The 143,866-nt window shown below is 47.8% G+C and overlaps 3 protein-coding genes, 1 non-coding gene and 1 pseudogene across 9 annotated transcripts in view; 1 reads left to right on the forward strand and 4 right to left on the reverse strand.

The window, feature by feature from the left end:
- Window positions 1-555: 555 nt before the first annotated feature.
- LOC144160172 (U4 spliceosomal RNA) lies at window positions 556-696 on the reverse strand. Its single transcript, XR_013320360.1, has one exon. It is a non-coding gene; the product is annotated as a U4 spliceosomal RNA (small nuclear RNA).
- Window positions 697-3,424: 2,728 nt separating this feature from the next.
- LOC144159568 (ATPase family AAA domain-containing protein 2-like) lies at window positions 3,425-51,404 on the reverse strand. 6 transcript variants are annotated; one of them, XM_077691139.1, is made up of 25 exons: window positions 50,990-51,404; window positions 47,547-47,646; window positions 42,211-42,464; window positions 39,634-39,744; window positions 37,526-37,636; window positions 34,688-34,991; window positions 32,984-33,086; window positions 30,554-30,770; window positions 29,783-29,924; window positions 29,235-29,383; window positions 28,252-28,500; window positions 26,573-26,785; window positions 25,914-26,115; window positions 24,416-24,530; window positions 22,731-22,929; window positions 21,028-21,213; window positions 17,423-17,646; window positions 16,751-17,007; window positions 16,100-16,222; window positions 14,768-15,112; window positions 11,795-11,932; window positions 9,318-9,505; window positions 8,711-8,771; window positions 7,419-7,591; window positions 3,425-5,989 (listed from the first exon to the last, which is right to left on the reverse strand). In XM_077691139.1, exons 1-25 carry the CDS (start codon window positions 51,089-51,091, stop codon window positions 5,930-5,932), a joined length of 4,326 nt encoding a protein of 1,441 aa, XP_077547265.1. In that variant the 5' UTR covers window positions 51,092-51,404; the 3' UTR covers window positions 3,425-5,929. The 6 variants fall into 6 exon arrangements, with proteins under 6 accessions (XP_077547265.1, XP_077547264.1, XP_077547269.1 ...); XM_077691138.1 differs by having other exon boundaries at window positions 34,688-35,003; XM_077691143.1 differs by lacking the exon at window positions 50,990-51,404 and adding an exon at window positions 50,841-50,861 and having other exon boundaries at window positions 34,688-35,003.
- LOC144159570 (mitochondrial enolase superfamily member 1-like) lies at window positions 48,755-89,083 on the forward strand. The gene is made up of 16 exons (XM_077691144.1): window positions 48,755-48,895; window positions 51,997-52,117; window positions 52,625-52,727; window positions 64,338-64,453; window positions 66,374-66,487; window positions 67,348-67,388; window positions 67,491-67,522; window positions 67,614-67,652; window positions 70,393-70,475; window positions 73,089-73,123; window positions 73,920-74,007; window positions 84,530-84,664; window positions 85,330-85,501; window positions 87,267-87,366; window positions 87,852-87,933; window positions 88,817-89,083. The coding sequence occupies exons 2-16, from the start codon at window positions 52,034-52,036 to the stop codon at window positions 88,910-88,912; spliced, it is 1,320 nt and encodes a 439-aa protein (XP_077547270.1). The 5' UTR covers window positions 48,755-48,895; window positions 51,997-52,033; the 3' UTR covers window positions 88,913-89,083.
- A 44,569-nt stretch (window positions 89,084-133,652) lies between these two features.
- LOC144160140 (transmembrane protein 208 pseudogene) lies at window positions 133,653-134,201 on the reverse strand (annotated as a pseudogene).
- A 3,474-nt stretch (window positions 134,202-137,675) lies between these two features.
- The window catches only part of LOC144159571 (salivary peroxidase/catechol oxidase-like), a 39,444-nt gene continuing 33,253 nt past the window's right edge, over window positions 137,676-143,866 (reverse strand). Inside the window, exons 14-15 of the mRNA XM_077691145.1 lie at window positions 143,856-143,866; window positions 137,676-139,799 (exon numbers count right to left, since the gene is read on the reverse strand). The exon at window positions 143,856-143,866 is cut by the window's right edge and continues 98 nt beyond it. Coding sequence (XP_077547271.1) covers window positions 139,733-139,799; window positions 143,856-143,866 — 78 coding nt within the window. The 3' untranslated portion in view covers window positions 137,676-139,732. The remainder of the gene's footprint in view (window positions 139,800-143,855) is intronic.

The raw sequence follows: 143,866 nt of genomic DNA on the forward strand, positions 1-143,866 counted from the left end.
GTCTTGTTCTTCGACAATGTTGACAAGTATGAGCATTACACCGGACCTAGACGGGTAGATTTAGCTGTGACTATATAAGACTATTGCGCAGGCATTGTTTTACTTTGGCGAATTTTTTTCTGCAGTTGGCGAAGTATTTAATCTCGCAAAAATTAAGCATGTATGTTTTTTTTATAAAAGAACACTGCAAATGTCATTTCTGTATTTATTTGTTGTCTTATATTTGCGTAATGTCTTGTTCTTCAACAATGTTGACAAGTATGAACATTACACCAGACGGGTAGATTTAGCTGTGACTATATAAGACTATTGCGCAGGCATTGTTTTACTTTGGCCGGGTGGCTGAATCGAGTCACAGACAGACAGACAGACCAAACTTTCTGGGTTAAAGTAGCCCAGAAAGACTATAGTCTTTAATAATCGGAGCAGACAACCGGCCGCGACTGCACGCACGGGAACATGTAACGGCGGCGAGGAGGTGCGCGGAAGTGTAACACGACACACTACTCACATATTTGGGGTATTCTGTGATCTCATTTTGGTATTCATTATGAAGCCCCGTAGGGCCTGCCAAAAATTGCCACGGCCGACGGTATTTCACGTCGTCCAGGCGGGGTATTGGGAAAAGTTTTCAACTAGCAATAGTCGCTCCTCGGATAAACCTCATTGGATGCGACACTGCCTCTGCGCAAAGCTGACGAATAATGGTTTTATTTTTACCCCCTTCAACTTGGAGTGAATCATAGTCACAGTTGGACGCCTAATGCAAATTCAACGTTGTATATAAAAACGCAAGTTAACTTATTTTTGTGCCTACGAGGGCATGTGCACACCTCTACTGCTAATAACTTTTAGTCTAAATAAGCCTGAAGTTGTTTAACTTAAAAGAAATAATAATGATAAACAGACGTGTGGACAAAATGGGTTCAGGGTAAAAAAACGTAGGTGGCGTCCTCTGCGAGATTCCCCCGCGCGCGCGCGCGAGACGCGCGGGCAGCGCGGGCGGGGTGATCGCGGAGGCCATGGACACGATGCAGCTGCGTTTCGAAAGTGGGGGTGAGCTTTTTCTGAGACAGATATTCGTTTTACATTGCTCGTTCCGTCGCCTTTTTGCGCAGACAAGTAACAGATAGCAAGTTCGCTTCTACGTGGGAGACTTTCAGCAGGCAAGGCAAGAGAGGCTGCGTGGCCTGTACACGAAGCGCGCTCGCTTGCACAAGGAGCTTTGCTAGTATGTTGGCGTGACTACGTTAGCACCTGAGCAAAGGTCCGAAGCGGCAACAGAGTGTTTTAGAGCGAAGCTGCGTGTGATTCTTAACCCGGTATTTCTTCGCGTCTGCCCGTTTACAAAACAGCCGTCGACAGAATGCGCTTTGCGGCAAAGCCAACTTCCTTGCGGATTGTCTGTAGCTCGGCCGCCGAGACGGCTCTATTATTACTCCGAGTTTCATTTAATTGTCATTATGTGTTCACCCTGGAACTGTAAACGTTTCAGGATTTCGTCTGGCTAGCTGTAACTCGTGTTTTATCGGAACTGTACCTAAACAAATAGTAACGTTGGATTGCTCAAATGACTACATGCCTTGGGAAGTTTCATCTCTGTAGGTATCACGGATAACTGTGAGTCGCAATTTTATTACAAGTAACGTGAAGCCGCAAATGGACAGCCCCGTGTCTGCTAGGAACTCTTGACCTTCCAAGTCTCAGTGAGCGAATTAACTGATGCTAGAAATGCTAAATCGTAAATTAGAAGCAATTGTATTTTTTTTTACTTGTTGGAACGGCACCCCGATCAATCGTGTTTTGTGTCGTTTGGTTTCACTGTCCAACCCCGTTCACAGCGCGGACTGGGGACAACTTTTTGTCATTTCTGCATGCTAGGTTGCATGCCATGCAATTGCCGTTGCCAAATGACGACGCGATATATGCGAGTGAGAAATAAACTGAGTTCATTAGTCTGCACTGCGTGGTGTGGCTTTCTTTGTGTTCATCTCTGTCCACGTCCCCGTTTTCCCCCAATTTCCCCTGACGCCAAGCGCACAGCACAGTCCCTGACCCCGCAAGAGATGAATTTCACATCACCACCACAGTGTTTCAATTTCTTTCTTTTACTTTTTTTTTTGCATTCGATACCTGTCATCACATGTGGAATGGGGTTCTTGAAATCACCCTTGCCTCCTTTGCAGGAAGCCTGAGTCAATATAGGGTTTCTGAGGACGTGTGAACGATCGAACTTGTTTCTACAGGGAATTTCCATCGGTGAATTCAATGCACTGTTGAGACAGTATAGCCAAGAAATTCGCTTACCAGTCATATGTCTGTTGACCTAACCAAGGCTCTTGATGGTAGTTACTACAATGCATGTTTGCTGCATAACATTCTTGGTGCCACTCTTGATTTTATTGCAACATTTCCGTGACGGTGTCTTTCTTTAAACGTGTGGTGCAGTTTGGCATGGTAGCTACATGGCATCGCAGCTGTTTTTTGAAAACACGTTCCTAACATACATTTAAGTTATATAGACAGAGTGCATTTTCCTTAGCTTCCAAGGAAAGTAAATATCTGTATACTAGTGAGATTGATATAAATCGTGCTAAACCGAATTCGCCCCCCAAAATTTAGAAAAATTATTTGCAACATAGAATCATCACAGCTTAAATGCAATTTTATAACTAAAAGGTTTGTGCTCCATCAAGTTCGAGTGGTACAAACATTCTGACAAAAAATGTTGCTGCAGAACAACATTACAACGATCAAAATGTTCCTTTTATTTCACTGACAAATTACGTAAGCCTCGCTACAAAGTGTTTTAAGCTTGAGTAGGCATAAAAACAATGTATCATCTGACTAGACTTAATACAATGTTGCAGGGTGTGTCAAAAACGTTTTCAATTCCCGTCTGATAACTTGAGTGTACATGTTTCTGTGCACAATTTGCGGTGTTCAACTACTTGAAACAGCATTGTAATACCATATAGGAAAAAAAAAAAAAAAACCCTGTGCATGTTTGCTCCAGCTCGATTACACCCTTAACATTTAATTGAAATAATGAAAAAAGGAAAAAGGTTGTAGTGCTGTTGCATCACTGAACAGCATAAAAACAGGACAGTAAGTAATGTTGCATTAGCCGTACAAAATGCCACTGACTGTTGCATAGCCTCAATACTATTGTGCATCAATAATGAACTTCTTGCTACTATTCTACCTTTCGGCAACAGCAAAACTACATTTACTTGCCAACCCACCTGAACAAACAAATGTTTCTGCCAGGCCATTTGTATTTAATGTTTTCGCAATTTTTACATGCATACTTACATGCATGCATGCAATACTTACCTACGTCACATATTGCTGAAAAATCAATAAAACCCAATTCCAAAGGGCAGCTCTACAAGCGCTAGATGAAAGAAGAAAGTCTGCGATGTACAAGACTCAAGTATTTTTTTTATTCCTTCATTCGCACCATGAGGTAATCGCTAGGCAGTGGTCCTGTCGTTTGAGCACTGCACCCCACAGAGTTCGTCAAACCTATCACGTGGTTGGTTCATTAAGTTCGCGGCAGTGTTACATGCTGGGCGCCCACAAACCCAATGGCAGATATGAATGTCGCACTCAAACCAGCTATTCTCGGGACCATCAGTTCAGTGCAATGAGACCGCACTCAACCCAAAGGGCGCGAAACAAACCCAACTAAACACCGCGTGATGCAAATAACTTAAGTGCACAACGTCACTGCAGATTTTAATACCTATTGAGAGGAAGGTGGACAGATGTTCGCATTGAACTCGCACAACTGCGCATTGAACTCGCACAACTGCTATTAGGCGCGCTCGTTAAGCACTTCTAGGTTAACTTTGTAGCTTCCGAACAAATAAACAGACATCACTTGTTATTTAGGAGTGGTGGTGATGGCAATACCACTGCTCTCCCTTTAGGCAGTGTGGCCAGTGTTAAAGGCACCTCCAAGTGTTTAGCTCACTCCGAATAGCAAAATTTGGCGTTGGTTGCTGCCTGCTTGGTACACACGACGCCGGCCTGAAGTGTGGTTCATCCAGTGATTTCGGCTTAGCGTCACGGGTTTCGCTTCTTTGGTGTTGACAATGAAATGCCTAGCCCAAATCATTCTCGAAAAATACTATTCGGCACAAGTGCGAGGAAAAAAAGAGCGGACAATTTTTCATGCTCGAGAAACATCAAAACGCGGAAGACAACGCACAGTAGAGTACCAAATAATACTAACACATCGCGTGAACTAAGAAGAAAGGTTGATGGTAAGAGCAAAGATACTGCAGCTTTTACATCAAAATAACGAGGAAAAAAAAAATAACCGAAGACACTCCACAAAAACTGTGATAGACAAGAGCACCCACTCGGTCGACACATGAAAAGGAATGCATTTAACTCTCCCTAAACACATTTATTAAAAAGAAAAAGAAAGAGCAGCTTCTGAAACGCCAAAAAGAAGTTGCCAGTATGTCAATATGAGAACTTGGTGCAAGTAGCACAGAAAATTTAGTGCACTGTGAAGCACTAAACGACCACACTAAATTGCTACCACAGACAGACATTGCACTCCTGAGCTGTCGTTCACACACATCTCATCGTCCACAAATGTAGGAGAGAGAGAGGAAAAAAAAAAATAACTTGGACATGCAATGGCAAATTGGTTCATCCTCGACAGATTTCACTTCCCCCTCACCTGAAGTTACCGTCCTTAAACATTATGGCAAACACTTCAAAGGGAAGGCTTCAGCTTTTAGTGAAAGCAAGAAAACTTCGCACAGTGCACTGCTACAGCAGCTTAAGATATAAAGAGGGAGAGAGGAAGAGTTGGGCGGGTGGGAAGGGAGCACACACATTTGCAGGCACCACATTTCATTTCAACAGAGTACGGTCAACTTAAAATTAAGTTCTACACAAAGACAAAGGTCCTGCAACACAGAACCTTCACAACTGGCACTCTCGGGAGGAAAAAAAGATGGAAAGAACGGACACGCTTTACCACTGTCATTACACAATTTAAGCAAGGCCGTACATTGTTGGGCACATTGGTAAAATATGCTGGGATTTCTACCGTGTGCGGCAGTTCCAGCGGCAAACTTTACTGAACTAGATGGCTGTGGCTAGCAAAAAAAAAGGCCCTTTACACGCACGCACCTCACAAAAAGGCATCTAGTATACAAACTGTTGAGCAAACGATGTGTTATTTCCGTGCTGGCTAGTGGAGATGGGGAATACAATGAAATGAGGTAACACAACCGTGGTCCAATTTACTTTACTAATGGCAAGAATACCTAGGTGAACTGACTTGTTACAAGCGATGACATAAGCGTTGTTTGTTGTTCCATTTATGTTATTAATGCATTTTTCCAATTTCTTTGCATAGCATGCCGCAATTTTGCACAAAAAACTAAAAGGAGAGAGAGAGAGAGAGATGGAACAAAATAAGGAAAAGCAAAAGTGGCTCAAAATCAGTCGACACTGAGCCAAGACCCGCCGATCCAAGAACCGCTGAATAGTACATACGAAAGCTATTCAAAGAATGCCTTTTCATAAAAAAACCAAGGCATAAAGAGACGCACGGTGCATAGGCGAACAAAACTAAGCATCAGGACATCACACACTGCATCAGAAAAACAACACAACAGCAGTGGGGGCCGACTGTCTAATTGGCGGCTCGGTGAAAGAGAACGTTCTCCACACTAGTGGCAGTGAACTGAGAGGCACGGCCAGTGTTCAGGGGCTGCACAACCGGTGAGCTTCAGCGCCGACGTCTCCGGGACGACGATCGAAGCGACTGGACCCGTTCATTTGGCAGTGGTGGTACGGTTGCTGTCTTTGAAGACTGCGCTCTCGGGAGTCTCTTGCGTGCCCCAGTGGGTGGCGGCCTTAAGCATGGCATCACGACAGTGCGTTTGTTGAGCCGGCGCTATGTGGCCGCCTGGTTTCTTAGAAGGACCTTGAAGGAGTCCAGCTGCTGAGACATCTCCTGCAAGTGAGTACGGACCACGAGTAAACCAACTGACTGCGTTTGTTCCTCAGCTGGTATGCAAGTGGGAACTATTAAAACATGAACGTTAAAATCACTGTCCCGATTTGGGAGGAGGCAAACTGAAAGTACTTTGCAGCCAAGTTGACATCACGATCAACTTGAGCCATGCTCAATGTTTTGCTGAACCACCACTGCGTCCATTGTCGCACCCAATTTTAGTTCGAGGTTGCTACTTAAAGCTTTAAGAAATGGTCATTTGGCTTTTAAGTTTACAGTTCTGCAGAAACTGCACTTTATAACTGAGGCAAAGAAAAAGGAGGCGTAATCTCTGTTACAATCTGATGATTCTCAGAAATTCGTCAACACACTTTCGGCACAAGGGAAATCGTATACACTCAAACCTTGTTAAAACGTCAGAGGATATAACGAAATATTGGATATAATGAAGTAAATGAAATTCCCCTCAAAATCTCCACAGAGAACCATGCATTTGAAGCCTCGTTGTAACAAAGTAAAATAGAAGTAAAATAGACCTGTCAATGGATATAACGAACAATATTAATCTCCCCTCCCAACAAAAACCCTACTGCGGTGCGTGAAGTGCTCCACGGAATTCAACACTCGTTTGGACACACACGGCCAAGCCAGCCATCATGCTCGCTTTGTCAGACGGGCAGAGCAAGGAGCATGGCTCTCTCAACATCGATGTCGACGTGCTATTGTCGCAGATGTCACCGAACAAACTGACACAAGCGACGACAAAGACGCCGTGGTCCCCACGTGTTCGACGTGCTATTGTCGCAGATGTCACCGAACAAACTGACAAGCAACGACAAAGACGCCGTGGTCTACCATGCCCACGTGTTCGACGTGCCAGTGTCGTGGCACGCAGTTGATGCGGTTGACCTTCGTTGCTGTTTCTTCAGTGCCCATGGCAACGGAGAAAACGGCATCAACCGTTGATGCCATTTTTGTCGTCACCATGGGCACCGAAGAAACTTCATTTTCAGCGGTGGCTACCGCTGAAAATGAAGTCTTTCACTTGCGGTGTCCGAAACAAATGAGCATCACGGACTTTTTTACAACTGGTGACAATAGTGGACAATAAACTAGGCAGTGTGCGCATTGAGCAAGCAAAATATTTGTCTCCTATTCAATTTCCTTCGCATACGCGGTCGCGTAGCAGTACAGTGGGCCGCGTTGTGATTTCCTTCTTTGCATGCTTATAGGCGTGCATCCAACTGAGCCATAAACTGTTATAATTGATATAACGAATTAATTGTGGCTCCCCTTCAACTTTGTTATGATGAGGTTCGGTTCTTCTTCCCCGCTAGTGTTCTTTTGTAGACATGACTGTGGCAACTTCCCGACCTCTCGGCAGCCAACCACAAGAAGTTCGCCCCATCCCGAGCTGAGCACCGCGCACCTGCAGCATGACGTTGCGGTCCCAGGACCGGCGGTGCCTGCGGACCACGTTGAGCAGGGCACAGTGCAGCCGCTCCAGCTGCTCCACGGTCGCCCCCTCGGTCTGGGCCACGGTCCGCTCCTCCAGCTCCTCCAGCCAGCCACGGTTCAGCTGAAGCTCCCTCGGCACGGCCTCTGCGAAAGGGAAGAGCACGTCCACCGACCGTCACCACAACGGCTCTCCCAGCAATTGCAGCACACAGACCTCTCTCAACTGGTCTTTTGCACCTCTGTGGACTGGGAAGCAACTGCAAACACACGACACGCTCATAAAGCAACACACATTTCAACAGCGAAGCTGTTTAGCAAATTGTTATTTTTCATGTCCGCAGTTAAAAATACCAAGAAATTGCTGAGCGCGCGTACATGAGCACAGGCCTCGCAGCGAACGCCTGGCAGTTAACAAAATCAAGAAAATGCCTACAGCTCGTGTGTGCGTGCCTCACGATGACCACCCAGCGTCCTCTGTGCATGTTTGTCAAGCCAAGCATACCCACTTAAAGAAATTGGCAAGAGAGAGAGAGAGAGAGAGAGAGAGAGAGAGAGAGAGAGAGAGAGAAGCGTGCAAACATTTGCTCAGAACGATAGACTTTTGTGTTCGCCATAATTGCAGCAACACTTGCGCGGAACGAGAAAGACATGTCATAGGGTGATGTCCCTCGAAGTTGCCGTCCAATGATAATCACTTCCAAAAAAATGAAAAGCTCACACATGGTGGAGTATAGAGGTCGTTGCAGCAGCGAAGAGTCAGGAAATCGGCTGCAATCGTGTACTTACACCTCCGTGATGGTCGTGAAGGTTGCGTACAGCTTTGCTACCTTCAAGTCTTGCGCATTAGTGTGAGCTTCCCCCATTTTTTTCCTCCTCAAACAAGCAGCCGAAAGAAAGAAGTGCGGGTCACCAGTTACCAGTTCCAAAATGGGCAGCAGCCATTTCCGAATCCACAAAACCCTCGTTCCTTGGTCTGACCCTTTAGAGGAACCATCAGCACCCAGCAAGGGCAGAAACTTCGCTGCGTATTTTTTTTAGCTTGCAGGCATCTCTGGTTATTACGCCATCTTTGGAAAAGCATGTTACCGCAAAGCAGGGTAACTGCATTTGGGTGTGCTGGGAATTGGAGGAAATTATTTCGATCCCTCTGGGCTTTGGGACGCACACCCAAAGGGCCTCTGCGATCCCCTCTTCTTCAATGAGACAGGACAAGCCAAACAAGTCACCTCATTCCAAAAGCAAAAGGAGCAGCACAGCACATACCTTCCGTGACTGGGCCGTTACAGGACGCCTCCGATGCCCGACCCTTGTGCGCCGGCGCCACCTGGGAGGAAAACCACACATGCACAACGTGTCAATTAGCATGACACCAATCGAACACCGACACCGACCACGAGTGTTTATAAAAACGAAAAAAGATGTTAATTGGTGTCATGAGTTTCCCCGACCGGACAAGCTTCTGTCCAACTCTCGTCAAGTAGCAGTAAATACGGTCACGGCCAGCGCAGAAGAGCAACAAGAGGCGCAACACCCACGTAAATAAAGAGACAGAAAATGGGCGTTTAACGCGCTGAAGCTACCTGCCGTAGTGGAAGGCTACGGATTAATTCTGACCACCTGGAGATCCTCAACGTGCAGCAAAATATTGGCACATGGGCGGTTTTTGCTTCTCACTTATGTCTGAAAAGCGGCTACCGCGGCCGGGCGGGCTTAGGACACCTTAGCCACTGAGCCACCGCGGCAGGTATTCAAGCAAAGTCACCTCACCCGAACTTTTCGGCAAAAAGAATCCCCCACAGTTAAGATTTCAATTCGGGCAAGCCATCTTCATTGATTACGGCCCAGCTAATGCTCTAACAGTCTCCCTTACGTGCTTCTGCTGCGACTCGCTCGAGTCTTCGGTGTGGTCGGGGCTAGACGACCGGGTCAGCCTCTTGTTGACTGCGAGCGGCTTTTCCTTGGCTGCCACCTGGGGCCGTGACGAATCCGAGTTCTTGCTGCCGCCGTCCGAAGAGGAACGTCGCCGCTTCGTGGCAGCTCTCGTCGCGGTCGCCTTGTCTGCAACCGAAAACGTGCAAAAGCCACCACACTATTTTCGGCCAGAAGACTACACCTCCCGCGAATTGCCCATGAAAGTAAGGCTGCAACTTGGTGGATAGTAAATGCTATAAGTTGAGCCGATTTTAGCGAGAGGTCACCACAGCCAATGGGTGTGTAAGTATTCGCGATTTCCTAACTGTAGCCAGAGCAAGACTATTGGCTAACACAGTCCGATGCAATCGGTTCACAATTCCTCATTGCCTGTGGAAACCCCTGATATGATCGGAAGACATTAAAGCAACCGTAAAAGACCCAACTCAGTGATTCTTAAAGGAGCACTGACACCAATTTTCGGCGTTAATATTATTGCACAGTTCGCTTACTAGCTGGCTGAAATATGAGCGGACTGCGACGCGAAGAACATAGTTCAATTGGATCTCATTTATTGCGCCGATGGAGCAGCGCGCGGAGCAGCGCTTAGCAAATGGACATCAGCGTGACATCACTCCAGGAGAGGAAAAAGAAGTGACGCGACAGCGCTGGTCAAAAACTCGTGACGTCACTTCACGCGCGCGGCCCCACGAGCGGCGAGCGGGCGCAACACCCTCTCAAGCAGGCGCCGTTCGGGATGAAAGCGCGGGAATTTGAAACAAACGATTTTCAGGCCGTTCAATGTATTTGAAGTCCTGTTTCAGGTTCGCCAGACCATTAAGCACTGATAAAAGCAATAAAAGTGTAACGTGAAATTTTCGTGTCAGTGCTCCTTTAACGGATTTGCGGGAGAGACAAAAATTGAGCTTGAAGGTGCAGCAGTAAGAACATTGCCATCTTTTTAAGGTCCACTTTGACCTTGTTTTCTGACAAAATATGCAAAATTCAACAACTCAAGACTACCTTGTCACTTACGCTATTTGATAAACAGTAATTCTTCTAAAATCAAGGAGATGTATTTCCACTGATGCATTTAATAAGGAGTTGAAGATTTGCCATGTTTCCGAAAAGCTTAATTAGAAACATAATTCACGGGGCAAAAAATGTTTTGGTCACTTGTCCTGACGAGTTTTACCTCTCTGAAGGGCAGCATTGAAATTAAACTTGCACTTACCACAAGAGAATTAGGAATTAGGACCATTGGCATACCTGCCAACTTGGATATGCCCAAAATCGGAAGATTTTATTTTTGCAAGCAAGGAGAAGGCAGGATGGGGTGCGAAAAACCAAAACACCAAATGTCCACACACTTAACATTTCTTGCATTTGATATTGCCCTTATGCTCTGAAACACGTCACAATGTGCGCAAATAAACTTCACGAGTGTCGGACCTCGGAAATACTTGCCTAAGCCTGCACCCCTACAACAAAGCCTACACTGCACAGCCAGACAGCCACAGAGCAAGCGTAGTAGTAACTCTGACTTCGTTTCACTTCGCTAGTAGCTAGCCAGCAGTGACGACTGCGGTTTGGCTGTGTGGCACACAGAGAGTTTATTTTCCAGCACGAGGACTTCCGGGATGAGGTTTGGCCATTTTTCAGGAGATTCTAGGCCATACCCATTGAATAAAGAGGTACGGTCAGAATCCAGGAGTCTCTGGGACAATTCGGGAGGGTTGGCAGGTATGCATTAGTCAAGACACGGCAGGGATCGTCTGGCCATCAACACTAAAAGGGCATCTTCACGCAATCTCGCTGGGGCAGTTACCTGGTTCTACATCTACCTTAAAGTTCCGAAAGAACGGCCACTGAAAGTACAGAGATATGAAGTGAAAAATGCGGGATGGGCGATCTTTCGGGTCGATACGAAAAACTAGAAAAGGTGCTTGCACCGCCCACCAAAACTGTAGAGATTTGAAAAAAAAAAAAAAAAAAAAAAAAAAAAAAAAAAAAAAAAAAAAAAACATACGAGATAGGCGAACTTTTGGCTCAAGTGCGGAAAGGACAAATAAGTGGCCGCATCAACACACGAAGAAATGATTCGCATTTATTTTGTTCACTCATTGGTGCTAAAGCCATCGATTTTAGGGGGTGGGTGATATTTGGGGTCCTTTAGTAAACTGAATATTTCACCCCTAAAGGGGGGTGGGTGGGCGATGTTTTGGGGGGAGGGCGTTCTCTCGGAACTTTACGGTACTCTGAAAGTCCACTTAGAGTCTCCCTTCCCGGCGCCACACGAGGCGCTCTCCATTTTTTGCCCAATGTAAGGTGCGGCTAGGGGAAAGCACGCGGCAGCAACTAAGCGGCATCAGCAGTGGGGAGAGAGGACAAGGGTTCGGTGGTCGGGTTGGGTGGGTGGTGCTTCGGGGACCGTACCGGTCACAGCGGCAGCCTTCTGGCCGGTGGGGCAGGCAGCGGGGTGGCGCGTCACGTGGCGCCGGTAGCAGCCAAACCAGAGCGACTTTCGCCGGCGCACCACTGGGTACGCCCGTCGGCCACCGGACGGAGCGTCTCCTGGGCGCGGCCGCACCAGACGTCAAAAATACTCGCAGAACACAGGACAGCATGCATGCGCCGAAAGCGTCCGCAAAAGGTGCTCCCACCACCACGACGCTCTATAGCTGCTGCGCGTGAAATCAACTGGACTAGCTATGTTTCAAACAATGTGCAGGGTCTTCTCGCACACAACGCACGAGTGAAGTGTTCCACCGAGCTTCAGAGGCCACTGCCATTGCTTGCTGGTAGCGTTGAATCTGGCATGTCAGCTGGCAGCCTTTCAACGTGACGCACACAAGAAGCTAACCGAAGAGATTCCAAGTATGAGAAATTACGTTAGAGGATTGTCGCTGGGGAGTTTCGCTTGCTCTGCATGTCGATATCTCAATCTTTTTCCCGGCGAATTTCTTTTCTGTGCCACCTCCAGTGCTTATCACCCTTTTTGACCTCTGACCCAAGTCCTTGCTCACAGAACTCTCCCCAGCTCTACCACTGACAATTCTAAGAAACTGCTGATAACAGCAGGTGGCCAAAGTCATTTGCCAGTGCAACAAAATGCAAGCTAACCAGCCCTGTGCTTTCAGATACAACGGAGCCCCAGTTACAGCGCTGCAAGCTTGAATGCAGTGGGCCGTTAAAGGGACACTAAAGGCTGAACGAAATTTTGTTTTGAGTGAAAGAACATGTGCTTCGTAACTCTCTCGGCTTTTGTTCGACGAGAAGCAATGCGTTATTTGCCGAGAAACGAGTACATAAAAAGTGGCATTTCTCTCTCCAGTTTCCCTTTAATTTTTTCGTGACGTAGCCATTACGTCACAAAATGGAAGCGAGGCATCGGTACGCTTTTCTGGCTGAGGAGGCCGGCTTGGACTTTTATGATTTGCCCCCGACGGAATGAGAAATGATTTGTGATTGATGCCCATGGCAGCAACACAGCATCAACCGCTGCCCAAGGCCACACACCTGGGAGGCGATATGTGAAATGGGTATGCCGTGTGAGCTTTCTTCGACGGCGCTCTAGTGAGCTCCCGCTGGTGCCAGTGTGGTAAACAGTGAGTCAGTGAAAGGCGACCAGTTGCGATTGCGCTCTCCGCTTTGAACAGTCGAACTCGATAAGCTCCTTGATTGCACATTCCTTGCATAAATCGCCTGCGAACATTACAACTCTCCCGTGCCCAAACATAAAAACAAGGGCAGAGCTATGTGATGCTTACAAATCGTTTATCAACAGTGGCTTGTGGCAAATGGAACAGCCCAAGGTAATTACACTTTACCTTTCACGGGCAATAAGGTATGAACCGCGCGCGCGCATGCTTTACCGATAGCAGCATCTGCGCGCGGAGATTGGAAGGTTAGAAGCCCAGGTGGGCCACTTAAACATCTTGTTCATTTTGTCGCTTCCTGCCTGGGTTATTGCTTGCAGAAGCTTGGGCATTCGCCGTCATAAGTTACTGACTTCACTAATTGTGCACCTAAGTAAAGCATGTCTTTTCCAAATCGAAACCAAAAACATTGATGGCTGACTGAAGTGTGAGGGAAGCAGCCTGTCTCGCAATGCACAAGAGCTGTAGTCTGTGTTTTTTTAAATTAGATCAGCTCATGGAAAGCTTTGATTTACATTTATTTCATGTGCTCAACCACCTTTTTAGGTGGTTGAGCACGTGAAATAAATGTAAATCAGTGTAAATCCGTGTTTAGCCATTTAAATCAATGTAAACATGAATCCCTGTTTATGCCAGGGAAACGTTTATAAATGCTTCTTCAATGAGCTCTCACCGTTCACAACTTGTGACATCACAAACCGCAGTACCCAAAAGCGTACGGGGCGTCGACACCTGCTTTCACATTTCTGGCATTTTCTCCCTTTTGGTGTATTTGATTCTTGGCACCGTAATCTATCGGTACAGGCTAACTTGTATTCACCCTTTAGTGTCCCTTTAAAAGCATCGCTCAAATTCACAACTAACCACCGCTCATCAAACGTAAACTAAAGGGTCCTGAAACACACTCTGCAGTCGCTATAGTCCACAATGGGTACAGGTATGATCTGTGAAGCAGATCACAAGCATGACATTATGCTTATGTGGGTGCAAAACACAGCCTTTCAAGTAGAACTAAGCCAACACCGTGCTAATTCGCTACCACAGGGGGTATATCACGAACTTGGGATCTCAGATTTTTGTGACATTTGTTTTTCACGTATTTTTTACTACAGCCAGGCATCCATCACACTCTATAAAGGAGAAAAGGTGGAGCACGTCAACTGGTGCTCACACTATACTTGGGAACAATTTAAGAACGGCAACGGAAGTTGCCGCTGTGCCTCATCACTGCAGCCGGATGTTACTCCGCGTGGCGCAAGTAGCGTTACTGGAATTATTTTGAATATGGCACGAGCCATTTTCGTGATTTTTTGGACTTAATATTCTTATAAACCCCTGCAGCGACGACAAACTACGCGAGAAAAGGCTGACGATATCACGTATTTATAGCAATCTCCTTTCAAAAAGAGCGCGCCCGTTGACATCCGGGTCCGTCGCTTAGGAAAAGTGACACCGTACACGAGCTATTGCCGTTCTTAACTTGTTCCCAACTATAGCCACCTATGCAGCATCACAAAAGCAGCAGCTCCACACTACTAACAGTACAGGCCTACTTTACACCTGTTTCTGCACTCACAGAGTGCAACAGGGCAACACTGGTTCAGCTCGAGCACAGAAAACAGTGCACGTTCACCTTGAACAGAGACAGGCGGGGCAGCGTAAAACTCAACACGTTAACTATCCCTAACTACCACCTCCGACACTTATGCACCGACCCGCACGTGCAACTGCAACTTTAAAGACCACTCACCGCGACCGGCTTCAGCAGGCTTCGTCGACTGGTTCGGTGCGCCGGCGACTTCCACCGGTGCGTCGGCGACTTCAGTCGCTGGTTGCTGCGAGGCCGAGGTCTGCGTTGAGCCCCCATCAGCATCATCCGCCTCCTGAGTGGCGTCCGTGGTGTTTCCAGCCGTATCTTCTTCGTTCTCGGACGGAATCACCTCCATTCCCCGAAGTCTTCGGCTGAACCGCTTGCGACCATCTTCCCCCGCGGCGTCGACTTGTGCCGGATCGTCGGCCGGCCCGTTGGTGGCCGGCTGGGTGGTCCGCGGGACTACGTAGTAGTTCTTGGGAACGTAAGGCACGGGCTCCTCACCTGCGAGAGAGAGCACCCGATGCCCTTTCCTTCCGTGTTTCCACTGAAAACGTTCATGAAGCTAAACCATGACACGTAACAATCACAGCTCAGCTTTTGTAAGCCTTCCAAAACACATCAAAGGAAGTAAGAGCGTGTACTTCAACAACCCCTGGTAGTGTTCAGCAAGCTTTAAAGAATTACAGCAAGCTTTAAAGCAGGGGTTCTCAAGCATGTTGGTCCCAGGGAACCCTGCTAAGTTCCGTTAAGTGCCAAGGAACCCCCCCCCCCCAACTCCCGCCAGTTTTCATTCCATTCATGCTACATTAACGTGCAATAAATTCAAAAGCAAGTAAGGGTATCGTCTTTCTTCCCGTCGACTTTACGCGAATGCGTACTAGCGACACCTATCTCCAAACAGGAGAAATGCGCATGGGGATAATATAAGGCCGAGATTCAAGTGAAATAGTTTAACCACGTGGCCCGTTTTTGGAGTTTGGCTGGCTACAAGCTGCTGGCGAGATTTATTGCGCAGCTCGCGCGTTTCTGTTATGCGCCGAGATGTGCTTACTGACACTCGGGCGTGAGTAATGGAGGTTCCTTAGATCGATCGCACCTCAAGTTTACCATATAAGACTTTGCGACTGCGGAACCAGGGAAGATTTATCAGTGGCTCGCGGAACCCCGAGGAGGGGCCTGCGGAACCCCTAGGTTCCGCGGAACCCACTTTGAGAAACCATGCTTTAAAGAATTGAAAACAATAGTAATCCAGGTATACTGAAACAAATAACGCAGCTTTGCCTTCAATATGACGCAGAAGAAACGACAAAAACTGAGGTCCCTTCATCCCGAAAAGAGATCGTAATGGTGGTAATCAGAGATCGTTGTTGGAAACAACGTCACTGCATTTTCGTCCCATGACAACCCACACAAAAAAAGACCACCCAGTGTTGTTCAGACCCCAATGGCGCAGTTTGTACCCTCCAATGCAGGCCCCCCTAGCCTCACCTCTCTCCTTGCGTGCCTGGAGAATGTCCTGGCAGATCTTCTCGAAGCCCCAGTCGAGCTCAGTGTCCACCAGGGCGTGGGCAGCGTCCTGCAGGGCACACGCACGGTGACGGATGTTCTTGTCTGCAAAGGTGGGAAAGGAGCAGAAGACACGGTCAAGAGGCCACAAAGAACCCTTCCGCACAAGCACTTTAGGGCAAGATGACCTCCCACAGCCAGTTTCCGAAAAAACGTCCCAACAGCCCGTAACCTGCCAAAAAGACACCGTTACCCGGTGAAGCGCTCGAACCACAAAGTATGTGCATATCGTAGCAAAACTGAGTTGTTTAAGTTATCTTTCTTTCACAAGACCATCCGGGAATATAACACCCTACCTACTGCTACAGTCAGCGTTGTTGATAATGAAGCGTTTGAGAAGGCTTTTTGTGAAACTGTGTGTGTGTGCATGCATTAGTGTAAATTGCACGTTGTTACTCTGCTTGTATTTTGCTCGCATAGCAATTTTCATGTATGCACCCCTCCACTGTAACGCCAGTAATGGCGATGAGGATAAACAAATAAACAATAAACCCCCATTTCCATCAGTTTCCCAACAGCCTGCAGTAGTTGAACAGGCTGCTTTCGATCTAAGCGCCTGTACGCGCAACCCACCCATGGGGTCCCGGTCGGGGTTGTACTCGAGGGCGTTGGAGCAGATGAGCTCGATGTCCTGCAGGAAGTGGGCGACCGTCTGGTACTGGTGCCGGTCGATCTTGCCCATCATGGTCTCCAGGTCCATGGGCTCCCGGATCACCTCCAGGTAGTCGGGCACCTCGGACGCGTCCACGGGCTTGGCAAACATGCTGTAGCGCCGGTCGCGCATCAGCTTCGTCAGGATGTCCCGCAGGAACAGCCGCAGCTCCCGCAGCCTTCGTTGGTGGACAAGAGGACAGGAGGGAGAAGAACGCCCGTCAGACGGCCGTTTGGGGCTCTTGAAAAAGCTTTACTCGTTAAGCCAGCATCAGTGAAAATTCAGAAGCAACCAGCCTCATCTGACTTGAAGGCGAGCAAAAGACTAAGCATGCGGGACTGGTGATTCTTGCCTTCAAAGGAAATGAGATGCATGGTCTCTTTTAACAGCAAAGCGGTTTAGCAAATTGTTTGGTGTCCGCAGTTAAAAATACCAAGGAAATGCCAGGCACTTGTGTGTGTGTGCCTCGCGGCAACCGCCCAGGGTCCCTGGTGCACATTCGCCGTAATCGTGGCACTAATTGCTTGCAACGGGAAAGACACGTCATAGCGTATGCCCCTCCGAGAGAGAGAGAAAGAGAGAGTTCTCCTCACGTGGCCTCTTCCTGCTGCCGCAGGCGTTCCAGCTCGGTGGGCGTGAGCTTGCGTGGCTCGGGGGGTGGGGCGGCCGGCAGGCTGGGCATCTGCTCGGGGGTGGGCCGCTTGGGCCGCGGTGCGGCCGCTGCCCTGGCAAACACCGGGGCAAAGAAGCGCCGACGCTCAGACTCCGTCGGAGCCCGCAGCTCCAGCACTTCCGAGGGACCAAACAGCTGCTGCACCTGCAACCACACACCAGCAGGGGGTGAGGGATGTCAATTAGATTGTCATGTTTGCACTCTCAGTCACTCGCACACTCAGCCAACCCACACAGATTCCACCGACCGACTCCTTCATTCCGCCCGCCGCATACAGTTTCATACAAATACAGTGTAGACCGCTTATAACGTATGCCGCGGGAGCCGCAAAAATCCGCACTATAAGCGGTACCGCACTATAACCAAAACGTGCGCGAATTCAACCAAATCGGCACCTACCTCTCAAGTCATCCTAAATTTTTTATCACCCAAACACACAGCGCCTAAAAACGAAGGCACGGTCTTTATTTCGTATTATTTTTAACATCAGCCGCTGCTGCCGGGTCTCACACATTGCAAAAGCGCGGTCTTACAAACGGCGAGTGCGGCTTTAACTTCCATTGTGTTTGTGTTTTGAAAGACCATGTCTGCGTTTTTTGCATCTATGAAGATGCCGCAGGACATGATAAGAAAGGCCAGTAGGATTTTTTTTTTTTTTACCGCACCTTGCGTTCACAGTGCCTAAGGCGGCTGCTTATCAGCGCAACGTACTGGTGGTGGAAATCTTCGCGCGGCTCGCTTGTTCGGGAAGAGCGGTGGCTTATCTGCACAACGTTCTAAAGCGTGAACCGCATGGAGCGATTTCTCGCGAAAACGTGCAGCGCAGGCCACAGGCGCGGCGACGCCAACGCGGATGCAACTGACGTAATGTGTGCGGCACGGTAAGAGGCGGCAACATGGCGTCGGCACTGGCCGTGAAGTGGTGCAGGCAGCTCCAGCGACCACTTCTAACCGCTTGCTGAAATGCCGCACGAGGCGCAAGCAAAGATGCTCATGTAAGAAAAGAGCTGATAATGTGACCGCAAAGTGGAATATGAACTGCCATCCACGCTGCTTGTGAAAGCGCCCATCAAAAAATACCGCGGTGCTAAGCCTTCATCTGATCGAGGGACTTAGGCCTAAACACCTCTGGCACGGCTAGCCGGCTCGGAGCGCTTCGAATCTCCCGCCATTATGTGCGCGTCTTTCCATTGGTGCAAGTCGTCAGGTTCTTCCCACTGCCACGCGAAGAAGCCACCGCCAGCGTGGAATCGTAGACACGAGCATGAAAAAAAACGCACGCGCAATGCCGCTGTGCACAATTCGTGTGCGAAAACGGGCCATGCGGTTCACGATTAATAGAAACAACTTGCCACGCGTGGACGGGGAGCCGGTCGCTATCTTCCGAGGTGCATCAAGCAGGGTCAGTTGTGGTTATCACGTACGCGCGAACTAAAGGGTGCCTATTTTTTGCTTCTGTGTCAAAGTTAGAGGAGAGCAACGGGTGCGCGCTGCGTCAGATGGCCGATTTCATCATTTCTTTTTTTCTTTTGCCACCCTAAAACGATGCCCCAGCTGCGCCGGTCTATGAGCAGACCCGCCGAAAAACCGCACTATAAACGGTATTGTGCTTCGGCCAACCGCATCTTCAGCGGTATGCTTTTGCATTGAGTTCTATGGGAGGCAAACCGGTGGTCACAAAAACCCGCGTTATATCCGGTCCCGCACTATAAGCGGTTACGTTATAAATGGTCTACACTGTATATACTAGAGGGAAATCTCACTGCAGTCGCGGGCCGTCGTGGCCGGCAGCGCCATTGCCGCTAGCGACGTTCCTCGCCTACTTGGCTTGGCTGGCCATATGAATTCTTGTTTGTCTCAAAGCCAAAATCAACAAAAAAGGGTAACAATTTTTCTTGTTCATCGTGCATGAAGCTTCTACATAATCACTGACAAATTAATCTTTCTGGAGGGTCAAATTTATAATAAAGCAATTTTGATGAACCTTCTACACTGATGTTTCTTGCAGCCAGAGCCACCTTTTCAGCATGTTCATGAGCCATGCCAAGGACAAAGGAACGTGCCTGCCCGGTACATGACGGAACGCTCGCTGAAGCGTGGCTCCCATAGACAGTGGCACCAGATTTCCCTCTAGTGTATATTAGTATAAAAGTCTATGGCCCGCCGCTCCCGGGCTCTCCCCACACTCCACTCTTCTTTTCCCTCAGTTCAGATGATGATGATGATGGCGCAGTCACGTAATGCCCTCTCTCGGTGTCCACTGGCACCACCCTCACAAGATGCGGCACCACAACAGGCCCCCCACACTAAATGCAGTCTTCTGCAATTCATGCACTCCTTGAAGCTCTACTTTGATCAAACGGCACTCTCCACTACAAACGTGGAACAGCCTGCTTGATCCACCTAAATGTGAATGAAACTGTGATACCCACAGCATGTAGCCAAGCATAAAGCCTGCATGAATTAGGATCGAGTTCAAAAATCAAGGCCCCTTTCTCAAGAAACATGGTTAAAATTCAGTTTTTTTCCATGTAAAGTGAGTGAAGTCCAAATCCACAATCTGCCCGCGTAAAGTCCAAAGTCTAAACTGCCAAAGTCCAAAGCCTAATTCCACTTCAATTCAGCCAAAGTCCAAAGACAATGCCTGTGCAACGAACACAAAGAAATTGCTGAGCGACCCGAATGCGATGATGGCGCAATCGGATAGACGTCAGCTTCATAATGCAAGGGACCCAGGTTCCATTCCGACCACAGGAAGCGTTCTTTCCTTGTTTCATCATCATCATAATCATCACTGTGTGAACTTGGCTTTCCTGCAGTGCATTTCGGTTATGACACTGCCACCAGCGAGACCAAGAAAGCTTCGCTTAAAAAAAAAGAGGCCAATTTACACCAATGCCAGAGTTTTGCATACAAAGGCTGCACTTTGGCTTAGAGGTGCGCTGTATAGTGGACAGCTAGAATAATTTAAAACACCAGTGGATCTCATTGTGTGTTAAAGTGTTACACACACATTCTGTCTTTTGCCTCCAGTGTGCAAAATTAGAAAAAAAGAAAAGTGAGTTCACGAGGATTACCAACCGCTTCATTCTTCACCTTTTCTATCACCACATCTCTTTCCTTGAAACTTTAAATTAGCAACGTTACCAATTGTTCTCCCCACTTACAGCGAAACCTCGTTACAAGGGACGCTGTAACAAGAGACAGTTGGTCATAGGAGACATTTAGACAAAAACAGTTTGGTTGGTTTCCCCATGTTCGCCACATCACATACAAGCGACCTTCGTTATTAGAGACAGAGTGAGATAGGCAAGCGAGCCAAGCCTGCACGACACTTCCTAGGTCCCTTGATTGTCTCTTGTGACAAGGTTTTGCTGCATTTGAAGATTATCTTCAACGACACATTCACGGCTCTAGCCGAGTGTCCACCAGCTTTGCGAGCCGCCCAATCAGAACCAGGTCAAGAGACGCAGGGTCGCGACAGGCAACCCTGCGAAGGGCAACGGCAGGGGAACCACCGCTAACCTGCACGGGGAGCTGGTCGAAGGGCACGTCGGCGGTGGCCAGCCAGAACACGGGGGTCAGGGGCTCCAGGTCGCTCAGCAGGGTCAAGAAGGTGGCCCGCACGGCGTCGCCCACGGTCTCCCACCACTGACACACGTGCGGCAGGTACAGCACGCCGGGCAGCACCCGCTGCGCCTCTTGGAGGACCTGGGTGGGGGCAGAGGGCACAGCAACAGGGTCAACCACCCAGACCCCCCAAATGGCCCCCCCCACAACTCCCAGCCTTCATCAACCCATCTACGTCTGCTGCAGGTACAAAAGGGCAAAGGCTTCTCCCATATTGATTGTAGAGCTTAACGCGCGACGCACCGCAGGCAATTAGGTGTGCCATAGTGGAGGGCTACAGATTTATTTTGACCACCCGGGGATCTTTAGCATGCGCCGAAATCTCGTACACACGGGCGTTTTTTGCTTTTCCCCTCCATCAGAAAAGCGGCCGCCGTGGCTGGGAATCGAACCCACAACCTTGTGCTCAGCAGCACAACGCCTCAGCCGCTGAGCCACCGCGGCAGGTAAAGGCCTCTCCCACAGACCTCCTCTATACCTCGCTCCTTCGCCCAGTTATCTTATTTCCCCTCTAGTCCAGTCTCCTGGTAGCCACTTTGAGACAGATTCAAAGAGGCACATTTCCCCACCCCGTCCATATGCACTTACTCTTTCTTCCCCACACAATTCTGGGCTAAATGCAGATTCTGCCAGAAACCTGGAACTCTGACACACGTAATGTTTGACTGCACAAAAAACTCAAACCTTCCACCCCTGAACCCGCCCCCTTCCCCTGAGCAGTGGGAGATACCGCTGTCCAGCTGTTGAACCGAGGACAAGATCCTGCTTGTGACCAGGACTACGGCAGCCTGGACAGCCCACGGGCTCCTGGACTTTATTACAGTGTAATAAAGTTCTCTCTCTCTCCACCGGCTGTCACTTCGTCTCCGCATTCCATGCTCTGTGCAATTGCACTTCTCTCTGTTGATCTCAGCTAGGATGTCTTCAGAGTTTGCTAAGTGCCACCACTTTGACCATCCTTCTTTGCATGGCCCACTGGGCTAACCCAAGTTTTCTTTCGAGGCATTTAGCAAGCCCCCACAAAAGTTGTCCCCTGGAGTAAGCACCTTGTGTACTTTGTAAACTTGTGTTTCTAGTGACAGAGGTAGCCCTGATTGGTAATTGAAAAGGTTGGGCTGCTCCTGACCACAGGGGCACCCACAAGTGCAGCGACACCGAAAACTACAGTTTTTGTTACATGAGCAGAGTCCGCTTCAGATTCCATTCTAATGTTACACCTTCCCAGATTATACCGGCTTTCTCTGGTTCGCTGAACTGCATTCATTTCAACAAAGCAGCTCCCAACCCCTGCAATCTGTCAGCACCATCATTTGCACACGCTGGCTGCACCAGCTTCACCCTTTTTCTTTCACTAATTTGAAGGTGCTGTGCCCCGTGCCAAAGCACGTGACAAAAGGTCTCCCTTATTTGCCTTTCTAGACAGCTCATAACTGCTCCAGAATGGCTCCGTACTTTTCTTGCCTACAGAACTCTTATTGATAGAGCAGCTGCAACTCTGCTGGACCAGCAAATAAGAGAGAGCAAAACTGGCAGGCCAACACCATGGCTTTTGTGAAAATGGTCCCAAAAGGAGCGATCCTGCGAGCCGGCGGACTGACCTGTGCGCAGGCCTCCTCGGGCGCCCGGGCGGTGACCGAGTGCAGGGCGGGCAGGTCGAGCCGGTGCAGGGGCAGGTGCTCCAGCAGGTGCAGCACGGCCGGGGCCACGTGCGTCGTCTGGCCCAGGCCCGGCCGGCCGCACACCAGCAGCCGCGGACGGTGGCTCCCGCTGCCACTGGCCAGCGCCCCAAACCGGGAACTGCACACCCGACGACACCAGTCAGTTGCACCAGAGTTTCACACCAATAAAAAAATTACACCGTCCCATTAAAAGTGAAAGTTGCCGGAAGTGCAGCGCGCAGTGATTCGCCCTAATGGGCTGTAGTTATCCACTCACTGCTACTGCTACCACCCAATGCAATTCAAATTTCCCGCCTTCGCAGTGCTCGTGCGCCTCCTGCCTGAAACTGCGTCAGCGGGAGTTTTCTTTTTGTGCTTGCTTTTCCTCCCGCTTACTACCGTGAAAACCAACCCAACGAGCGTTCCTAACTAAATTAATGCGGGCGCTGCCGGTTAACTACGTCAGTTTTGCCTCAACGTACAGTTTCCTTTGCGTTAAACAACGGGGAGCTGTATGACAAGTGCCAGCGGTTCACGAGTTTCGAACGCTTATAACTATATAAACCGCTTGGTTTTCGAAACCACTGGGTTACACCTCGACGACGGAACGCTGTGTGGCTCTACGTGGGTTCAGCGAGTGAGCTACAAGGTGAACCCCTACAGTGTTCTGCACTTAATATACCATATTTATTTGATTATAAGGCAGTCACGATTACAAGGCAAGGGTACACTTTGGAGTGTAAAAAAAAATCGCTATATATGTGTACCGACCTTCGAATATAAGGTGGGGTATGACTTTGAGACTACGGATTGTGGGAAAAAACCTCGCCTTATATTCGAATAAATACGGCACTAGACGGAAATCTGGCGCTGCGATTGCACATTGTCATGGGCACCACCACGGCAGCCAGTGACGTTTTCCACCCCGGAAGCCAGAATCAACAAAAAATGGCCACATCCTTTTTTCTCGTTCGTCTTGCATGATGCTCTTTCAGGAGCTCCATGTTTGTAATAATTACAGGAATTTAAATAATCTCTTACAATATTATTGCTGCCATTTTGCAGCCACAGGCAACATTTGAGCCTGTTCACGAGCCGTGCCAAGGACAAGTGGGACATTCTTACCCCGTACACAACGGCGCACTGAAGCGTGGCTTGGCTAGACACCGGTGCGAGATTTTCCTCTGATGTGTATTAATATGAAACTCTATGGGTTGCGCACCCCTGGCCTCATCACACCAAGCGAGTAGAGTTTCACAGAGAAACAAGCCCTCACCAAGGTCGAGGGAACAACTTGTCATCCTGTTCAAGCATTGTGGAGAAGGGGGGAAAAAAAGGGGGGGGAGGCTCTCCACATATCCTGTCACAAAGAACATTGTGTAAGCCACCTGCTGTTAGCACTGTCAGATAAGCAGAACGTCTTTACTATCCACATTTATATGAATTCCCAAGAGTGAACACAGGTCGTGTGCGCCAGCGATGGTTCCTTGCATTGTTGTGTGCAGAGCTGCAAGGTACAAAAGTCTCTTTCCTTTTCTGATTAAGTAATCACTTGTTGGAAGCACCTGATCACCTTTTCCTTTCTCATCCCTGCTTGTGTGCGCTAAGCATTGAAGGCGACTCACCGGATGCTGGGAATGAGGCTCTGCCTGTCTGAAGCCTCCGCGGCGAGGTCGACTGCCGGGGTGGTGTCCATGGCTTCGTCGTCGGAGAACACGCTGCTGTCATCGGTCTGGTTGCCTGCAGCAACGAAGATGCGTTCAGGGAAGTGGATCTCACCCACCCACCACAACTGCACCACGAATAAGGCAGAGGGGACCCAGGGACCGTGACAATCAAGTGAAGGACAGTGGCAGGACGCCCGACTACGTCGTAAAACATATCTACACCAGATTAATTTTTAGCTCATGTTACTATAAGGTACCACAGCACAGTCGAACCCCACAATAACGAAACTGCCGGAAAACAACTGTCCTTTTGTGTTTTCGAAGAAGCAAAGCACGACCTGCAAAATGTTTTGTTGATTTGCGATGCAAACATGAGTATGTGCCGAGTCATAGTACTACCAGGGAGAGGAAAGAGGCAAACGGAAGAAGAAAATGATGACAAGAGGACACGTTCCGCAATGAGACACTCATGCTTTTGCAATCCCTAAGTTGCAAGGGTGCTTACGTGTCATAATTTTAATTTCCATACCTGCCAACCCGATGACCTGGAAATTCGTAAAACCGGCAGACCCAACGGGGGGTGGGGGGGTTTAAAAGGGTTCACGTTCTGGGATGAGCTTCCTCATGTTTTCACAACCATAACGGAAAACCATCAGTCTTGAACAATAATAAGCCACTACTCCACTGGGCACGAGGAGCAAATTCTGACGTGTAGGATTTGAAAAACACACGGTAGTACTGTCGTGGCTTTGAGCCCGCCAATCCACTGCGAAGCAACTATCACTGTCGTACCACAGGTTGTACTGCATCGTACGCGGCTGTCATACAAGAGTGGTGCGAACATGCAAGTCCTAACCGGCTCACGGACAACCTGCTATAAACTTGCTACAGGCTTGCCGAGATGGCAGCGAGTACTTGATACTGAGGCGTGGCCCATCCAAAAGAGACAGCAGATGATGATGATGATAACAAGAGAACGTATTTCGCTCTCGAGCACGTGGCGCAAGGTACCACAGTGTCGTTTTAATAGATGTTCCCACTTTTGTTTTTTAAGAAAATCAGTAAGATTTCGGGCAAGATTCGTAAAATTGTTAAGATTTGTCCAAATTTGTACGCTTCACGTAAAATTCAGAAGTGTTGGCAGGTATGCATTTCTCTTGTCTTCCCCACCAGCACTACTTCTACCCCCGCTTTTCTTTTACTACAGTTAAACCTCGCTACAAGAGACACTCAAGGGACTCATGTATCTTGAAACCAAGGTCTCTTGTATGCAATGTTGCTAACATAGCAAAATCAACCAAACCGTCTTCATTCAAGTGTCTCTTATAACCAAGTCTCTTGTAACAGTGTCTCTTGTAACGAGCTTTTACTGTAAGAAGTTGACCCCCACGTCAGCTTGACCAGAATTACAGTCCACTACACGTCACGGCAAGCTCAGCCAGGCAGCAGCACCCACCATCCTGATTGAGGCGCTGCGCAATGGAGGACTTGTGGAGGCCGGTCGCAAACGCCCGCTGCAGGTACACCAGCGCCCTCTCCACCGCATGGCAGAGCAGGGGCCGCACGGTCACGCTCAGCGGTCGTGCCGGTGACGCCCCGCATCGCTGGGATGCCGGCACGATCTTGCGCATGGCTCGGTCGTAGTCCTCCGGCAGAATCTGGGCAAGAAGTGACAACCATGTTCTCTAGGGATGAAGCGCCCAGACGGAGACCCACTCCCTGCTTTGCAAGGCATGACTGCAGCCGCCAGCCCGCTACGGCAATGATTCCCAAATGGGGGTCCACAAAGCCCCGTTCGAAACTTCTCCCCCTCCCCCAATTTTTTTTCTCCTTTTTGCCAAGTCTTCCTTGCTGGCAATGCAAAACAGTGGCTTTGCTGCAACAGATTTTCTCCTGTTAAATGTTTTGGCATAGCGCAGGGGTTCGCAACCCGCTTATATCGGTTTCCCTTGACACTTGGATATTGCTTTAAGTGGACTCGACTGTAATTGCAGCATGTACAGTGAACCGCTCCCTCCAAAGATAAGACGGCAGAGTGCAGTGCGGCGTGGCTCACTGCAGTACTGGGTCCAAGCAAGCAGAGCCCGTCGCGAAGCGTCCCCCAAATAGTGGTACCTGGACGGCGTCGATGTTGAGCTGCAGCTTCTCCTTGGAGGCGTAGATCTGGGGGAAGCTCCTGCGCAGGGCCACCAGGGCCGCCTCCGAGCACAGGGCCTTGATGTCCGCCCCGCAGTAGCCCGTGCAGCGGGCTGCCAGCTCCGAGAGCAGCGCGGGGCTCGGGGCGGGCCGCCACTCGCGCGTGTGGATCTCCAGGATGCTCAGGCGCGCCTGCCAACCGGGGAAAGGAGGGGCCGCGGCGTCTCTCTCTTTGAGCTCAACTTGCCAAGGAACAGGCGATGGACACATTCACGCACGCGTGGAAACACACTCTCTCATAACGTGGGAGAGCAGAAGGCTCCCTCTAGCGATATTCCATGCCGAGACAGGCACAAGCCCAGCACTTCTGGTGCAATGAAGAACATACATGCTGATATGCCGCATCCAATTTGTGAACTCACCTAAAAGATACCAGACCACTTTCACTTACAAAAGAAGTGCACAGAATTGAGCTGAGAGAGAACATTTTTGCAGTAAAAGAAATCCCAAGTCTTGGAAAAAAGAATATTGACACTGCTAGGGCTCGAACCCACGATTCTACCACGTTTCATAACCCACGATTCTACCCTTAGGCTACCGAAGCCTAACAAAGGAGCTCTTCTGGCAGTTGCGTAGAAGAATAGATGGAGTGATGCAAGCAAAGCAGTAAATGGCACTGGGTGCCCACAGGAAATGCCAGGCCTGTACCCACAAGGGAACGGAACTTCACCTCCCTCATTCTGATCGATGGCACATCCCTGGCAAGCTCTCGGCAGGCACAAAATACAGACTTCACAACACACAAATGTTTTTTTTTTGTTCTTGTTTTCCAGAGGCACTGCCTCTGCAGCTTCATATTGGTCTGTGTGCACTAACTGCAACGAAGCTGCAACTAAGTTGCACCTACTGCGCCCAAAATGAGTGCATGCAATAATCGCAGCAATGCCAATTCATGTTTGAAGCCCAGAAAGACCCAAACTAGCTCAACTTTCCGTTCTACAGCAATGCCAAATCGATTGTGCTGACCGCACATACACTGCTTCCACAGCTCCCTACTACACTGTGTGCATACACTAGCTGTAACTAAGCTGAAACTGCTGCAACACGACGACGAGGCCAGTGCGCCCATACTTTCGTACATACGAGTTGTTTTTAAAGTGTTCACTTTACATGTGTCGGTAGTTGCCTTTGTATTTCTCTGGCTCTCGCATTTCCCTCGTTCATTCACATTTTCTGTGTCGAGGCCAATCAGAGTAGTTTCGCCCCATACGTGATTTTACTGTTTTTTTTTCTTCGTTACTTAAATCCATTGTTACACCTGCCGTATTTTCTTCTTCCTCAGTGAATACTTTGCCATTTACATGCCCAATTGTATCGTTGAGAACGCGTTGTGCAAATATGAAGGAATTCACTAATACTTGTTTTTTTTTTTGTTTTAGCCTAGATAGCTCGAAAAATCTGTATACTTCTGTTATGTGCTAGTTTATACTTGTTCCTCCTATGTGCTTGCAGTTTGCAATATGCCTTGTTGTTTCACTACGTTCTGCCTTGACAGCCAAAAGGAGGCTGGCAGTATCGGACATATAAATAAAATAGTAAATGCACACGGCAACTTCAGCAAGGCCGACTCGACCGTGCCGACTAGCACACCAACCAACCTTGTGGCAGGGCAGGGCAAAGTGGAACTCCCGGTCGAAGCGTCCGGGCCTCCGCAAGGCAGGGTCGATGGCGTCGATGCGGTTGGTGGCACCGATGATGACCACCTCGCCCCGCGAGTCAAGCCCGTCCATCAGGGCCAGCAGGGTGGACACGATCGAGCTGTGGATCTGGTCCTGGCGCGTCGACCGCACGGGCGCCAGGCCGTCGATCTCGTCGAAGAAGATGATCGACGGACGCATCGAGTACGCCTGTAAAAATTATTGAGGTCAGGTGGAAAGCAGGGTTCTTTGATTCACCCCACCCTGTATCAATCCCCAAACTGTCCCGCATGTGGCTTGAAGGACTCGCTCATTCCTACCATGTGGGCGTGCAACAAACATCCATTTCCATCAATTCGTACGACCGTGCAGAGGGAGGCGGCGCTGGGCAGCTCAGACCTGAAGGTACAGAAAAGTGCAGCAGAATGGGCTGTTTTGTTTGCCGCCAAGCTGCAACTACCGCTCAACGCCCCTTCCTAACCACGACTTGCAATTAAGTGTTCTTTCTCTTTTTAGTATACACGAGTTGTGAAACTCCATTTCAGAAACCTGGGCAGTGCAAGCACCCCTGCTTCGCTAAGATCAAGGGCAAGCATGCAGGTACGGCACCTGGGGGACAAAAACTGAATTACGCTATACACTAAACGTTCATTCTTAACAACAAAACCTAATAAAACAGTTCGCTTCTCCAATTAGGTAACAGTGACTTCTGTTTCCACATTTTTTTTCTTTCACGACCTACGGCAGCATCAGCCACATGCGCTTGAGTACTTCAACTTTGTGTCGACAGGTGGTGTGCTAGTCAACTTGCCCAATGCAAGTTGACTAGCAACCGTGGACCGGGTTAGGTACCTGGGGCCTATGGGGAGTGTATGTTGGGTAACTCTGGTGAAAACTTCGCTTTCACTTGGCATCCATCACAAGAGGCTGTCCCATACGCTCACCTGGTCGAAGAGCAGGCGCAGCTGCCTCTCAGACTCGCCCACCCATTTGCTGAGGCAGTCGGCCCCCTTGCGCATGAAGAAGGCCACTCGCGAGTCGCCGTGGCTGCACTCGTTGGCCAGGGCGCGGGCAACCAGCGTCTTGCCCGTGCCTGCACGAGAAACCACGGGGTCCCTCGCGTCAATGGCAAAGACTGCAGAAACATTGCACTACCACCCCATTTTATTCACACGGAGTAATTGATGTGGGATGAGTCCGTAAACTGCAGTACTGCCCCCAACTTCTTCGGTTCAAAATTGGGAGTACATCCATTCGTTAGAACAAGAATACACGGGAAGTGTTGCACGATTGAACTTGACAACAGGTGTACTTATTGACACCAAGAAAATATTACAAGAACTAAATGTGTCACACAGTTTACGATATGAATGCAAGACAGCGGTGCATTGTAATTGGCAGTATAACCCTTCTTGGATGGCAATGCCGGCATTACTAACGCAGTCAACAGAAATGCCACCCCCCTTTCTTGGCAACACAAAGACTCGCTCACCCGGTGGCCCGTAGAAGAGAACACCCCGCGGTGGGCTGATCTTGAAGCGCTCGAACACCTCCGGGTAGATGAGCGGAAAGAGGATCATCTCCTTCAGCTGCTGGATGTGGCTGTCCAATCCCCCGACGTGGTCAAACTTCACCTGCAGCACACATCCATAGAGATGAATCGCAAACAGGACAGTGGGTGGAGCACTGCATACACAAAACGCAAGTTCTGGCTGTTTCAGTCGTGTCAACGACTCCAATTCATGACATCAGTGTTGTGGAAAACTTGCTCACTTCTGAAGCAAATATATGCCCAGAGTAGATTGCTGACAGCAACACACCATACTAGTGGCAACATAGAAAATGAACAAGCAGTTGGGGTAAAGATCAGCCCTGTAGCCTAGAATGACCACAACATTCAATGAGCTTCACAGGATGCCTAGGTGAACTCTGCTTTCCTCGCATTGCCATACGTTGTGCCTGCTCAGCGCTTGTACAGTTTGTAGAGCCAACCCCTAGAACCATCCCACCAAACATTTAATGTTCAATGTACAGCAATGACATCAATGCCATTCAGGGAGGGGGGAGGAGAGAGAGAGAGAGAGAATGAAAAAGGTGAGGCAACAGCAGCGTGGGCTGATCAATTGACTGTGTGTCCAAAGAGAGACTGAAGCGAGCATGGAATGCTCATAGAATGCAGATGCTCGAAAAGAAGGGGCGGCGACTGGACGTAAGAGACACGTGACAGCAGTTTCTCGCCACCCACGGGTGCAGCGGCACTCACGTCCTGGTCCACCTGCATGGGGTCCACGTCGGCCAGGCTGGTGCCGATCTTGGCCCGGTCGCGGCGCACACCCTCGAAAAGGTCCTTCTCCTGGAAGTTGAGCGGCAGGCAGCGGTTGCGCGCACGCACCATACTGCGCGCCTTGCGCCGCTCAAAGCGGCACTCGTCGTCGCTCGAGCTGCTCGTCGACGAGCTGTTGTGCGCCGCGTGCCGCTTCCTGCAAACAGAGGTACACCTTATGAATACCAATGCTAACTGGACAGCGGGATTGAGCAACAACTAGAAAAATGAGCTACCAGCTGCTAGCAAGGATTGTCGGCATCTAAGTCCACTGCCGCCTCATCACTCCTCAGTCGGAAGCAAAAATCTCGTGCAAATGTGCCCCAGAGAAGCCCCAACACAACCATGTCTGTAGCGTCACTAATTTCTCCACCTCTACATCATCGTGCTAACACCTAGAATGCCGGATGACCTGTGCTCGCTGGATATTGCTCACTTGTGCACCATGACGACGCTGCTCTTAAAGGGGACCCTGAAATCAAAATGCAAGTTGCTCTATATCAATAGATAAGCCCACCGAGAACACAAATATACTGTAATAAGGTAGCAAATTGGGCGAGTTGGATAGCATTCATGGTGGTCAGCGCAAACAGAAACAACACACGAAGAAGAGAATAGACAACACAGGAATTGGCAAACCTGTTCTCTGCAGCGTATTCGATCCTCTCCATATTATACTTCCGTATGTCAGCTGTCTTACGCTGAATGATTAACTTCGAAAGCTCCCCTAGTTCTATTCTGTCAGCTGGGGTGGAGATTGTCATGGTTTGCCGTTTCCTAATTAGATCTTTCGTCTCCTGGGAAAGTTTACCAGTATCCTGTCTAGCCATCGTGCCCCCGACCTCTACTGCACACTCCGTGATAATGCGCGTAAGGTTGTCGCTGGCTTCCTGTGTCGTAACTCGGCTTCCTCGGTAAGAGCTGAATATCGGTTCTGCAGCGCGATCCTGAATTCTTCTACTCCACGCCTTACTGTTAGGTCATTAATCGGCTTCTTTCGTACTATCTTGTTACGGTCGCTCCTCAAATCTAGCTTAATTCGAGATCTTACCATACGATGGTCACTACACCTTACCCTTCCGAGCACTTCCACATCCTTCACGACGCCAGGGTTACCGCATAATATGAAGTCTGTTTCCTTTTTATGGTCCCCATTCGGGCTCCTCCACGTCCACTTCCGACTCTCCCGTTTACAGAAGAAGGTATTACTTATGCGTAGGTTATTCCGTTCTGCAAACTCAACCAGTAGGTTCCCCCTGCTATTTCTACACCCCAGACCATAGTTCCCCACTGCCTTGTCTCCAGCCTGATGCTTGCCTACTTTAGCATTGAAATCTTCCATAACTACGGTATACTGTGTTTTTACTTTAGCCATTGCCGATTCCACATCTTCATAGAAGCGTTCCACTACCTGGTCGTCGTGGCTGGATGTGGGCGGGTAGCCCTGTACCACCTTGAGTTTGTACCTCTTATTGAGCCTAATTACAAGACCTGCTGCCCTTTCGTTAATGCTGTAGTATTCTATGTTGTCAGCTATGCTTTTATTGACTAGAAATCCCACTCCCAGTTCTCTTCTGTCCACTAGACCACGGTAACATAGGACGTGTCCATTTTTCAGCACCGTAAGGGCCTCACCTGTCCTCCTGACGACAGTGCCTGTGTCGTCTATTCTCTTCTTAGTGTGTTCTTTCCGTTCGTGCTGAGCACCATAAATGGACAAACATACCACTCTTGCACATAGCTTTTTTAAAATACGGTGGAAAACAGTGAAAATGTGAAGACAGGTGCCAACGCCACGGGCTACACCGTGCAACTTGCATTGGAAGTGCTCAATTCATCTGGTGTGCGCAACGTCTTTCCTGGCTGCCGTTGGATAGCGCTATTCGTCCATACTAGGGGCAGTGGTACCGCTTTTCAGGGAAGCGTGCGAGCTACACACGAGCAGTCTGTTTAACACCACCATTCATAAAGCTTCGAAAGGACAACACGTTTTTCTTCAACAAGGCGTCGGTACTGACCACAGGCCCCATGAAGGAACATTTTGCTTAGTGGTGCGGAGCAGCAAAGGACGTGGGAGCTTGGGAAAGCACGACCGACTTGACCGAAACTGACCAAACCGCTCGGTACGTGGTAGCATTGTTATTCGGTTGCATTGCATCTATATTGCTATACATCACCACTGCCTCACTTGCTTCCTGTTCATTGTGATGCAAACAAACAGTGACTGCAATCAATGCTAAAATGACTGTGAGAAGCTCAGAATTCCAATTGAAACCAACGTGATGGTTGCCTTCAGTGTCCTGTTAGGTAGCCCTCACGACCAAACCTCTGCAATTTAGAGCTGTGCGCTCATCTCCAGCCTGTGCTCACCTGCGGTACATGGGGCTCCGGTGTGCTGGTGACCGGAAGTTGTTCCGGTCGTGCTTGGGCGTGTGGAAGATGCTGGTGATGCGCTTGGACCGCTTGTTCTCCGCTGCAAGAGATGAGCACGCATGCAGTCGGGCACCAAACAATGACGGCAGTACCCACGAATGCACCCAAAGAAACAACCCCGTACCCCATTCTGAGCGAATGCAAAAGATATCGAGGCAGCAACGTGAGATCAGTGAAGAGGAACCTGAGAAGATGTGTGAGAAAGTGCTGAAGACAAAGTCGATTTGATCTAGCTTTGCAGATTAGCTAACCGCGTCATTGAAACAGCACACAGGAAGGGCAATGCTTTGTTTTATTTGTGATTCTTCATGAATTTATCCTGAATGTGTGTTACAAGGGCCACGGATGATTGATGATTGATTGTAGGGTTTAACGTGCCGACGCAACGCAGGCGATGAGGCGTGCCGTAGTGGAGGGCTCCGGATTAATTTTGACCACCTGGGGATCTTTAACGTGCGCTGAAATCTCGTACACACGGGCGTTTTTGCTTTTTGCCTCCATCAGAAAAGCGGCCGCCGCGGCCAAGAATCGAACGCGCGTCCTCGTGCTACGGGAGGGTCTGTCTTTTTTCTGAAACTCAGTAGCCAGTTGCTTCCAGAGTACCTTTACCGAGCATATCATGCTCACGGAGACTCAAAGAAAGGTCGCAAGACCATCTTATGAAAACCAATGCGAACTGGACACCAGGATAGAGCAACTAGAAAAATGAGCTACCAGCTACCAGCACAACTAAATATTGTCGGCCCCTTATGTAAGGCCCGTTTAACCGTGCATCCTTGCCCAAGAGCTGTTTCTTCAACTACGAAAATTTACTTCGGTAACAGCTACTGTCTGTGGGAGTTTGGTCTCCAGTCTTTTGCTTGACATTTTGTGCGCATGTTTAACTACGTATGTATAGACACAGGCACGTTTCCTTTATCAACATCATTTCAGGAGGCCACGTGGAAACGCAGTTCCTCATTTGTTGGTTAAAGTCAACAAATTCAAATCCAAATTTTTACAAATTCCCTTTACAAATTACAAATTCACAGGCAGTTATGCCTATTGCAAGTGCCCACATTTAGCTGTGGAATCGCTTGCAATTGGATGAGCTGGTTCATAACGACTGCAATTTCAGCTTGAACGAAAAGAAAAAATAAGGACGGTAGAAAGAAGACATGGCCAAAATGCTTTCGTGTTGCCTTTCTACCGTCCTTGCGTTTTTTTTCTCGTTCAAGCTGAAATTGCAGTCCACCACATTTAGCGTTTTAGGCACTCTTTTAGGCCAATTTCTGCTTCACTGCCAGGGGTTGGGTCAATGACGAACAAATTACAACAGCTACCTCAACAGGAAGCCTGAAGCCACAAAGATGTGACTGTGGTGGCATCGATACAATTCCCGTCAGAGTGGCGGCCGCAGAGGTGTGGGTATTCCAGTGATAACATCAATAGCAACCATTTTCAAAATAACAGCGGAAGGCAAATGCCTACTTCCACCCAGTTGTCTACAAATGTGACATGTCTGCAAGAGCTTCACCTAAAATTGACGAGCCAACACAACACGGTGCGCCCTCACCGAGTTCACGACAAGCTGACGGAGTGGCGAACTAACGCTTGCACAGCAACGCGACGAACTTGAGTGAGGTTTCTCGCCGGACTCACAGCGTCTCTGGGGCTCCCCGACGGGAACCTGGAAGCGCTCCGTGACGGGCTTCTTGGGTCGGAGGTGGTAGCCGTTCATGGTGGGCAGCGGGCAGCCCTCCCTCTCCTCCCCCTCCTCATCGTCGTCGTCGTCACTGTCGCCGGACTCCCCCCCGCCGGACTCCGAGTCCTCGCGGCGTCGCTCGCGGCGCTCCTCCGCCGCCGCCCGCCGAGAACTCCGTGTGCGGAAGAAGGGCGGCTCCTCCGTCGCCGACGTGGACACCTGGTGCTGCTGCCGTGTCCGCTTCACCCGTGAGTACATGTCCTCCGAAAAAGACTGCACGTTAGAAAGGTGACGGCTCTAGAATAGCCGCACTCGGAGGCATCCCCCAAAATGAAGCAAGTTACACACTCAGGCTCTTCAATTTAGTCTCGGACTCACTGCAAAGGCAGTCCGGAGGTAGTTTGAGGATTCTCCACACCATAAAAATATGCAAAAAAAGAGGGCCCGATTGCTATTTGAGGAGTTCACAGTGGGCCCGAGATTGATATTCGGAAAGCTTCCCAAACTCACATTACACACACACACCGCAGAGTTTCGTACTAATATATACTGGAGGGGAAATCTGTAGCTGCAATTACGTGCCATTGTGGGCAGCTAGAAGCGTCCCTCTCCTACTTGGCTTGGCTTGCTATGTGGCTTCTTTTGGCACCTGAAGCAAAGATTAACAAAAATGGGCAAGTATTTTTCCTGTTCATCTTGCGTGACATTTCTGAAAAATTCCTGATAAATCTTTCGGAGCTCCACTTTTCTATTGATAAAACTACTTTATTATTTTACAATAATATGTTTTTTTTATTTTTTGCAGCCGCAGGTAACTTCTCAGCCTGTCCATGTGCCATGATGGCATGCTTGCCGAAGTGTGGTTCACCTCGACACTAGCGCCACATTTCCCCCTAGTATAGATTAGTATGAATCTCTGTGACACACACGAACCAAACTAGAAAAGGAGTTTGTGCCACCACAGCTAACGATTTGAGACACACATTCACCTATCAGTGGGCGGGGTTTCAGGCTACGTACACAGAGGCAGCCTTTGACACTAATGCATACCTGCCAGGTTCGCCGAGATGGCATTAGGGAGAGTCCCGGGGGGGGGGGGGGGGGGGGGGGGAGTAGGAGGGATACAAAAATTAGTAGCAACAGAATGGAATGGTTTACATTTACATGTACTTCTAATTTAGTTACAACACAACAGAGTAGGAGCTGAACTGTTTCGTCCAAACTACTAACGAGCTACACGACTGGTCAGCTGCTAAATCTTTGATGCGGCTAACGCCGCCTTTTTTAAGAACCCCTGGGAGTACTGCCGAGCATAACAATGTTCGTTCCTGCTACACTTCGCCAAAAGAACGCGACTGACCTCGGATTGTGCGAGAACTTGATGATCGGAACTGGGCGCAAATTTTATTTACCATGCTGAAATGCCTCTCGCATTCAACGTTTCTATGGTACTGACCAGTTCAACTTGCGTGCATTGCCAACTATGCTTTACAAGTTAATACGATGTCCAGTGGTGTAGGATGCGATTGGGTTGTCAGGTAGCTCCTGCACAATGTGGCTAGACTGGGAGAAAGGTTTAGCCAAACACGGGTGTGTATTCGGGAGATTTTCGTTTCGACCATACAATCGTACAAAACCATCAAAATCCGGGAGTCTCCCGGATAATTCGGGAAACCTGGCAGGTATGCTAATGCTACCGTACTTAAAAACACTGTGCTGACGCTATGCAGCCCAAAGCATCGCTAAGCAACTAGCACGAGCTCTTAACAGAAGTCAACGTTTTAAGGGAAAGCACTCTCCATCCTCTTTGACGTGTTTCGCTACATACGAAGCACGAGTCCATGATGAAACATGGTAAAAAATGGCCACGTATCTGCTCCTTTCGTTGCAAATGTCGACGAAAGACGATAGTCGACTGGCGCCCCTGGCGAGTAAATGCCTCCCTTCTCTTTCCCGCTCACCTCTCATGCTGTTCTTCTCCCAACTCGTTCCTCCCAAGATAACATGCTAGAAGCTTGCTCAAGTCAATTCAAATTTACAGCGTTCCACTGCTATAAGTCGGGTGCCTCGATACCAGCGCTGCCGTACGGTGGAGACGCGCGTGAAACGAGGCGCCCTATTCGAACGTTTATAGAACCACGTTGCCTTGCTCCACGAGCGTTTCAAGCGGAACATGGATCCCATCTAGCGGAACCTTTCGTTGCTGTTGCCGTTTGATTTTTTAAATGCCGCCAGGTAGCGCAGGCAACAGTCTTCTGCAGTTGATGCTGTATTACATTTGATGTCGCAAAAACCAAGCATATGTGAATTTTTTAATAAAGGAACACTGCAAATATCCCACATGTATTGATTTTCTGCCTTATATTTGCGCAATGTCTTGTTCTTGTTCAACAGTGTTGACAAGCATGAACTTAGCCACTGGACTTAGACGTTTAGATTTGGCTGTGGCTGTGCTCAACTTGTTTCACTTTGGCCGGGTGGCTGAGTAAGACAGACAGACCAAAATTTCTGCGTTTAAGTAGCCCAAGAAAGACTATCGTCTTTAAGACAGCACAAGACCTGTGTCTTCCTTTGCATCCTGTCTCTAGCTGCGCTGTTTTTACTGTTTCATTGCTCTAACCAACTAGCCCACGTTCAAGCACTCATCAGTCCACAATTCCCATCCCCCTCAAGTTACATTCTCGCTAAGACAACTAGTAAGCTAAGAACTGCGACCGCTTGCAGGTTTGCCTGCAATCCCACCCTTGGTCATGAAAGTGCAGGCCAAGAGCCGAGCCTAGCCAAGCCAAGCTCACCTGCATCTCAGAGAGGCCGAGACGACGCAGCTCGTTGTTCACGTTTGCCTTGTCGTTGCTGCGCTTGGACTCCAGGCTGTCCTCATTGTCGCCGTCCAGGGTCTCCGAGTCCTGTGGGGACACCCAAAGCCCGCAACGTCACACACCCATGTGGGCCAGTACAGCCCCGCACATTTAGGCGGCCACGTATCCTCAAAACGCGCGTTTGTTCCCTGACCCACTCCACTCTCTCCTTGTCCGCTAATGTTACACCTATCATCTTCCATTCCACTGCGCGCTGAGTCGTCCTCAATTTTAATTGAACCCTCTTAGTGAGCCACCAAGTTTCCGCCCTGTAGGTGAGTACCGGTATAATGCAGCTGTCATAACTTCCTTCTTCACGGACAATGGCAGGCTGCCATTCATTATCTGAGAACGCCTGCCAAATGCACTCCACCATGTTTTTAGCCTCGTAAATACCTCTGCCTCATGGTTGGGGTCTGTGGTAACAACTTGGCCTAAGTAGTGTTAAACACTAAGTTAACTAAGTAGGACAAACGCGTGTTAAGGACATATTAGTAGAAATTAAGAAGAAGAAACGGACGTGGGCAGGGCATGTAATGTGAAGGCAAGATAACCGTTGGTCATTAAGGCTAACAGAGTGGATCCCTAGAGAAGGCAAGCGTGGTAGGGGGCGGCAGAAAGTTAGGTGGGCAGGTGAGATCAGGAAGTTTGCGGGGATAAATTGGACACAGCACAGGACCGGGATAAATGGAGATCCATGCGACAGGCATTTGCCCTGCAATGGGTGTAGATAGGTTGATGATGATATCCTTAAGGGGGGACACTGGTCTTAAAACAATTTCTTTTAATTTTCAAGCAACCTTTGTGAAACTTGTCAGTCTTGCTGCTTTTCTCCCACTGATTTCAGATATGCCATTATTTTCTCAGTAGGTCAATTAGTTCCCAAGATAATTAGCACTAATTAGCCATTTTTAGTCAAGCAATAGACAAAACAGTGTTGGTCATAAAACTGTAATCTTTATATTTTCCAATACTATGAACCCTGGTGAGTGCAATAATCAAAGCAGTTTTTTGATGCATCGCTTGGAAGTAATTTTACAGCTCGTTAAACTTTGGTGTTTGAAATGGGCACTCAAAATGGCTCCTTGCCACTGGTGCTACCAAAGTTTAATGAGCTGTAAAATTAGTTCCAAGCGATGCATCAAAAAACTGCTTCGATTATTGCACTCACCAGGGTTCATAGTATTGGAAAATATTAAGATTACAGTTTTATGACCAACACTGTTTTGTCTATTGCTTGACTAAAAATGGCTAATTAGTGCTAATTATCTTGGGAACTAATTGACCTACTGAGAAAATAATGGCATATCTGAAATCAGTGGGAGAAAAGCAGCAAGACTGACAAGTTTTACAAAGTTCACTAGAAAATTAAAAGAGGCTGTTTTAAGACCAGTGTCCCCCCTTAAAAACTGTAAGCAAGAATGAAAACTGTACTCTGAACCACCAAAACCAAACAATGATCATTCCTACGCACGTTTAGGATGCAAAAAAGAAAACTCCAATTAGACGACTCAGCACCACTAAAAGCCAAGGTGCAGTCCTAGCAGCTATGGAAATTCGTCCTGGAAAACATTCGGTGCCATACAAACTTTGCCAAAAATTATTTAACATTTCCCATGTACTTATTCAAAGAGTTTCAACATGTCAAAGAGTTATCATTACCCCTGATCCCTTGCAATGTGGTCATTACATTTCTGGGCTTGCAGAATTTGGCTTTTTTCCTCGGTTTAATCCAAACCCAGCGAAAATCATCATTTGAGTCAGGTGAGTGGTTATATGCAGTTTGTTTAATCACCGAGCACAAAAAACACGCTCGGCAAAGAAAGAAAGAAAGAAAGAAAGAGGAAGAAGAAGAAGAAGAAGAAGAGGAGGAGGAGGAGGAGGAGGAGGAGGAGGAGGAGGAGGAGGAGGAGGAGGAGTCCTATTTAAAAACCTGCACTACATTGCTGCCATTTCTGCATAATGAGACCTCAGAACGTCGACGACGCTGGGGTGTTCGGGCGTCCACCCAGTCAAGGGAATCAGGACAACGCAGGCGCACTCACGTTTCCCCCCGGAGGCATGCTCTCGTGTCGGTGGTTGGCGGAGCTGCGGAGGTCGTGGTGGAAGGCGGAGGGGTCCTTCTTGGACCGCTTGGACGGCTGCTCTGAAGACACCTGGCGGGAAGACACACACACACACACACGCAAGTGGCTAGAGCTCACCACACAAGCACCACGGTCGAAGAGAGACCCACAACCGCCAAAACAAGCTAAAGAGAGAGACACCAACTTACCCACCAGCGCTGTCAAAAATCGAAAATACAGGCGAGAGGGAAACATGAGCAGAGCTCCTGTTGCGCTACAAGCGCTACCGGTGCCACATTTAGCTGCAAGTTGGGAGACGCACTGCCGTAAAGGAACATGCCGGCCAAGCAGCCGCTCCACCCGAAAGTCACGCACGCTACCTTTCTCACTTGAACTTTCTTCTTTAGAGTTTGGGTTTGGGCTAGTTGGTAGCGGTAATCCATGACTTCGTGTAGCTCTTGTGCCCGTCGCCTCCCTCTGTCTTCTGTCGTTTCTTTTTTTAACCCACAGCATTCTCAAAAGTCATCGCTTTAGTGGTAACGCATCAGAAGCATATGCAGGCAAGCACGTTCCCCAACTGCTGGCACCTATGGCACGGTTCATGTGTGTCAACATTATTTAGCGCAAAGGAAACTTTGAAAACATTTGAAGGCAAAAATGAGGTGGGCAACCGATGCTAGCGCCATAGACATTGAATCGTTTATTAGGAAAACAAATTAAGATCACTGTACCTAAGTTAAAAAGTTGCACAAAAGAAGGAAAAGTGATGCTGCTCACATGGCTCCCATAACTACGTTGCTCTGAAAATCAAGAATTTACATCGCAGAGTTACGAAGACTTTCAACAACATGCTGTTGGAAGTAGCACTTGTGGCGTGCTGTTCTTCCTTCGTCTTTCATGCGTCTGCGCTGTAAATTCTTGGCATAAAACAACAAGCCCAGCAGGTTCTTAATAAGATGTTCTGGGGGGACACTTAAACTGCTTGCCTGTAAGAATGAGAAAGGTAAACCCGTTAATTTTAATGCAAGGCATTCTTTGGTCACTAATCGCAATTTCAAAGGCCCCCTCATCAATGCTCCTATCACAAGTGCACTTGAACATGCTACGACAGCTGTCAAGTGCAACACACACACACACACACACACATCCTAAATCTCCCAAACCAAAGACTGTTTTGCATTTAAAATCAATCATTGGAGATGAATTTTCCCCCTCTTCCCCTTTCCTGTACAAATACATCACTGTTCTTGATTACCCAAAGCCATAAGATTATTCTGCATGAAAAGCCGGATTCCTAGCACAACGAAACTTAAGTTTCTGCCCTGTACGACAGAACAGATTAATCTATTGATTGGTTGATTGTTGTAGGGTTTTTTGCGCCAACGCAATGCAGGCGATGAGGCGCGCCGTAGTGGAGGGCTCCGGATTAATCTTTAACGTGCGCTGAAATCTCATACACACGGGCGTTTTTGCTTTCCGCCTCCATCAGAAAAGCGGCCGCGGCAGCTGGGAATCGAACCCACGACCTCGTGCTCAGCAGCACAATGCCTTAGCCACCGAGCCACCGCCGCAGGTGGCGATTTTTCTGACGTCACAAAATCTTGTTCGTGCAAATGGCGGTTGCGAGTCACCGCCAAGAAACACAACTGTGTGAATCTAGCGGGGGCCTCCAGTTCCATTGGATCACACCAGTTTAATGCTACCGTGCAGCTAACATGCAGCTCCGTGCAGCTCTTTCCACCATTGCAGACATAATAAAGTGCAGAATTTGAACCCTTTTCAATATTTCTCGTGTTTCCTCCGCTAAAGAGACTTCTTTCGAAATGAACAGGGTTGCATTGTGTCCTCACGACCCCTTTAAGGGGGCACATGGGTCTTTGATCAAGAACTTTAATTTTACAGTTATGATGATAAAAATTCGTTGATGCATTTTTTCATTGAGTGTAGACATAAAATTTCTGTCTAAAATGAATACATTCAAGTTTATTTGGATTTTTATATTTGATTTTTTTTGACAGCCTTTGTAAAAACACCGCTGGAGGGATGCAGCTGAACAAGGCACCAGTGAACTGTGCACAAAGCAAGGAGTGCAATAAGACTAAAATTATTATTCCATCTGGTCCGTAGGAGCCGTTTGAAGTTTGGGCCTACACGGCAACACCGGTTTCTCTGGTCCCCACCGTCTAAGCCCAAACTTCAAATGGTTGTGGCTTCTACGACAGACCTTCCAAGCCAAATAATAATGATAATAATAATGTTAGTCTCATTGCACTCCTTCATTTGTGCACAGTTCACTGATACCTTGTTCAGCTGCACCCCTCCAGCAGTGTTTTTACAAAGGCTGTCAAAAAAATCAAATATAAAAATCCGAATAAATTTGAATGTATTCATTACACAGAAACAAATTTTATATCTACACTCAGAAGAAAAAAACTAGACGCCTCCCCCAATTTTCATCATCATAACTGTAACAGTAAAATTTTTTGGTTTTTAAGACCAGTGTGCCCCCTGACACCAACACAGTGACGAGCCTTCCGCGTGAAGGAGAAGGCTGACCTTGACAAAGTCGGGCAGATTGGAGGTCAGGATCCAGGCCTGGTTGAGGTTGCCGTAGATGCACTTGCGGTGGCGCGTGCTCCGACGGACCGCGCTGTCGTCGTCCTCGTTCATGTCGTCATCTGTCGAGAGGCCCGCCCCCGCGTTGTGGGCCGGGCGCTGGTGCAGCCGGCGCGACGGCTGGTGCCGGCCATTGGGCAGCGAGTGCACCGGGGGCTGGGACTGGGGCCGGGACCCGGGTCGCTTCATGGGCACTGCGGAATCGCCAGCAAGAGGGTGAACAGGCGGGCGGGAATTTTCACAACAAATGGAACTGCACTAGTTACAAATTGTGCATTACTGACGTTGGTTGGATTGCGCTGGTTAAAACACAAGACGAACAAAAAAGGACGCATACACTTGACGTATAGACTGCACACTGACAACTGTTTATTAAAATTGAATTGACAATACTTATATACAAGAAAAGCAAACAAAATATTCGTGGCGTCTCACACCGGTTAAAAAGAGGCGGGGGGAAACATGACATCCCTGTAGTGTTTAGGGCACCATTGGGATGTGCCGGGCTGTCGAGGCAAAAACAGAAAGCGGTGCGTCCAAGACTAAATGGAAGGTCAGACATGCGCTAATTAGTCAGTTGTGTCCAAGGTGTCGTTTATAAGATCCCACTGGATTGCTATTATTAAATCGGTCGTTATTAAGTCGGCCAAACCGGTCGATGTACCAATGAAAGGCCAAGAGAGCACAGATATGCGTGCCAGCAGGGATCTGCCGCAGGGAACTTGGCCGCACTCTGTGCGAGGTGCAAATGCTAAGCCCAGTTCGATAAAACAACCAGTTCTTTAAGATCAAAAGATGCACTCAGACGGGAGATCTTTGAGGCATTTGCAATGTTGTCTGGGCGTGAAGGAGAATGTGTCAGCTGCCCTTCTATCACACTCACCAAGCGTGAAATGCAATTTTTGGAGCAAACATTGTGAACCCGTAAACGCACCGCAAAATGTTATTTAGACCTACTAATCGTCGCTTTCCCTACCTTCTTTGACATCCTGTGTTTTTTTCCCCATTACATTTTGTTTGCTTTTCTTGTATATAAGCGTTGCCATTTCAAATTTAATAAACAGTTGTCCGTGCACAGTCTATACGCCAGGTTTACGCGTCCTTTTCAGTCCGTCTTGTGTTTTAACCAGCGCAATGCAACCAACGATGTATAACCAACTAGCCTGCCACCAGGCGTTACTCAAACATTACAGACCCCTGATAAGAACTAAAGCTTTTTTTTTATTCTTTGTCTCTGGACAGAAAGAAGCCACATTCCTGTGCATTCCACGTTACACAACGTTTTCAAGCACTTCAGCGAGACAAACCAACAATTAAAAAGCACCGTGCTTTGTGTTTCAAATAATTTTGAGGTTTTTACACACCAAAGCCACACGTGGACTATTAATATTAGGTACGCCGCAGTAGAGGGCTCCAGATTAATTTCGTCCACCTGTTGATTGTTAACATGTGCCAACACCTCGACAAACAGGCATTTTTGCTTATTGCCTCCATCTAAAAAGCGGCCACCAATGCTGGGAATTAAACCCACGTCCTTGGGCACAGCAGGCTTTGTCTTTCTGACCAGTACTGTCCTCATTTTAAGTTACAATGCGTATTGCAGAGCGACTTTGTTAAACCCAACCCAAATAGATAATGGGATCTGTTTTGTGTATCAGGAACGCTGATAAAGCGAGAACACTTTCCACTCAGAAAGACCTCTTTTTTTGCACGTATAACTCGCACCAAAAATGCAAAAATTTCGGTAGGGGTGGCAAAGTAGCGAAGTAGGGGTAGATACAGTCAAACCTGGCTATAACGAACCCGGATAGAGCGAATTATGCTATATATCGAACAAAAATAATTCAGTTACGGAAATACATGGGAAACATATTCCTTATAACGAAGTTCACATCCGATATATCGAACTCTGCGCACCTAGAATTGCTGCCGAAATGCATGGTCTCGAAGCGGCGATTGAGATGGGGATTGACCGCGACCACGGAGCAAGAGTTGTGACTTAGACATTGCGCCTCGCACCGAGCGACATGACGCCCGACACTTTCCGTAACTTTTTCCGACGCGCGGGACTCACGACGGAACCCGCACAGTCAGCGAGTCCGGACCAAGACAGCAGCATCGGTGAACTGTGGGAAGAGCTCCCTCACATTCCCGATGATGTCACGTGTGAAAGCCGTCTGACGCTTATAATGAAGCGCTTTCAGCAGTCAATGTGCTCCGCCAATGCTTCTTAGATTTTGGAGGACGCGGACTCGAACTGGTGCAAATAATGTTTCGTGTAGAGAATGCTATGCTAGTTGAAGCCACCAAAACGAAAGTGAAAACAAAAATCACTGCTTTTTTCTTTGCAAAGTAGGCAGTTCAAGTGGAAAGTAGCTTTAATACTTGCAATAAATGAATTATTTTGGGTATGGTAACGGCTACTTTACTGTGTTCGTTTTTGCATGCGGGGATGGTGGAGTTGAGGAGGGGGAGGGGGGCTCCCGCGGATTGCGAACTTGTAACGATAAGTTCGTTATAGGCGGGTTCGGCTATATCGAACTATCGAATATATCGAACAATCGCGGTGCATATTGCAATTCGCTATAAACGGGTTTGACGTTAACCCCCGGGTTTTTCCTTTAGTGCAGCTTCACAGCAATGCACTTGTGCCGTGACACTCCTACACAATAACACCGATTAGGCCTTCTATGCAGTGATTGCACGAAACGTACAAGGACAAGGAAAAAAAAAAAAAAAAAAAAGACAAGCCCACCCTAACTGAATCTTATTAGTGAATTGTGACTTTCGCCTCGTAGTCAGTGTACTCTACTTGCAAAATATACGCTTTTTCTGTCTACATAGAACGTGATGTGTTGCTTGAGCAGTAGCTTTGGTGCAGCCTTTCCTGTATCAAATGTGTGCAGGCAATACGCAAAGATTTTTTTTTCTTTTCCGGCGGGCTGAAAGTGGGGGTGCGGATCTTATGCAGGGGCGGACTACACGCGCGAAAATACAGTGTGTAGTTTTCCGTAAAGTTGGACACTTGCCTTTTCTTTGTCTGTCCCGAAATGGTTCCCCTTGAAAAAGAGCACGATTGTGATTTAATAGAAGTGCAGTACTTTACATGACGTGAGCTAAAACTTACTACTGCGCGCCAGAAACAATGAAAGCATAACTGTTGCATCGCAGCTAATAACCGAACCCGCAGTCCAAGAACGTCCCTCGTTTTGACCTAATGATACATTTAACAGTCGTACAAAGTTTCCAACAGCCTTCTTACTAGAGTCGATCACTTTCTTAAATGACATTAGGTGCTTAGTGCTTTAAGCCATTAATTTAATGCCATTAATGCCATTTAATGACATTAATGCGCTGATACACGCAAAAAAATCTAATGCCACTCGTTGTAATGTCATTTCTGGTTTAAGGAGTTCCGTAGTGGAGGGCTCCGGATTAATTTTGACCACCTGGGAATCTTTCACGTGCGCCGAAATCTCGCACACACGGGCGTTTTTGCTTTTCGCCTCCATCAGAAAAGTGGCCGCCGCGGCCGGGAATCAACCCCGCCTAACACATTTAACGCCTTTGCGTGCAGCATGGCACGCCCAAATAATGTCATTCGGTATCTTGAGGCACACGTGCACATGACACAGTGGTTAGTGGCAGAAGTCTGTTTTTCCTCCCTGTGGGCCAACACACCAGAAACGCTCGCTGGCGACTGCGTCGACCGCCACAGCGGACGGCACTAGAGCAAAGCACGCGACTGGCGAAAATTCCAGCCGCTGAATGCTGCCTACATTCGCTTTTTAATGTTTAAATATTTAGGGTAATCCTGAAGAAACATTTTCTCTGGTGCCTTTTACCCCGTTAGGGCAACACGGGAGCTACAAGGAAGGGAATAAACGTTTTTCTGGCAAACAATAACTTTTGCTATGCACTTTCGTTGTCTCGTCTGACACCCCATGCATTCTATGAAATCGGCAAAGGGTGCTTCAAGACCACGTGGAGGAAAAATAAAAGCATTCAATGAAGAATTTAACTTCCACGCCAGCTGAGGGTGCACCCTCAGCTGGCGTGGAAGTTAAATTCTTAAATTAGCAACACGAAACAAAAGGCAACTTGTTGTTATTAGCGTCCACTAAACTAACTTTAGGGTCTTAAAACAGCTTTCTTTAATTGTTAAGTAAACTCTGTGAAACTTGTCAGTCTCGCTGCTTTTTGTCCACTGATTTCAAATATGTCATTATTCTTTGAGCAAGTCAATCAGTTACCAAGACAGTTAGAGGTAATTAGCCATTTTTGGAAGAACAATAGACAAAACAGTGTTATTCATAAAACTTATCTTCATATTTTGTAACACTATGAGCCCTGGTGAGTGCAGCAAGAAAAGCGATTTCTTGATGCACTGCTTGGAACTAATTTTACAGCTCACTAAACGCTGGTGGAACCATTTTGAATGCCAACAGCAAAGTTTAATGAGCTGTAAAATTAGTTCCAAGAGGTGCATCATAATACCGATTGTCTTACTGCACTCACCAGGGTTCATAGTATTGGAATATATAAAGATCATAGTTTTATGAACAACACTGTTAAAATCGCTAATGATTTTTAATAATCTTGGGACTTACTCAAAAAATAATGACAGATTTGAAATTAGTGGAAAAAACACAGCAAGACTGGCAAGTCTCACAGAGTTTACATAATAATTAAAGGAAGCTGTTTCAAGCGCAGTGTCTCCCCTTAAAGGAGCCATGAAGAGAAAATACAACTTCGTTTAATTTGAAAGAACTAGGATTCAGTATCTCACTCAGCTCCATTACAGCCACAAAAGATGTTTTTTTAACGAAAAAAAAGCAAGAAGTATTTAAAAACTCAAAATTTGCGCCACAGTGACGTGTTATGAGTAAGAATGACGTCACACGGGCCAACAATAAAACATAATTTTCAGTGCGTTAACTGCACGTTTGCATTCAAGTGATGCGGTCAAATGGAACTAGAGGCCCCATTACAGACGTCCAGTCATGTCTCGTCGCGACAGGTCAGTTAGGCGGCCGCCAATCGCACAAACAAGGTTCCGTGACGTCATAGAAAAGTTGCGGGAAATTGGCTAGGGGGTCGCGACTGCTTCACACTTTTTCTTTAATATATCCGTTATTTGTTCGAAGATTGCGATGATATTGGTATCATTGTTATCGGGACTAAGCAGTCTTTCTAATAAACCCAACTTGTATTTTGTCTTCATGGCTCCTTTAATTACGCGCGAACAGCTTGTGAGAAGACGGGAGAATGCGTACGAGCATTCGAAGGCTTCACTGAAGATGACCCACTGGCCGACTCGTCCTCCGAGAACTTTAACCGCCGCGTTGACCGACGCCTGTCTTCCTCGTCAGACTCCTGGAACGAAATTGGAACCCGTTAGCGTCACTAATCAATGCTGTTTCCCCAAAAAGGTGTTGATAGGTGTCATGTCAGAGAGGCCCAGCATATTATCTCAGGGCTGCCCTGTACAAAGATATTGAAACACAAACGGATACTTTTCCAATCTGGGATTCAAAAACAGTTTTCTGTTCCATAAATCTCAACAGCAATAAATGCCGCGAATGAAAGAAATGTCTCATTAAATCCGCCACGTGCACGCTTAGAGGAGAAAGCTAGGGCTTAGATTAATACAGTCACAACTGAAAACCTTCCCCCATTTCAGAGCTACCTAATCTTTTTTTCACGTAAACAGCTTAGTGCTAGTTACGGCTATCAAACATTTACGAAAAATAACCCTTTCCCAATCACCAAACTGTGCACGTATAAACTGAGTAGTGCACATTTCGCGATGAAGCTTTGCAAACGGAAAGGAAAAAGGCGGAGAATGGTACGCATGTGCGTGGGTCAACTTTGACCAGAAATCCTCCCGGAGTGGTGTTGAAAATGTCCACACACCTCTTTTTTTTTAGTGCACAATAAACTCACTCGCTGCAATTCAGACACACAACCAGATAGTGCTGACCGCTTTAATCCACACGCACGGCTGCAAGGCTTCGTGGACTAGCTCAGCGTGCAGCAAGTGTCCCGAATAAGAAAGTTTTTGCTTCCCATGGGAAATGTGGCCAGCATAACACACCAGCCCCCACAAATCGAAACAAGCTTTTCAGTCATCCAGAGAGAGAGAGCAGGGTCGAATCGAACGTAGCAGAACACGCATACTAGGCTGCAGTGCTGTGCACAGCTGTTGGGACGTGCCCTCATTATCCCAGAATGGTCTGGAAATGTCCTCGGACATCACAAACCAGCAACAAGCTGTACAGGCACAGCCCGTCATTCGTGGTAGACTTTGATGGGACCAGACAACCCTGACTCCACCTGCTGTCTCCTTTAAACAGCTGTTGTATGTAGCGCGCTGTACTGGAAGCTTCTGCCGCATTTTTGAACCGAAATCCAGTCTTTTTTTGTGCGTGTGCACACTGACGTTCCTGGGCTTTCTTTTTCCATTTTGCGCTCAACGGATAATTGTTTCATCCTTTCTGTCTTAGTGGTTTCCGCAAAACCCGCGCCATACCACCGGCCACCTGTTCCCGCCTCGCAAACGGCAAACACGTATTTGACGGCGAGTCAGCGGTCTTACCCGCTCACGAGGCGTGCGGCAAAGCATGTAAGTTGTTATTTCGTTTCGTCGCGCAACTAGCAACAAAGGCCGAGAAATAACGCGATTCATCTCAATTTAAACACGACGAAAGTTGAAGTTTAGAAAAGCAGTTCCTTCTCGCAGCCCAAGAGTGCAGGTGCCCCATTTTGTAAAATCACGGCAGTTGGCGTGAAGAGCCTGTAGCCTCCGTTGGAGAAGGCCACAGACCAAGAGAATGACTAGCGAGCAAGAAAAGGGATTTCTGTGTCCGTAAAATGTATCGCATAGTTTCGTTACAGTGTATGAGCCAAATACTTGAGCCAATACCGACGTAAGTGCCGTACTCATCTCGTTAAAACAATGCAAATGGAATGAAGCCAAATGTGCATCCATTGACTCTCTGCTGTGGCAAATAAACTAAAAAAACAACAAAGCAAGGAGGAGGAGGAAAGGGGCATAAGCTGGTGCATCTTGTTGCAAGCCGCACAAAATAGAGAATGGGTCAGGCAGCATGCGCAAAACTCGGACTACGTGTAGTTACAGAATGGCCATGCAGTCATTACAGAAAAAAAAAAAACTGTTGGTGGAAACAAACCTATTAGGTAACAGCTCAGTATTGCCGTACACCCATCACAGACACTACGTGTGTATAATCAGCACTACTTTGTCGCAAGTTTTGCCCATTTTGCCTAGATGAAGAAAGAAGCATGGCGCTCAAAAAGAAAGAAGGAATGCACCGTGTTAATAGCAATTAAACCCGCAGCTGCATGTTAAAAGTGTGGAAGCAAAACGCCCTAATAAGCACATCCATATTAACCAGTGCTGAGCTGTAATCAATCAACACAGTGAGCTGCAATAGCAAGAAGAATTGGTATTGGAACTCACTGGCACAACAGTCACCTTTCAGAAACACACCACTTAAATAAATGCGTGCGATTAAGTAGTAACGCAGCTTTGACCCAGAAAAAAAAACAAAAAAAGAATATTTGGCAAAGAACTCGAACTCCATAAACACTTGCAACTAGCCATTCCAGTAAAACTAAATGGAACTTTTTGCATAATACCGGTTAAAATCAGAAAAGGAATAGACGCAGCGCGCGAGGGTACGCATTCCCCGCCCCAAATTAATCATCACTCTCATCCGACGTGGACAAAACGAATGATGCGGCGTTGCGCCTCCCGACCTCCGGTGACCCGAACCGCCCACTGCGCCTGACATCCCCAGCCCACGACTATGACCACGTGACAAGAAAACACCGCGAGCATCTCTAGCCATGTGACTGGCCCGAAAAACGTAAACATCACGGCACACCGCAGACAGCACTACGCACGATCGGCACAAAGTCATTCCATTTCCATCATTTATATCCACCAGAAACACGTCCCACTTAACGTTTCCGCACTCTTCACAGGCAACGATTTATCGATGTTTTCGGCAGTACGGCAGTAAACCGCTCGGGGATACCCCAGCCGTCTACCCAGACGTGACTCGACCGCCTGGCACAGCGCAAGCGGAGATGTCGGTCACAGCCGATAATTTTGAGTCAGCGCTCCTAATTCGACGTGCCGTGAGCAAAATGAACACAACTCCGAGACCAACACACCCAGATTGCTTAGCCTAGCACACATTTCTCAACAGCTGTTACAATAAAGGCAAAAATATCAGCAAAACTCGGCAGCAGCGGCGGCCGGCATTGTTTGTAAACCGGTCAGCTGTAACTGCGGTTAATGCCAACACAACCACAGTAAGCGTGATTCATCAGGACCACGTTGATACATATTTCTGACAAAGTAAACAAGAACGGAAATTTCGTGAAGAAGTATACACCAGCGGAGGCCGTTTTTTCAACGCCGACGAGCGTTCTCTGCCATTGGCCGCCACCACATACCACCAACGCTGTGTTTGCGGGCAAAGAAAAGCTCGAACAACAACAAGCCCGTGCAAAAACGTCACACGAACTTTCAAACTCACATCCGGCAACCAATATAATCCCTCCAAAACAACTTAACGGCTCGAAAAAGCTTCCTATCCGCTGCAGAAGTTAGGGCTAGCGCTGTCTTTCTTGGCCGCCCGCTGCTACACAACCATTGTTCCCCGCAGCCTCTACCGATTACACTCACCTCTGAATTGTGCGAGTCTGCGGCTTCGGCCCTAGCAGACCTTCGCGTTGAAACTCTGGTCGGCCGTTCCGCCGCGATTGACCTATTCCTCGTTTTCACCATCTTCGCTGGATTTCAGCTCGACGAGCGGAACATACCAGAGCGCGGCAACAACTAGGCCTAACAAGTTACCGCGAACTCGGCGGCCTGAAACACCACGATAGTTTCCAGCCGCTTCAGCGCTGACCGCGCTCGCTTCTTTACCGGTCCCTGGAAGAAACTTTCTTACGACACCACACAGAGACGTTTTCCTTCCGCAACCGCAATAAACCACACTGATTGCGTTCCTCGCAACAGCCGTCCGAACTAAACTGGCCGACCTCCGACGAGCGCGCCTGCCACCATCGGCCGAAACCGAAGCGCGGGTGGTGTTGAAAATTGGCGCGTTTTCGGTACAATCAGCTGATCCTGGTAAAATTGGCTTCTCTCGGAAATAACGATTTTTTTTTCGTGCCGTTTTCCAACTTGCAATTTAGGTGTAGAACAGCGATTAATTTCTGTTGCCCTTTGAAGATATTAGCGCGCGGAATGAGTCACGCGCGGACGATTAAAATCTTGACGGGAGAAAACAGTTTTTGTTCGGGCGCGCCGCGATGGCGCGTGGATATGGCGGTGTCTGCTTTCGCGTAACGCGAGTTTTGTCTCACAGCGCTCGCTTAGTGGCTTGGGAAACGAATATATTTTCTCTGCACGAGAAAACTTTAAAACTAAGCGAGAGTTCCGAGTGGCCCTAGGTCTACAGTAGAAGTACGGGAGCGCCAGTACGGAGTTATCAGGCGCGCAACGAGCGAGGAGCTAGCAGACGACGCTGCTGCCGCGTGAGGTCGTCTGCTCCCCGTATTTTTCTGCCTGCGCGGTTGGCTGTCCTTTCGAAGCGGTCGAGTGACAACTCCGCGGTGTCGTATCTAATCGCGGCCAAGGGTCATCCGTCCGCGGAGGTAGAATATCAGCAGGCCTGTCTTTCTCAGTAGATGCAGTGCCTCCCCGGCGAAGCCCAGAGAAAAAATGGTTGCTGGTCGTGTCACCAAGGTGGACGTTCGCGACGTTCGCTTTCCGACGTCGCTGGGCTACCACGGCTCTGATGCTATGGTAAGCATGTTTATCGTTATCGTTACTAAATTAGGCGTCTAGGACTCATTTATCAACCGAGAGGGAGTTTCAAATAAATTTTGTTGTGTGCCGCGCGGTTAGTTTCATTGCTCAGACGACGAAATAGTTTCCGTTAATCATGTTTTCCACAAAGGCGCAAATGTTGCTTGCATGTGTGGGTACTTGTTCATGAGAGCTTGTTGCATGAACGGCCGTTTATTATTGCTTGAGTGTACATCAGGGGTTTATGCAGAATTTCGATTTTGGGGGGGGGGGGGGGGTGTCGGTGGGATGTTTGGGGGGGGGGGGGGGTTGTATAAATCCCTAGGCAGGGTGCTTGTGGTTGCGGAATCTTTTTGGGGGGGTGTCGAAGTTCTTTTGGGGGGGGGGGGGGTATTAGGGTGGGGTGTATAAATCCCTGCGCGCGCTGCATGTATTTGTTATGCTTGTTTGTAGAAAAGACGCGAAACTTATTTCTCATACTACGTTTTTTTTTCTTCAATAAAGCATACAGATCCTGACTACTCTTGTGCCTACGTCATAATTAGCACTGACACGGACTTCCAAGGCCATGGCTTAACCTTTACCATTGGACGAGGTACAGAAATAGGTAAGTCAAAAATACAAGCCAACGCCAAATAGCGTATGTTTTCATGGTAGCGCTGTACAGGAATGGGGGGGGGGGATGTTAATAGGGATTAAGGAGTAAAACAGACGAAAACGATTAACTTGAGTGAAAACAATGCGATAAGAAAAACCCTTAAAGATATGCCATGAGGCGATGAGCGATATCAGGAAAGAAAACATACGATAAAACCAAGGGCAGCGCACTTCTGTTCGTTTGAGAACAATCAGACCCTGAAGAAAGTATATGATACGACCCCGTATACACTGAGGAAACAGAAACAAGTGTTTAAAATACTACGTCTGGGCTAGGAGGCGCGCACTGAGGCGGCAGTGGCACGGATTACATCGCGTCGTAACCTCGTAGTTACGGACGTTTTTTGTGTATTTCATATCATCCGCCAGAAATGTTGACTCCCCATATAAAAATCGCAGGGTGTCGAACCGAAAAAAATACCGGTTCGCTTACGGTTCGGGTTCGGGTGAAATAATTTCGTTCCGGTTCAGTTCCGGTTCGACAAAATCACGTGCCGAACCGGTTCGCGAACCGGTTCGGGAGCTTGAACCGGTTCGTGAACCGGTTCGATGAGTTGAATTGTCACTGAAATTAGAAAAAAAAACATTTAGTAGTTTAAAGCGACAGTAAAATCAAAACACAAACAAAAATTCAAAATGCTGCTGTTCCCCAAGGGCAGTGGCGCAATTGCAAAGCAAACTTTAAATAATCACGAGATATTAGAAAAACAGATGAAGTGGTGACGATTTACCACCTACTTTCTCGTCCAGACTTTATGTTGTCCTAGCGACTATTCATAAAGCCATTTCCAAGAGATATGACGGTGGGATATATTTTCTGCCCTTTCATTTTTTGTTGAAATCGCAATCGTCGCTATGGAATCACCCATCATGCTAACCTTGAAGCCTTGAATTTAGGTCTGCGTACTGGCGTGTTCAAATATCAGCGCTTAATACCAATGGCGCACATTTTTTTTTATATTTGTAACAAAACAGAAAAATCCTACTACAGGCACATAAATACTACCAATGAATTGGATCATTTGGTCACCCTGAATAATTTGTTAGCTGTCACCCTATCGAATGTGTTAGCCACACTTTTGTTAAAAGTAAGCTTTAGTTAACGCTCAGTCACTGCATTATTGCTCTGACCACTGCAATTCCTTTTGCGAAAGCTATACTGGATGTGTGCATAAGAATCAGTATGTCATCGTACCGCCTGATCCCCCGGCCATCGTTCCGTGTGCTACATTGCGTAACCTTATAACAGATTATGCTGTTACAAAATGAAAGGGAAATTTGACGCGTGGAGCATGAGAAGAACTTTTTTGGGTAGACGCTCTTTAATTCGTCCACAGCAGTACTCCCCTCTGACCCGCCGCGGTGGCTCAGTGGCTAAGGCGCTGCTGAGCGCGAGGTCGCGGGTTCGATTCCCGGCCGAGGCGGCCGCTTTTCTGATGGAGGCGAAAAGCAAAAACGCCCGTGTGTACGAAATTTCGGCGCACGTTAAAGATCCCCTGGTGGTCAAAATTAATCAGAAGCCCTCCACTACGGCGCGCCTCATCGCCTGTGCTGGGTTCGCGTTAAATCCAACAATCAAATCAAATCAGTACTCCCCTCCGGAACGAGTAGCAATAGAAGTAATGTAGCGAGTTGGGCAGTCAGTACAAGTGCACCTTCAAAAAAAAAAAAAAAGCAGATCTGAAAGAGACAAAACTGCAGAACAAGCAGAAAAGATGATCGCTCGGCGAATGGGACAGTGTGAGGTACCGGCCTTCCTTTCTGCACGTGTCATCTGCTTTATTACTGTTTCTGCTTCCAAGACAAGGTCGAGGACTGCAGTTTCTTGCCAAGAGATTAAGTGCGCACCTTAACAGTTTTCCCTGACATATCTGTTGTTATTTGTACTTGTAAAAAACGGAGCTTTTCCACTGTACTGTCCTCAAAAACGATCGTGGGTAAGGGACATCGAAGCCACTTGTGGTCAGCAGCAAGTGGTTTAGCCACTGAGCAGCTCCTGCGGTCCCACTTGTCAAATATTACAATTTGCAGGTGTCGGACCTTTTAAACAAATTATGAAATGGAAAAAGTTTGCACACATCGGGCTTTCGCTGCTGCGCACTGGAGCACTCCTGCAGCCTGATTGCTCCACTAAAGTTGCAGCTAGGGAAGGGCAAAGTCGTTTTATATATCCTGCAAGCTGCGGAGAATGACATTTCGTTTGGTCAGCTTCCACTACGCTCGCGCTTCCAGCAGCAACAGACCATTGCTACATTGGTGCTCATTCATTTCCCTTGTTGTTACATAGAGCGTGATAGTGTTCAATTGTCTGGAGGGGAAAGTGCGCGAGCAGGTACGAAGTTGATGGTACGTGAAAGAAAAAAAGGCCCGAATTGCATTGACTGTGCGATGTCAACAACAGAGGGTCGAACCGTTTCGGCATGAACCGGTAACCGTTATTTCTTTTTCGGTTCAGTTCCGGTTCGGGTTCAGCGTGCTCAAAAAATAACGGTTCGGGTTCGGGTTCAGTTCCAGCAAAAATACCGGTTCAGTTCCGGTTTTCGGTTCGGTTCGGTTCCGGTTCGACACCCTGAAAAATCGAACCTTTGACCATTACCGTACATGCACAACGTCTTAGCCGGTGAGCCAAAATCGCGGTTAATGAACTGCGGATGCATGCACTGCAGTCCGCGCTCCACGGTATGTAACTTTCTCGGAGGGTTTTCAAGAGGTGGACCGGTGACTTAAGAAAATTCATGAGCCCGCGATGGTCTCAGGCAATGCAGGATAAGGGCAGTTGCAAGTCTATGGGGAAAGACCTTCGCTCTGCATACAGTGATGATGATGATGATACAGCCATATTCAGCCGAATCGCCTGCTGTATCCACTCATACAAATGATTCGGCTGAATCTGGCTGTATCATCATCATAATCATCATAATCATCATCATCATCATTGCAGAGCGAAGGCTTTCCCATAGACTTTCAACTGCCCTTATCCTGCATTGCCTGAGGTCATCCCGGGCTCATGAATTTTCTTAAGTCACCAGTCCACCTCTTGAAAACCCTCCGCGCTTCATCACCGGCCCAACTCCTCTTCCTTTTTAAAGCGAAGCTTTCTATATATGCCTCATTCTTGGCGATGTTGCCTCAAAACGCGCGGCAGAAAAGCCAACTTTCTCTGACGATGATGGTCATATAGTCGTGGGTGAAGCGAAAGACGGTTGAAACGCGAAGCTTTCTCGTGTCGAAAGCAAATGTCTTCGAGTCAAAATCAGAAATTCAAATCGTTACGCCCAGAACACCGCAGGAAAGCCGACTTACACAGAGGACCTCCACAAAGGAATGTCAAGTGCCCCAAGAAAAAAAAAAAAAAAAAAAAAACCACTTGCTTCCCGTGGTAATCGAGCCTGGGTCCTCCGCACTGTGAAGCTTTTTTAAGGTACATAGCACTTTAGGTGTTCGCCTTGTCGTCGTAGCTTGCTCGTTGGACCCAAATAAGCCACACGGCGTTCCGTCGTATTGGCTGTCGTCGCGGCGTAACCCCACAGAACAGGGAGGATTTTAGAGAAGCAAAGGTCTAGCTTTGCCTGTAGTGCCAGAAAAAGCGTAGTGGCGGCGTCGTGAACTACCCAGTACGCCCGCTTGATGGCGCTGTAAACACGGCTTTGTAAACATGGCGGATGCTTTTTGAACAGGCCGCTTGAGCTCCTTAATAACATGGCTGCCCTCGCACGGCGGCCGCCGGTTCGTTGCTCCACGGCCGGACTCGACTCTCCTCCTCCCGCGCGCGAAAGGGGCGTCGAGTCCGGCCGTGGCTGCTCCTGCTGGCTCCTGGCTGGCACGCTGGTCGCGTGTTTACTTGCGCCGCGCTAGTGAAGTGATGTTACGCCAGGTGACCAGATGGCCTCGACTGGCACAGACCACAGTGAGCAGCAAGTGAGAACAAATCGTTTATTGACATCCGCAAGTTTACAGAGGCCAGGACATCATTTCATTTCGATCGCTGCAATTGTACGTCGCTTTCGTGACAACATTTTTTTTTGCCATAACAACTCGTTCACTTGCGCTAAGATTTCGAACGAAGGGCACAAATGAAGTATTGACGGCGACAACGGTTTCCTTTGCACCGTCTTTCTAGCGGAGTGCATAACACTCACCTTCTGTTTGAAGAATCGAATATTCTGGCCTCGACAGCTGCCTTCCGATGCGGAATTTCCCACATTTGTCATTCCACAAGCACTCAATTCTCGTGTTTTGCCAGTCCTCTCAACAACTGATGGACGCAAAAGCACATAACAGCAATAACAGTCACGAAACCGGTGCTCCGCGCACATTGAAACGGTCGGCCGTTGCAGCGGTTTCAATTTGAATTGGCGGCTTTGTGGTTGCGAATTCAGAAACAAGGTGGTGCACCAGTCGGCTGTTCGTAAAAAGTTGCGTACATTTTTGCTCAACAGATGTTTGATGCGGAACTTGTTAATAGTATTTTTAAATAACACATTGTAAGCGAACTGTGTGGGCTTTTTGAGTCACGGAATGAATGTTTTGTATTCTATACCAAAAGTAACATTTTGCCTGCGCCGTCTGGTGGGCTTGATGGTCGAAAACAGCGCTTTAGGTTGGTCAAGGTTGGTCACGTGGGGCGTCGATTTTTACGCCGCCTATAGGGAAGACAGGGAACGTCCAAGCTTGCGAGCCCTGGTAACCCTGAGGCTCCGAAATCCAAACGGTTTAAATAGTCACAAGCGTTCGAAACTCGTGAACCGCTGGCGCTTGTCATACATCTCCCCGTTGTTTAGCGCAAAGAAAACTGTAGGCACATTTGAGGCGAAATATGCGTAATTAACCGGGAGCGCCCGCGATCATTTAGTGAGGAATGCCCGTTGGGTTCGTTTTTACGACAGTAAGCGAAAAAAAAAAGTGGCAGTGCAACGCCGGCACGCGCGGGAGCAAAAGCAAGCACAAAAAGAACAGAACTCCCGCTGGCGCAGTTTCAGGCAGGGGGTGCGCGAGCGCTGCAAAGGCGGGAAATTTGAATTGCATTGGCTGGCAGCAGTGGGCGGATAACGGCGCTGCAGCCCATTATGGCGAATCACTGCTCTGCACTTCCGACAGCTTTCACGTTAAGTGGAACGGCTTTAAATTTGTTGTTGTTGTTGTTGTTTATTGCGATTGCCATTCCGACACGGCCGCAGCTTGTAATTCAGACTTTCACTCAAGATGCAGTCCGTAATCGCGCATCAAAACCCATGGGAGGGAAACGCCCTCTTTCTTGTACACTCATGATCCCAAGTAAGCGGGCAATAAACTGCAGGAACACGTGAAAGCGACTAAAAGGGTGATAAATATACGGCGGCGACAAGAAGAGAAGCATAGAGAATGACAAGAAATTTCCAGAAGCTGGCTGGTAATTAACGCACTAAAATTGTCATTCGAAGCCTTGAATATAATTGTTTCAGGTGGGTTGGCGAGGTAGCGCTTACTCTCACGCCACGTTAAAAGAGGAAGGTGTAAATCGTTCCTCTAAAACAAAGGTTCAAATGACTGCGCAAAACACTGCACAATAGCGCGGCAAATATGAATTACTCGAGCATTGGAAGCTGGGTGGTATGTTGTTACATGGTATTTGGACTGCTGAGTTATCATGGAATGAGAATGCTGATTTAATTTCAAGGTGGAAGCTGTGGGCGCATTCTCCTACAGATCTAGATGTTTCGTACTTATGCCGCAGCAACACTTAGCGAACGATTTTCACTTTTTGCATTTTGTATTTTACGAACATACGTTCTCCGCTGAGTAATTTATCAAGAGGACAAGGATCGACAACAGAAAAAAAATGTGCACCGATCCACCCTGTGAAGGTGGTTGGAAAGCGAAGATGTAAACGACACCCACAACGATTACCCAGCGACATCACTTGAATTCACACACGTGGCTTTACAAAGAATGAAACCAGAGACAAGTGAAATGCACTTAACCACACCTCTTATTACTTCAAAGAGACATTCTTTGATAAGGTTATATCAATGCATGACCCATGAATGGTGGTTGGTTGAGTTGTACTGGTGAAGCACATGAGTGGAAACTCTTTCTTTTCTTCATAAAATTAAAGGAAGCTCAAACCCGATTTTCCACTATCTATCTCACTTCTCCTCCGCCTCTGCCGCAGCCGACGGAGGCGATGAGATCGGCGGCAGAGACGGAGGAGATGTAAGACGCCATGCGTTGGTGTGAGCTCCCTTTAATTTTTACTAACTCCTAGCGCATGCGCAAGGCATTTTTTATTGTAAAATTCTCTCCTAGCTCAGTTCTGGCATTTTTTTTTTCGTAGATAAAATTGGTTTGGTACTGTTTGGTTCTTTGGAGGTGGGGCGCGGCTATTCAGCAAGTTTAATTAACGCTTTTCATCGCACCGGAAGTGCGGGGCTTGCGTCTATCTAGAAACGAAATATTGCCTCCGTACTTCCTAAATTGCCCGGGAAGAAATGTCTTCCCAGCAATTCATTTATGTTTAGTATTGAAGCCGGCTTTAGAAGAGCTTAGTGTGAAGTGTTTTATAGGGATACACAGGGGCCTTACGGCGGTATTTATAAAGGCCCTTGTGCCGACATACTTTGATATCAGACTTGTTATTTTTGATTGATTGATTGATTGATTGATTGATTGATTGCTATTGGTTTCCCCTTTGTAGCGGGCTGATGACATGTCATCTTACCAAAAAGGGCTAATATACCTATGTTTTATACTTTTGGTTTAATACTAGCGGTGTTTAGGGCAGGCACAAAAAGCTTATTAGGCACAAAATACTTTTTTTTTCTGTTACAGGCGGTAGCTGTCCTAGGCAATATTCCCCTCTCTGCTTTTCGTCCACCAGAATTCTAATCTTCTTTTCGTTCCCTCGACAGCCTTCAATTAAATTTTGTTCAATATGACAGCCTTCAATTTTATTGACGATGATGATGATGATGATTGCTATTGGTTTCCCCTTTGAAGCGGGGTGATGACATGTCATCTTACCAAAAAGGACTAATACAACCATGTTTTACACTCTTGGTTTAATACTAGCGCTGCTTAGGGCAGGCACTAAAGCTTATTAGGCCCGAAATACTTTTTTTTTTCCTGTTACAGGTGGTAACTGTCCTAGGCAATATTCCCCTCTCTGCCTCTCGTCCACCAGCATTCTAATCTTCTTTTCGTCCCCTCGACAGCTTTGAGGTTAACTTCCTCTCTGATACCCTTCAATCCTAGGGCTTCTGGAAGCCCAATATTCCCTTCATGTAGATTTGGATGGATGCCCTTACAATTGCTGAGAGGTATCTTTCTTGCAAAGCATCTGCGTTTAGCGTTGAAGCCGACTTTAACGGGTTTAACGGGATATGGGCTGGGCGTCCTTTGGAGTTCGAGAAGCACAGAGTAAAATATGTTTTGAGATGAGGTTGAGAGCAATGGATCAACGAAGGTGGGCAGCTAAGGTTTTTAGGTACCTATACTTGAAAAGCGTGGACACGCAGTGGTTAAGAAAGACTAGAAGGCTAACGATGAAATACGGAAAGAACAGGGGATAATCCAAAACAGCCAAAGTAACCCAAAAAGAGGCAAGGCAGATTGAAACGAATAAATGGAGAGAAAAAATGGAAGCTAAAACGTCGTTAGAGGTGTACAGGGCTGAGAAATTGGACATCAGAAAGGAAAATTTCTACGATAATTCCCAGGGCAGTGCTTTGCTTTTTGAGGCTAGAGCAGGTTGCTTGCGAACTAAGAGCTTTGTGGGGAAGTATTCACAAAATGATAGGGTATGCGTGGCCTGCGGAAAAGAAACAGAAACTATGCGGCACATAGTGTTGCAATGTGAGGATATCCATCCAAATCTACACGAGGGAAATATTCGGCTTCCAGAAGCCCTAGGATTTAAGGGTAACACAGAGGAAGTTGACTTCAAGGCTGTCGAGGGGACGAAAAGAAGATTAGAATGCTGGTGGACGAAAAGCAGAGAGGGGAATATTGCCTAGGACAGTTACCACCTGTAACAGGGAAAAGAAAGTAAAAGAAAGAAAAAGAAAAGTATTTTGTGCCTAATAATCTTTTTGTGCCTGCCCTAGGCAGCGCTAGTATTAAACCAGGAGTATAAAACATAGGTATATTAGTCCGCTTTGGTAAGGTGACATGTCATCACCCCGCTACAAAGGGGAAACCAATAGGAATCATCATTACCATCATCATCAGTGCCTGCCCTCAGAGCAGAGCTAGTATTAAACGAAAGGTATAGAACATAGATATATTAGTTTTTTCTTGGTACCATGAAACGTCACCACCCCGTTTCAAGGGGTACAACTATCAATCAATCAATCAATCAATCAATCAATCAATCAATCAATCAATCAATCAATCAATCAATCAATCAATCAATCAATCAATCAATCAATCAATCAATCAATCAATCAATCAATCAATCAATCAATCAATCAATCAATCAATCAATCAATCAATCAATCAATCAATTATAATTAATTAATTATTCGGCTAATTTTTATTGATCAATCAATTGCTTAATCGATTAATTAACCAATCAATCAAGTGTAAAGCGCTCCATAGGGATACACACGGTCTTATGGAGGTATTTTAAGGCCTTCGTACTGTGGTATCGGACTGATTATATGGCGCTTGGAAAATCATCTCCCCCGCAACGCGTGTTTGTGTAGCTGTGAAGCCGATGATAAAGGGGACACGTGTATGGCAGAACTGCTTAAGCATTCATTCGACAATTTCTGCGTAAAAGCCTCTGCATTTTTTTTTCGTGCGGTTGCGGTAACACCCTAGCGTCGCGCGTGCATCGTCTCCTCTCTGTTGCTCGCTGACACTTTTCGCTAATTAGTGTTTGCCTGCACTACGATCACGCGCCACCGTGTTCGCCCATGTTTATCTTCTTTTTTTTTACGTCTTGTCTCAAGACATGCCCACCCCTCGTGGAAAAGAACTGTGTAGGCTTATGAGATCAGCAGTTCGTTTGCGAAGGGCAGCAGGGCGCAGCAAAAGATTCCAGCTTTCGGATTCCACAGCCTTTGGATCTCAGCTAGCTGAAATCCGAAGTTTGCGAGTTCGGATCCCACTCGGCGCGCACGTTTTCTCCAATTTCTCTCTCATCTAACTGTTCGAAATTCCCATCTTCATTCGAAAACGATAGTTTATTTGCTTCTCTCACGTCATCATCGGCGTTCTACAGACTGGTATGTAACAAAATGAGCCTGCCTTATTAACAGCTGCAAATTGCCAGCTTCTCTTATCGCAGCTGCAGGATGTGGTGAGGAGCTGATCAGAAATAAAGGCGCGAGAACGAACGGAGGCAAAAGTAACCACAGGTGAACCTTAGCTAGGCGACGTGAAGGAGGGTTTCCATGAAGAAAGGTATATATTCCCGTAGACGAACGCGAGCAGCGAGACTATGGGCGGATGTACTTGGGCAAATTTTACTTGTGGCTCAAAAACTTCAATAATGCGAGCGGGGCTGCACGGGAGACACACAGAGGGGAGGGAGGAGGAGGAGGAGGAGGAGGAGGAGGAGGAGGAGGAGGAGGAGGAGGAGGAGGGTCACCTTGGTGAGGATTAGAGCGAAGGGGAAAAAATTAGGAGTGGCTTAGCTCGGCTATGCCAGGATATACGTAGCGTGAGCTAAGGTTCAGCTGGTTATTCTTAGCTTCCCTGGTTGTCTAGGATTAGGTGAATATCATGCTTACTGCTGCTAAAACGATTTCCAATCCAATCCTATCCAATCCAGTCGCGGTGGCGGCGGCTCAGGCGTGCCAGCTGTGCGCCGTGAGACGTCACTGCTCCTTGCGCATGCGCAGCACGGCTCTCCAGGAGCCACGCGAAACTGCTCAACCTCGGCCAGTGCAGTTCACGCTACAATAACTTCAGAGCGGAGGAAAACTGATGGCGCATTAGTTGGGGATAAGGGGGAGGACTTATGCACCGTGGGATCAGAAACAGCGAGTCGCGAGGAGGAGGTAGATGAAGCTTGGTGTACATAAAGACGGCGGGGAGAAATGTTGGCTGCAGGGACACGACGAAATTCTGCGGGGAATATTTTAGGTGCAGATTCAGGACACGCCAATCGTGCGTGTTTTCAGGCGTTTCGCGTCCCCTTATGCCATGGTTTTCGGTAGCCCTGAAAAACGGAAACGAAGGGTGATGGAGACGACATCTGTGGAGGCGAGGAGCGGAAAAAGGTTGTTGTTGTAGCAGCACCTTTATTAAAAAGGGAAGGCCAGATGCTTAGGTACTGTTATACTGATCGGTCTTGATAGGAAGTGTGGGGTCATTGTCGATTTCGATAACCTCCCGCTAGTTAGTGGGAGGCCACTGTTGATAGAATGGGCTCCTATGGAATGTAAGAGGCCCTTGTCTAATGAAGCATAATTAGCTCTGAGTAAGTCCGGTTGTTGCGGGTTACCTATAAGGCGGCGGATCGGTGATGGGTGAAACTTGAGCAGTTTAAAACGAGTTGGGGGGGGGGGGGGGGTTCAAAGGAAAGGAAGATCAAAAGTTATGGCCACCGCTGCGGCTTAGTGAGCGTCCCGATGGATTCCCGACCACGGCGGGTTTTTGCTTGTTTTCTTCTAATTTTTTTCTTTCACGGAAGCCAAAAACCGAAATTCCCGCGTGCTCGAGATTCCCGCGCACGTTAAAGATGCCCGGATGGCCGACAACTTTTAGAACTGAAACCCCAACTTGAACTTGTCTGCTTTGCTCTGGCACGTCTCGTCTATACTTCCATGCTCTGTTGTTAATCTCTGTTCATATTTTTTAAGTTTCAAAACACCTCCTCAGTGACAGCTGTGATCATTGGGAGACGCCCGCCTGCAGAAGAACACTGCTGCTTCGATTCTTAGGAAGCGTGCCTAAGACAGGGGCGGTACGTGTTTCTTACATTCAGCGTCCTTCCATACCATAGAAATTACAGTGCCTCCAGGGCGTGAAAAGTTCATATCGGGCTACCTGGGACCTTCGACCTGTCGTGTAGCTGCAGAAGAACACTGCTGCTTCGATTCTTAGGCAGCGTGTCTAAGACGGGGGCAGTGTTTCTTACATTCAGCGCCCTTCCATACCATAGAAATTACGGTGCCTCCAGGGCATGGAAAGTTCATATCGGGCTACCTGGGGCCTTCGACCTGTCGTGTAGCTGCAGAAGAACACTGCTGCTTCGATTCGTAGGCAGCGTGCCTAAGACGGGGGCAGTGTTTCTTACATTCAGCGCCCTTCCATACCATAGAAATTACGGTGCCTCCAGGGCGTGAAAAGTTCATATCGGGCTACCTGGGACCTTCGACCTGTCGTGTAGTTGCAGAAGAACACTGCTGCTTCGATTCTTAGGCAGCGTGCCTAAGACGGGGGCAGTGTTTCTTACATTCAGCGCCCTTCCATACCATAGAAATTACAGTGCCTCCAGGGCATGGAAAGTTCATATCGGGCTACCTGGGGCCTTCGACCTGTCGTGTAGCTACATGGGCGGTATGTTCACGCGTGCATACTCTCTCCCCTTCTTCCACTTGGTCACTACCCCGTGGTCAACCCACGTCTACAGTGGTGGCGGCGGTTCGGGCGCTGGCTCCCTTGGTGGAGGACGTGTCGCTGGAGTCCATCTACACCAACTTCGGCCTCTTCTGGCGCAAGCTCACCAGTGACAGCCAGCTCAGATGGGTGAGTGCGCTACGCGTATGAACGCCCCTGTTTTACGCGGCCCTATTCGATCGCCAAGCGCAGTCCCGCAGGCGGCTAATATAGCGACTGCCCGGTCGATACAGATGGATTTCTGATAATCGTCTTTGCTGACGCAAACAACGAACTATAGGGAGAGACATTGATCTTCTAGGGGCGATGCACCTTAAGGCCGAGGGTTGTCCGTCCGGCGTCCCTGCTCACGGCACAGCAGTGTGTAAATCGAAACATCTGTGAACACAAAAGGTTAACAAGAACAAAATAAAAGGTTCACAAAAGGTTAGAGAGAGAGAGAGAGAGAGAGAGAGAGAGAGAGAGAGAGAGAGAGAGAGAGAGAGAGAGAGAGAGAGAGAGAGAGAGAGAGAGAGAGAGAGAGAGAGAGAGAGAGAGAGAGAGAGAGAGAGAGAGAGAGAGCTCCTGGAAAGCCGTGCTGCGCATGCGCGAGGAGCATTGGATTGAATTGTATTTGGATTGTATTGGATGGGATTGAAATGGATTGGATTGGATTGGAAATCGTTTTAGCAGCAGTAAGCACTCTCACGGGTGATTTACGGTGATCCCCAGTGCTTCACCCCCTCGTCATGATTTACTTCGTGGAGGTGCGTGAATATTTTTTTCTTCAACGCTCAGCTTCTGAGTGCGACTATACAACTGGCTAAAATAGTGGCGGTTGCAAAAGCGCCGACAACGGCGGCTGCCAAACTGTAGAGATACTTTTCAGTGGCGAATGTCCACAACTAGCCCACAAATTGTGTGCAAGCATGGACTAGGTATATAATGGTTCGTATAATTGTTCGTAAATTCCCAGTCAGAAATGACGACAAGAAAAAGTTCTGTAGTTTTGTCGTATTTTCGCGTGTCGTACTGTGGTCGTGTCGTGACTCTTATGTTCTTTCGTGTGTCGCATTCCGGTCCTGATTTTGATGTTCCGTCGCGCCGAATTCCTGTCTCGTCGTGATCCTGATGTGCCATCAGTAGTTGCACATGGTTTGAATGTTATTGCCCATTGCGAAGAGTGGCGTAAATGGCACTTCTGTTGTGACTACAGCAATGTTTGTCGTTGAGAAAATTGACTTTGTCGTTTCGACAGATGGCCTTGTCGTAACAACAAGACTTCTCTTGTCTCTACGAAGTTTTTTTGTCGTAGGACAGGAACTACTGTTAGGTTTTTGCGGTATTCCTGTTGTGATGTTAGACTGGGTTCGTATAATGGACCAGGTCTTTCGGCTGATACGTCGAGTCCACTTATAACGATACCGTTTATAACAATATATCGGATATAACGATGAACAGCTATGGAACTGTCAACTTTTGTATTCTGTCTATGGTAAAATAAACCGCTTATTACAATGCTCCAGTGCAACGATATCGGATATAACGATTGAATCCGGTGATATTGTGCACCAAAAGTGCAACAGTGACGACTCTAATGACGTGGTTGCGCAGCCTACTCAGGTAGTGTCGTCGTACGAGGCCCAATGCATGACACAGTCATTCGGGGACTTAGTTTCCGCCAAGGACATTTGCCTCAGCTAGGTGAAGCACCTATAGATGCTCTTGGAAAAGATTTGCGCTAGCTTCACACGCGGCAAACAAATGTGACCGACTGTGGCTTCGTTTCCGCAAAATTAGTAGTAGGACGACCTTGCTGGCATGCGAATAAAATATTTGAGCTCTGTTCCGTCTTTTTATTTCGCAACCCGCTTATAACAATTATCGGTTATAACGATGGGATTTCCTTGGCACTTAGATATTGTTATAAGTGGACTAGACTGTAATACGAGCCCTGCCCCAAACACCGGATCAGTGACATAAGCACGATCACTCCGTTATAGCCAGACTACAGCTTCAGCAGTGTTCAGCTTTAAACTGCCACGTTCAAGAGTGTTTTCCCTCCTACAGGTGGGACCGGAGAAAGGCGTGATCCACCTCGCCACGGCAGGCGTCGTCAACGCCCTTTGGGACTTGTGGGGCAAGATGGAGGGAAAACCGGTGTGGAAGCTGCTCGCTGACATGGTACGCAACCATTCTTCCGAACGCATTGCTTTGTCTCGAACGCGTGCAGCTGAAGCCTAATGCCAGCTCGTGTCTGCACGATCATTCACGTGGTCATTCAGACAATTTGCACGCATATATGTCGTCGCTGTATACGGAAGCCTGCGATAAAAGCGTTGCGGCGTCTCATACATCGCAGCCGGCGCGAACAAATGTTGCTTTTAGTGCGTTGTAACCGATGCTAAAGGGCGCAAGAATTATTCATTATGTGGCCGGTGCCATGGCGTCGGGATAAATGCGTTTCCCTAATATAATGCGATTTATATGCTTCCCTCATGCGACTTGGTTTGCCCTAATTAGTTATAGTGAAGATTCGGAGCAAAACAGCCCCAGTCATTTCCCTGTTAATACAAGCGCAATGGCATGCTGCAGTTCGCAAAACTGTTTAACGAAAACGGTAAACTCTGTGCAATTTGGGTCGGGAGTTTTTAAGAATAGAGCTTGAACACTACGCTATCAAAAGCGACGCGCCTGAATCCTCATGGGGATGAGAAGATTAAAAAACAGTGCGTTTTTATCTAATTGAAGACCATTTTGGTAGCTAACTGCACGTTAGTTTGCGGGCGAAGGCGTTAAATGCGTAGAAACTTTTGCATGCGGCATATGTTTTCCTTCGTTTTTTCCCCCGATCAATCCGAACGTGGATTGTGAAGCCTTCGCCTACCGCATTTATATTCGCATTGCAGTCTATCGTAAAACTTACCGCCATCCTTATATAGACGACAACAACAACAAAAACGAAAATAGATGGCGACATTTGTAATTCTTGGTATCTATACTTCAACCCTGAATGTGTGCAATTGTCTCTGCCTGTCTTTTAGAGCCCGCAGGAAATAGCATCGCTAATTGACTTCCGTTACATGTGAGTAACGTATACGTGCAATGATTCTGTCCGAGAATTCCTGACTAATAACGTGCTTTAACGGGTGAATCACAATCTGACTTGATTTCTTTCATCCCGCAGCTCTGACCTGCTGACCAAAGAGGAGGCCGTCGGTAATTATTCACCCACTTTTTAAAAACATCACTTTTGCAGTGTTTTGTTAGTCGCTGTTTTACGCGGTGACTTGCCGTTTCGCAATTGCAGGCCTCCTTGAGGAAAAGCTACCGGGAAAGGCAGAGCGAGGTAAATAAACTTATCGCTAGCATTTTTTGCGCAAACTTTTTTTCTTAAAAATGTACTTCGGTGATTACACGCTCCGAACTCCTCACCAATTTCATATACGTCTTCAACGGAATTTGTTGGCGTTCACTGACCCTATATGAAGTGTTCTTAACGGGACCATGCAGGCAAAACACAAGTTTGGTTCATTCGAAAGATTGCCTCGTTAGAATTTGACACCACTTTAACATAGACTTCGCTCAAATAAGCTATATAATTAGGAAAAAAGGGGAATGGCCATGCAACCCACTAGCTCATTTCCCGTAACAGAACCTACGATGTCATATGCCCAGCTCTGCGATTGGCTGAGGCCGGCAAAAGCAAACGCAAATTAGGCACGGCTTATAAGCTTGCCGAACGAGCTATTTGCGCTTAAATTTAGGGCACATTCTTTTTACAACAGTGAGTAAATGAGGCAAAGCTGCCTCGACCGGTACCACACGAAGTACAACCGGTTACAACAGTAAGAATTGTGGGGTAAATAGTGGAAGTTACGAAAGTACACGTAAACATAGAAGTACCGATGCGTACTGCTGTTGGTACACCGCGCACTATGCTTCGTTTAGATGCACAGCACTGCGGGGCTGTGGGGTTGTCTCAGACGACACTGACCGATTGGCGTAAGCGACGGTGTCTTACGTGACCATACTTGCCAAGCGAGCACCATGTTTCACGAAAATATTATTTTCTACCTTAACAACAACAACAACAACAAAGAAAAGGCAGAAAACGGCGCTTCGCGGTATGGTTGCGCCATCTAGGTTGACTAACGGTTAACAAGGCTCCGCGGTAGCTTGAAGACCTGTTCTTGCGATGTCTTTGCAGACATGAAAACCCACGATTTGGTGGGAGAATCAAAATTTCAACTTGAACATTAATTTCACAGTGAATCAAGTATCACTTTCGGTCGGACAAGCGCTGGGGGCGCTATAAAACACTAAATCTTTCGAATAAACAAACTTGCATTTTGTCTGCATGACCCCTTTAAAGAAACGGAACAGAAATCCTCGCAATTGCCTACCACTGCGCAAGCATTATTTCCTGCCTTTCTGCTACACACCGGCCACCTTTAAAGACGTCTACTCTGCAGTGCGAATATACATTTCTGGGAAGATATTTTACGGTGGCAGTGTAAGCCCACACGCCTATATCAAAGTATAAAGGTCCCCATATGCGTCTACAAAACGTTATGTACACTCTTTGGCAAAAGTTTGTGGGCCAATCTTAAGCCTTCTCGACTACAAAGAATTCCAAGAATTGGCTTTACCTTTAAATGTGACGAAAATATTTTAAGGCAGTAAGAAAGAAAGGTGTTTTCTCTAGCTTTCCTGCTTAAAAAAAGTGTCAGCCTCGCCCGGGACGTAAGCTTGTACATTGAATTTTTTGCGGCCTGCACGTTTCCGGCTTGGCCCACAAAAAGTTTGTCAGACTGTACATATTACACTTAAAGTCGGCTTCACCATTACACACATGTGCATTGCTAGCGCAGTTTTACGCGCTCATTTTTGTTTTCTTAATTTTCCGATTCTTCCGTATAGATTCTGAAGGAACCAATCATCTAAGATTTCGCTATTATGGAGCTTCTTGTGATAATTAACTTGACAAATTAGGCATTTATTTTGCAGATATACGGCGCCAAGTTAAAACAGTATGCTTTTTCGTTAGAATACTTTCCAAGGAATGCTCAGGCAATAAAAAAGACGAAAGAAAAAAAAAGAGACGAAGTAAGAATTTCCTTATCATCGCTGGCAGATCTTACTGTCTCGACTTGTTTTCAGTGAATAACTTCCTCAACCATACGGTGTGAATGTTATTAAAGTCGGCTACTCCAGCATACTTCAGAAAAACAGCTGCTAAGTAATCGCTGCTGAACGCACGCACCACAGACGACCACGCCTCGAAATGAATTCTTTGCGACACATGTATCTGCTTTAAGGGCTAAATGCTTTTATAGTCCTTTGTCTTTGCTTACCTTCAACTCTGGGTCAATCCCCCGGAGAGTTCGGGCTCTCGAAGTGTTCTATTTGCGAGCAGGAGTGCCATGGAGGTTTTAGTTTTTTTGAATTTGTGTTGCTTGCTTGTTTTGAGACTCTTCGTCTACTTTATTTCGGCTTTCGCCGCGCGATGGAGAGGCGCTGAGGACGGAAAAGGAAAAGAGCATAGCTCGGCGGAGTATAGGGATGAGGAGGATGCAGTTGGGTCCCTAGGGATGGGAGGAGAAGGAAAGTACGCAAGGTATCTCTAGCCTCAAGCCCAGTGTATCCAGTGGTGCCAACCCATTTAAGGTATTGCTGAAGCCTGAGTGGTCCCACGGGGATTTTAGAAGTCACCCGTAAAGAGCTCGCTAAAGGGGGGCACGTCCGAACGATCGAGTTTAGCTGACCTCGCACATTCCAATCAGTTGCCTCGATGGAGATCGCTGGTTAGTATCTTCTACTACATAAAAAAGCACAGAATCTGAGTCTCTACTACGCCCAGCTGGGATTCGGCACATTTTCGTTCTCGAACGAATTTCTGCAACGTTCATTTACAGTGTTAAAAGCCTATCTTTGGCCATGCTATAGGCTTATTTAGGCCACCTTTAAGCCACCTTTTTGTTTAAGATTCAATAAAAATTTGTTTCTGCCCCTGGAAATCAATGCTGTGTTAACAGCAGTAGCTGAACTGATTGTAAAATGAACTTTATGTTCCCGCACATCGACAGAGAAGGAAGTCGTGGCCAATGGATATCCGGCCTACACGACGGCTTGCGGCTGGCTCGGATACACGGACGACAAGATTAAAATGGTAAGTTTAAAACACATGTGGTTGGCGAAGTGGTAATAAACGCGACGGCGTACGTGGAAAGCGTTTGCCTGAAACTTGGTGCCCTACGTTGGGCGCCAAATGTGGCGTCGCGGGCAGCACCGAATACGCTGGCCAGATAAAACTTTCGGTTAAGTCAAGCTGCGTTAGGTCATAGATACTTTAATCCAGCTTGCAAGGCTGGCTTTGACTCTGATCGAGCTGAGTTGGACTGATCTCTGCTATTTAATAAAGGAAGCGGATATTTTGCCGGCAGGCGGCATTTTGTTCCCCCGGTAATTGTGCCGGCACAACGGTGGCACTTCCGTCACTTAACTGGCAGAGTGCCGGAAAAATTACTAGAGGAGAAAATGCCGGCAGATGGCATTTTGTGACTGTTGTGAGTTATGCTGGAAACCGGCATTTTCTGGTCCAGTTAATTATGCCGGCAGCTGGAATTTTTTACGGAAAACAAGTGCACTGCCCTACGTGGATACATGGCCGGCAGCAGGGGTCTGTTGAATTGATTGCCGGCTACATGTATCCCCACGGACTAAAGCACCGGCTGCACAATATTTGATTAATTATGCCGGCAGTTTATGCACCTGTTAATTATGCCGACCACTGATCACGCCGACACAGCCAACACAACGGTGGTCCACCGTCGCAAAGGGAGCTGGCATTACAATTCAGGAGATGCTGGGCATTTTGCTACATTATGCGTCCATCAGATAGTAGTGATTGCACGAACGCGTGCTAGTACGGGATCTTAACAAGAATCGGGCATGCGCGCGGACGTCGGGTCCCGGGATTTATGCATGTTCTTCAGCATGAGCTTGTGCTACAAGCTGGCTGCCCTACTGTGTCCCTCTGATAACTCCTAATTTAGTAGCACCCGTTGTGCAAAATAGTTCTGACTTTCAAATTACGAATCGACGTTTTAATGTCTTTATTTTTTTTCAAATGATTGATTGTGGGGTTTAACGCGCCGACGCAACGAAGGCGATGAGGCACGCCGTAGTGGAGGGCTCCGGATTAATTTTGACCACCTAGGGATCTTTAACGTGCGCCGAAATCTCGTACACACGGGCGTTTTTGCTTTTTCGCCTCCATCAGAAAAGCGGCCGCCGCGGCCGGGAATCGAACCCGCGACCTCGTGCTCAGCAGCGCAACGCCTTAGCCACTGAGCCACCGCGGCGGGTATTTGTTTTTTTTTTTTCAAATAATTTCCGAAATATTGGGGACGAGATCAAGAACGATTTAGTGCTGCTAATTTCCCGTCACAGGAACTTACGTCAGGTCTGCCATACCGGCCGTAAAATGTCTCCATGCCCTTCTCTAGTCCACGTAGGCTCCCTACTTCGGTGAGGCCTCGACAAACACGTCGGCCGACGACGCCCTTTCCGTGCGCAATCAAGTGCCGTGGTATCAAGTGGAGTGGTAGTCCTAGGTCACGCAAATAGGACATTCAGAGCGCACGCCGGTCGTGGTCAAACCGGTAGCACAAACAGGGCCGGTAGTGCCGGAAAGGAGAGTCGGCAACAAACAAACAAACCAAAAAAAGAAACTGGGGTTGATTCCTGTCATAGGAATCGGTAAAACGCGAAAGTGAAATGTGCAGTGATATGTGCAGCTGAGCTTGATTTGCGGGTCGGCGGCTGTCTTGTGGGTGTGCTTGGCGAGCGAAGTTTTGCTGGTGGGTCGCTTCGGCAAATGTGTACTGGCTTCCGTGACGGAAATGACGTCAGTGAAATCTTAGCGGATACCGGTATAAAACACTTTCGTGTTAAAATATAAAACCCAAAAACGAACAACCCGAGTATAACCTACTCTTTAGTATGAAAGGTTGCTTACCCGCAAGAAGACCCTGTATGCAGGGGTGCACCCTTTACAGGCCGCTTGCTTCGTTGTACTGGCGTCACTTTCGTGACGGATATGACGCAAGTGAAATCTTCGTGAATCCCGCAATAAAGCACTTTTGTGTAAAAAAACAAAAAGAAAACTGAACCGGAGATTTGTAGTCATAGAAACAGCCAGCCAATCGGACGACATTGCCGGCATAAAAACAGGCGCTGAAAAACGCCGGGTGGCGGCAAAGTCAGCTAGTATCGTCTGAGGCAACCCCAAAGCGCCGCAGTGGTGTGGAGCTAAAACAAGCACAGTGCGCACAGTACCAACGGCAGTACGCATCGGTACTCCTATGTATACGTGTACTTTCGTGACTTCCACTGTTTATCCCCCAATTCTTACTGCTATAAAAAAGAATGTGCCTTAAATGTAAGCGCAAATAGCTCGTTCGGCAAGCTTGTAAGCCCTGCCTAATTTGAGTTTTCTTTTGCCGGCGTCAGCCAATCGCAGAGCTGCCACATATGACATCATAGGTGCTGTTGCGGGAAATGAGGTAGTGGGTCGCATCCTTTTTTTCCCTAATTATGTAGCTTATTTTAGCGGAGTGTGCATTAAAATTGGTGTCAGTATGATTCTAACGAAGCACTCTTTCGAATAAACCAAACTTGTGTTTTGTCTGCATGATCCCTTTAAAACAGGCCGATATTCCGACAGTGCTTTATCTGTAGTATGTCATCCCCGTGTTAAAACACTTCTTTTCGCTTCCAGCTCTGCCAAGATGCTCTTAAGGAAGGATTCACCAGGTAAGGCGTTCGCTCTCAATACTAATCGTCACGGAAATCCCAGCAAAACCAGTGCCCGTGGGATGCCCGCTTTTATTTCGCAAAGCTGCGCTTGTCAGTTGGAAAATGACGTCTGCACTGTCTCCCGCCGGGCGCTACTCGGATTAGTGTCATACGATGACAGCTGGATGTAACACCTGCTAAATTAGATTTTTAATTGTTTGTAGCTGATATATCTAAGTTAACAACGTAGAGAAAGAGTTCAATATAAAGCATATGTCATTTCAGACGTCATTCGATGGTAAGACGTGTTGTGGGGCGAGTTGGTTCATATTACAGAAATAAGATTTAGCGCAGCGAAAGACACAGACGGTGAAAAGGACGGGATGGGCGCCCGTCCTGTCCTTTTCACCGTCCGTGTCTTTCGCTGCGCTAAATCGTATTTCTGTAATTCGATGGAACTAGCGTGGGGTAGGCATAAAAGGCATAACATCGCATTTTGCTTAACTCATTTAGATAAGGCCGGTTCTGTGCCCTTCATTCCCTTCTCGATTTCCCCCCGTTTTGCCCAATTTCCGAGTGCCCATATCGGGCGAATTTTGTGCCGCCTTTTAGCTTTTACTGCATCTTTTCGGCGCCCACCCGTGTAATATGTTTCGTACCGACGAAAGAGAAAAAAAAATTGCGAAAAAAAAAACAGCGTGGATGTGCCCATAAGTACATCAGAAAGAGGGTGACCTAACTAAACTGTTTAATGTATAGTTTACATACTGGAAACGAATATGAACGATGTTTTTTTCTTTTTTTCTGGCATTAGCTTCAAGGTAAAAGTTGGCCGGAACCTTGTCGACGACAAACGCCGCCTGAAGGTCGTTCGCTCCGCAGTGGGCGACAAGTGTAAACTGGTGAGACCTTTTACAAAAAAAAGGGGGGGTTCTGTAAATAGTTGCATGTGTGTGTGTGCGTGTGTGTGTGTGTGCGTGCGTGCGTGTGTGTGTGTGAAGGGCGGAGATAATGGATTAATTGATTAATTGATCGATCGATTGATTGATTGATTGATTGATTGATTGATTGATTGATTGATTGATTGATTGATTGACTGACTTACTGATTGATTGGTTGATTGATTGATTGATTGAATCTGGAGGGCGTGTGCCGCACTGTGGGGAGAGCGATGGAAGGATGGGGCATGCTAGTCAGGGGCCGTACTCATAATAGAGGAGATTCTTGCTATGGGGGCCTGAAAGTCTTTACCGGCGCCGGCCCCAGTCAGACCACTCTTAAATGCAAAAGCGGCAATTGTTCGCAACAAAGATCCGTCTAATCTAGGATGTGCTTCATGTTGTAGGGCGTTGGGACTAATGTTTGTTAGGCTCTCTGGGCGATGTTTGGAAAAAGTGTGGGCGCGTCCACACTAGGCAATGTAGATCTGATTTGGCGTCAGTGGTGCAGTAGGGGCATCGTGGGTGTGTGTTGGGGCACGTTGTCTATTTCTGGGTAATGTTGCAGGCGGCATCTGCACGTAGCTTGTTGATAAAGGCTTCCTCGGATCTGCTGCAGGAGACAATGTTGTCAAGATACCCAGGGGGTGTAACCTGTTGGTAACGTTGTCTTTGACTTCTCTTTAGTCGGAGAAGTAAGAGGGCTGGAGGAGTGGGTGAGCAGGCGTAAAGTTCAGACACTCCAGTGTCGCCTCGTGGGCGGGCTGGTTCCCTGGGCCGGTCTCCTCGTGGCCTGGAATCCAGTCAATTATGATGTGCACGCTGTGGCTTTTGACGAGTTCCTTGTGCAAGAGTACAGATTTACCAAGCGGGTTCAGGGAGAGTGGCTTGCGAAGTTCTTGAATGGCTTCGAACGAGTCCGTTAGAACCCGTATTTTGGCTGGCGGTCGGGTATTGGGCTCGTAGAAAATATTATTAAGGGCACCATTGGTGGCATGACGTTCGCCTTCCAGCGCAGTTGCACCGTCGTGTCTGAGGGAGAGTGGACCGCCAAGGGAGAGGTTTTCAGGGCAGGTCCGCGCTACGCCAATATGCACGCTGACGTCGGTATAGATGTCGATCTCATTGGGATGTTTGGACTTCTCCAAGTGATGGATACGTTTCGATCTTGTTGCAGTTCTAGAGCGGGGGATATGTTTGGTGAGATCGCTGTTGATGTTTTCCGAGATTGTCCAGGGTGCTAAAGGGATGGGAAGGTCGATGACCGGGATAGGCTTCTCCTCGTCCCATGCTGGGAGAAAGAATCCTTGTCGGGTGAGCCCGCGTTTGGTGTCTGCCTGTTCGCGAGTTTCTTTCATGATTATGTCTATAGGAGGGAACGCAACTGCTCGCTCAAGATCTTTAATTTTTGTATGTTTTGGGAGGCCTGTGATGGTGCGCAATGTGGCTTTATGGAGCATCCGAAGGTGTTTGGTGTTAGTTTTGTTGAGGTTGTATACTGGAGCTCCATATGCCAGAGTGCCGATTGCAACGGTCAGGGCCATGGAGAGGCATGCCTGTTGACTTGCGCCCCCATATTTGTTAGACAGTCTCGTGATTAATTTGAGCGTGGGTTTCAATTTCTGTCGTAGTTTTAGGACTAACCATATTTTAGGACTATTATTACTGCCAAGTGGGAGGCCGAGGAGGCGTACGTGACCACGGGTCGCTTGGATAGTTGTGTCTCCAATGTACAGCAGCGCAGAGTCCACGGGGTGCGTTTTGGTGTCATTTGATACCATTACAAGTGCCGTCTTTGCTGGGGCGAGTTCTAAACCAAGTTTCGGTATGCATGCTTCGAGGCTGTTTAGCGCCGCATGCAGCTCAACCAGCATGTCGGATGTTGACAAGCAGTCTCCACCTTCTTTCCATATCGTAATAAAGTCAGCATAGATGGCGAAACGGGCTGACGTTTCTTGTTCTAGAGTTTAGGCTAACTTTGCCATGACGATGTTGAAAAGTACTGGTTCGAGTATAGATCCCTGTGGAAGACCTTTGTCGTTGTAGTAAGTATTGGGTGTCCGTTCAGGGAGCGTGCTGCTGAGTTGAACGGGGCGGTTGTGGAGAAAGTTACGAACCCAAACTTGGGCCAGTTCAGTCAAAATCATCGTTTGATCTTCTCTGTCGAATGTTTTCCGGAGTTCTACAGTAAGAACGTATAGTCAGGGATTCCGCGGTCGTATGGGGATCTGTTGATTACCCGTCGTAAGAGTCAGAGGCAATCGTGTGTTCCTAAGTACGGGCGAAAGCCAGTTTGGGCCGGGTGAAATCATGGATTCACGTATTCCAAGTGGTATTATCGCCGGTTGTTAATCAGTCAGTTTACATAACATGGGTGCCAGAGATATAGGTCTAAGGTTGGAGATGACAGAAGGGCCTTTTCCAGGCTTTGGCATGAGGTTAACCAGGGAAAGTTTCAGGGTGTCAGGAATTTCACCTGTGTTCCAGAAATGATTTATAAGGCCAAGAAGTTGTTATAGCTGAGGCTCATCGAGGTTACGGATGTGTTGCCACGTGACTTCATCATGTCCTGGGGACGACTTCACCTTGCTTTGTCGGATGGCCGTGCGGAGTTCTGCCATCGTAACAGGGGTGTCTAAAGCTGAGTCGTCCGAGTCTAGTTCGATGGTAGGTATGGTAGGAGCATGGTAGGAGCATAACTCTTGCCTGTGTTCATTATTCAATTGTTTTTGATATTCTTGAATCAGTTTGTATTGATGCCTTAGTTTCACTAGCTCGACGTGGCCTTTCCCCAGTCGACTGTATTTACGAGTTAGGTGTCTAGCTCGGTTCCACAGGTTTGCCAGGTGGCCGTCCATGGCAGGTGTATCCTTGAAGCATGTGATGAACTCTTTCGAGGTTTGGGCAGCATTCCGAATACGCGTTATGAAAGTAGGAAAGTCTGTTGCTGGGTCTGAAGATTCGTTTAGGATTTCACGAATGGAGGTCCAGTTCGTCAATTCCAAAGTTTTTGCCGTCCGGATTCGCTTACTACGAAGGGAAATTGATATTGGAAATTGATCACTGCCCCAAATTGTGTCAAATGTTTTCCACGTTATTACTAAGCCCCGGAGACGCAAAGTTGAGGTCTGGAGAGGTGTCTTTCTGGGAAGCGTGCAAGCCTATTCTCGTTGCTTCAATAAGGTCATTTACCAGCACCAGATTGTTCTTCGCCATCGTTTCTTTTAATAGTTTTCCTCGAGTATCGGTAGCTGCGTAGCCCCACGTGTTTTTGGCGTCGAAATCTCCACCAATTATGGCCTGCGGGGCAGAATATTGGTTCATGAGCTCGGCGATCCATTGAAGAGAGGTGTGTCGAGCAGATCCAGGGATCGGCTTGTAGTAAGGCGAGGGAACAAGAACTGTTTTGCCATTTGGAAGTCTGCCACTGAATACTACTGTTTCGTGCTGTTGCGATGTAAATCCAGGGAGTTTGATCTGATGACATCCCATTTCTTTTCGAGCCAGTATCAGGGTAGTACTCTGGTGCTTGAGGCGCAGAGTTGCGGGCGCGTGTTGGCTGCATGTTATTACAGGGTCCGAGTACGTAACATATCCATTGACTTTAGGAATGCTTCGGGGTTCTTGGAGGAGTATAAACTGCGGTTTAAGTTGTTGAATCTTCTGCAGTAATATTGGTGAATTTTGCAAAAACCTTCAACAGTTTCATTGTAATACAATGGGTGCAGCCACTACTGACCTTGGGCTATTGTACGGGGTGAGGTGGTTCCTCTTAGGGTTCTTGTTGCAGTAGCTGACTTGTAATGGCCTGTATCATTGGCGTTGTTTTTGTTACATGAAATTCTAGAAGGATATGAATTTCGCCAATGTATTCTTGTCTAGCTGCCCGTTATTTCTGGACGTCCGATCGGATAATGTTGAGCAATTCCTTGAGTTCAGGGTCAATTCTGGACTGGGGCGGGGGCGTGCGTTTAAAGGTGGGGCTCCGGCTACGTCTTGAAGAAATTTTGGGAGGTGTAGACTGTGGTTGGGCTGGAGGTGCCAGTTTTGTCTTTTCGGCAGGGGCCTTTTTGAGTTCTCGATTCTCTTTCCTAAGCTGTTGGGGCTCATTGCGTAAAGAGGCAAGTTTAGCAACGATTTCTGCGCTGGCTGAGGAATGATGGTCTTGCTTCGAGGCTCCAGGGAGCTCTCTGTGAGAGGCCGTAGTGCTGCTGGACTGTGCCACTCTGTTAGCCCATGAAATCCCACGGGCTGCGTCGTTACCTGGTGTGTTCGAAGGGGGTGGGATACAGCTTGGGGATTTCGGGCTGACTGCTATGTGACCGACGTCTTTTCATGCAGCGCAGTAAACGGTGGGGGCACATTCCTGGGCGCCATCGTGATCCCTGCCACATGTGCGGCAGACGCTTGGGTGGGGGCAGTGTTCCGCCATGTGCCCTATCTGGTGGCCATTGTAACATACCATACGCTTCGGGGTGTAGGCTGCTACCTTGACAATGGCCATATAGTAGTTCCGAACTTTATGGAGGATTGGAGAGTCAAAAGTGACGACTGCTCTGTTTGTCTTGCCAATTCTTTGTGCGCTAAGAACCTTGGCCTGCTCACGTCGAAGCCACCCCAGGATGTCTTCATTAGACTTATTCGGTTCGACTTCGATGACTCCGCGTGTCGTATTAGGGCAGTGATACGATTCCTTGACCTCGACGGGGACTGTGATGATTTTGCCATTGTGACGGCTATGTATACTTGTGGTGTGAGCGATACGCTGAGCGTGTTCCTTATCGTACACTGCAGTGCGCATGCAATTGCCGGCGACATCGTATTTGTGAGATGCGATTTCAGAGAGGTAGGTTTGAGGGGCTGTAATAAGGATTAGGTGTGCAAAGGAGCCTTTAGGGATGTCTCTGATACTAACTTTGTTCAGGGGTCTAAGCGGGCGCAGTAAACGGGGCCGACTTTCCCGATCTCTCTTGGTTATCGTTGCGTGGCGCTCTCCTGGCCGTGTTGCCGGAAAGGTCAGGGATCACTGTTCCCGCTGTCTTCAGCGCGCTGATCATGGTCCACCAGGGTGGCTTGGTTGGGAGGGACTGGGGTCGTGCTGGCAACCAGTTCGCGCATCTGCGATGCGCTGCTCAGCCGCAAGTTTCTTCTTCTGACGCGACGTCGTGGCAGGGGATCCTTTTTGAGATCACTGATGCCAGCCCAGCATCGCAGGCAGCATCAGCGGCGGCGGCAGCGATGACGTGTCGCTGGGGAAGCTTAGCTTCACCAACGAATCTTCGTGACTCACAGAAGGTTCTCAGGTTGGCTGTCCGAGGTACGACTTCCACCGTGGTGTAGCGCAACGCTTTAGAAGCACACTGGTGTTACTCGTATGTCACTGGGGATGGTCGAACCGCACTTACTTCGGCAAAAGCACAGAGCCAACGTGAGCGACATCAATAGTCGCGGGAAGAAAAAAAATACTGGCCCTAGGGCTCAATTAGGCGTTACACCATAGAAAACTAACAAGAAGGGAAGTCGTCTTTGAAAGTTTTCTTGCCTAATTTCCTACCAGGGAAAACAAATCTCTTCAAACGGAAACGTATACATTTTGCTGCGATTTTTTTCGGGAGGAAAAACGAAACATTTAGGTACTGGGGACGCAAGCTCCGAGCTCGTGAATTAAAAGGCATTTTTTTTTGTGATGAACAAACTTAAACTTGCTACTGTTCCTTAAACACGCGAAATCGACTTCATCATGCAGCTACGCAGTTCCACTGAAAAAAAAAGAAAAAAAAAAACGCGAGAAACGGCAAAATTGATGAATGTTTAGCGCTTCCCAAGACGAAAAAGGAACGTGATATACCGATTCTTTTGCCGCTTATAATATGCGAGAGCAATATGATCCTATGCGCAGAATTTAAACGTTGAGTGAACATAGAATTAAACATTTCGCTCCATGTTCTTCCCGCAAAACGAACGGTTGAGCGCTTTGTCAAATATCAAAAGGATAATATCAAAAGGATACTATCAAACAAATACCTGCACTGATATTTAGTCTGGCTTGTTGTTAGTTCACTACAAAACACGTTAAAAAGCCAGCCACGTTCTTCCAAAAACGTAGCTGCCAAATTCTGTGAGTGTTAAAAAAAGGTAAAAGTATTGAAAGACAACGAAAGCGACTCACATGGGAGAGGATAATTCCTCGTCGGAAATTCAGATTCAATCGGGGGAACATTGCAGGTCTTTTCACCAAAAAAAAAAAGAAAACAATCGTTCTTTCGAAAGAGGTTTAGTGAGCACAAATGCAATGGGCAGCGCGTCTTGTGTTGCAAACTGGAGTTGAAAACGAACGAACATTGATCGCGGTGTAGTTGAATTGCTGAAGGATAAATGTGGAGTTTTATGGTTGCGGGCAGACTGGAAAGGAAATACTCTGTGCTCCACAAATTGGTTTGGCACCCGTGGGGCGAACTGAAAAAAAAAAGTTTATTAGTTTTAATACTAGCTGTTTTAATGTCTCTGCGGACATTAGGCGGGTTACGTACGTGATATCCGAGGCCTGCATACAATAGTTTCGTCGAATATGAGAAACGAGAAGTACAAGCAGCCAAGTGCATTTATTAGAGAAATTCTCATTTGTTTATAATGTATGCCCGCCAACACAACCATCTTTTGTAAATCTTCGTAATTGTTCTCTTGCGGTATAAATTACTGTTGAATACAAGCTGTGAATAAAAGCTCTGCTGGGAGCAAATTTTCAAATATTAGCTATTTTCGGATGAGGTTCGTCTCGCCTTGAGAGAAATGTTAGTTCTCGTTACCACATTCGCACTCAGCTGTGAACTAAATCGCCTACTAATACACGAGCAATTGGCCATAATATTATCAGGAATTACTGGAGAAATCGCGACGCCACAGCGGGTATGGAAATGCCCAGAGTAGAATAAAAACGAGATAACGTGGGCATTTTTTTTTCTGGGAAATCGGAATGAAAATGTTAGGGAAAATTGACTTAGTAAAACTGGCGGGCTAACTTGAGCGAAATACCGTGTATACTCTGATATAAGCATCGTTTCCGTTACTCGTTACCGCGTTGTGGTTCCGGCAGTATCGGGGCAGCGCTCGTTTTTGTTGTTCCGGAATTCGGCGCATTCCTTAAAGGGACACTGAAGTGAATTTGTCAAGCTCCCGTTTTTGCTTGCACTGCGTAGACTGGCTCAAATTAGCACACTTTTCATCGTTTATCCGGTTGACAAATCGGTAATTATTTTACAAAGCGCGAAAGAAGAAAAACTACCATGCGCGGTTTGCGGCGGCCGCACCAACTAAGGCTGTGACGTTGAGAGGAGGGGCGCCGTGATTGGACGATGCCCAAGGTTAGCAATCACACAAGTTTCGGTTTCGGTTTCCGTTCTGTAAAACATAACCAATGGCTTTGTTGGATGGGCATTCTCAATATCTCAGTAATCATCGTACCGCGCTTCTGCCATGTTGTCGGCTGTAAAATGCACAAGATAAGCCTCCCAGGACGGCTTGTAGTCGTAGCATTCACTAGCCGAGACCTACGCAGTGCATGAACGCCCTCCGCGTACCCGCAGACGCCCAAATGTCATGCGCTTTTCCCCCATATTTGCAGCTTGCCTCCCTCATGCCTGTATCGTAAAAAGCGTGCTCGCACCAGGCCAAGGGTCTGTTCATTCTGGCCTGTGCCCACTGCCTGCAAGCAGTCGGTGCTTATGGCAACAGCACGCCAACGAGAACTCGCTAGCGCGCCAGTGCCAGCCTGCGCGCGTTTTGTGAACTAGTTCGTGTAGCCATGAACGTTGCGGCCCCAAAAAAGGTGAACTCAATATAGAAAACATCGGCGGAAAACTAAAAAGTTAACTTACAAAAAAAAAGCACGTACCCGCGGGGATTCGAACTCGTGACTCGCAAAACATTTACGGTGAAGTCGTAGCGCCCCAGACTGCTAGGCTACGGAGCGGGACGCGAAAATCTTGCTAATATAGGGTATATATTGTACAACCGGTTTACACTTTTATTTAGTTTTGGCATTTCAAGCCGCTTAGGTGACTATTTGTTGTACTGCGATCGTGCAGTAAGCGTCGCCCGAGTTTCCACAGTAGCTCACGTCTAGCAATTGCATTTCGTAGACGGAAAAGCGTTCGCAGATGCGTAGTCGTGCTGCTGACCGCTGTGCTTGTTCGCCCAGCGCAAAAAAGTGCTTCCCGCGCCCTAGTTTTACGCTGTACGGTAAAAATATCAGTTGATTTTATTTGCTTAGTACCTATATTGACTTTGCTGACTCTTCTCCCGCCTTCAAGAGGCCTTATATTTTCCTACTGGCGTACCAGTCAGCGAAGCGTCGCATGTGCAGCGCTTGTGTGAAGCGACCTTGACTTGGAGCTAGATACAGTGTACAAACAAACCAAGTAAAGAAAGGCACATTCTTCCATTCACAAACGTGTCCTGGCTTCGTTTCAACTAAGCGAACGAATTGCGACCAAGCAATTTTTTTTTAACCTCCTTGATTGCGACGACCCGCCGGCGGCCGGCGGACGAAACGCTGGGCCGACTGACTCTGTCGGCCGGGGAGCCGTGCAGTAGCGCAGCCGTGGCGCAGCCAATTGCCAGCTCATCCCCTCCTGACGTCACACGAAAACGCCACAGAAAATGGGCGAGCGTAAAGAGAGGAGGACAGCGTTTTCGAATTAGTTTTTCTACTAAATAAAATCGCGTAAACGCGCCTAGAGTGGTCGAAACATGGCCTGGGGACTCCGGACTACAATTTGCGCTAGTAATCCCGCAATGTTTACATATCACTTCAGTGTCCCTTTAATCGGGGCCATGCAGAGAAGTAGTAGTAATAACTTTATTTGAGCTGGAGGCGTTTTCAGACGCCAGATGGAGCGGTTCCCAGGTCGGGGGAACCGTATTGGGCCAGCAGCTCCTGGCCGTCAGCGCGAGCTGGGTCGGTAGGGCGGGGCTGGACCGCAAGGTCTCCCATCGCTCGTGGAGTGGGGTATACGGGGGGTGGAGGGAGGGTGGGGGGGTATAGGGGCCTTGAGTTCAGTGCACTCCGCCAGTATGTGTGCGAGCGTGCCGCTGTTTGTTTTACAGAATGGGCAGCGGTCCCCCTCGTGTTCAGGGTAAAAGGTATGCAACAGGACGGGGTGGGCTAGTGACCCCGCCTGGATGCGCCTGAGTATTGTTTGTTGCTCCCTGGTCAGGGTGCGGTGTTTAGTTCATTCGAAAGATTGCCTCGTGAGATCAACGCTGACACCCTTCTTAACTTAAACCTCACCCAGATAAGCTACATAATTAGAAAAAAAAAAAATGGAGTCGCCATGCGACCCACTAGCTTATTTCCCGCACTAGAACCTAAGCAAGAACCTATGCAAGACAAAATGCAGGTTTGGGTCATTCGAAAGATTGCTTCGTGAGATCAACACTGACACCATTCTTAACGTAAACATCACTCAGATAAGCTACATAATTAGGAAGAAAATGGAGTGGTCATGCGAGCCACTAGGTCATTTCCCGCACTAGAACCTATGACGTATTATAGGCAGCTGCGCTATTGGCGGCGGCTGGCAAAATCCAACGCAAACTAAACAGGGGTTTTAAGCTTGCAGAACGAGCTATTTGCGCTTAAAATTAATGCATATTCTTTTTATAGCTGTAAGAGTGGTGGGTTAAACAAAAGAAGTTACGAACGCGCTCGTAAACATAGAAGCGCCAGTGCGTACTGTGCGCACTATGCAGGTTATAGCTGCATAGCCGTCCGGCGCATTGAGCTTGCACTAGTCAACTGGCATAAGCGACATTGTATTCTGTGAATGTTTGTCGAGCATACCCAATGTTTCATGAAACGGGCGCTTTAAACCGTAACAAACATTATCCAGGTACAAATTCCGTCAAAAATAAAGCGAGGGTAGACAGCGGTCCCGAGCGGTATAGTGACGCCATCTAGGAGTACTGACAGCACACAAAGCGTTCCGCCGTTCGCAGAAGCCCTAGTCCGCATACTTATCGCTTCCCTACTTGTTCTGGGCACGTCATCGCAGACGTCAAAAAACACATGATTCAGCCGGAGAATCAATTATGGCTTAAATTGTTTAATTTCTCAGTGAGTGAAGGATCGTTTGGGGCCGAACAAGCGCACCAGATCTTTCGAATAAAACAAATTTGTATTTTGTCTGCATGGCCCCTTTAAAAGACGCTAAAATTCGCTGTCCTAACAAAATTTTTGTAGGCAAGAATAATCTTGACTTTATTTCAAATGATAAATCAATCTTAACCTAATGAACGGCTGGCAACAGCATAAAAATTGCACCTTCACAAAATGGGATGAATTTATTGCGCCATAATCGATTTTTGTCCCAGCCCACCGGTTAAAGTCCTCATGCGCTTGTTGAGCGCTCAAGTTGTGTCTTTATAGCCAAACAAAAGCGTTCCAATGCCACACTTCCTCGCCGACATGATATATATGTCCGCACAGATGGTGGATGCTAACCAGTCCTGGGACGTCAAGGAGTCCATATACTGGATGAAGGAACTGTCTGGCTTCGGGATCCACTGGATAGAAGAGCCCACGTCTCCAGACGACATCCTCGGCCACGCCACGATCTCAAAGGTGCGCAACAGAATCCTCGCAAGGGCCGCATCTTTGCGGGGTCATTCCGTTCGATTGGTAAATATATATGTTGCCGTCAATGATATACATGACATGTTCCGTTTAAAAGAGTAAATGTTTTGTACAAAACAGGGCAGCGTACTGAAGTTACTGCGCTAGAAGCTTCGGGAGCAGCCTAACACATGCGCGTTGTGGTACAGTCGTCCACTGTCTTAGCTGGAGCAACGCCTCACCCACTCATCGTCTCTTCATGCCTTGGTGTAAGGTCACAATTTTTGCATCTCTCTTAAGTTTAAGGTGGAACTTATGTACCCCACATTCGTTTCAGCAGTGTTCCTTCACAAACTTTGGAATATTACACGCTAAAGTCGAATCTGATGTTCCAGCTGGGGGTGTGGACGACCGTACATCACACATTGCGGTATTGGCGATAACGATCTTGCAGAACTATTGAGTCGCATTGATGGAAAATGTAATAAGTGGCGTGGGGTGAGAAAGACCGAGAAGGAAGATTGTTATCACCAACTTATCAGCGGTAAAGACGCAGAGGCTAGGCGGAAACCAGCCAGTGTTACCATTTACGCTATGCCGTCTTTTCTGTACCTCCTAATGGCGAGCCTCTGGACTGCCACGTGTCCTCTTGGGATCTGCCCTTATGCATACAGGCCCTGTCTCCGTTGGGCATCGGAGTGGCCACGGGTGAACAGTGCCAGAACCGGGTGATGTTCAAGCAGTTCTTGCAGTCCGGGGCTATGCAGTTCTGCCAGATCGACAGCTGCCGCCTGGGAGGCGTCAACGAAATCCTTGCGGTCATCCTCATGGCGGCCAAGTGCAAGGGTAAGGGGAAGGCTTGCCTGATCGGCGCAGCAGTACGAGTGAGCAGATGCCACGAATGTTTCACTCACTCACTCACTCACTCACTCACTCACTCACTCACTCACTCACTCACTCACTCACTCACTCACTCACTCACTCACTCACTCACTCACTCACCAAATCAATCAATCAATCAATCAATCAATCAATCAATCAATCAATCAATCAATCAATCAATCAATCAATCAATCAATCAATCAATCAATCAATCAAAAGGGGTCCATGGGCTAAAAGCGGACTTAACAGCTTGACTGGGCCCATTAACCCTTACATGGCATTGGCAGTATGACGCAGGGATATTTTACACAAGCTGTAACAGTTCAAAACTGTGTCCGAGTTTGTTCAAGAGTTCGCCAGCCATCGTTGCAAAGTATGTTGCTCACTGTGGGTTCGCCTTCATCAATGGATAGTTGGTCCAGCGATGCGCCACTATCTAGTGTGTCTCGGCGCCTGTAGATGGTGGTTATATATCTGAGCATACGGAACGTTCTTGTGCGCGTTTTCGTATTATATAGGCTTGAGGTTGACGAAAAGGGGTGGTAACTATGCACTGTCTATAATAAAACAAGTTAAAGCAACGCTTAAAGGAAGGTTTGTGCTCGGTCACGGAGGATGTGTTACGGGGTCGTCTTGCAATAGAGTATAAACTGCGCACCGGACAGTTCTTTATGATACGGATATGGTACCCCGACGCAGTACTGGATGCTACGCGTTTTCATGTAACCCTCAAGGAAATTGGGTAACGCCACGGGATAAAATACTCAAATAAGAGCATGGGCTATTTACCTGAGCGCCACGACTTTAGTTGTGATCAGCTATTTACGTACAGCACGGGCCTTCTGTCAAATGGTGTCTATAATACGATGCCCTAGGAATCTTCCGCGATGGCTGTAGGTCGCGCCAACGTGTCTGTGCGCTCAGCAAACGTCCCCAAACAGTTGAATATTTCCAAACTCGGACGCGGACAACGACCGGTGAAATGACCCCGTACTCAGCTTGGGTATACGCGTACTTCCACCCTGTGTCATCATAGTTCTCGATAACGTTCGCAAAAAAAAAACGCTGATTGTTAAGGCTGACTTGTGCTGAATCCTAAAATTGCAATAAAACAAAAAAAAAAGCAGAAAATGGCTCTATGGGCCTCCTCGATTATCAGTCCTGGAGCGTCCGCTGTCTGCACGGGACTCGAACCGGCGCTCGATTTTCACACGTATTCGTTATAGGATCTACGGCCTGAAGGCAGTCCTCGGACCGCCCGCGGGCTGTCCAGGACTGGTAAATAGAGTACGCCGCCCGTTTCAAAAATGACCACGTGATGACGTCCAAATTCCCGCTGGCTTCTGGGAAGTGAGCTTCTGGGCCTAAACCTGTTCCATGGAGCAACAGCGGGCGCTACGTGACTTTGTAGTCGATAAAAGCACGTCTAGTTACCGGCGTGTTTGTTCCAAACAAGGCAGTGCAGTGAGACTCGATTCTCCGAGAAAATAAAGTTACAGTTAACCAACTGTCGTTGGTTGGAAGAGGAATCGTGACTGCTCTTTATGCCTCTCTTCACTTTGCTAAGGGGAGCGGGAATGGAAGACAACGGTTCCACCTACCAATTAATAGACGTATTTACTTCCCATATTTAAATCCAGTGCAATATATGTCTTATGTTATCCATATTATTTTATTATTGGTAATATTTAATTATTATTTTTGCGCTACATTTCCTCGTGTCATGCAGTGCCGGTCTGCCCGCACGCTGGCGGAGTAGGCCTTTGTGAACTGGTCCAACATCTTTCATTCTGGGACTACATTGCCGTTTCGGGTACCATGGACAACCGGTAAGACCACACCTTGGTTTGGGAGGTTTGCAGGGTGCTTACTTAGTACAGTTTATTTGAGGGATATTTGAATGACTGGCAACGCTTCCAGACATGTTCTTAAAATGAGGAAAGGGGGAGCTTTGGCGACTGGGAGCCCAGAGCTATTAAGTAATTTCACTTGCGATTAGCAGTTGTTTTTATATTGAATTGAATGTCAACCATCGACGATGGTTTAGTTTTTTAGTTTGTTTCGGAGTTTTAGTTTGTTTCGGACGACGTTTTTTAGTTTGTTTCGGAGCACAAATTTACGCCAATAAACTGCGCATAGTTCCAACGCGTTCAGTCGCCTTTGTCATTTTGATGCAAGTGTAACCCTAATACACGTATTTTATGTTGCTGTTGTTGCTAGACCTTTATTGGGGCGGAATATGTTGCGCATGGCCTTGGTATAGGCCACCTACTCGATTACCCATTCCTGACAATTAACTTATTTCTGTTTCCAGCGAAATCGAGTACGTCAGTCACTTACACGAGCACTTCAAGAACCCTGTTTTGATCCGGAACGGTCGCTACGTGCCGCCACAGGTAGGAGTTTTATCGCCGTAATTTCAGCTTGCACTACCAACATAACACGCACTTTTTAAAGGCCACATGATGCCGTGATGAATGCTCAGGAGGCAGGTAACGCTGAATCAGCGTGCAGTTTTTGGAAGACATCAGTTTCCAAAACTGCCAAATCTTGTCAGCTGCAGGATTGATTAAATTATTTTATTTGGTGGTCATAGGCCATTCTCTGGCTCTCTTGCATAAGTCCTCGAGGGGAAGAAGCTAAGGGTCGGAAATGAGGCGACAGGTCTGCAGCTGACGATATAACGCCCAACAGTTCTTAGAGCAGCCGTTGCACGTATAGCTATTGTCTTATACCCGCCGCGGTGGCTCAATGGCTAAGGCGTTGCGCTGCTGGGCACGAGGTCGCGGGTTCGATTCCCGGCCGCGGCGGCCGCTTTTCTGATGGAGGAGAAAAGCAAAAACGCCCGTGTGTACGAGATTTCGGCGCACGTTAAAGATCCCCAGGTGGTCGAAATTAATCCGGAGCCCTCCACTACGGCGCGCCTCATCGCCTGCGTTGCGTCGGCGCGTAAACCCTACAATCAATCAAATCAATCAATCAATTATTTTCTTATACTCTCCATGCAAAGTTTGCAGCTGTCACCTGATAAGTAGTCGAATGTACGCCTAGAAACTTGACTGAAGCTATCCGCGCTTGGTGTGTACAAGCATTGCAAGGTTTTTGAGTCGTGCAAATCACCCTTCCGCTTTTCTAGTAAACGCTTTCTGCTGGACCATCTACCAATATTTTCCACCAAAGCTAAAAAAAGCGGAACAAGACATTTATTTCTTTTTTTTTATGTTGCCTCGAATGCTCTTCTCACGAAGGCGATTACCCCTTCTTTGTGTCCCTTTCCAGGCTGCAGGGTATGGGTGCGAGATGTGGGAGTCATCGATCGAACAGTACAGCTATCCCGACGGAACGTACTGGAGGAACTTCCCCAGGGCCCGTTGAACGCGTGGGGAAAGGCGGCGCTAGGCACGAACTTCGTTCCGACGGAAGAAGGAGGGGCATTATGTGGACTTTGGAAAAAAAAAAAATTCACTTTCTAAGTTTACTGACGTGTATATGCATTTTCAGTGCACAGTACATGATTAAATAAAGTCTCTATTTTTACAGCACTGATACTGACAGCACCTGTGATATCGTCAATCTTCATGTCCCAGGGCCATCCGTTCGACATCAAAAACTATTTGTACATGCCTGTAATTCAGGTTTCTCTGTAAGCATGGCACGCATGACTGAGGAGCTTACCGAAAAGGTTACGGGTGCGGGGAAAGTTGGGTAATTGGTATAACTCCTGCCGTTAGGCCCACATGCGCAGAAATTCCAACAGCATGCATAAAAAAAACCTCCGACTAACGTGGCTGAGCTGGTATATTAGCTGCGTCATGGGAAAGCCACGTGTCTCAAGCATGTTAACACCAGGCCTGTTGCGAAGAATCATTTCGTTGCACCATAGCAGACAACACTGAAGTTCTCACCACATTCAGTTATCGGCTGAGGGTTCAGTGAGTGTCATTAGGCCCGTTTGTACTTAACAAATTATAATTTAGGTGGTTAACAATTCGGAAGATCGCACACTGTGTAATAAACTTGGGCCACCCCAGAAACACTTTTTAGGAGCTCTTAAGTGATATCTTAAGTTGGAAAGCAAACGTACTATGCGTCTTAGGTAAGGAACACACACACAAAAAACCCGAGTCTATCATTGCGGCTGCCCGCGCACACAAAAAAAGCTTTACAGAAAATTCTCGCCTTTTCTCCACGTTCTGCAAATTCTAGGTACCCTTCGATTCCGTCTAATTTTACTTGCCTACGTCGTACCAGCCACACAGAAAGGTCAACGCCATGCGGAACGTTGACCTTTCTGTTGAATTTCCCGAACTACATGAACGTTGAATTTCCCGAACTACATGATAATAGCTACAATTTAAACCTGGACACAAATTTTTTTTTTGTCAGTAAAAACAAATCTTATCAATACCTGCGACGCCGTGGATCGCACTCTATCCATTGAGCTGGAGTCTGCGCAAGAACCAGAAATAATCTTCATGAATAGACGAATCCTTTCTTTTCCGGTCAAATAGATAATTTAGCCAAGCACGAACACGTAGACGACATAGGATCAAACGTGGCGGGCGCATTCGGAAGAATCGTTGACGTCGCACGCCGACGTCACAGCACGGAGGGCACGCGCTGCGGACGATGACTTGCTCCACGAAGTCCTTGACCCCAGCGCAGCGCGGCATCAGGTCTAGCCAGAAGCAGACGTCGCGCCAGGTCTGGCTCTCGGCCTCCACGACGGCGCCGCCGAAGTGGCCCTCGTATGTCTAGGGCGGCGGTCAGCTCTTCCACGAACACGAGATTCGTCCAGGGGAAGAACCGAGACTAGTCTTCGCTGCACGGAATCCTTTCTAAGAAATCCCAAGAAGTATATTGCCGTGAGTCCGCACCATTCACCCCACACGGCCTATTCCGCCTTCCTGGAGGCCCGCCAGTCTCACTTCTAGAGAATCAATGGGCCTTTAAGATGTCCCAGGGCGCAAAAACCTCTACTGCCCTTGCTTCCTCCGCTGCCCAAATAAGAGCTCTCTCTCTCTCTCTTTCTCTCTCTCTCTCTCTCTCTCTCTCTCTGTCTCTCTCTCTGTCTCGCGTATAGAGGTTCTTACGGCCATGCATGATGCAGCGATGTCATGGCCTTATTACTTTGGATCACGGCCGTGGCTCCGTGTCGACGGTCAAGTGAAACAGAATGCGTGGGGTGAGTAGGTGCATGCTGGGAAAGGTACCTTGCGGGAAGCCGGAGCAGTCGTCGGCATACCTTATACAGAACAGCCATTCTTTGTTCTCTTTAGGGTTGTTGCCCGTGATCCAGAAAATATGCTTAAGCATCAGCTTAGGAACCAGTTGTGGTGTAGCAACCCAACGACATTGAAGACGTTGTCAAAAATCTGGCCCAGAGCTTCTCGCTTCTTCGCCGGCATCCTAGAGATGTCACCAAAGATGGGCTGGGACTCCGGGCAAACAGACGACGGCAGAGCACATTTATCAGCAGCAAGTAGAGCGTCGACTTTGCTGAAATGACTATATGTATACCGCCAGACATGCGAGCTCATAACCTTGCATTCGAGCCAGTGTACTGCAGAGGGAACGCCAGATGGGACTCAAGTGGACGCACGGATCCAATTCCAGTTATTGAGAGAATATTAACTATCTTTAATATGTTGCTTTCTCCGAAGCACTGACGACCGATGACCTAAAACAGTCTCGATGGCTTAAAAGTTTCCTTAAACAAAATGTTCTTGGTTTTCGGACTGATTTGATGCTAGTCCGCCCGTCTTTCTTGGGGGTTTTCCTGCAATCCAGTTTTTGTGGGCCAGCGCCAATAAGTTAAAGCCTGTGCAAGAACACTCGCCCCATTTACGTACAGTCTTTACTTGTCCTTCGTGCAAAAGAGTTGTCCCTAACGTAACCACCGATTTTCTTTATCAACGTAGGACAGGTATACAATCGGTTCTCATATGCAAACTACTCCAGCGACAGCTCAAGTTCACAACGTGCGTTCAGCCGGGGTGCCTTAGTACTTCCCCGCTGTCTCTTCCGTCAACTCCTTGCCGGGATTGCCGAGGGGCTTCCGAAAGCCAGACTCTACAATCAATGGACGTCTGTGAGAAACGGAGGGAAGTATGGGACTACGGTGGCGCCACATATTCACCTGGCGACAGTAGGCGATCCACGGAGATGTCCACGAGGGAGGCCTGTAGGCCGATCGAGTTGATGAAGAGGATGCGGCCGTCGAGCCAGAAGGAGAGCACGTGGTCGTTTGCCGTCCGCACCGGCACGTGCGAGGCGCTCGGGGCGCTCGGGGCGCGTTGCTCGAACTGCAGCGCCGCCTCGCCAGGGGCCAGCGTTAGCGCCACCTGCTGCACCACCGAGCGCAGCTGCAGGGCCCTCTGGAACTGCACCGGAGGAAGCGAATCTAAAGTGGTCGGGGGACTAGCGCAGCATCTTATGGTCACAGCTGTTGATGGTTTGTAGGGGGTGCTTATCGTGAAGGCCGCCATTGACAATGGGCCGGGGCGCATGGCGCCAGTATCGCGGTGTATGTGCCACCGAAGGCGCTGTTGGGGATATATACTTATATCGTGACCCCTCTCTATATGTATTCGCCAGTCTTGGCTGTAGAGGGAACTGATATCAGTTTTTTTCGCCTACAGATTTTTTTTTTGCATTTTTTCTCGAGCAGTCAGGCTTTATCTAGAAGGTGTCTAGGTTTAATAATTGGTCAATAAAATGTCACCTCGTAATAAACGAACCTTGCAGAAGCCTTAAAGCGGCCTTATATATTCGAGGAACCAATTTCGCTGGAGGGGACGTTTTACTGCTGACGTCCATACTGGGTTTGAGTCCTAATTTATTGATATGAGTTTGGTCGGGCTTGAAAATGCCGCTGACAGAGTTCTTCATTAGACACAGAAGCGGCGCTAAATATGCAGTCAGGTGGCAAATATGGCGAACAGAAAGACTCTTCTCAGCGTCCACATTGCCCACAAAAGCTCTTCGGTGAACTGGAGCACATACCCGTCAGACAACAGTTTTGGTTGCAGCCTACAAGCTCTACCATCTGGACATCTTTTGTAGTGTGAGGTCTACAGCGGTTTATTTTGTTTACGGAAGGATTTACCAACGCCGCCCACTCAAGAGCAGCCCGACTCACACTTGGGCGTAAATTCTTCGACCGTATAACAGTGTAACCGCCATGTCGAAAGAAAGTGATGCAAATATATTTAACTTAACGAATAAATCTTTCCATTGCACGTTACGCTTAGAGGTTTCCAGCTTTGTTAAAGCGGGAAATGTCTTCATAAATGAATCCATAACGGGACCCGCGGTGTCTCTAAGGGTGGGGTATTGAGCCCGACTCTTTTTAATATTTCGAAGGTCAGCGTTGAAAGATGTCTGCCACAATCGGTTGAAATCTCTACGTAGGCTGATGATATCTGTATTTGGTGCTCAGGCCGCACCAAAGGCCATGTGAGGCTCCAGTGTTCGGTAAGATCGATTGAAAAACTTCTCGCAAAGCGTGGCATTGATATATCACAGGCCAAGTGCGCTGCGAAAGAAGAAGCCCAGCGAAAAAGCCACACGGTGCATAAGATCCCGCTTTGACCAGCGCTTTTATGCTGTTTTTCTGCAGATTTCTTGATGTAAGTGGTATAATCTGCTGCGCCAAGTTACACCCGATCGATTGACACCAGTTCCAATTACATCGGAATAAACTTTTATTAAGCAGCAAGGTGTTGGTGTCAGGGGCACGACACCAGCACCTTGCTGTTTAAGAAAACTTTATTCCACCTCCTCCTCACCGTGTTCCACTGCGCGTGTCCTATACTGGAACCTTTTCTCACTTTTGAACTTGGAACACTGCCACGAAGGGTGCTGGGAGCGCTTTTTTTTACAGCGTACGTCTTTATTTTCTATCGCAAAAATCAAGCAGATATGTATTTCTATTTAAAAGAACAATGCAAACTTCTTTTACGCCAGAAGAAAATGGGTGCTAAAACGACGAAGTCGAAGTAGACACAAAAGCCCACACAGGCGGATACAGGTGTCTAGACCCCCAGATCTAAAGCGCTGGATATGGGGGCCCCAGCACCGTCCTCTTCTTGAATTTTTGCGCGCTACGGGTGCAGTGTTGCACAAATGAGAATATTTTCTTATGCCGTAGGGCAATCTTTCGCAGAAAAAGAGAGATACAGGTGTCTACTTCGTATTCGTCTGTTTAGCGCCCATTTTATTCATTCCAGTAAGCATGAACCAACAACGGCAGGAATTAATTTCCGGAAATGAGATTCCATTCGCTGGCTTTGAGAAGTTTTATGAAACTTAGCCTTGCGATTAGGGAAGCCGAGCATCTTCGCTGGTAACATCAGCGTTCGCAACGTAAGGTCAGTGAAACTGGAATAATTTTTTAGCACTAAGGTGTGAGAGCGACGAAAGTTTCTAGCTTCGGTACGCAGAGCTGCGAAATTATTGGGTTTCTATTTTTTTCTTGCGGGCGCTAAAATCAGAAAAGGAATACGGCAGTTAATAGAGAGTTTTAGCATAGCGGCTTCCCTACGCTAACGTTACGCCGGGGGTGCCGGGGCCCGACTGGGCAGGTGCGCAGTCGTTCCGCGGGAATGGGCACCCATGCCTCGCCGAGCCCGCGCATTCGTTCCGGTAAGAAACGACCTCCTCGCCGTACCCGTTCACGCATGCGTATAGTGGGGTCCCTGTAACTCGCCGCCGTAGCGTTAGCGTGCTCCAGCCGCTATGCTAAAACTCTGTAATGAGCAAAGAAGCAGAGCTGGAAACTTGGGCTGGTTTCGTGCAGGGTACCAAGCTCCTTCGGTTACGGACAAAACTAGATACTACCAGATATCCCCCACTATGTACCACATTAAAAAAAAAATTGGCTCCAATCCACGTTGTGAAGGTGGTTGGAAAGCAAAGCTATAAACTACGCCCACCACAATTTCCCATGCGACGTCACCTGAATTCACACACGTGGCTCTACAAAGAGTGAAATCAGAGATTCTACCAGCCGTTACCTGGAATTCGCGGGGGCGGTGTTCCGAACGCAGCAGCAGCGTCGGCCACGGCCTCGCTAGAGCGGCGGACGTTGTCGCTGTAGCCCGGCCGTGACTCGGGAGAAAGAAAACGGCGAGAGAGAGAGAAAACAACTTTATTGTGTGCCCGGTGGGAAAAGGAAGAGGTTGAAGGCGCTCCTCGGTCATGTTCTCACTTTTAGGCGGCAGCCAGGAGTCCTTGGACCGCGGCGGCGTCTTCAGCCATTCAACCCCCCGCCGCCGCCGCCTCCCCCTCGTTGGGAGTTTATTGTCCCGCACGCCACGAAAGTTCCGTTGGCTAGTAGAGGTAGAAAGCTTAAAGGGACCCAGAAAAGCCTTTTGTAAAACTTACAAAAGGCCTGTATTGTCGCGTAGCACCAATATAGCGATGCAATGCCGTTGTAATTATTGATCTACATTCAGTATTAGCTGTGCCAGAAGCAATTAAATGCACCTCTCTCCCTTTGCAGATCGATTCCTCCTCCCTCTCTGCTTCTTTCAAAGCAGCTGGAAACACTGGGAATAGGCATGTGACATCGGGACGCTCGAATTCCGTTCTGCGCTAGCTACATTCCTGCGCCTAGGCACACGTCAATCGCTGCGGATCCGCCTTTACACAGTCTGCAATCGTCCGTATCGTTCAATTGATGGATCCGGACCTCAAACAGCGTATCCTCGAAATGAGCGCGGATATGGGCTTCGACCCGTACAGCGACACCCCGCCTCTGAACGTCGACCTGGAGCCTACCGGCAGCAGCGACTCGTCGCCCGATCTAGGCAGCCCGCAAGCAGCCTCCGACGCCGAAGGAAGCAGGAAGAGCCGCCGGAAGCCAATGGAATTGACGTTGCCAGCGGCCGACCGCGCCGGCGATTGGGCGAACCAGGGGGCGCCTTGCCGTTGCGTCAGCCTCGATCGCCGTTGCGTCAGCAGCGATCGGCTCGCTGCGGCGTCGCGCTCATCGGCTGACAAAGGCTATCTTCAAAAATTGTTTACAAATTATCCGTACAACGCATGGGGCTTACACTTGGCTCAGAAATCCCCCGTTATGTGTTCTACCACCTGAATGCATTTTATTTCCACCTTCACAAAGCTTTGCTGGGTCCTTTAAGTTTGATTTAAAAAACCGGTTCAACACGTTTTCTCCGGGGTACTTTCAAATCCAAATTTGAATTTTCAAAATTTTCGAACCAATTTGGAAGCAAATTTGAGACGTGTGGTCACGAAACAGTGCGCTCAAAACGTGTTCCCCTTCTGAGCGTGGTGCTGCGGCGTGTAAGTTGTTTCCTTTTCCGAGCAGACAGCAGTGTTTGTGGACACTTCCTGGAGTAGGGGAACACGAAGCGACCAGCAGACGAAGAGCCGGTACTTCGGCTCGCCGAGTGCGGTCTCAACAATATTCTGACCCTGATTTGTAAACGCATTATAAATGTGCAAGCTAATCTTATACGAAGCTTCACTGGTCTTTTTAGATGCGGCCGCATCTCATTCACCCGCCTTGTCCCTGCATCCGGCGTCGTCGGCGTTGTCGTCGGCGTCCGCCCCTCCCCCATTCTCCTCGCCGCGCCAGCTGCGCTCTCCGCCGCTCACCCCCTGTCCTCTCCGATAGCGAAAGCTCTCTCGCGAGGGGCATTGGATTGGATTCGATTGGATTGGCTTGGATTGGCTTGGCTTAGCTTGGATTTGGATTGGATTAAAGTGGATTGTGTTGAATTGTGTTGCGTCATAGTCGCGGCAGACGCACTGGCGCCGGCGCGTTTCCCTCACCGTTATGCGCGCTATAAAACGCGGTGCCTGCGCCGCTCCGCTCCATCGTTCCAGCGCCGTTCCTCCGCTGTCCAACGCTGCAACGTGAACCCCCTATGCGTCGCATCTAGACAGGGGTTCCCGCGAGGGGAGGTGGTAGTATTCGTTCAGACCGGCCCTGCTACAGGCCCAGAAGAAAGCGCTCGCTACGGTATGTAGCGTTTTCTACAATTATTAATAGTTCGGCATGCCTGTTTAACCTTGCTATTTTGAAAATAGAAAACTTGTCACTCTACACGTCTAACTAAAAACCTTCAGGGTGCGTTTGAGCAGCTTTTGAACTTCAGTAGTCAGAAAGAAGAGGGGGGCGGTGCGTAACAAATCAGACTTGGCAGCTATGATTTTACGAAAAAAAGGGACAAAATATACATATCACGGCGTCAATGCATCGTCATGCTCTTGAATATTCTGGCCAGTTTTATTAAGATCAATCCTAAGTCGTTGGCTGAAGCCTCCTCGTGGTGGTGGCTCGGCAGCCGCAAGGACCTGTTGGGAAACAAGAATTTATAGATATACGATTGCATGCACTTTATTTCCTAACATTAAACAGAACGGTTAAACATTGGATCGACCACATATGTATTATTTCGGGTAGTGAAGTCGGTAGTAATCTGCGGAACTTTATTTCGCAATCACAATTGTGAAATGATATTAATTTGCGCTGTGACGAACGTCCACTTTGGATATACGCTCTCCGAGTACAATGCTTTCGCGTAAAATTACACAGACATAGCACGAAGTCGAATTGAAGTACAATCTACCCACCAGATATTGCTTTGTTCGCTATACCGTACAAAAGGCACACGATACAAGGCACAGCGATGGACGCAGGCACAACTGAGGGGCCTATAGACTATACCTTGCCTCCCGTCTGGAGGGTGCCGACAAAGCGCACATTCACGGCGGCTTGCTCCACCAGAGTTAACGGCAACAGACCCGCTCGGAGCTCTGCTCACTCGCTAAAGCGTCCCTTTGTTGTGTCTTTGCTGGGCTGTTCGCTCAGTCGCAATTAGTCAAACAATCTTGCCCAACCCTACATTGAATGATCCCTTGTGAGAAAGGTGGTGCCTGTCTCGCTATTCGCTCTAATCAAGCAACTCTAGGCCAACACGCGGAACGCACATCTAGTTAAAAACCGTTCCAGAGAAAATGGAACTGATTTGAAAAGTTACACCCTGAGGGCAGCGAACTCTAGCACGATGACTCCCGGCTTCACCAGAAGAGTCTGAGAATTGGTCGTGCGCCGTAGTGGCTCCGTGGCTAAGGCGTTGGTCTGGTGAGCCCAAAGACGCGGGTTCGATTCCCGGATGCGGCGGCAGCTTTTTGATGGAGGCGAAAAGCGAAAACTCCCGTGTGGGAGCTTTCGGCGCACATTAAACATCCCCAGGTGGTCAAATGTAATCCGGAGCCCTCCATTACGGCGCGCCTTATCGCCTGTGTAGCGTCGGCGCGTTAAACCTCATATCAATCAACCTTAGCCTCATAATCAAACATTGTAATAAATCTCATAATCAATCATATTTCAACCTCATAACGGATGAATCAATTGCTCAAATGCGCATGCGTGGATAAAAGGAGACATGTCTCACGTCGGGGTCCGTGGTCGATGTTCTCCCCGCGCTGCGTTCTAGCCGCGGCGGCGTAGTAGAATGGGGTCAGGTAGGGGGGCTTGTGGCGGGAGAAGTTCAACCTCGACCGCTACGTCAACGTCAACCGCTTCGACAACTTGGACCGCTTCCTCAACTTGGACTGCGCCGTGCAGAATCCTCCACATCGCCGTGCAACAGTGGCGCACACAGCTGCACGTATCGAGGTTGAGTCAAAGTGATATCGCATCTGCGGGATGACATGCATCCTGGCTGATTCATGCGGTGTATATGCAAAAGGGGCTGGAAAATAAATTTTTTCTTTGTTTTGCGGAGTTTGTAGCAGACTGTGTATGAGCAGCTGGTTCGCAATCTCTTCTTTGAAGAACGTAACCAACGAACTGTGCTCCCACTCTGAAATGGCGTAAATTATGATCAGCGCGTGCTTACTCAATATAAATCAGAAAGGCCCCGCCAACGCTGCCGAGATTTTTGCATAGTGACAAAGTACAAGTAGAAAAGAATTCGGGGCTCTTGTTATAATCCATGCCGCGCATGGGAAATTGGCAGGTGAATTTACCCTTCAAGAGGAAGGCAGCATTTTTTGATGGCAGCCATTTGCGGCCGCTGGCATAGCCGTTGCAGATAGGCGCGCCGATAAGAAGCTCGCAATTTGGTGAAGGCCCTGGACTCGGAGCGGTGCTGTGGTTTCAGAACAAACTCACCGTTGCAAGATTGTTTTACGGCAAAGCAGTATATGTCTAACGCGCCCCCCGACCCCCCCCCCCCCTCCCCTAGTTTTCATTCCGGTGTCATCGATTTACTCGGCGCCGCTCCGTGGCTCCTAGCTCCTTACCCCCATTGACACCTCTTTCACAACTATTTTTCCCTCTCCTCCACCGATGCCCCTTTGGCAAGATGCGCAGTCGGCTGCTAACGGCGGTAGTGCGGTTATCATATGACAGCGAAAAATAAACAGAAGCACAGATGGGCGTAAAGAAATGCACTGATGATTACTACACTCCCTAATATGAAATTTGTGCGCAGCGTGAGCTGCAGTCTTCTCGGTCACGGTGCATTTCTGCTGCACCTCAGGAAGTTATCGCGTGATCAGCGAACGCGCGGCGGCGTGCACTACTCTGCTGCTACCTAGCAGTGCGCCGCCGCCGCCGCCACCGCTGGCCAGAATCTTTGAAAACATGTTTGAACTTCCCGCGCAAATGTCACGTAGTTCGGATTAGCCCCGTACGAGGGAGCAGAGAGTATGTTGTTGCATATCGTGTTTGAACCTCCCGCACAAATCAGCGGAGAATGGAACAGCGACTGGGGAAAGTGTCAGATGGAGGGAGCTCCTTGGTGGCGATACATGAAACATGTGTGCGGGAAAGGCAGTGAGAGGGATGATGCCGTAGCCGCACGTGTTGTACTCCAGTTCACCCCTCGCTCCAATTCACCCTAACTTTCTTTTGTCGCTGCCGCGTTCTCTCACTCGGTTGCGCGGATATAACTAGACGCCGCGCTGCCGCGAAGCCCAGGTAATGGCTTGCAAAGGACTGCCCCCTAAAACGACCGACACCCTCCGTCGCCGTTTCCACTCAAATTCACTTCGCCAAGTAGCTGCTAATCCCTCCCGGTAGAAGAGAACCTTCCACGGTTGGAACGCGAGCTTGAGCTCATATTTCTTTCTCAGCTTGGAAGGCCTTCCGAGTGACATTTTCGCCGGTGTCTTTCACGCCTAAGTATGCACCATCACTGGTTGCCGGTTTATGCGTGTGCAGAGTTTGCGGATAGAAAAAAAGGGGGCATGCACGTAGAGCTAGGCTTCATGCCTCTACCGATGAAATCCGGGTTGTGCTGGTGGGAGATTTAGATGTCGAAATTACATGGCTCAATGCGGTTAGTCGGCTGTTCTTCTCAATCGAGTGGTTCGGGTGTGGGTTGATGTGTTACGCAGACATCTTACAAACACATTAAGATGTATACGAGGGGGAAGGAAAACGGACAGCCACGTGTTTGTGAGCGAGAACTGATCTCAAAGCCTTCTAGGTTTTAAATAATTATGGGACGGATGCATGTCGTTCGTTTGGAGGAAGAAGAGCAATAATTGAAGCGTTGGCCCGAACACAAGCGCGAATGGGTGCAAAAACAATGGAAAGCTGCTGCACCGCCGTTACCGCCTCAAGTTCGGCTCGTGGAGTAGCGGCGAATCCATCCCGCATGAATAGCAACTTTCCCGCTTGGAACTCCGGCGTGAGCCAATATCACTTCTTCAGAGTGCTTTCAGCGGATATTTTCGACGGCGTCTGTCACTTTTAGGGACGCGCACAAGACTGGTCGCTGGTTTATGCGTGCGCAGGTTTGTAGTGGAGAATAATGGAGAATAGCTATAGGTTTTATGCCCGTACTGATGAATGGGATCTCCGTTGCGCTGGAGCGAGGTTAAGCCGCGGACATTAAACGGACCAATGGGACCTTTCCGGGGTCCTTAGTGGTAGAACGGATTGGGTTTGTGTGTTAGGCTATGTTCAGATTACCGACGCAAAACCCGTATCGTGATCTATGGACGTAAAAAAATGCTACGTCACGCAGTTAGGTTAGCTGAGACGTGAATTGACGTCATTCTTTAAAGTTATTACTATAGTTGCGGCAACAGTCTGAACCTGGCCTTACACAAACAGTAAGATGCTTACTACGCTGGAGGGACACAGGCAGTTCCATGTTTATCTGCAGGAACAAATCTTGGTTTCGTCAGAGGTTCATTCAGCTAATTGGCTAGGAAGCATGCTCCTTCGCAAATTAGGATAAACGTTTTTTGTTTCGTGCACTCCGTGGATTTCATCCAGCTTTGCAGGTCATCCTTCTTCACAGAGTAGAGGGGCACTAATTTTTTAAACGGCTTTCATTTGCCCCTTTCACTGCACTTACAGCGGAACAAGTTTCTTGCGCCGCTTTAATATCGGCGCACGATAAATTCATTAAAGGGCCCCTGCAGCGATTTATTATTTATAATAATCTGAAATGTTGTTAGAATTAGGCAAAAACCGCACCCAGTAACCATATTGCAGGGTACAATGTCTTCCCCCGAAAAATATTAGGGCTCTACACCGATCCGATAACGCATAAACTTGCTCAAAACATTTTTCTGCCTTCTCGGTCTAGGCATTGCTGGCACTCTAAAGGGAAGTCACCCAGCAATAGAGCGGCTATTAGTCGGCTTCGGTTGAGTTACACCAGCTAGCGCACTCCATAGTGACTTCCAAAAAAAAAAAAACCGCAATAATATCAAAGCAGTAACTTATCTGCTGCAACGAGCGAATCACGCAGTGCCGCTCTGTGCAGACAATAACAGATAGACTTCGCAGTGCTTTCAGGCATAAAGGAACGAAGGAAATAGTTTATCAACAGTGCAGCAGGGTCCTTTCAACGAACAACATTAAAGGGGCCATGAAGACGAATACAAGGTTGGTTCACACATAAGAAAATTACTTTGTCCTAATAGCATTGATAAGAATTATCAGAAACCTCCAACAAATACTCGACATATTAAATAATGAATATCAAGCAGCGGCGACTCTCCCAGCCCCTTTCCGTTGACGTCTCTATGACGTCATGAATCTTGTTTGTACGACTGGCGAATGCCGACTACAGCCACCACGAACAAACGTAACTGGGGGACTGCAGTGGGGCCGCCGGACCCGTTTGATCACATCACTACAATGCTGATGAGCGGTTGAAACACGCATAACTACGTTTTTAGTATTGGCTTCTACTGCGCCATTTCTGCCCGTGTTGCGTCACTCCAGTACAAGGTTTCAACGTTTTAAAGCGAAAGCTTTCTTAGTGGGGGTGAACGCGCTCTGTCAAAAAAAAAAAAAAAACGAATGCATTTCCCCATAGACCGGTTCGTCGACCGGCGAGCTCTGATAAGATCTAAGGACACAGGGCGCGTGCGTGAAACCTGGATTTCATTCTGTCAAAACGGTTACTTGAAATCGCGGAAAAGGAACGGTTCTAGATAAGGGAATACCCGCATTGGTAAGGAAGAAGCTGTGCAGTAGAATATCTATCTCGTAATCGACGCATCCGTATATATTTAGATTGTTCGTAGATGCGTTTACTTAGTGCGGGAGAAATCGTAAAGTGGGTTCGGTATTTATTCGCTATTTGGGTCTTTGATGGCTTGAGGACCGATTGGACACCCTTATAGGGAAGTTTGGACAAACCTTTAGCTTTCGCGCTACTCTCAACTTTCCGCTAGCAGGAATGGTAATTATTCTATTACTTTTTGCCTTTTTTATATATACAAACGCGTTTCGAGGCCGACATGGCGCTGCATCGGTTACCGAAGACTACTTCCTTAAAACTGAATAGAATTGTACTTTGTCTTCATTGCCCGTATAAATTAATCGTTGTGGCCGGGTGCTACTTACCAGTCTACGACAATACCAGCGACAAACGAAAACAGGACGAGCCAGACCGTGAACGGGCCCTTCCACAGCCGTTCGGTCCAGAAGTGGCTGAGCGCCGATACCAGGCGTGGCACATCCACCGAGGACAGGGCGTCTACGAGGTCACGAAGCATGCTCAGCAGGCGTCGGCCTCTCAGCCGGTCTGCAATCGTGGCTACCGATCCGGTGTCTTCTGACCAGGAGGAAAGGAGGAAAATTTAGATCCTTTCCACTCTGTGAAGGCAGATGACCAGCGTAGCTTTGTAACACCGGAAACTGAGGTAACGCCCAATTTAAATGAAAGGTATGAACAAATTCCGTTTCTCTTGGGCCTTGACGGCCGCCATTCCCGAGAAAGACACACACATGCACACGCACACTTTTATCTTAACTCTACTGTTTTGGAAACGTCGGCTATTAATGATAATTAATTCGCCCAAATGCATTTTTAAGTGATGAGACGTATAAGCTTGAGGTAGAAATGGTGTTTTATTGGACTGCGATTTACGCGCTGATTGCGCGCTAATCGCACTTACACCTGGACAAGCATTTTCCAACGCCTCTGCAGTATTGAAGGTACTCGCGCTTCAAAGACGCGAGAAGTCTCGGGAGCGTTTGTTCTCGGACGTCAGAAATAAATGGAACCCTAGCAATACAAGCTTCGTCTGAAACAATCCACAAAATGGAGTTAGAAACGTGATAGATCGCTGTTTCCAATATACTGAGCGGATGACAGCTTTTTATGGCAAACCATCGGTATGCAGTTTTGATCGTCGGTCCGAACTTGCCTCCTCTGAGAACAGTATCACGGTTCGCCTGTTTTCTTTTCAAAAATCGTGGTCGCCCGACGCGGGCAATCACAATATACGAAATCGACTCCTTCAGCATCACAAATTCAGCCGCTTCGTCCCCTTTTTAGAGCATTGCTCACATTGTCACTACAAACAAGAAAGATTGAAGACGGACTCGGTTTCGAGAGTTCAAATTTGTTGGTTCCCAGGGAAAAAAGGAGATGAATGTAGGCGTAAACAGGTTTTTATGACGTCTACCATCACAATGGAAAGGAATTTAGGTTAGCCTAAGATCCAAACTGTTTTAACCAGCCACTTCAACGACACATCTCCGCCCTAAAATTTGTATTAAGGCTCCGCACACAAAGAAAGGGTTCTCAGTATCCATCTCACTTGGAAGAACAGAGACATGCTCCTTAACTAAGACGACTGTAACTGTTTTGGCCACTCGCAATGAGCTAACGTTTGCAATTTATTGTTTTAAAAGGTATTCGTAGGTTTCCCTTTGCTGTGCGATATCACCCACATCTCTATACCGTGGAGCGAGACGCAACGTCAGTTTGCGTACGACTCCTTTATGCACTTACTCAGCTTTCTTGCGTCATACGTAGTAACGGGTCGGCCGATGACATCAGTTGACCCGCCCTTTGCAGCATCTGGTTCATCCGCTGAACTTGAGATTCTGTTGGCAGTTTCCTCGGTATCTGTGCTCACGTCCTCCGCTGTGTTTACGCTCTCGGAAGTACTGTTTTCGTTCTCCAAGTCTCGGCCGTCTCCCGCACTCGCGTCTTTCTGCTCTGGCAAGTAGTACCTCCCTGCAGGAACGCCTGCCCCGCTACTTCCACCGTCAGCGGCTCTCTCGGAAACTCCGGTGTCGTTGGGACTCGTGCTGTCATTGACCACCATGTCAATGCTGGCGACAGGGTTGCTGGTTCGCCTTAGGAAGCCGATGCCCGGTACGGCATTCTTGACGGTGCGGCAGCTGTACCAGGCTAGGAGGACCGCGATGAGGACTCGGAAGGCCGTGATATCCGGGAAGACCATGGTGGAGTAGCTTTTGCGTCGAAGAAGTGGGTTGTGGCGTGAGCGCGTGGAGCGTGCATGGGTTAAGATGGCGACGATGATGATAACTGCCCTTGGTGAAGCCGGACTTTCTTATGGTTTTCGTGAATTCGCCATTGTAAGTGGAAGCGTTTTCTGATCAGCTCTTAGCTGTGTCACGAGCTGAATAAATAGTTTTCCATACATTCGCAGTTTGTGAGGTTTCACATGGCGTTTAACAGCCCCGACGCTAAGGTCTGCCTTGTGGTGAAACACTGGCGCCATCCTTCGGGGCGCACGCGCACTGTGTGCGCCTCTGTGTTGAGAGGGCCTGATAGATGTAGTTGTTGAACGACAGACGTGATTGGAGCTACCCAATCCGGCGTGTACTCGTGTCTCCGTGTGTCATCGTGAATAAACGGCCGCTTGTCGGCTCAGTCGGTTGTTGGGGCTCCAGCGGGTCTGGACTCGTTCTCGGTGGTCGTGCCTCCGGCCGTACCGTCACCCGTCGTGTGTCGCTCCAGTAGCCGGGCCCTTGTCGTCAGCCACCGCCCGCGACACAACACGGGTTTCTTGAAACTTGGCCAAAAGAATCGAGAAGAACGTCGTTTCCCCTACACGAAAATATCTTGCGCATAACGCCTAAAGGTAACGCTCTCTTCATGATTTTATCTCTATGATACTAGTTATCGATCTCTAATGAAGAAGAAGATAGCCATCAGCTATATCACGACACTACACAGAATCGATATTTAAATTCCCTTTCGTGCTCTAAAGGTAACGCTCTCTTCATGATTTTATCTCTATGATTCTAGTTATCGATCTCTAATGAAGAAGAAGATAGCCATCAGCTAAAGCACGACACTACACAGAATCGATATTTAAATTCCCTTTGGTGCGGTTCATCTGTCTTAGGGAAACCAATGGTCAGTGTCACTGACCGGAATCTCGACTGTTGTGTTCGACACAAGATTTGCCACTTCAGCCCTAGGTGAGATAGCCCATGAAATTATCTAGAAAAAAGAAGCAATAAACATTCCTGAGCACACGGTGTGCAGTTCGGTACCATTTCTACCATGGATGGAGTACCTCAGCCCAGGTACCGTTGCGACGTGGCCGCGACCTGGCCTCGAAAAACAGGAGCCTCGTGGTTCTTCAGTTTGGAGATGACCACTGTGCCCTCCCACTCCTCATTGATGCGGAAAAAGTTGGAGGGGAGTGTAATACCACAGTTCTCAGATCCTTGAATTTCGATGCTCTACATTCCAGGGGGCTACTAACCGGCTATAAAAGAAAGGCCATCATATAGAATAAAATGTCTCGGAGTCCGCCTTCAATGCGAGCGGTTGTTTCTACATCGTGCATTTCGAGGCCGTCGCCGTCACGACACTGCAGGGAGGAATGGGGCTGTTTGTACATTCTCACTTTACGAGGTACGGTGTGGATTATGTAAACCACAAGGCGGATGCAGGGAAATATTGAGGTAGGAAGATAATGTCGAGGCGTGTTCTGTGGGGGAAAGGATAGTTTGTATACGGCGTGAAGTGAATTTAAGGGGTTAACGGCGCACGTAAAATAGGGCAATCAAAGAAAAAAATACATTTCAAATTACTGAGAGAGGAACTCAGCGCTTGGTCGTCATTTTTTATGTCCTAATGGCATAACAAATATCACAAAACATCGGACGTAAAGTGGTGGCGCTGAGCCTTACTGTCACCGTCTTCATCGCCGATGCCTCCGCCGCTTAGAAAATAAAGGTCCAGTTTATTAGCGTGCTACCAAACGTTGATAATGTACATCGCACTCACCTCCGATCCTGGGTGGTACTGGGTGACACTAGCCATTGGGACAGGCCAGGTTGCGTCTGTGCGACGGGAAAATAGTGTTCTCAGCAGTAGGACTTCAAAGCAACACCTCGAGATATAAAATCCCGTCGTTATTTTGTTAGCGGAGCTACTCGTGTGTTCTTTGTATATTGCGAATTCTCAGAAGATTGTGTCGTGTGTCCTCTGATCTATCAGATTCCTCGTGATGGCTTTGTTTCACCATTCAAAGACAGCGTGTTTTTCTGTGGACTTTGATGACATTCAGTCCCGAAATAAAATGCCTCGCCAGGACTCGGCCCATCTTCAATTTTTGGGCGTGCGTAGACTAATTTAGCCAAAATTTAAAAAATAACGAGCATTTGTAAAGGGGCCCTGAAAGGTGTTTTGAGCACACTAAATGAACTAGCGCAATCTTTAGATTGGGTCGTCAACGTCAGCTGTGCCAAGTATTACTGTTTTACGTGCATTGGAAAGGTCACACGTTTGTTGCAAAGTTTGTCGCCCTTTTCTCACCCTTCCCTGCGTGTTTTTGGACGCCGCCATCTTCGCATATCTACGTCATCGATTCCCAGATGTTCGTCATGAGGTAGACATCCTGCTATCTGGCGGCTTTTTCACGCACTTCCGGCAAAGAGATGTGTCGTCTGCTCAGCGTCGGCTCGCCGGCTGATCTGCCAGCGGAGTGCCGGAGTGCTTGGACATTTTACAACAAACGAAACAAGTGTAAACAAACGCTTAACCGTTTGGGTTGAATGACGGCCATAACTCGACATCAATATTATCTTACGTGAGTACGTACCATATATAATTTCCTGTCTTATATTTGTTTAATGTCTTGTTCTTGTTCAACAAAGTTGACAAGTATGAACATATAAACCGGGCTTAGACGTTTATATTTGGCTGTGAGTATATAAGACTATTGCGCATGATCAATTTTGCTTTCGCCGGGTGGCTGAATCGAGTTACAGACAGACAGACGGACAGACAGACATACAGACCGACGAAAATTTCTGGGTTTAAGTAGCCCAAGAAAGACTATCGTCCTTAAAACAGATGAAGATTCGTCCACGCCGCCAGAAGCAACAGAACTTGCAGCCGAAGAGCAGCATTACCGAACATTCTCGCGTGTACGAACGCCGCGATCAACGTCGGTTGCGACAGCTGCCAAAACGCCCACAAGAAACTAGCCCGCTACCGGAAACTGGTAACAACACCGGAAATGCGACACCGTAACTCTCAGATATGACACAGGGTGGCGCTAGGCTCCAATGCGCATACATGTAAACGCAAACGCATCGAATTTGCCCAATTCGACAAACCAATGCGATACGCTACTGTCGCATTCATGTAAACGCGCTTATAGCTGCCTGCTCTCAAGGGCGCGCTAAGGCTGGTAGGGCGTTTTTGAAGCAATCAACGTTCGTTGTCAAGTGGTCTTGTTGACAGGGGAGTACTCCGTTCGTAACTCAAACTCCGCGCGCACTCAAAACAGAAAAAAAACGCCAAAACTGTGCGTACAGGTTCAGACATAGAAGAGGCTTGTACACAGCTCCGACGACGGCAAATCGTCTCAGGAAATGCGAGAAATAAGCCTCGAAGTTGACAAGCGACAGCCAATAGGACAGCCATGGCCTCAGTGACGTCGTTTAGGCCATGCCAGGGGTGCATAATGAGGAAAACGGATGAGAGCGCGTTTGGTTTTTCCGCGTCTTTCACGGTGATTTGCGCGCTCACCGCTTCACGTGCACGTGTAATATTTGGCTCAGATATTCCTGCCAGTGTAATCTAAAAGTCACGCAGGTTTGCTTGCACTGATCAAAGAGTGTTGCAGGGCCCCTTTAACCGTGCTCAAGGCACACGCAAAGACAACTGATGGGGTTATAGACTACGCACTTTGCCTCCCGTCTGGAAGGTGCCGACAATGCGCACATGCACGGCGGCTGGCTTCACCAGAGGCAATGGCAACAGACCCGCTCGGCGCTCTGATAAAGCGTCCCTTCATTGTGTTTTTTTTTCAGTGCTGTTCACCGAGTCAGATTTAGACGAACAATCTTGCCCAATCATACATTCAATTATCCCTTGTGAGAAGGGCGGTTTCTGTCTAACTGTTCGCTCTAAACAAACAATTCTACACCCACCCGTGGAAAGCACATCTGGTTAGAAACAGTTCGAAGGTTTCTGATTTCGAAGGTTCGACCCTTAGGGCCGTGAACTCTAGCATGAAACCTCCCTCTGAGCTTTGGTCTGCCGCAGCTGTGGCTCAGTGGCTTAGGCGTTGTGCTGCTGGATCCGAAGACGCGGGTTAGTATCCCGGCTGTGGCGGTCGCTTTTCTGATGGAAGGCGAAAGCGAAAACGCCCGTGTGCAGATTTCGGCGCACGTTAAAAGATACCCAGGTTGTCCAAATTAATCCGGAGCCCTCCATTACGGCGCGCCTCATCGCCTGTGTAGCGTCGGCGCGTTAAACCTCATAATCAAACAGTCTGAGCCTCATAATGAAACCTCATAATCAATCTCATAATTAAACATTATAACAAATGAATCAATTGGTCAAATGCGCATTTACGGATAAAAGGAGATATGTCTGACTTTGAGGTGTTGTGTTGTCCGAAGATTCATCGTGGTAGAAGTCCCTCATAAGACTATCTATAGGATAGTTAGATACGTCATGTTCGGAGTTGAACTCTACGTCCAGATTAAATACCTGTGAGCCTTCATCATTGTTGAAACCTACGTCAGAATCGGATACGTGTGAGTCTTCAGGCGTCGTAGCTGAACTGGGCTCGGACTCCCACAGGTTTTCGTTGTCAGCCTCTGTGCCAAGGTCTGACAAAGAGCCAGTTTCTTTTGGCTGCAAGAATATTCTACACAGGAAAAAATCCTTGGCTGCATTGGTCGCACTGCAGTGAACAGACAGCCAACAAGTTACACATAATTAAACTACACTTGAGACCATCCACCACCAACACACGCAACAGATACGCAGAAGTCGCTTCGTCTATGCTACTAGTTTTGCGTCAGTGTGGTGGGAAATTTGAAAGTTTTAAAACATTTTTGTGATTGTTCGGTTAAACAATAGGGCTTCGTGACTGGAACGGAGCTGTGTGGGTTACCAAAGGCTAGTTCCTGCTAACTGAACAAAGTTTGTTTTAATCTTTATTCCTTAAACAAAGTTAATTTTTGTGGCAGTGTCTAACTAACCTCGAAAAGACGACACCAGCTAAAAATCCCCCAATGTACAGGAAGAGTTGGGGAGAGAGGCTGTGACACAGCCAGTCCAGAAAGACCAAAAGGTTGGAGAACGCTGAAAGGAGGCCCGTCACCACCGCCGAGGGCAGGTCTAGAAGTATTTGTGCAGAGAATATCGAGAAGACCTCTAGCGGCACGTTCACGGTAAGGAAGAAGTCCAGCATTTTTCGAAGCATTCTCAGAAGTTGTGGACCGCTCCCAGCATTGGCAATCGGGGATGTCCATGCTGTATCCGCTGTCAAGGAGAGAAACAAAAAGAATTACATCCTTTCCACTCTCTGCAGATGATCAGTAGAGCTTTTTAGGACACGACAGAGAGGTAACACGGAATTTAAATCAAAGGTGTCATCATCAGAATCATCATCATGATCTTCTTCTTCTTCGCCAACAGCCTACTTAGGTGCACTGTAGGAAGAAGGCCTTTCCTACTGACCTCAAACCACTCCTGTAATTCGCTGCTCGAGTCCGAGCTTTGCTTCCGAACTTCCTTATTTCTTCCCTCGATAGAGGTTTTGGCGCTCTCCTTCTTCTTGACCTGACTCGAGGCATCACTCTCTTACCTTGGTCGCCCACAGGTTTTCGTATATTTCGCCTAACTACATGGCCCGAGTTTGTTCTGTGCTCTGAGAAGCTCGTTTCTTGTATGAACAGCTAAACGTATGAACAAATTCTGTTTCTCTCGAGCCTCGACGGCCATTATTCCTGCGAAAGACGAACACATACACGCACACACTTTTATCTTGACTATACTGATTAAAAATATGTTCGTATTGATGACAACCAATCCATCCCATTTGAATATCCAAGTCACGAGACGTTGAAGCCTGAGGAAGAAATGGTAGTTTAAACGACCTTCGAATTAAGTGGTGATTGCGCGCTAATCGTACTCACACCTGAACATTCATTTCCCAACGCCCCTGGGTATATTCAAACGCCCCGCGATTCAAAGCGCGTGAAATCTCGGGAGTGTTTGTTCTCGGGCGTACAAATACGTGGAACCATAGCAGCACAAGCTTAGCTTAAAAAATCCACAGTATAGAGTTGGAAACGTGACAGATCACTCTTTCCAACGAGTCAGTAGAAGAAAGCTAATTCTGGTAAATCATCACCCAGTTATGATCATGTGGCCGCACTTCTCTTGTGAGAAAAATCTACAGGTGCAGCCGTTCTTTTTTCAAGAATTGTGGTCATCGTATTTGGGCAATCATTCTGTACGAAATAGACTCGTTAAGTATCACAAATCGAACCGCTTCGTCCCCACTTTAGAGCATCATTTAAATCCTTACGAAAATATTTGTCATCCCTTTGTGAAAAACTGGCAGAAGCGGGAAAGTATCACACATCAAAAGTGCGTGAAAAATGCGGCAAAACCTTCGCTAAAATTACGTGAGAACCTTCGCTAAAAGGTCTTCGAACCTTCTATGAAAGTGCACCTAATCGATCGTCCAATCTTCAAACATACCAACAGCATGCGCAGAATGGAAGCACGCGACATTTTTTGCGCACTAAGTTAACGCATCTAAAAATGGTCTAACTGTACACTAGCCGGCTGTATTTTCGGATTCCAAAATTCAGACCTATGGATATTCCGGACTTTCCCGAGGAACCGCTAATTGTCCTATAGAAGTAGTGTATATAAACAACGGATATTTAGGACAAACTATATTCAAATGTTTCATATTTCGGACACAATTTCCCGCGACACTGCCGGGCGTGCGACTTTAGCACGACGCAATTTTAAATCCTAAGCCGCCTGGCTAGCTTCGGATGGATGAGGAGTGGCTTGACTCCCGCCGAGCTAGCAAACTTTCATCTTGGAGCTGTAATTTTGCATGTAGTCTGCGGCAGAAGCAATCTCGAAAGCCGGAAACGGGTCATTCGTGGACCGACACTCCCGAACACTCACAATCATCAACGCAAGACATTGCCAGCGCTTTGGCGTTGTTGTCGAATGTTTACGAAGAAAATGTGACGCTTTCAGAGATGCAAGAAGACGTTCTCACTGGAAAGAACTTAAGGCAAGGAAGGTAGTGAAATAAAATAAGTTAGTTTCTGCGACTCACGGGATCTTCGGACTGCTCTGTTAGCCGGACAGTTTTTCGTGCCCCTCCTTGTCCGAAAAATCCTTCGGCTACTGTATACCGATACGTGGTTCATGGGATAGAGGTGTAGCATTGCACTCCTTCTGCTTTATCGATGCGTGTATTGGCTTATCTAGAAGCGTTCCTTTTTCGGGATTTTCGATAACCGCTTCCACACAACAGAAGTCCAGTGTCACGCACGCGCCCTGTGTCCATAGATCTCGTCACAGCTTTGCGGTCGAGCAACCAGCCATTGGGGAAGTGCATTAGTTTTTTTTAAAGGTCAGCATCGGTCCCAATACAAAGTTTGCGCTTTTAAAGACAACACGCATTGAGGATGGATTCAGTTTCGAGAGTTAAAATTTGTAGGTTCGCAGAGAAAAAAAGGAGATGAATGTAAGCATAAACACTTAACTTTTTTGACGTCTACCATCACAAGGAAAAGAGGGTATATGTCAGGAAAACCAACCACTTCAACGAGAACTCATCTCACTTGTGAGAAGGGAGACATACTCTTTACCCTGGACGACTGTAATTATTCAGGCAAGTCGGAAGGAGAGAACGCTTGCATTGTCGTGTTTAACAAGTTATTCTTAGGCTTCCATTTATTGTGCAACATCGCCCGCATCTGTATACGGTGGAGCGAGACGCAACGTAAGTTTGCGTTATCCATAAGGTGCGTTACTAACATATGACTTCCTTGTGCACTTGCTCTTTTTAGGGGCGAAGCTTCTAAAGCCATGGGTCTGTCCATCCCTTGTGTCTCGTGGTACGTGACCGCCGCATGCTTTCGGAGATGTCGCAAAGTGGGCCGCGTTGCACGCGCAAGAACCGGCTGCAACCGGCAGCGCAAACTCGGCACCGGGAGCGCGAGCTTGTCTGTGTTCGCCAACGGAGGCGCGAGCGCACGAGCACTGCGAGGGGGAGATCCCGCAAGAGATCACGCCACGAACGCAGGCAGTCGTTCTCGGAGATCGAACGAGACGCAAGGACCTTTGCTCGTTTCCTCTCGTCTTGTTCGGGCGCAAGTTCGCCCTAAATAAAAGTTCTTTCTTTACCGTTGTGTCCCATCCTACGTGACAAATTGTGGTAGAGGTGCGGGGTAGTCCTCGATGGCGCGGGGTCTTTCACCAGGTCTGGGCCTGGGAGCATTGACTCCGAAAATAAAAGTTGATTTGTACAATGTACGCACACAGTCTCTTACGTCTTTCTTAATGATGTAATGGGCGAACTTTCACGGGAGAGTTCCGGTTACCGATGATCTCCCCCTCTCGAGCTTCGCCCCACTTATCATCATTCATTCCGTGGATATGGCGTGATTTTTTTTTGTTGCGCCGTGCGCGGCAACTGGTAGGCCAATGTCCTGTTTTGACTCACCTTTAGGTCCCCCTTTTCTGTCTTCTTCATTTTGAGGTTCCGCTGACGGGCGTATGGCCTCCAACAGTGACGCCTGCAACGCCGTAACGTTAGAAGCCATTTTGTGATTGCTTTCACTCACAATCTTGGTAATAGGGCCGTCGCTACGTACTCGATAACTGATTTGGTGAGGCATCAACTCCATCGGTGACCAGACCCAAAGGGCCAGCAGTACGCTGAGAAGGCCACCAATGATCTGCATTGGCGTCGGCATTCTTGAAGTGGACAGGAACGGTGGGCGAACGATATGGCGAACTAGAAGGTGTAGGCTGACGACGATGATGATAACTGCCCTTGGTGAAAGTGAAAATTACGTGACGTTGTTCGTTGATGGCCCATTTTAAGTGGAAGTATTTTGAGATCGGCTCTCAGTTGGGTCCCGTGCTTCCGGCTGAATAAACAGCTTTGCATGCATTCAGAATTTCTGAGGATTATTTAATGTGTAGCCGCCTTTTACAGCAGGGTCGCAGCCCCCTGGTGGAAGACCACCAAAATGCTGGCATCTCAAAACCCCGATACTACAGAGCTCTTTCCCCTGTCAACCATGGGACGAGGCCGCTCACCGAGCTCGAGAGAACCGAGTCTTCTGATCCTCAAGCCGGGAGATGGCCAGTGCGCCCTCCCACTGCTCAATGATGGGGGAAAGGTTGGAGGGGAGGAATGGGGGCTTTCTGCCTTCACAAGTAATGGGGTACGGTGGGTGGATGGATGATGTGGGTCAGAAAGCGCATGCAGAGAAGTATTGAGGTAGGAAGGCAAGTTCAAGGCGAATTCCGGGGGGCAAAGGATTGGTTTCTATACCGCGTAATGGGCCTTGAAGGGGTTCACAGCGTGCGCAGCATAGGACAATCGAGGGAGAAAGACAGGACAAAGCGCTGAGACAGGAACACGGCGCTTTGTCCTGTCTTTCTTTCTTGGTTGTCTCAGTCTACGTACGCCCTAAACCCATCAAAGTTGCCCCAACAACTAGCCCAACAAGCCATCCTGCATTAGGCGGCGTCGCTGAGCCTTACTGTCACCCCTGTTCATCGTGAACGCCTACGCCGCTTAGAAAATGAAGGTTCAGTTTAATGCAGACCCTCCAAAATTTGATAATGAACACCGCCCTCCCCTGCGGCCTCGACTTGGCACTATATGACAGCACACATATGGACCGGCAGGGTGTCGAACCGGAACCGGAACCGAACCGAAAACCGGAACCGAACCCGAATTTTCGCCCGGAACCGGAACTGAACCGGAACCGTATTTTTTCCGCCATTTTGGAACTGAACCCGAACCGGAACGAATCGAAGGAACCGTTCCGAACCGGTTCCGGGGCCTCAAAAATGCGATTTCTAGTTTTCCATGTCGGTACCCTACCTTGCGTCTGAAGATATTTTGCCACTCGCTAGACAGAACCATGAAATATTTTGCGTAGTCTGCAGTTCCCAAGGCCCATCATGTTCTCTTCTAATTACCGTAATTACCCGATTCTACCGCGCACTTTTTTTCCGGAAAAATAGGTCGAAAAATCGCATGCGCGTTAGAATCGGATACGAAACCGAAATTGCCGAAACAGCGGAAATTTTTTCCCACCCATCGCCATCGCCATATCAAGATGGCGCCAAAGCTACTTTTAGCAACGATTTTTCGGACGCAGGAAGCATAGGCGCCTAAGCTTTTCTATCGGCGTTCACACAAATCGTCAAATCGTTCCACTTGCGCGCTTGATAACAGCAATGGCAGAAGCGGCTCTCACGCGTTTAAAACGAGCGGTCGGCTGAAGCGTAAAACTCTGGAGAAGCTCGCGGGATGGGCGTGCGAGGCGTGGGCCAAGATCCCATCGACCACGGTCGAACGTTCGTTCAGAAGTCGCGAACGTGCTTGACGGCACCGAGGACAAGGTGTTGTGGTCAGCGGAGAGCGGCGAGGAGTGAGATGAGTGAGATTACTTCGGAAAATAAATCGCCCGTTTCTCTCGCATTCGTTTTTCTTGCTCACAAAGTTCCGTGCTCATTATAATCGAAGGTGCAAGTTTTTTAGTTTGTTTTTTTTTTCCCAGGAAAATCGGGTGCGCGTTAGAATCGGGTAATTACGGTATTGCCCTCAATTTAGTGTAAAGTTGTCCGTATAACAATCACTTTGCGTTAGGTACTGCCTATCTCTCCCAATTATCTTTTACATTTAGCATAACTTAAGTTATAACGCATATTGCGAGGCAACATATCATGGAATATTCTTCATGGTTTCTATCTACATGGTGTTTAAAATCGTGTAAAGTTTTCAATGTGTTGTTAATTCGCAGGCATACCTGTCCGCTTGTGAAGGCCTTCAGGGACACCGTCAACAATAAATCCATATCTTCCACTTATTCTAGTTTGAATGGGCCGTTATATACAAACAGCACTGAGACACCAACACTCGCAGTTCTCAAAATTAACGTCACTTTTTCTTGTATACAGAGCCGTTGTGTCCTTTGGTTACTGCTCTAAGAGAACATGAGATATAAAAAAATGGGGAATCCTAAATTCCACTATTAAAGTATATTTGATAGCCTTTTCATGTTATCTTGAATCTGCTCAACCTTAAACTTACGAGGCGGATGGATTGAAGTCGATTAGTGTGGGTTAGCGGGTAGACTGGGGTGAATTAGGTGAGTGAATGAGCTAATGTGAATTAGTGGGACTGGTGTGTTGATTAATTTGGAATAAAGGAATTAGCGGGTCAGTTAAGGCGGATTCGACGGTAAGACCAAACATGATATCTTTGGGGTCCTTGGCATTTAGAAATTTTGCAGCGTTCTCCTTCTCGACAAATCAGGAAATTTTGTCACGCACAAAGTATCCGCAAAGTTATGTGACGACGCCTGAATGCTATAAAAGTCTTTCTTTATGCCCGTATTGCGCTATTAGGTTTTTGCTATATTAACATTGACATCTCGGACTAAAGTTACTAACTAATTGCTTAATGCATATTTTATATTCATTAATAGGTTTTCGAAACGTGTGTATATATGAGGGGAGACAGTTGGAAAGAAACTAAACTGCAAAAAAAAAAGGAGGGACGATCTACTGGTTTGATGCAAAGACGCCCAATAGCATTCTTTAATACCTTCTCTTTGTGTAACCCTTCTGCAGCCTCCCACGCGTGTAGCATCTCAACCCCCGAACACAGCCCCCTCTAAGCTGAGGAAGCGGCGATAGCACGTGCGCTTAGCCAAAGCGGCGCCAAAACTCTCATAACAGACTCTTAGGAGGCATGGCCCAACTTTGCCAACGGTCGATTGCATGTTACAACACTTCCGATGATAAATTAGAGACCACCAACGTGACCAGTCACGATTGTATGAGCACCAGCTCATACTGGCATCCCCGGCAAACAAGATCACCAACCTCGTGGGTCGAGATTTGACTCGCTTAGCCAGCGCTGATGAAGCCCGGCCCGAGTGCATGCATCCTGCAGTCATAGACCAGGAAGTTACTCAGCACTATGGCCTCTTCCATAGAACGTATTCCTCCCACCACAAATTGCTACCGATTAACCAGGAAAGATTACTCCGCACCCTGTGGGCATACCCACAAAACACCAGACAACACCAGACCAGACAACACCTTCCCACACAACACCAGACTTCACCTCTTTGACGGGACAGAACTCTCTCCATTTTGTTGCTTCTGTGGAGAGCCTGGGAACCTCATACACATAGTAGGCGGCTGCGACAAGTGTGCCGTAGATCCATTCAACCTCCACGTTTTCATAGAGAATTGGGAGACAGCCATGGCCAGCTCCGGCCTGGAAGATCAGTTGCTCTTGATGGAAACGACTGTCGATTCAGCCCCCTCGAATGAGGTCGCCTCTCTGAAACTTTGCCTCGATTGAATTAAACTTAATTCTCTCTCTCTCTCTCTCTCTCTCTCTCTCTCTCTCTCTCTCTCTCTCTCTCTCTCTCTCTCTCTCTCTCTCTACAAGTGATCATTACTGTTGCTTGTGACTTCACTTGGCTATCATCTTTCCTAGAGCCCAATTGCTGTCACCAGTCGCTGAACGGCCATTAGCAAGTTCCTATCTCCGGTGCTTCCCTATCCAATGCCGTCCTATACACGCCGTCCAATGAGTCTTTGTATCCATTCTTTCTTTCTAACAGTTCTGTTAGCAGATAAAAGAGGAGCAGAAGGAAATTTCTCTAAATGCCACCTCCCACGTTTGGCAGTCGGCGCCACATACTCGTCACACTACCATAGAAAACATTTTGCAGGTACAGTTAAAGGAGCTCTTCAACACTTTAGATAAACTCGCCGCGGTGGCTCAGTGGCTAAGGCGTTGCTGCTGAGCACACAGACGCGATTTAGATTCCCGGCCGCGGCGGCCACTTTTCTGATGGAAGCGAAAAGCGGAAACGTTCGTGTGTCCGAAATTTCGGCGCACGTAAAGATCCCCAGGTGGTCAAAATTATTCCGGAGCCCTTCACTATGGTGCGCCTCGCCGTCGGCGTTGCGTGGGCGCGTTAAACCCAACAACAAACAAATAAATAAAATAAATAAATAAATAAATCAACACTTTCCATAAACGCTTTCACTCTTCTTCGCATCTGGAAGCACTGCGAAAACTATAGCTATTGCCAGCACAGAGAACAGTGCGTGATTTGCTCGTCGCTGCGGACACACCTTCCGTTTCTGCTTCGCTTTTGTGGCTTTTTTTTTAAGTGGCTATCAAATGCGCTCTATTCTGAAACTTAAGGAAAGCCGGCAAACAGCCGCTACACCGCTGTAATGACGTCATTCAGCGGTCGAAGAATGCGAAGACCGGGAAGGAGAGAAAAATATTTTGAGCAAGTTTCTAAGTTATCTTACGAGGAGGTAGCAGTAATTTTTGGCTGAGGCACATTGCGACCCCATAGTCTAATGTGTTGGTTGGCTACTTTCTGCAAGCACTCAAGATTTAGAAAAAAGTTGAAAAAAGTGTTGCAGGGTCGCATGAGTTTGGCGAAGACAAAATATTTGGACAAAGAAACCTTCATTATGACTGTTTTTATGCCGACTTTATAAGGAAACGAAAAACGAGCAAAAAAAAATTAACAGAAAAATCACGCCTGCTTTTTTTTTTCGAACCCGTTTGAACCGGTTCGAACCGGTTCGAACCGGAACGGAATGGTGCTCTGGAACTGAACCCGAACCGAACCCGAAAGGCTTGAACCCGAACCCGAACCGAACCCGAAAAAATTCCGGTTCGACACCCTGTGGACCGGTCAAGTAGCGTCTGTGCGACTCGGTAATAGGGCTCTCAGCATGAACTCGCAGCGACGCTTCGTGATATAAAAGTCCGTTGAGATCTCGTTGAACGAGCTATGGGGATCACAACCTCTAATAAATCGACGAGCGAGTGAAAATGCAAACGATTTCGCCTGTATGAAGAGCCGCAAACAGAACTACAGCAGATCGCTAAGGCCTGGCTTGATTGCAAACGTGAAGACCCGCCATTGAATACGAAGAGAAAGCGATACAATTGCTGGGGCGCGATGAAATTGTTTTTTTTTTCATAATACTTGACCCGCGTCCCAACTGGACGCTTCTTGCGACGTCAGTGATAAGCCAGAGTGTCTTTAAAGGGGACCTGAATAGGGTAGTGAACGTTAATCGCGGTGAACGCGACCATGGGCGGCGCTGGGAAACCTGTATTCGTTGTCTCTTCTACTTCAGTCGGGCTGTTGCTATCCCTGCAATTTCTTGGCACTCGGGAGACGTTTGAGGCTCGCCCGCAAGAGATTGTGCGTGAGTACAACGTTTTATCGCAAAAAAGTTGCAGCTGACATCTACGTTTGGGGCTTCAGATGTAAGACGCGATGGCGTTACTTCGACTCCCAGGCAACATTTTCGAACAAACTTTGCTGTATTTACGGTAAATGCTTCACGAGAACTGAAGGTCTGCGCAAGAGAGGCAGTGCCAACGAGGGATTTTATTCGCCGTGGCCCAGGAAAGATGAAGACTATATGCGCTTCCGCGGCTTGAGATGTGAGCATGAAAGGCTGCAGCAGCGGGGTGATGGTCAGTTTCAGCGAGAAGGGGTCTGTTTGAGTGGTTCTGTATGTTTATTCTGGCATGTTTAAGCTTGAGCATTTTTTTCTTTTTGAGAAGAGAGTGAGAGAGAGAGTGTGTGAAAATCCTTGTTACGGAAGGAATAGTTGCGGTTTAGGAAAAGTGTGTTTTTGGCAGTGGCCTGAAGAGTGGAACCTGAAGTTTATAGGCGCAGATGAAGCAGCTCTTCATAGCGGCCTCTCATCAGCTTGTGCTGAGCTTGAGCTAATGACCTGATCAAACCTGCCTCGCATGTATCGATAGAAGTGGAATATGCAATGTTTGGGTTGTTCTGCCTTGAGCATATCCTTGGGAATGGCTAGGTTGCCTAGAAAAAGGTGGATGTTTCTTTTGGTTTTAGCAGAGCGATGTTTCATGTGCGATGTTCCCACCGAGCAACTTTTCCCACACAGATTTGTAGAAACTTGTGTTGGTTTATTGTTCACGGAGTTTTCGATTCATCGGAACTGGGACGCCCGTGAAGCAAGGGAAAAACTCGTGTGCCTTTAGGCGTAGTATGAGGTGACGCTCTTAGCTTTTTCTTGGAGGGGAGTGCGAAGTGGTGGTCGCAAGGAGCGCGGTATGTGAGTTCATGTGCCTCTTCGTCGGCGCTTCGTTCTCTTTCAGACTCGTGTTTCCGGCTGTCCAGGTAACGTTAATAACATTCTGAATTGTGGAAGGGAGTATCTTACCGAAGTGTTTAGGTATTCCGCCTGCAGGAAACAGTTTGATGCCCTTTGAGGGTCTCTAAAGATGTTTACGCTTTGATTGGACACTTCCGCTAGTCGGATTGCCAATATGATGTCTCCAACATCCGTCTCTTTGTTTCTCTATATAGAAGGTCAGTAATATCACCTAAGTAATCAGCTAGAAGAATATCTGCGTTGTACTGTCGTACATACCGGAGTCGGTGTATACTCTGGTCTAATGATATCGGAACTTTCTTCAAATGAACATAATCCTGCCATATCGCCTATTCTTGCATAGGTTTGCATTCATTTTTTTGGTAGAGGAGAGTTTTTATGCGGAGTCGCTGGATCGCTGGCATGTCTATTGTGGCGTGCAGTCGTTTCATTTCGGAGTGGGTGCCTTTCATACGACGATCCCTGCTTTCCCAGCCGATCTCTTGGTGCTAGGAGAGGGGTTCCTCTAATTTCTTCAAAAGTATTATGAAGACGGAATTTGAGGGCCTATTCATCGCATCACTACCAATATTCTATTTGGGTCGACTGCAGTACAAGGGCCACTCCAAATTGACCTTCACCGCTGTTGTCCTTCGCTGCCCGAGTCCATTGTTTGCCTCCGAATGTTATTTTATCCGTTCATCGAGTTAATGGGCTTTCTCTTCTATACCCGTCACTGGCTGTCCATTCTGTTATCGTGGTGGTCCAGGTTTGTCAGTTCGTGTCACGGTCGAAGTTGAGGACTGCCGTATGTTCTGTCCAGATGGTGGTGTTTCTTTTATTTTGTTCCATGCGGGTAAATTTGTGGTACGGTTGGTTCTAGAATATCCGGCTCATCATCAGTGGCTGAATGATTCTTACCGTTTCTTCTTCTTTGCTTCCTGCTATTCTCTTGAATAGGCGTTGTTATTGTCCGTAATTGGTTAAACGATTTTTCTTTTTTGGCGATTGTGAATTCAGTTCTGCCGCTTGATTCTAAAGCCACGCAAACATTCTTACGTGTCTGTACTCTGGAGGGCATCCGTACCTGTTTTAGAAGGATTTTAAGCTTGGTCGTGTGGTGCCCTCCGTCGTTTGCCAATCGGAGCTTGCAGAGGAGAGAGAAGCCGCCGCCCGCCTGAACAGCCCACGGGAAGAGACGCTGCCAGCCCAGGCGACCGTCGTCGAGGCGAACGACGCGTCAACGAAGAGGGCCCGGCGCCGGCTTCGCAAATTCTCAAAAACTTACACCGCGCGCCTTTTCGACACTAAGAGACACACCATCATTCAGCTTCCCGTCAGCTTGTCATGCCGAATGACCCAGCCACCTCCGACGCGACAGAGGTACTCAGGCTAAGCACCCTCGTCTTTTGACACACAATAGGACGGGATCAAAACATGCTCTCCGCGGCTCCGAACTTGGCGTCCGTGCGGCTACATGAAAGGGACACGGGATAGCACCTACCTGCGGACGCGACGCCGATACATTAGCCACCGGCGGCTTTCATTAATTAAATGAGGAGCCCGAACTTAACAGCTGGTACAGGTAGAGAGCTTTGATTTGAGAGCGTTGAGAGCGGGTTTTGAAAAAAAAAACAAAAACAAAAAAAACCCGCCGCGGTGGCTCAGTGGCTAAGCCGTTGCGCTGCTAAACTCGAGGTCGCGGATTCGATTACCGGCCGCGGCGGCCGCTTTTTTGATGGAGGCAAAAAACAAAAACACCCGTGTGTACGAGATTTCGGCGCACGTTAAAGATCCCCAGGTGGTCAAAATTAATCCGGAGCCCTCCACTACGGCACGCCTCATCGCCTGATTTGCGTCGGTGCGTTAAAACCCCACAATGAATCAAGCTTGGATTTAAAAAAAAAACCGATTGAAGACGTTTTCTCCTCGGTAATTTCTAATCCAATTTTGAATTTTCAAAATTTTCAAAATTTGGAAGGAAAGAGACCTGTGGTCAAAAAACAGTGCGCTCAAAACGTGTTCCCCTTGTGAGCGTGGTGATGCGGTGTGTAAGATGTTTCCTTTTCCGAGCGCACAGCAGTGTTTGTGGACGCTTCCTGGAGTGGGAACACGAAGCGACCAGCAGACGAAGAGCCTGTACTCCGGCTCGCCGAGTGCGGTCTCAACAATATTCTGACCCTGATTTGTAAACGCATTATACGAAGCTTCACTGGGCTTTTTCGTTCAGACCGGCCCTGCTAAAGGCCCAGAAGAAAGCGCTCGCTACAGTATGTAGCGTTTTCTACAATTACTAATAGTTCGGCATGCCTGTTTAACCATGCTTTTTTGAAAATAGAAAACTTGTCACTCTGCACGTCTAACTACAAACCTTCAGTGTCCGTTTGAGAAGTTTGTGAGCTTCAGTAGTCAGAAACAAGGAGCAGTGCGTAAGAACTCATGTTTGGCAGCTGTGATTTTACAAAAAAAAAGGATATAATATACACATCACGGCGTCAATGCATCGTCATGCTGTTGATTATTCAGGCCACTTTTGTTAAGATCCGATCCTAAGTCATTGGCTGAAGACTCCTGGATGTGGTGGTTGGGCAGCGGCCAGGTCCTGCTGGAAAACAAGAGTTAATAGATATACAATTGCATGCACTTTATTTCTAATATTAAACGAAATGGTCAGACATCAGATCAGCCACATAAATATTAGTTCGGGTAGTGGTGTCGGCAGAACTTTATTTCGCAATGGCAATTGTGGAATTACATTAGTTTGCACCCGGACGAACGCCCACTTTTGATGTGCGCTCTCCGAATCCGATGCTTTCCCGTAAAATTACACAGACGAAGCACGAAGTCAAATTGAAAGATCATCTACCGACCAGATATTGCTTCCTTCACAAAACTGCGCCCTAACGCACACGATAATAAGAACACGGAGGGATGCACGTGCAACTGATGGGGCTGTAGACTACCCGCCTTGCCTCCCGTCTGGAGGGTGCCGACAACACGCACATGTACGGCAGCTTGCGCCACAAAAGGCAATGGCAACAGACCCGCTCGGAGCTCCGCTGTCTCGCTAAATCGTCCCTTCGTTGTATCTTTGAAGTGCTGTTCGTGAGTCAGATTTAGACAAAACAGTCTCGCCCAATCGTACATTCAATTATCCCTTGTGAGAAGGGTGGTTTCTGCCGAATTTTTCGTTCTAAACAAGCAACTCTACACCCACCCGTGGAAAACATATACAATACAATACAATACAATACAATACAATACAATACAATACAATACAATACGTTTATTTCATCATCATTACATGATGACAGGGGCCCGCAGTAAAAGCTGCAAAAGCTCAAAAGAAAGCTCCCGTAAACGCTCCAAAAAACAGCTTGACTGAAGCTGCCGACCCCTAACTTGGCGAACAGCAAGGATCAAGATGAGAAAAAGAAAATACAACCAAATGTACATAACACCAATACACAGGAACACTGGGATAGCATTTCTAAGCCTTGTTACAACCTACTACGGAAAAGTAAAAAAAAAAACATGAAAAAAGAAGATGCACAGTGGAACAAAAAGTTAGGAATAAAAAGCTGCAATGGTTTGTATTTGCAAAAAAAGGACAGAAGACATTCAAACGAAGTACACTTTTTCAAAGTACACTTTGAGTACACTTTTTCAAAGTACACATATTCAAAGGAAGTACACAAAGGAAGTACACAAAGAGATAACATAAATTATAAAAAAAATGATAATAACTCTCTATTTGTGAATCTTTCAAGGGGTGTGTTTTTAGCTGCGAAGCTATTGAGCAGTCGCGGAAGCTTGTTTTCCAGGGTTTGCGTGCCATAACTTGTTCGGTATGTTTGAACGTTATATGTATCTGTATTTCTTGTTCTGCTTATATGTTTTCGCGGCTCCAGCAAAGCAATCTTACGAAGTAGAAATGTACTATATTTAATTTCACGCTTGAACGAATGACACAGACGATAGTCATATAATTTAGTTACAGGCACAATTTTGTGCTTGGCAAAAAGTTCGGTTGTTGTGTGCCACCGAGGAAGGTTTTCCATTACGCGTAAGAAGCTCAGATTAGAATATCTGGTTAGAAACTGTTACACAAACTAAAACTGATTTCAAAGGTTCGACCCTTGGGGCCGTGAAGTCTAGCATGATGCCTCCTTTCTTCAACAGTAGAGTCTGAGCATTGGTCTTCAGCGGCAGCGGTTCAGTGGCTAAGGAGTTGTGCTGCTGAGCCCAAAAGTGCCGGTTCGATTTCCAAGCGTGGCGGCCACTTTTCTGGTGAAGGCTAAGAGCGAAAAAGCCCGTGTTTCCGAGATTTCGGCGCACATTAAACATCCCCAAATGGTCAAATGTAATCAGGAACCCTCCATTACGGCGTGCCTTATCGCCTGTGTAGCGTCGGCGCGTTAAATCTCATATCAATCAATCTGAGCCTCATATTCAAACGTTATAATCAATCTCATAATAAATCATATTTAAACCTCATAATTCATGAATCAATTGCTCAAATGCGAATGCGTGGATAAAAGGAGACAAGTCTCACGTCGTGGCCCGTGGTCGACGTTCTCCCCGCGCTGCGTGCTAGCCGCGGCGGCGTCTTAGAAGGGCGTCAGGGAGGGGGGCTTGTGGCGGAAGAAGTTCTTCAACCTCGACCACTTCCTCAACTTGGACTGCGCCGCCCACCATCCTCCACATCGCCGTGCAATAGCCGCACACACTGCACGCATCCAGTTTGAGTCAAAGTAATATCGCATCTGCTGGATGACATGCATCCTGGCTGATTCATGTGGTGGATTTTCAAAAGTGGCTGGGAAATGAAGTTTCTTTGTTTTGCGAAGTTTGTAGCACACTGTGTTTGAGCAGCGGGTTCACGATCTCCTCATTGAAGAGAGTAACCAAAAAATTTTTTATGAAACATCCCCCTCGCGATGGGCACGGTCAAATGCAGAGCATTTTCGGGGGGCGCACGACGTTAAGTAGGTTGGGTTACGTTAATGTTGTTGCAGTTGTTGCTGTTGGTTGTTATTGTTGTTGGTTGTTATTGTTGTTGTTGTTATAATTATTATTGTAATTAATGAGGAGTCGTAATTAAGTGGTCACGTGACATCCCTTAATATCTGGTTCGAAAGAAATTGACAGCGAGAGCGAACGCCGAGAACCGCCCCATCACGGCACGACCGCGCAATGACCACGTCACGAATACGTCACGATCACGCCACAACTGTTGTTGCTCCCGCGCCAAACTACGACGCATGCGCGCCCCACCCGTTGCTGAACGCGATCCGAGCACGCAGAGAACACGCGAGGAGCAGCGGAAAGCAGACGAGGAGGAGTGGGGGAGAGGGCGCACCTGGAACGGCTATTGCGGACGCCGAGGCACTCCAACGCCGACAACGCCGGGTGACATCGTGATTTAAAGAAATGCTCTGCATTTAAAAATGTGCTCGCACTCTTAAATGGCGTGAATTATGAACAGGGCGTTCAGTATAAAGCCCCAACCACATGGAGCGGTTTTGCAAGCGACTTGGGGAGCGACGCGACTAGCGACGAACTGCGTTTCGCCGCCGACCAAGTCGCTCATTGAATCGCTCGGTTCTGGGTCGCCAGAAACAGTCGCTCGCCTCCCGGAAGTGGCCTCAGTGACTAGCCAATACGAGAGCTCCTACGTAAGCACGCAACCTCCGGTTTTGGAAGAGAACGGAGGGAAGGTTTTGCAAATCCACGCAGACGGCATTTGCGGTGCAGCGGCAAAGAAAGCTTTGCGTGGCAAAACTTGTGTACACGCTGAAGCAGAGACCCGTGTGGGAAAGACGCGTCAAGAAAGCGAATTCTTAGCGGCTTTCATGTTGGAGCCGAGAGACGGCGCGCAGAAGGACAAGCGTGCGCTATCGCTAACCCAAACCAGTTTTAGAGATGGAATGAAGTGTAAAAAGCAAGGTAGAAAGGCGTAATACTTTTTAGTCATGCTTTTTATGACAAATGAACAAAAAAATATGTTTGCAAACAACCAGCGTACCAACCGCGTTACTATGCGCAGTGCGGCAACATTGAAATCGCCATCCTCAGTCGCTCGAGCCGTCGCTGTCATGTGGTTGCCTCGGCGAGCGACTTCGGTTCGGCGACTGCGGATCCTAGTGGCGTCGCTCGTCGCGTCGCTGGAAAAATCGCTCCATGTGGTTAGCGCTTAAATAAGAAATGCCCCGCCATCATTGCCGAGATTTTTGCATAGTGAATAAGTACAAGTGGAAAAGAATTCGGGGTTCTTGTTATAATCCATGCCGCGCGTGGGAAATTGGCAGGTGAATTTACCATTTAAGAGGAAGGCAGCATTTTTTGATGGCAGCCGTTTGCGGCCGCTGGCAGAGCCGTTGCGGATAGGCCCGCCGATAAGAAGCTCGCAATATTGGTGAGAGGCCCTGGACTCGGAGCGGCGCTGTGGTTTCAGAACTCAGCGTTGCATGCATTGTTTTTAAATGGCTTTCATTTGCCCCCTTGCGCCGTTCCTTATTTCCTTGCGGCGCTTTAATGTCGGCGCACGATAAATCCAATAAAGGGCCCCTGAAACCATTTATTATTTATTGCCAACCTGAAATATTCTTTGAACTATAGTTCTAACTATATAGCGCTTTTTAGGATTATAGTGCGCCTTTTGCCTGCAGGCAAAAAGCGCACACAGCAATGATATTGCAGGGTAGAATGTCTTCCCCCGAAAAATATTAGGGCTCTACACCGATCCGATAACGCATAAACTTGTTCAAAACATTTCTCTGCCTTCTCGGTCTAGGCATTGCTTGCACCCTAAAGGAAAGTCAGCCCAGCGATAGAGCGGCTATCAGCTGGCTTCGATTCAGTTACACCAACTAGCGCATTCCATAGTGACTTCCACACTACTGCAACAATATCAAAGCAGAAACTTATCTGCTGTGACGAGCGAATCACGCAGTGCCGCTCTGTGCAGGCAATAACTAATACATTTCGCTGTGCTTTCAGGCATAAAGGAACGAATGAAAGCGTTTATGAACAGAGCAGCAGGGTCCTTTCAACGAACGACATTAAAGGGGCCATGAAGACGAATACAAGGTTTGTTCACACATAACAAAACTACTTTGTCCTAATAACATTGATAAGAATTATCAGAAACCTCCAACAAATCCTCGAGATATAAAGAATGAATATCAAGCAGTGCCGGCTCTCCCAGCCCCTTTCCATTGACGTTTCTATGACGTCACAGAATCTTGTTTATACGATTCGAGAATGCCGACTACAGCCGCCACAAGCAAACACGACTGGGCAATTGCCGTTTGGCCGCTGGACCCATTTGATCGCATCACTACAATGCTGATAAGCAGTTGAAACACGCATAACTACGTTTTTAGTATTGGCCTTTACTGCGTCACTTGTGCCCGTGTTGCGTCACTCCAGTACGAGGTTTCAACGTTTTAAAGCGAAAGCTTTCTTAGTTGGAGTGAACGCGCTCAGTCAAAAAATGAATGCATTTCCCCATAGACAAGTTTGTCGACCGGCGAGCTCTGATAAGATCTTTGGACACAGGGCGCGTGCGTGAAACCTGGATTTCATTGTGTCAAAACAGTTACTTGAAATCACGGAAAAGGAACGGTTCCAGATAAGCGAATACCCGCATCGGTCATAAAGAAGGTGTGCAGTAGAATATCTATCTCGTAATAGACGCATCCGTATACATTCAGATTGTTCGTAGACTGTGCGTTTACTTAGTGCGGGAGAAATCGTACCGTGGGTCCGTTATTGTTTCGCTATTTGGGTCTTTGAATGCTTGAGGACCGATTGAACACCCTTATAGGGACGTTTGGACAAACCTTTAGCTTTCGCGCTACTCTCAACTTTCTGTAAGAAGGAACGGTAGTTCTTCTATTACGTTTTGCATTTTTTTTGGTCCACAAACGCGCTTCGTGGCCGGCATGGCGCTGAGAGGGTTACCGAAGGCTAGTTCCTTCAAGTTGTACAGGGTTGTATTTTGTCTTCATCGCCCGTATAAATAATTGTTGCAGGGTGCTACTTACCAGCCTACGACACCGCCAGCGAGGAATGAAACCAGGACGGGCCAGTCCGCGAACAGGCCCTTCCAGAGCCAATCGGTCCAGAAGTGGCTGAGCGCCGATACCAGGCGTGGCACATCCACCGAGGACAGGGCGTCCAGGAGGTCACGAAGCATGCTCAGCAGGCGTGCCATGATCAGCCGGTCTGCAATCGTGGCTGCCGATCCGGTATCCTCTGAACAGGAGGACAGCAGGAAAATTGAGATACTTTCCCCTCTGTGAAGGTAGATGGGCAGCCAAGCTTTTTAACACGGGACACAGAGGTGACGCCGAAGTTAAATGAAAGGTATGAAGAAATTCTATTTCTCTTGGGCCTTGACGGCCGCCATTCCCAAGAAAGACACACGCATGCACGCGCAGCCTTTTATCCTAACTACACTCCTGGAAACGGCGCTTATTAATATTAACTAATTTTTTACGCATGCATATTCAAGTGATGAGACGTATAAGCTTAGGGTAGAAATGATGTTTTTATTGCCCTGCGATTTACGCGGTCATTCCTCGGTAGTCATACCCACACCTGGACATGCATTTTCCAACACACCTGCGGTATTGAGCCGACTAGCGCTTCAAAGACGCGTCAAGTCTCGGGGGGGGGGGGGGGGGGGGGGGGTTGTTCTCGGACGTGAGGAATACATGGGACCTTAGCAACACCAGCTTAACCTGAAACAATCCACAGTATGGAGTTCGAATCGTGATTAATTGCTGTTTCCAACTGCTGAGCGGATGACAGCTTTTTATGGCAAATCATCGCTATGCAGTTTCGATCGTCGGTCCGCAGTTTTCTTCTCTACGAGAAAATCAAGGTGTGCCAGGTCGCCGGATGCAGGCAATTACTATTTACGAAATAGACTCCTTCAGTGTCACAAATCCAACCGCTTCGTCTCCTCTCGAGAGCATTATTCTCATTGTCACGAAGAACACGAAAGCTTCAGGACGGACTCGGTTTCGAGAGTTCAAATTTGTAGGTTCCCAGGGAAAAAAGGAGATGAATGTATAAGCATAAACAGGGTTTTATGACGTCTGCATTCACAATGGAAAGCGATTTATGTTAGCCTCTATTCCAAACCGGTTCAACCAGCCTCTTTATTGACACATCTCCGTCCTAAAGTTCGTATTCAGGCAGGACGCACAAGGAAAGGGTCCTCACTATTCACCTCACTTGTTAGAAGAGAGGCATACTCCTTAACTTAGACGACTGTAACTGTTTTGGCAACTCGCAATGAGCTAACGTTTGCAATGCCTTGTTTTAAAAGTTATTCGTAGGTTTCCATTTACTGTGCGATATCACCCACATCTGTATACTGTGGAGTGAGACACAACGTGAGTTTGCGTTAACCATATGGTGCGTTATTAACGTAAGACTTCTTTTTGCACTTACTCAGCTTTCTTGGGTCATACGTGGTAACAGGTCGGCCAATGGCATCAGTTGACCCGCCCTTTCCAGCATCTGCTTCGTTCGCTGAACTTGCGATTCCGTCGGCAGTTTCCTCGGTCTCTGTGCTGTCGTCCGCCGCCGTGCTTACGCTCTCGGGAAAAATGTCTTCGTTCGCCAAGCCTCGGCCGCCTTTCGTACTCGGTTCTGCGGTGGTGAATACGAAGTACAGTTCTGGCAAGACGTACCGCCAGGCATCCTTCGCTGCCGCTGCATCCCTACCTGCAGGAACGTCTGCCCCGCTTCTTCCATGGTCAGCGGCTCTCTCGGGAACTCCGGGGTCGTTGGGACTCGTGCTGTCATTGAGCACCATGTCAATGCTGGCTACAGGGTTGCTGGTTCGCCTCACGAAGCCGATGTCCGGTACGCCATTCTTGACGACGTGGCAGCTGTTCCAGGCTAGGAGGACCACGATGAGGACTCGGAAGGCCGTGATATCCGAGAGGATCATGGTGGAGCTTTTGCGACGAAGAAGTTGTTGTTGTTGTTGGTCCAAAAAAAAAAAATGGCTCGTACCCACTCAGGGGGATTGGCCAGGAAATGGGCGCTAACTGAGAGAAGAGAAAAAACTAATTTGGATTAAAAGAAGAAAAGTGGATAATTACAGAAAAAGGTGAGTATGAGCGGGAGTAAAAAGATAATAAGTAAACTGCCAGAAAATAAGGTGCGGTAGCAGATAGAGCTCACCAACTACAAAATCAGCACAAATGAATAAGGAAAGGATTGGCCGAAGGACATTCGTGGAAATTATGTAAGAAAATTAAAGAAAGAAGATTCGGCAACGAAGGGGAGGCAGAGAGCGGGAAGGCAAAGGATACAGGCGCAGACATGTTTTTAAGAGCAGCCCGCCATCTTGAATTAGCTGCTAGCACGGCAGACGGCGTGATTCAAAGATGAATGAGTGTACAGCGCGGCAAAGATCCCCGCGGCAAAAACCCAGTACTGTGGCCCCAAATGATAATATTAGAGGAAGAGTGAGTGGGTGGGCCAATTGATTAAAAGGGTTTTCCAAATATCTTTTTCGTAGGGAGGCAAACCGTCGGCAGTGGAGGAGAAAATGTTCTATAGTCTCTAATTCATTGCAAAATACACAAAGGGGTGAAGGGGCCAGATCACAGCGGTACAAATAATAATTTAAATTTGGTACGCCACAGCGAAAGTTAGTTAGGCTAACTTAGCATTCGCGTGATTGGCTAATCCGGCACTTCCAGGAGAACCGGTTGCGGCGTGAGCGCGTGGAGCGTGCATGGTTTAAGATGGCGGCGATGATGATAACTGCCCTGGGAGAAGCCGGAAACTTTGCTATTGTTTTCGTGAATTCGCCATTTTAAGTGGAAGCGTGTTCTGATCGGCTCTCAGCAGTGTCACGAACTTCCGGCTGAATAAATAGCTTTGCATTCATTCGCAGTGCTGTGACGTTTCGTATAACGTTTAACAGTAGCGGCGCTGACTGACTGAATAAACTTTATTGAAGTAAAGATGCAGGAAAGGGAGTAGGGGAGAAAAGGATGGGAGAATGATAGGTGGAATTCTTTGTTCAGTGCTCCAGTGGCTTCTACTCCCGTCTTCACCCGGCTGATAGGTCCTTTTGGATCTGTAAGTTGAGGTGTCGTTCTCCCTGCTCGTGCCGCGGACCGTGCCGGCGCCCGTCGCGTGTTGCTCCAGTCACCGGGCCCTTGTCGTCGGCCACCACCCGCGACACAACACCGGTTTCTTGACTTCGAACCACGTCATATTCATGGGTGGAGTTGAGAAACTTGGCGAAAAGAATAGAGAAGGATGACGTTTCCCTTACAGGAAAATACCTTTTGCGTAACGCCTAAAGGTAACGCTCTCTTCATGATTTTATCTCTATGATACTAGTTATCGATCTCTAATGAAGCAGAAGATAGCCATCACCTAAAGCACGACACTACACAAAATCGATATTTAAATTCCCTTTGGTGCTGTTCTTCTGTCTTAGGCGAACCAATGGTCAGTGTCACTGACCGGAATCTCGAATGTTGTGTTCGACGCAATATTTGCCACTTCATCCCTAGATGAGGTACCTCTAGAAATTATCTAGAAAAAAATTCCCCCGCATTTCCCCGAGGGGGAGAATGTGAAAGTGCGAATGCACGGTTGTCGGCCCGCTTGCGGCGCTTGCGCTCGGCCCCCGCAGCCCACCGCCTCGCCGCCTTCTCTTCCATCTCTTCCATCGGGTTTGTAGTATCACGTGTACACCACGCAGTTATCAAGACGCTATAACGCCGCTGAGTCGCCAACGCACGCCGCTGACGACGTAGTTTGAATGCGTTAAAGATATAAAGCGCGTTACTGACACCGATATCAGCGTCGCGTCCGTGGCTTATTCGGTAGAGCGTCGGGCTGCGGCCCGCAAAGTCCTCGGATCGAAACCTGGCGCCGGATGCTGTTTGTTTTTTAAATATAGAGGAGCACTGCGGACGCCGCCGCCGCCGGCGGTGGATGGTTTGGGGTCGCTTATAAAGTGCATTCGCACTTAAAAAAGGAGCAATAAACATTCCTGAGCACACGGTGTGCAGTTCGGTACCATTTCTACCATGGATGGAGTACCTCAGCCCAGGTACCCTTGCGACCTGGCCGCGGCCTGGGCTCGAAAAACCTGAGCCTTGTGGTTCTTCAGTTGGGAGATGGCCACTGTGCCCTCCCACTTCTGATCGATGGGGAAAAAGTTGGAGGGGAGTGTAATACCACAGTTCTCAGATCCTTGAATTTCGATGCTCTACATTCCAGGGGGCTACTACCCGGCTATAAAAGAAAGGCCATCATATAGAATAAAATGTCTTGGAGTCCACCTTCAATGCGAGCGGTTGTTTCTACATCGTGCATTTCGAGGCCGTCGCCGTCACGACACTGCAGGGAGGAATGGGGCTGTTTGTACATTCTCACTTTACGAGGTACGGTGTGGATTATGTAAACCACAAGGCGGATGCAGGGAAATATTGAGGTAGGAAGATAATGTCGAGGCGTGTTCTGTGGGGGAAAGGATAGTTTGTATGCGGCGTGAAGTGAATTTAAGGGGTTAACGACGCACGTAAAATAGGGCAATCAAAGAAAAAAGACATTTCAAAGTACTGAGACAGGAATTCAGCGCTTTCTCGTCATTTCTTTTTTAATGTCCTATTGGCGTTACAAATAGCGCAAAACATCCGACGTAAAGTGGTGGCGCTGAGCCTTACTGTCACCGTCTTCATCGCCGATGCCTCCGCCGCTTAGAAAATAAAGGTCCAGTTTATTAGCGTGCTACCAAACCTTGATAATGTACACCGCACTCACCTCCGATCCTGGGTGGTACTGGGTGACACTAGCCATTGGGACAGGCCAGGTTGCGTCTGTGCGACGGGAAAATAGTGTTCTCAGCAGTAGGACTTCAAAGCAACACCTCGAGATATAAAATCCCGTCGTTATTTTGTTAGCGGAGCTACTCGTGTGTTCTTTGTATGTTGCGAACTCTCAGAAGATTGTGTCGTGTGTCCTCTGATGTATCAGATTCCTCGTGATGGTTTTGTTTCACCATTCAAAGACAGCGTATTTTTAGGTAGAATTTGTTGACATTTAGTCACTAAATAAAGTGCCTTGCCTGGACTCAGCCCATCTTCAATTTTCGTGCGTGCGTAGACTAATTTAGCGAAGATTGAAAGAACAACGAGCATTTGTTAATATGCTGACGATCGAACCCCGTCCCGCTGCACCGCAAACTGCAGTGATAGTCACTTTGTCGAAACGGTTAACACTAACGGCAGTACTACTGCGGGGCTTTTACTTGCAAATTTATATGAGGAGGCCAGAATCGCTCATCCAGGTTAGTTGATTTAGCGCAAGTGCGAAGTGTGACGAATTAAAAAAATGGGTCCAATCCACGCTGTGAAGATGGCTGCACTGCGAAGCTGTAAACGACACCCCCAACGATTATTTATGTTGCGTCACGTGAATTCACAGGCGCTGACTACAAAACCACCGTCTGTCTCCCTGTCTCCACGTGTAGCTTAGTTGGCGTAGCTTAGTTGCAAGCCGACGTGCTCTCTCACCGCTTCTCCTAAGGCCCATGGAAGATCCATGGCGGTTTCATTAGTTTATTTGTGTAGCCTGGATGTAGCCAGTAGTAGCCTGGGCCGTTTCTTTGTGTAGCCAGTAGTAGCCTGGGAGTTTTCTGCTGGCGTGTACACTATTTGTTTTCGTGGTTAGAGAGGTATATACTGTTTCGCAGTATTACAGGCCGCTGCCACCTCCTAGATGTGAAATCTCCTTTGAAGTCAAGAAATAAAAATAGGCCAATGTTCCCAGTGGTCAAGTGAAGAATGTGATCTAGAAAAATGACAAAGAAAAACATAGATCATGGACACCAATCTCACTCACGCAGCAAAGAGCGTGATGGACGCTCATGAATATCTAGTTGTATGCAACACTGAAAAATCCTTTTATTTATATGTATAATGACTAAAAGTAAAATCAAGCTCCACGTTCAAAGAACAGCATTTACATCTGCACTCTTAAAAGGTGACAAAGAAAAGGTGTGCGTAGCTAACAGCAAAAGCACTTGGATGAAAGGACGCCTCCTAATACCATCTCATTCCGGTTGCACGAACCGACGTGTCCAGTTCAAAGCGGTCACCACTGTGCTTTCAAAGCCGTCGGTTCTTGCGTTCCAATTTCTTCTGTTTCTTCTCGTCCATCTCCGGAGGCGGTGGCTGAAAGAACCACGGCCCCAAAAAGTTCACCCAGAACGAGTAGCACGCGTAGCCAGGAGCCGAAAGCCAGAGGAACCAGGCGTACGTGGAAAAGAGGGAAAGCGTCTGCACTGCAGCAGTCAAGATGATCAGGTCCTTGAGGTGCTCCGCCATGCCGCCCATGCCGAGGTCCATGCCGCCGTCCAGGAGCTGGCCGCTGTCCGAGTACGACGCGCGGGCCATGTACCGCATCGTCTGGACGCAGCCGCCATAGACCATAGCAGAGAACAAGAACAGCAATGCGTATGCTAAGGTCAAGGAGTCCCTCCACAGTACCAGGTGGGCCAGAAGGTTTGAAGCCGGCGCTGAAATCGCCATGATAGCGTAGAACTTGATGGTCTGCTTGTTGTCCTCCACTATCTGCTTCTGGCCCTTGGTTGCTTGTTTCCGCTTGTGGGCTGCCATTGACGCCTTGCCTTCAGATCTTCTAGTCCAACAGAAGACTTGGGGGTGAGGCAGCTGCGACGTGGGTCTGCAGAATTCCCAGAGAAGCGCTTGGCACATGTCCACGTAGTGGATTGCCCAACGCGTTCGTGTTACTAGATCTCGATGGTCATGTGGGGTTGAGAAACTCATTCAAGGTGATAGCACCACACCTATACGTAGCCTATATCTATGGTAATAAATGCATTTTGTGGTTTTGACTATCTATTTTCTAAACGGCAATGACATGAAACCTCCTATGTACACCAGCGTATCCTTGTGGTTCACTTTTGCTATTGCCGATATCTTCATCCTCGGAATCTTATAGTGTATTATTTAAATACCTCATATAATAAAATTGTTCTGTTATGATTAAAATAGGCATCATTACCATCATCCCAGTGAAGTTCTTCCAACAACTCTGCTTCCAACTGCTTCTACCCGTCGGAAGCGCCGCCGTGCGGATCGCGGACGGTTTGTCCCGTCTGAGCAAACGATACTTTAGAAACAGCTGCGAGAGCCCCGACGGGCATAGAGTTTCATGAAAACAATATTGGCATGAAACGGTGTTGAAGGGCTGACGAGACCGAAAACGCAGATGTTCGCTTAAGAGGAACTCGCCTGATTATATTCTTATGGAACTTACTAATTACCAGTAAGAAAAATTTGCAAATGCACAAGAATATTTCTAATGGCATCATAGAGTTTCATGCTAATATACTCTAGAGGGAAATCTGGCGCCACTGTCTAGGGGAGCATCGCTCCAGCGAGCATTCCGTCATGTACCGGGCAGGCACGTTCCACTTGTCCTTGGCATGGCTCACGAACAGGCTGAAAAGTTGCCTCTGGCTGCAAAAATGCAAAAGTATTATTGCAGAAGGTTAATCGAATTTGTTTTATTATTACAAATTTAAACCTCCAGAAACATGTATTTGCCAGGGAATATTTAGAAGGTTCATGCAAGATGTACAAAAAAACGATGTTACCAGTTTTTATTGATTTTGGCTTCAAGACGAAATAGAAGCCATGTGGCTAACCAAGCCAAGGAGGCGAGGAACGTGATGATGATGATGATGATTATTAATGGCTTTTCCTTTAAATCTGGGCGTCGGTTGTCAGCAACCGACTTGCCTGTTTTAATACGTTTACTTGCCCTACTCCCAGCTAACCTATAAATTTGCTTCCTCCCTCCCATCTCTGACTCTTTTCTGTTTTAAACTCATTGCCCCCACCCCCCTTTTTTCTCCCCTCGCTGTTCTAAATTCTCATCCATATGATCACCATGCATATGATTACTCCGCCTGCGTACCCATCCCTTCCCTACTTTTCCTCCACCACCACTCCAGTCGCCTCTTCGTCACCTCTATGGCCCTGAAGTTGAGGCTCCCCCTCGTCCCAAATCCCAAAGCCTCCGCCAGCGTCGTTTCCCCCTCACCCCGCGATGGCCGTATTTCTGTGCAGCTCCTGACAATATGGTCTATAGTTTCCCGATCACTGCCGCAGCATGCACACGTTTCATCCTGCTGCCTGTAGCTACCCGTGTATGCCCGGGTTCTCAGGCACCCTGCCCGTGCCTCGAAGAGCAACGCACTGCCTCTGGTATTGCCATAGAATCCCTCCTTCTTAATTTCCCGTTTCTCTGCCCTATAAGACTCCAGGGTTTTTTTCGCTTCCATTCTCTATGCCCACTTCGTCGTCTCTGCTGCCTTTACCTGCTTTTTAACTATTGTGTAAACCCCGCTTTCCCGTACCAACTTTCCGTACCCCTTGGTCAGCTTTCTGGTCCTCCGTCTCCACCGCGTGTCCACGCTCCTCATATACAGGTACTTAAACACCCTCGCGGCCCATTTTTCGTCCTCAATGTCACGAAGTCGCTCCCCAAACTTTATCTTGCTCTGCGCCTCCCTCGCCTCGAAAGACGACCAGCCCATATCCTCTTGTACCGCTTCATTTGTAGTTTTGCTGTGGGCCCCTAGGGCCAATCTACCTACCGCCCTCTGATTTACTTCCAGGCCCGCTTGGGTCTCTGGCTTCATGCACAGAACCGTTGCTAGCTGCAATGGCACCCCCCACGGCGGCCCGCGAATGCAGCGGCAGATTTTCCTCGAGTATATATTAGTATGAAACTCAATGAATGGCATAGTTGGCTTCATTTAGCAATATGTCATATCTTTGATGAAATGAAAAAAGACGCGCATTTTCGGTTTATCTAGATTTCGGTAGGTGGCACTAGCTGTATAGCAAGCGATAGTTTTATTTTCTCATTTCAGTACTGGAGCGACATATGCTTAAAATAATCAAGCTAGGCCGTTGTGAACCTTCCTATGGGTTTGTAGAGCTTTTTGTATTGGTGCACGACGGTGTTTAAGCCTGTGAGTCATGAAGTACTACGCTCGATAGAAATGTTAGCAGGTGAGTTGCCCTCAAAGGAAATCCAAATAAAAACCGAAAAGGCTCCCTGTTTCACCGGGCACCATCGATATGTCCTCAGCCGCATCCCCCGGACGGCCGATTACCAAAAGGCTTGTATCGGAAAAACCCCGATACCGTAGATATCTTTCGCTACCTTACTTCCGTGCCGGAGACTGCTTGGACACTGGAGAGATATAATTCTCTCTTGCGTCTGGCGGATTTCGCAAGGTGCATTTCACCAACGCTGATGATTTTTTTTCGACCCTTCTACAACGGCACTGCGTTCGCTCATCCAATCGGGCAGAAGGTTCAGCCTTGTCCTATCTCGGCTACTCTTATCTGCTGCAGGAGACTATCTCTCTTCGACACTGGGATGCCCTGAATATATCCTTCTTTGACGGGGTGTCCCGCGCGAATACCTCGTTAACCACGGAATATTGTTTCGGGCCTTTTTTCACTGAATTTTACCTTCTTTATAAATTTTACCAAGGTATGTGTCATTTGGGTGCCGTTTGGACTATTTTGAGGAGGCGTGCAGCCTACCCCGGCCTTTAACCCATTCTAAACAGGGCTGGTTTGCAGTGTTTGTAGAGATTCAATAGGAGCAGCACTGCGACACGGTGTGGGAATGCCGGCTTGTTTGCTTGCTCCATAGTTTCCCTGCATGCTGGCTTCCTTGGTTGGAGGCTTCATAGTTTCGCATTCCATTCTCTGCAAGACTTTCTCGGTAAAATGTTGGGCGCTCTTTTTTACCTTGCAAGGTCGCACCGTCTTCTCAAATACAATGAAAGCCGATGCTCCTCGGAATTCAACGTGGCCAGTTTCCGGCGTAGCGGGCTCGATGTTCGGGCAAAACGCTCTTGTCAGTTTGAAATAAACCTAGCGCTTTCCTTCTCTGTTTCTCGATTCACATGAAGGAAATTCGTCCCCGTCGAGGTTGTTCGGACGCTGTTATTTGCGTATTGATGCCGAGGAGTCCACGGTAGTGTAAATGATTAAGGTTACCATCATGCATGCCAATGTCGAACTTTCAGCAGCGCCTTCGGGACAGCCGCAAATATGTTTAAAAAAAACTCAGTCAACCAGAGTTGTAACTTCGTTTATTTGGGTTTGCAACGATCCTTTCCCAGTGCGCAAATGCTCTGGAACGATGTTCTTCCTCTTTCGCCCGTATCATGCATTCTTCTCCCTGGGCTCAGCCGCTCTTATAACACGCCCAAGTGGCAAGCATTGCACTAAAACGTGCTTCCATTAACGAGCACATACCTTACTTATGACAGCGTAGCTCGGATGAGCCAGCCATAAACACAACTTGTACTTTTTTAAACGTGTAGTGAAGAATAGGCACATATTAAGGTATTAAAAACGTTTACTTTGAGTTCAAGCGTTCATTTTTTTAACTAAAGAACATTTTATCGTCAAAGAAACTTCATTATTTCTCCTGGTATTTCCCCACACCGTTGTAATTTGAAAGCAACTAAGTGAGAGAAAATGTAGTGACGAGAACTGCGAAATGAATTCCCGGAGAAAGTAAAGCACACTGGTGAGATGGGCGGAAAGGTTAAGCGTGTGGCAGATGCGGCAGTTTAACAGATGTAAATGAAAGTACTTTGAATGCACTGGGCTATGTCAGGTAAGCGTACATTTCTGTACCGAGAAGCCCAATGTCCACGTGGCTCAGTTCGAGCATTTTTGAGGGCTCATTGTTAGTTTGCTCTAATGTACCGATTACGAAGACATTAATGCGCGTTTCGACCACGTAATAAAGTCGTGGTGAATGTAGTAGACGATGAAAATGCTGGTTGTGGAAATGCCGCCGATGTAACACACAGTTGTAAAAATGTAGATAGTAGAAAAGCTCACACTACCATGATTGTGACGTCAACACAGAATGACTGTTCAGAGCACCGTTGTTTAGCACCACCTCTTTAACCTGTGGCTGGTCCAGTCAGGTCACTAGAGACACTATTTTGCAATGTAAGCTAGCCTGTTGCTTACAGTGTTGAAGTCCTACGAACAAGAAGCTGGAAGAATACCACAAAAAGACAATCGCTAAAATGAAGTGGCGGGAAAAGCGGTTGTGTTAGTAGGACGAGCTGAGATTTTCTGTGCTCGTAAAGGAATCTGCCATTAGTAGCAACCTATGCAACATGCAGGTTTGAAGTTCCAGTGGGAATGGTAATTTAAAAAAAACAAACAAAAGAAACCATCCGAGATGAGACACCTCCAGCGGCGCACGCATCTTTCCGCGTTCCCTGAAGACGAACAAACTTCTGACAAACACGTTGTTGTGCGACGGCGTCTGGTCTTGCCGGAGCGTCCTGCGCTGCGTCACCTGAGAAAAGCTCCATGAATACTTCTGCCTCAAGGGAACACACTCCTAGACACCTCTAACCGTGTGACATCTCGGTAAGAGGCGTTGATACGAACTACTATCAAGGTCACAATTGGAAAACTTAAGCCAGGGGCTCGTTTCAAGATACCTGCTTTGTGATGATGGTGGTGGTAATGGTGATGATGGTAGATAGCTGGCGTTCTTTATCAGTGAAAGCCAGATCTCAGTAGCGCATTGGGACCTTGCCAAGTGTCTTATCCCGTCGTGTGGATTGAACATTTTGTTTAACCCCTGACGAAAATCTATTTTTCTGAACGGCTGCCAAAACAAGCAGACTTCTTTTCCTAGGCCACCTTTCCCACACGGCAAGAAACATACGTTCTGTTTGGCATGCCTTACGGCAGTACCTCCCCATTTATAGCTGCCACGTTCAAGCAGAACTGTCCGTGTACCGTAATGTCCGTTCACACATGGACGATGCGCTACGTTGCTCTTCAGTGTGGATTGCGTTTGGATCTGTGTCTACACCACCCGGAAGGGCATCCCTAAGAGTTAACTGCACCACGTGTGCAACTAAGGCTACACTGCCTCAGCAAGCGCAGGTGGAGCCGCCGTCTGAAACAAGGGCGCTGATTCAACCGATGCACACTCGGTGTACACGTCCGGTAGAGGTTCTTCGGTGACGCCGTTTCTGGCCGAGTGTTGTTGGCAAGACCTGAAGCGCGGCTTCGCGCAACACGGATGGTCCAAAGCTCGGTGACTAGACGGGTTTTGAAATGCGGTTGGCGGCGGCTGGTGGCGAGGCTTACACGACGTATTGCCAAACGGACAGGTCCGGTCGGGGCAGGGTGCCGCAGGCCACCTCCGGGTTGCTGCGAGAAGCAAAAGAAAACGCGCGCAAGGCGGTCTTTTAATACTTTATTACGGAATGCGATAAATACGAGACTTCGAGCGATACTTGTCCGCACATACGTCAGGTAACATCGCCCCCACCACCACCCCCATCATCATCACTATCATCATCATCCCACCGACGTGCTTTCAAATAAGGCAGCGGAGGACAGAGGAGCAGGAATAATACGGATTATATTTATTTATTTATATATTTATTTATTTAAGAACATACTGAAGGTTGGAACAATATCAAAGGTACAAAATACGACCACCGAAAGCAAAAACAACGAAAGGAAGTTGAAAACACTGGTCCCGAGGCACAACTAAACATTTGATTCCAATAAACCTAGAGTTAAGAAAATTTTCCGGTGTATTGCTCCGATCATTAGTTGCGCGGGGAAAAAGAAAAAGTTAAACAGATTGGTAAAAGCAAACATTAGTGTTGAAGGCAGAGAATGGGAATGACGAGTACGGCGAGTATCAAGCGGTTAGCGAGTAGTAGGATTAAGTAGGATTGCAGGTGTAATATAAAGTAGGATTAAAGGGCAGTAGGACAGTAGGCTGGCATCCCGCTCATCCTCTTTGTGGGGAGTACGGGGTGAAGCATTATTGCTATTCCTCTCTTTTTCCTTGAAAGCGAATGGTGGGTCTGTGGGCAGTAGTCTACAGCGACACTCGACTGCGCCATTTCAAAAGTGGGATCCGTATCCTAGTGCTCATGAGCCAGAGTGACATACCAAGAAGAACCAATCAATCAATAAATACATCAGCATTTTTAAGAATAACAATAAGATGTCATTAGCTCGTTGCGTTGGTGAAAGGCCGGAGTCACGGAGTAAGATATCTTGCTCCGCGGCCTGAGTCGTGGCTAATGAAAACGTACCCCGTCGGCTGTCGCAAAACCCCTGACGCCGTGGGGAACAAAGTGTTCTCACGAGAACAGGGCCACCGCTTTTTAATGCGTTAAACTTAGCGTGGTTTACAACATGAAAAACAAGTAGAGGCACCGCAGTGGTTGCGCCAGTTCCCGATAGATGGCGCCACATGTACCGCTGATAGGGACTGCGGCTGTAGGGGAACCAAATGGAAATAACAAGAATGGGCTGCGGGACGAACCAATTAATCAATAAATCAACATATTCAAGACGAACGATAAGATTTCATCCGCACGTTGCGTTGGTGAAAGGACGGTGTTACGGAGTAAGATATCCTGTTCCGTGGCCGGATTCATGGCTAATGAAAACGTACCCATGTCGGCTGTCACTGAATCAGTGACGCCGTGTGCAACCACGTGTGCTCACGAGAACAGAGGACGCCGCTCTTTGATCACTTCGTGAAGAGCTAAGATACGTTCAACATAGCCTACGTTCAAGAGCTAAGATACGTTCAACAAAACATGAGAAACGAGTAATAGTTGCGCCACTTCCCAACAGGTGGCGCCACGTGTACCGCCGATGGGAATAACAAGAATGGGCTGTGGGAAAGAGAAGTGCGCGCTGGCGCCTCCCTGACTGTGGAGGCAGAATCAACAAAGGTGAAAATTTCTCTGTTGTACCAGCCTTCATTTCCGCAACGACACCAGCTACCCTGCCATCCGTCGTGAACGCTAGAACATTTGAAAAGTTTGTTACAATTGCCAATAAATGCGGATAATGTACCATGCTGGATATTATAGTCTCGGGGAGTCTTCTTTTTTCTCTTTGACTCCTCGGTTGGAGTTGTGTTTAGAGAGAAGCTATTCAGACTTATCGCTTCAGACTTATCGTTATCTTCTTAGCTCTTCAGACTTATCGTTATCGCTTGATCTCTGCTTCATGTAGTAGCTCGCTTCCCGCGAGCTATGCGGCGAGAGAAATAAACCCATCTAATCTCACTCCCGACTGCCAACTTTTCTTCAACCTGGGTTTTTCACGCGTGCTTAGCGGGTTGCGCCGCAGGAACTGTCTGCGCACATGGTACCGCTGTGCAATCGAACCTCCTCATAACGATGTACTATCGGGACAGCAATTTATTTCGTTATATCCGGTATTCGTTGTAACAGTAAAGCTAAAAGTCGGTTGAAACCAATCGGAAAACTCGCTCCCGCAAAAATCCTTGATACAAAAAACGCATTATTTTATTCTTCGAACGTACTATAAACAAGGTAACCTTTCTCTTCGTTCTTGTGGCATTTCAAGCTATATGAACCGGAGCATGAAACGGGAAATTACAACAGAACAAAATTCATTTGACAAAGGATGCCCGCGTCCTTATTTATTTGATGAAGGATGTGATCTTCGTCTCGTGGCTACTCACAGCACTGAGCAGGATGAAGTTTTCCACAGTGTCCACGAACAAAGGGGCCTCATCTACGTGTGCATTTTCGCCCGCCTGGAGTTTTTCCAAGTAGCGTCTCAGCCTACTGGTCAAATATTTGTTCGTTACATCTGCTAGTGCGCGCGGCTCTCACAGTTTCATTTTCGTTATAAAAGGATAAGGATCATTGAAACGAAGCGTGACCACCCAAAGTTCGTAGCTATAGCCGATAATTCGCTATATCAGAGTTCCTTATAACGAGGGTCCACTGTATCTGCCTTTTGACTAGCCACATAACACTTCACTTTAAAATATGACCTCATCAGCTCCGTGCGTTATTCGAGTAATGACGACAAGCATTCTTCAGTTCTTTTTTTGCTTGTGTGTTTGTTTAGGATCACTTTTGGGAATGCGCCTTGGGGGTCTGAATGTCTATCCCGCTTTTGCCTTAGTGCTTCATATTATTTTTTTTTTAGGTTCATGACCAAGAAATTCACCAGTACTGTGGATTCTTGGGTAAATACTTTTAATTGTGGGAACCTTGCACGGCTTTTTTTTTTATACGCATCGGACATCCTTTAGGTTGGCGCTTGTGTCCTTCAAAGCTGGCTTCACTGTGCGAAACCGCTGTTCTGCGGAGACACTTTCAGTTGCTGTGACATCCGTTTTCGGGACTGGTATAAATTCTAAACTCCATTTTAACAGCGAAGCTATTGTTACTGGCCGTACGTTCGGCGTTGCAGGAAAAAATTCCAAGAAAATGTCTAACGCTAGTGAGCGCGTGTCTCGCGGCGACCGCCGAGGGTCCCCGGCACGCGCTGTGGCTTTAACCAGAGTCCGTCAAAAGCATTGACGGACTCTGCTTTAACTTAGGAAAATTGCCAAAAAACCCGAGGAGCGACAAAATGCTGAGCGCTCGCATGCCTCGCGGCTACCGTCGAGTCCCCGGCTCCCGCAGTGGCTTTAGCAAAAAAAAAAAAAAAGAACTCTAGCGTTAATGCTAAAGATGAAAAGGCAGTCTGCTCCGGAGAGGTCACCGCGGTCGCCGCATTCTCTAGAAGCCATTGTGGGTAATCGGAGACATGGCTACGAGTGCGCCAATCCTTCCCGACACGACTTGCTGATCCTGGCGCCGCTGCCTCGAGTCGATGAAGAAGAGCTGGTGTAAGTCTACAATGCTGAGGATGACTTGCATCCGCCACTCGCCGCGAAAAAGAAGACGGCCTCTTCGACGCATATGACGACGATCACTATCACCGCAACTATTGAAATAAACAATGATACTGAACCTTAACTATCCGGCAATGTTCACCTACAAAAGCTTCGCCATTCAAGTCTTAGTGCAAGTAACGCTGATTATTTTTTTTCCAGTGCGAGAGCCTGAAATATTTTCAGTGCTAGAGTGCTAGATGCGCAAGGAGAAGAAAAAAATGCACCATCTTCCCGTAAGGGAACCCTTAGTAGTATGCAAAGCAGCCATGGGGTAGATTCAAGTGCCCATTAGTTTTCAGTTCGTCGTTTCCGTTAGGTTGAGATACGTAGCTACCGTTATATTTACAGTTTGGTTTCCATGGTAACTACCACACTTTTCACTTACCATGCTATCTAGTTCGGCTGTCTCTTCGTGGTGCCGTTTATGCAGTGTATGTGTGTGTAGCCGTGTTTATTTGGATGTTTGTTCGTCTTGAATGGCTTGTTCGTTCATTTACGACTGCCTTACGCAAAACGTGGCCACTCACTCTGCGAGGTC

This window comes from Haemaphysalis longicornis, unplaced genomic scaffold (genome assembly GCF_048455015.1).
Source record: "Haemaphysalis longicornis isolate Haplotype H1 unplaced genomic scaffold, Haemaphysalis longicornis Haplotype H1 scaffold_10, whole genome shotgun sequence".
Taxonomy (NCBI): Eukaryota; Metazoa; Arthropoda; class Arachnida; order Ixodida; family Ixodidae; genus Haemaphysalis; species Haemaphysalis longicornis.

Bases quoted from the DNA above. Each gene is read 5' to 3' on its own strand.
- LOC144159568 (XM_077691138.1), bottom strand. From the start codon at position 51,091: ATGGTGAAAACGAGGAATAGGTCAATCGCGGCGGAACGGCCGACCAGA. The intron at 26,116-26,572 runs GTACCACTATTT...CTTCTTGCCCAG, and splicing joins TCAACATCGACGCCGTCCAG to ATTCTGCCGGAGGACTACGA. The intron at 15,113-16,099 runs GTGAGGCTAGGG...TCTCTCTCGCAG, and splicing joins CCAGGCACGCAAGGAGAGAG to GTGAGGAGCCCGTGCCTTAC.
- LOC144159570 (XM_077691144.1), top strand. From the start codon at position 52,034: ATGGTTGCTGGTCGTGTCACCAAGGTGGACGTTCGCGACGTTCGCTTT. The intron at 66,488-67,347 runs GTACGCAACCAT...CCTGTCTTTTAG, and splicing joins GGAAGCTGCTCGCTGACATG to AGCCCGCAGGAAATAGCATC. The intron at 67,523-67,613 runs GTAATTATTCAC...TCGCAATTGCAG, and splicing joins GACCAAAGAGGAGGCCGTCG to GCCTCCTTGAGGAAAAGCTA.